This window comes from Euleptes europaea, chromosome 10 (genome assembly GCF_029931775.1).
Source record: "Euleptes europaea isolate rEulEur1 chromosome 10, rEulEur1.hap1, whole genome shotgun sequence".
Lineage (NCBI taxonomy): Eukaryota > Metazoa > Chordata > Lepidosauria > Squamata > Sphaerodactylidae > Euleptes > Euleptes europaea.
The window spans coordinates 40,049,511-40,193,689 of NC_079321.1; the positions used below are offsets into that span (position 1 = coordinate 40,049,511).

Below are 144,179 nucleotides of genomic sequence, written 5' to 3' on the forward strand. Positions count from 1 at the left end.
TGTAAGAACATGTGGCTGGTTTAAAGAAACAATGGTGGGAAAGCTCACAGCTGTACAGTGTGTTATATTCTCCAATACTGGTCAAGGCTTTGTCTATAAAGTAATTCTGGATTGTGTGTTATAAATTAATATTACTTTATTGTTATTTACTGCAATGTTTGTTGCGTGGTTTTTGTATGCATTATACTGGTTTGTGGTACAGTAATTAAGCTTTATCAAATAAGTGTGTGTATTATATTGCATGCTGTAAAAACTGTAAGTCTCTTATAGGCTTAATGAGAAAGATGGACTATAAAATGAAGTAAGTAAATTGCATTGGACTCTTCTGATAAACAAAATGCTTCATAATACTTGCTTTTGTCTCAGTTATGATTACTATATTGTCAGAATGGTAAGAAAAGCTTTGATAATGTAGTTCTTTAGTACATGAAGGCCCATACGTCTGTTGCCTAATGAGAAGTCAGAATTGTGGGTCCATGGAGAGACTTTCTAGTCCTTTCTATGATCAAGGAAAATGCTTTGTAGGTACAATGAGAACCATTGTGTGTGTGTGTATATATATAACACTACACTAAATAGTATATTGGGAGGGGCTATGGCTCAGTGGTAGAGCATCTGCTTGGCATGCAGAAGGTCCCAGGTTCAATCCCCGGCATCCCCAGTTAAAGGGATTAGGCAAGTAGGTGATGTGAAAGACCTCTACCTGAGACCCTGGAGAGCCACGGCTGGTCTGAGTAAACACTACTGACTTTGATGGACCAAGGGTCTGATAAGGCAGCTTCATGTGTTCATGTGTTCAATTTCATGCATATGGGCTTTAGATTTTACCCAGAGATGACCAAACACGCAAAGATAAAAGTAGCCAAATAAAACATCCTTTGATAAAACACAGCATGTTGTAAAACATAATAAAAACTACTTGCATTACCACAAAGTCTGTAAACATTTATTTAACCTTGAACATTTATTAAACCTTGAATGACAACAGGAAATCCATCACCAAAAGGCCAGTTATAAAGCTTTGGTTAAGTGCTGTAAGAGACTCCTAGCAATAATACTTAAAATGCCTTCAAATTGTAATGGAAATTGTACAACTGAATTGATTAGAATGCCAGAAGCACCTCTTGATTCTCATTTGGTAAAATAAACAGAGATACCTTGCTTAAAATGTACAAAGAAGCAGCATAACAAACTCTATGGTAACGTAGTAAACATAAGCATATCCTGTAAACCATTTTTGACAACTGCAGTCCTATGCAGTTTAGAAAAATGATAGCACCCAGTTCTCTAGTTAGGATGAATATATTTCAAATGGTTAAGTTCTGCTGTGCAAAAAAATGATTTTTAAAAAAAAAATCTTTGCAATACTATACTTAGAAACCAATTTTCCAAAATTGTTTACATTAAGGTGCCTACAAAGGTTTCTTAGATGGAAACTAATAATTAGATCTTTGAATAAATAGTATAAAAAAGTAACAGTAATTGCATGAAGATGAAAAGATGGTAAAATAGACTTTTAAAACTGTTGGGGCATGCATTTTCTAACAGAAAACCATGAAATATGATATACAATGGATGAAATTCACACACCAATGAAACAACAGCCAGAGCCAGACATGTTTCTATTAAAAATAAGATGCTGCATATGAACGCTAAATAAGAAACACTTCACAGTGATTTTACTCCCGATCACCAAGCACTTGAGGGTCCAATCCAGATTCGGTTAAGCCAATAAATTCTTGCCAGTGGATTTAAAAAGGAAGCAATAATGTAACTGGGCAAACATTACAGAACAAAATTCACTCTCACAGGATACTAAAGCTACAACACAGCTAAAGTTAGTCATAACTGAAAGCACTGGGGCTAAACTTAGTCATGACTACTTTGTTCCATTTGTCTCAATAAAACTGACGTCCAACTTTATACTGGATTGATGCCTGGAGATTCACAGTGCAATCCTAAAAAGAGTTTCACCCATCTAAGTTAACTAAAGGATATAACCCTATTTAGGATCGCTCTGTTATTAAACCCAAAGGAGCCACATTTTTAGAGTCTTAAAACTGAATATTTACCACATTCCAAACTAGAGGTACCTTGTTCCTGGGGCAGGGGATTATTGCTACTAATCTTCCTGAGACAAGAGTGAGCATAAAAGGCAAGCACCAGGCCTAGTTCGCCAACTAATATTTCCCAGATTAATAGTTTGGCCCTTTTCTAAATGGATCTCTTCCTACAACTACACTAAAGCATAAAGATGGATCACAAATTCCAGGGGGTCCAGTTTGTCCAGGAATTCCAGGACTTCCACGATCTCCATCTTTACCAGGTCCTCCGGGTTCTCCAGGACGGCCTTCTTTGCTTATCCCAGGAGGGCCTTCAGGACCTTGACAATATATGAAATAGCTATATGAGAAATGTAAAATATCCATACAACACAACATTACATGTATATTTGTAGCCTAATCCATGGCCTCATAGCATTAAAATATTAGCTCTAATGCAGTTTAGGTTTAAAAGCCCAAAAGTCCATGAGCAGACGTCCACCTATGGAGTGGGATCTTTCCTGCCTCCCACCTCCTTGTTGAAGCCTGCTATGCTCCCAAAAGCATCCTGGGGGTCAGAGAACCATTGAGAACAGCATAGGTGCCACACAGGTGCTTGCATTGGAAGGGAGGAATCAGCAAAAATCACGCCTGCTTTTGAAAAACTGTAACTGCTCTTTCGTTTGCGAAGTATTACTTTTGACCCAGCCTACTGACTTAAATCTAAGTGTCCTAGCATACCAACACAATAAAAAAACTACTATAAAAAGGTGAATTAGTTACAACAACTTCCTTAAAAAAATTCTGAAAAGTCCAATTGTCAGTTCCAAACAGGCTGGCATCATCTGGAATGCTCTGGTTTCAGACGGTCAGTCAGTCAATTGTATTAATGTTTTAGTCACAGACCTTAACAATGTTCAGATTAAAACCATACAAAACATATAACCCACAACACCCAGAATTACATGAATAATTATTTTATAATGTTACAGACAGTCATGTATATATACATATTATTACTGATTTAAACGTTATAGTTCCCCTAAAATATTCTTTCTATGGCAACTTTAGAGCCTAATTTTCAACAAACTTCTTCCTTAACATAGATGCTAACATGATAAAAAAGCCACACTAAGCGTGATCTTAGAGTTAACATCTCCCATTAAAAATCTAACTCAGCCCTCAACTGTATCTAATACATCTGGGGCTATGCTGGGTTAATTTAAAACGCATGGAGTTGTAAAATGGGCAACTAAACAAAATATGTGGGAGGTCCTCTATTGACAAAATCCTGGTTTCAGACTGGAAGTTCCAAAGCCATTCAGAGCACAAGCTGAGAACAGTCTGGGAGGTGTTGTCATCACCCTCAAACTCCTTGAAGCAGACTATCATCCGTGAGGCTCTGAGGAGACCAAGACCTCTTCACTGCACCAAATGCACAGAACAAGACTGACAGAATACATCTCAGATGGTGTAAGTCACCATTGCTCAGCTGTAGACAATCATCAGGCCAAGAACTAGAAGAACTGGGAGCAGGGAAGGAAGCAGGGATATAGTGGAGGAAAGGATATACCCCAAAGCATGCTAAAAGCCAAGACTTCACTCTCTCTGAAAAGCATCCAAAAAGAAAAGCTTGGGAGAGAGCCTTTGGAAAGCCTGGAAATCCGCCCACTAAGCTACTTGTCTCCCTGGCTTGTCGTTATTCAGGAAACACTCACAAAAGGTACACACTGCTATGAATATACCATGCACAAAGTGAGAGACACTGGCCAGATGCAGAAAGGCGGACATGCACAGGGAATGGAAAACCTGGAAATTAATCACATCTGCTTTCCAGCTTCTGTGTTATTCATGGAGCCATTAAATGGTACGAATGAAGCATTCCGCTGCATGCTCAGACAGGCAAGCCAAATGATGCAGAACAAGACACTGCCCACCAAAAAGTACCAGTACACTCATTGGCCTAGAACAGCAGCCATCCTCTGCATGCTTTCTATTTAAAAATGGAATGCATACAGTTGGCCGACTTCTAGTGGATCGATTGACTAGTTTTTAATTGACTAAATGAATTGGCCTATCGGCAAAATCTTTTTCGAGGGAATTTTATAGAGGAGACAAACAATTTATCCTGGTTAAAACAGCTTGCCACTTACTAAACAAACACCACCCTCACTGCTAGAAGAAGAGAGTTACTGTTAGTATTCCTTCAATCATCTAGCACTTCTGACAGTAAAAGTAGGGTTGCTGTGAACATCACAGGCACTGAGGGTGGGAAAAGGAGAAGACTTGGGGTGGGGGGACAGTCACAGAACCTCCCAATAATTTAGAAGTGTGTCCTGGATGGTGGGGCAATCAAGAAGACTCTTCCAATCCGATGAGTTCTAGAACCAACAGAGGAACTTGTCCCAGTTGCTGCAGCAACCGGTCCCGAGGCTCCTTGCCGCCTTGCTCTAGAGCACCCCTCCCAGCTTGCTCAATACAGCTTCTAGGTGAGCAGCCTTGCCTGCTTCATCCTCCAGCTCTGTGTGTACTTAGGGGTAGAGGAGGTGGAATTTACTAGCTGACATAGTCACTACAGGTCTACAGAATAGAATATCTCCTGTTATAGTAGGATACCAAAGCCAAACAGAGAAAACCTTTATACATGAACTGAAATCTTCCACATTTAAGAAGATCTACATTTTAAAGGATCGATGAAAAGGGATTTCAGCCGAGTGTTGTCTGCTTCAGTTGTCTATGGCTCTTGTTGACAGAAAAACAGCCTTCTGCTTTTGGGTACAAACCAGAAGAAAAAGCCATCTTTACAAACTCTGTGTTCTTCAAACGCATCCTCAATCTGGAGTTATGTGTTAGTTACCAATTAAAAACTACTCTGTATTATTATAAGTGGTTTCAATGAAGAGGGATGTGTCTTTAAAAACCTGTCTTTTTTCCTTTGACAGTAGCATCATAAGCTTGGCTTTAACTACCAGCATCAAGCAAAGGTTGACAGATTCGTTCAGCTCTTCTCTTCTCGCCTTGCCCCAATTTGAATTGCAGCTATGCACATACACACCTTACTCTTTACAAATGGACAGAGATCCACAAACCTCATCATGTGTGATTTGGTCCCAAGTGAATGCTTGGAAGCATCTCAAAAGCTGTTACATTTCAAAAATGTTGGGATAGGCCACTAAAACACTTACCCGGAGGTCCTGGAGGGCCTTCTATCCCAGGAAGCCCTATTCCTGGGCTTCCTTTAGCTCCATTTTTCCCAGGTAATCCTGCAAATTACCAAATATATATATGTAAATATCACAATTCCACAGCTGTGCACCAGGACATAACCAGCAGTCTCTGAGAAACTGCTAGCATGCTACAAAGAATAAATTAAATAATTAAAGGATTACTAAGTTCAAAGTATCTGTACACTGGAAAAAGGCTGCCTTTGTCTAGTTTAATGTTCTGGCCTTGCTTACTTTTAATCAACTTCCAAGATGGCTTAGGTAATTTTAACCAAAAAGAACTGTACTATCCAAACCATGGTTGCTGTGACCGTTCTGCCTCTATTTTGCTTGCCTCTAGTCCTTGGCCTGAGATCAGCCCAACTCTGGCCAGCTCTCATGTAAAAGTTGTTTGCCAAGAAACTCATGTGGAGAAGGCTGTTCTCACATCTCTGTAAGAGTTACTGCTTTGGGCTTGCTTATTTTGAGTTGTGGGGGGGGGGGGCACCACCCAGATGTAACGAGTCATGGACAAAGGCAGTGGATGGGCTTCTCCAAATGCAAGTCATAATTCTGCACTCGCTCAGATGAAGGGAGCATTGGCTCTTGAAAGCTCTCGAAGGGAGCATTGACTCTTGAAAGTCTGAGGTGCTCCTGGACTCAAATCTAGCAGCACAATTTTGAAGCTACAAGAAATCAACTGTGCCTCCAATTTTAAATCAAAAAAGGGTCCCTAGCTTTCAGACATTTCAAGCACATTTGTGTGTAAGTACCATTACTTTTTTTTTTACCATTACACACACACATTTAAGATGGCAGATCAAACAAAACCTATGAAATCTAAGAACAAACAAAACCCCATTTGTATCCAACTGATACTGAAATTACCTGGTTTATATTTTCAGATCACATATTCAATTACAGATGTTCTTAAAATAACCTGGGGGTTTATGGGTAGGTTCAAATCCCCCCTAAAAAGGGGGGGGATCATGAAAAAGCACAAAAGAAGTCAACATGACTAATTTAAAAAAATCCTCAGCTGGTGGTATAACTGGAAATTTGGAGGAAATGATGTTTAAATATTGTTAAAATTATCAGCATTTTATATTGTCGAAGGCTTTCACAGTCAGAGTTCATTGGTTCTTGTAGGTTATCCAGGCTGTGTGACCGTGGTCTTGGTATTTTCTTTCCTGACATTTCGCCAGCAGCTGTGGCAGGCATCTTCGGAGGAGTAACACTGAAGGACAGTGTCAGTAACATCTTCAGAGGAGAACACTGAAGGACAGTAACACTGAAGGACAGTATCAGCATTTTGTCATTTAAAACTTGGGGGGGGGGTGAAGCCTACTGAATAACACATCTCTGACAGCTCATGAATGAGCAACAGTCTCTGCCAATAGACATTAATTGTAACAGTCTACAGGCTAGCCAGATCTTGTCAGATCTCAGAAGCTAAGCAGGGTCAGCCCTGGTTAGTGTTTGGATGAGAGACCACCAAGGAACATGAGGGTTGCTATGCAGAGGCAGGCAATGACAAACCACCTCTGAACATCTCTTGCATTGAAAACCCTATGGGATCGCCATAAGTCAGCTGCAACTCGACACATACACACAAAAGCAAATATTTTAAAAGGGCGGGGATCCTAAATTCTCATTCTTCAAAATGTCCACAAGGCAGAATTAAGATCCACAATATCACCCTCAGGCATCTGAGTGCCGCATCTGCTGAGGCAGAGAGTGTCACCTTCATAGGTTTTATAGCTGTACATTCTGATACTCAGCCAACCTTCTGCATTTCTTCTGCAGGATACCAACCCCTAAAAGGCTACCTCTCTGAAGACTGAATGAGCAGAGGCAACTTCAGGTAGGATTTCCTCACATCTTTATTTGCTATGCTGGTACATTATTTATGACACCCAGCAACAATAACCTTAGGCCTGGTCTTCACATGCAGCAGAATGAGGTGGTAAAGTGCTGATGTGTTAGGATCCTGACCCCCTCCCCCTTTAGAAAAACTACACATAGCTCACATGTAGCAGAAAAACAGGCAGGTTTCCAGTCAGGCAACAGGACTTTTAGGCAGTTGATTCCTGGCATGTCTTTCTTTAGTAATAAACACTGGAAGAAGTACAAAGCCAAAGATAATAAAATTTCCTGTTTGCCTAGACTGTGCTGCCTTGGCAGGATTGTAGTTATTTGTAGTTAGCAAGTTATATTGTGTTAGTGCAAGGGCAAGAAAAACAGTACTCACCCTTTAAGACATTGCATGCTGGGGCTCAAACAGATGAGATTCTGAGCACTCCATGTATGTTTTCACCACAGGTCAAATAACTCTACCTGGAGGATTTACCCCCACCCCTCTGAAGGTAGTTAATTCATGAATACTCCTGCATTTACCTCAGAGCCAAATTACATATTATAGCAGTCATGAATGGGTGTTCCTGACTGTTCTCCTCTGGGCTGGCTGCTGACCCTTGTGTCAACGAATTAGGTGCCATTCGAGTTTTAGAGTTAGTTTGGAATTGTGGTTTTAACTGTTACACTTTATTTGTTGGAAATTGATATACCGTATTTTTCGCTCCATAAAACGCACCTGACCATAAGACGCACCTAGTTTTTAGAGGAGGAAAACAAGAAAAAATATATTCTGAATCAAATGGTGTAGTGCTCCTGCATTTCTGCCCTGGGAAGCAGCTTGGGACCCTGGGGTCTGAAAGGGGTTGGCCGGATTCCCTGCCCCCCAAGAGGGGCACCGACGGAGACGCGCCCTGGGGACTTGTGTGGCGGCTGGTGCCTGAATGCCCCGTCTGCACGGGGGGGACATTACCCCTGGGGAAGCGCCCTGAATACCCGAGCATGCAAATGGCACTCTGTGCCCCGCTGCTGCTGCACTGGGCGGCTGGGAGGGGCCTCCTACCACCTGCTGGCTGGCGGCTTCCTAGCCGTGGGTTCCGCGCCGGGCTCCCGCGGCAGTGGTGGGTAGGGGCCTCCCGCCCCCCAGCTGGCTGGCGGCTTTAAAGCCAGCTCCCGGGGCTCGTGGGCTCCGCGCCTGGCTCCCACTGTGCTGGGTGGCTGCTGGGAGGGGCCTCCCGCCCCCCAGCTGGCTGGTGGCGTCCCAGCCTGCTCCGCGCGCAGCTGCGCTGGGCGGCTGGGAGGGGCCTCCCGCCCCCCAGCTGGCTGACAGCTTTAAAGCCAGCTCCCGGGGTGGCCCGGCTCCGAACCCCGCTGCCGCTGCGCTGGGCAGCTGGGAGGGGCCTCCTGACCCCCAGCTGGCTGGCGGCTTTAAAGCCGGCTCCCGGGGTGCGTGGGCTCCGCGCCCAGCTCCCGCTGCGCTGGGTGGCTGCTGGGAGGGGCCTCCTGCCCCCCAGCTGGCTGGCGGTGTCCCAGCCAGCTCCCGGGGTGGCCCGGCTCCACGCCCCGCTGCCGCTGGGCGGCTGGAAGGGGTGTCCTGCCCCCCAGCTGGCTGGTGGTGTCCCAGCTGGCTCCCGGGGAGGCCTGGCTCCGCGCCCCGCTGCCGCTGCGCTGGGCGGCTGGGAGGGACCTCCCGTCCCCCAGTAGGCTGGCGGCTTTAAAGCCGGCTCCCGGGGCGCGTGGGCTCCATGCCGTGCTCCCGCTGCGCTGGGCAGCTGCTGGGAGGGGCCTCCCGCTCCCCAGCTGGCTGGCGGCTTCCTAGCCGGCTCCCGGGGTGCGCCGGCTCTGCGCTGGGCTGCCGCAGCCGGGGGTTGGCCGTGGCTCCCAGGGCCTCTCGGCAGCTTTGCCCTTCTCCCCGGGGGCCGGATTCACACACATTCGCTCCATAGGACGCACAGACATTTCCCCTCACTTTTGAGGAGGAAAAAAGTGCGTCTTATGGAGCGAAAAATACGGTAACTGGAATGGGATTGTTATGTGATGTTTACGATGTGTGCCGCTCTGAGCCCAGCTTTGGCGGGGATGGAGCAGGATATAAATTGGGAAGGAAAAAAAAGAATAAAGGTCCAACCCGTGACTACTGGTGCCATTTTAGAGGAAAACGTAGCCATTTAAAATTGGCATGAAGGTCTAATCCTAATCAGGCCTGCTGCATGGTGGCAACAAGTGATCGTTTCCCCGCTCTGCACCTTTTAAAGTGCTTGAAACAGCCTCCCGTGGGGGAGGGGGGGAGATTGCCTGGTGTCAGAGTTGGGCCATCTGGCAGGCAGGCAGGCAGGCAGGCAGGCAGTGTCTCACTCGCCTCTTCCCCCTGTGACTTTAGTGCTGTTTGGCAGTGAGAATGCCCAAGGTATGACTGCAGCATTCTGGGAAATGAAATCCACAGTGTGCCTCACACATTATACACTGTGAACAACAAGACTCAGATGCATAACAGATGCTACCAAAGCAGCATCCAAAACCTGGGGATCAGGGGACAGAAGAGAAGCATGAGAAGACTGGGAGGTGTGAGGCTGGGGTGGGGGAGACTGGAAGAAGGGAGAGTTTTTTGCTTCTTTGCTCCAGATATACAATCCAAGGGGAGGACAAAAGAAAAGAATTCAAGGCTGCAACGCTCATCTTGACATTGAAGACATTATGATCTACTGACTCTTGTCTTCTGAGCTCAGGAAGTCCACCTTTTGGTGGCATCTCTGATTGAGAAGGAGCATGCTAAGCCCAAGAACCAGATTTCAATTTTCAGTGCCCAAGCTTAAAGAAACATAAGGAACATCTTCTACCATTTTGTATATAACCAGGAATGAGGAGAAACGTTAAAGGCTAGGAGCAAGCTGAATAGTCTTCAGCCCATTGCTCTTTCTTCTCTCTTTCTTGAAAATGCTCACCTTTGCACTTCACACTCAACCAAGACTCAATTGCAGGAGGTAGGAAACAACAAGCCGTTCCCCCCTAACACCACTGTCACTCGGCACACACACACAAAAAAATCAGCAGGTATGTTGAGAAGTTGACTATTTATTATTTAACTAAGCAGCAGCAGACTTGCCAGTTCAAACATATGGGTGCAAGTGAGCATGTGCAATGCCCCTCGCCTTTTGTGAGGCAAGCCTCACAACGGGGAACTGATGCAATCTGGGGGTCTTCAGCGGTCCCCGGAAGCAATCAATAGTCACCCCCAGAGACCAAGCAATGGGCAACTTTCTCACATCCTTTAGTTTAAGCTTGTCTTGTCAAGCAAAGGAGTGGAACAAAATATGCTTTGTGAGCCAGGCATACAATTACCTCTTGGTCCACGACTTCCAGGACGTCCAGGGGCCCCTGTAAGACCTGGAATGCCATCATTTCCTTGTAAACCAGGAAAGCCTCGAGGACCTTGTGGGCCAATTGGTCCTGGCGGGCCAGGAGGTCCTGAGGAAGGGTTGTGAGACTGGCAATGATCACACTGTTGCAGTCTTCCATTCCGAAGTATACTAGGCAACTGAGCTAAGGAGAATTCAGACAAAAATGCTTAAGACCAAAGGGAGTAGATCACTGCATGAAAAAAAAATAATAATAATCAACAGTCTGTAAACCCCACACCACATCAGTTTGACTGTAACACATACTTTCAAAGTTAGATCCAGCGTGGTTAAGTCTTGCTTTTGCGAAAGATATTTAAGCATGTGATTAGTTCTCTCTTTGAAACCAATAGGACAGGCCTGCTTAATTTTCACTGGATCATGTCTACAATATATTAACTATCATAAGTGGACATCTACACATTGCAGATGATTTCAGAGTTTGTCATAGGGAGCACGCACACACAGTTTGTGAAAGATACTGGCCAGCCTGCTGGGTTCATCCTAGAACATATCCATCACTAAATGAAGTCTGCACATTGTAAGGGAAGATTACAGTGGTGTCTTTCAAGGAAGTGTGTTCACCAGTACTAGCCTTCTCATTAAGGGAACTCTAATAATCTTCAAAGGAACTATAATCCTCAAAGCACAGTCTGGACACCATTGAATTCCATTCTTATCTTCTCTTTTCCTGAACCTTGGTATATGGGGGGTGGGAGAAAGAGAACTGCAGGAGAACTATACCCTTTGTGAGTTTGTCTGATGTAGTCCTGTTACATGTTAATCGGATTAATTAGAGACATCCTCAGTTGTTTAAAACTGAAAAAAACCTATTTGGACATGTGAGGAAGAAGAATGAATTATTTCTGTTCTTAATTTTGTGAACAAAACCTACATTATTTGATTAGAAAGCTGGTATGTGACTGAAATTTTGTCTTAGTGATCAAAATAAGCTCTCCTAGCAATAGCGTCAGTGAAGAAAACAAAAAACCTTTGAGGTAGCACTGAACTAACTTTTGAAATTTGGTATTATAATAGATTTGCCCATCCCTTTTTTAAAAAAAGGAAAGAAATAGGCTGTGCTCTGGTTTTTCCTCAACTTCTGGTATTTTGAGGCCACTGAACATGGAGATTCCGTTTTGCTTTCATGGCTGATGGTCATAGATTTGATCTAGCATTCATGGATTTGTCTGTTTCTATTATGCCTTGTTTAGAGGTTTTCTTGAGGTATATGGTTGACCACCACTGGAAATTAAGGGCTGAACTAGACAGATGTTGGTCTGATGCCACCAGGCAATTCTTATATTTTATGTGATTGGTAGAAAAATTATTGCCGTGCTACTACTGCAGATAAAACATTTTATCTATCACAATTACCTGAGCAGTCATAAGTAAGACCCGAGGACTAACCGCAAATAAAATATCTCTCAGTGCACCTCTCCAATGCTTAGGAGATGATGTCTCAGACATTTCAGCTAGGCTTGTATTAGCCTGGTCCTGATCTTGATCAACTAATTGTACTGGTCTGTATCCGATGAACACTGCATAGAATACAACATAGTGTAGCTCTGTGGACATATGAGGAAGCACAATTCCACTTCCTGAAGCTCATGTCCAGTTTTTTTAACAGCATGTAAAAACTGCTATGTTGTTGTCATGTTAACAGTTCTTTGGAATGACCACAACAGGCCCTAGCACTATACCTAGTGAAAAGAGAAAACCATATGTGTTTACAATACAGTTTCATTCATGCAATCATCTTCCAGAGGTTTAAAAATATGAATAGCATTTTATAGTCTTAATTAAAAGAAGTTGGCATGTATTTTTAGCAACTTGTAAAGGTCAACTGAAAACCACACTGTAATGAGACACAAACAAATATAGCTCAATCTTAACTTTGAGAATACTAAAAGCTAGAGAGGACCAAGATGCCATCTTGTTTGATTTTGCTACCAAATGTCAATAACACCCACTCATTAGCTCCCCAAAGATTCATCCACATAATCAAACTGCAATGCCTCAAGGGAACAAGGGCATCACAGCAGTGTGCATACACAGGGCAATGGTTTCAAGATTACGTAAGTGGAAATGAATTGATAAAGGTTAACGAAGTATAAGAAGTATACATGCTGAGACTGCAATGGTCAGGCCACACCTGGAATACTGTTGCAGTTCTGAAGGCCTCACTTCAAAAAAAAGAAGAAGAAGTATGTAGACAGAATGGATCAGGTGCAGAGAAGAGCAATGAGTACGATCAGGGGCCTGGTGACCAAGCCCTACAAGGAAAGTCCGAGGGACTTGGGAATGTTCAGTCTGAAGAAGAGGAGGTTGAGGGGGGACATGATTGCTTTCTTTAAGTATTTGAAAGGCGGTCACTTAGAGGAGGGCAGGGAGCTGTTCCTGTTGGCAGCAGAGGATAGGACTTGTAATAATGGGTATAAACTATGGGCAGAAAGGTACTGTCTGGATATTAGGAAAAATATTTTACAGAGAGTAGTTCAACAGTGGAATTGGCTGCCTAGGGAGGTGGTGAGCTCCCCCTCACTGGTAGTCTTCAAGCAGTGGCTGGACACACTTGTCAGGGATGCTCTAGGCTGATCCTGCATTGAGCAGGGGGTTGGACTAGATGGCCAGTATGGCCTCTTCCAACTCTATGATTGTAAGTACATGAACTTGATGAAAATAACTTGATAACTGGGACTCACTTCTCAGCACATCTGCACAAACTTGCCGAATAAATTCTTCTGAAAATCCTCTTCCCTAAGCAGAACAGAGAAGGATTAGAAAGTTTACATCGTTATTTAAAAATAAAAAGTGGCATTTAAAACGGCACACGTCAGGGGGCATACATACCGGTTTTCCATCTAATCCAGAAGCCCCAGGAGAGCCCCTCTCACCATGCATTCCTCTTGGTCCTGGTAAACCAATCAGACCATTCACTCCAGGTTCTCCCTTTTGTCCATTGAAGCCACTAATGCCAGGGTCTCCTTTCTTGCCTTTCTGAAATCAAAAGGCAATAACTGCAATAGCCAGCACTAAAAACTAATGCCTGCTAAAAGTGTGCTAATACAAAGACATAAAACCACTTCAAGAACAAAAGCAAGTTCAAAGGTTTTTATTAGTATACTATCCAATAATTTCTGTGCCTTCAAAAATATGTTGTGTCAAGCTACATTAAACATCAAAGAGTGATGCAAGAAGACCAATTAAATTGTTTGTTTCTCCCTCTCTCATGTTTTTTCATATGTTCATTAATAAGGTACAGGTTGTCCATCATGGAAGCTGGAAAGATTAGTGCCATCAGTACAGATAACATGAATGAAAATGCAAGATGGCCAGTAAATTTACAGTTAATCACCTTGAGCATTAGAAATAATTAAACCAGCTGTATCCAATCATTCCAGACCCAGGGCCCGCCTTTAACCCCCACACCGCAAAACATCTGGAAGAATGTGACAGGACATCACAAGACACCAGAGTAACTTGACAGGAAAAAGAAGAGCCAGAGCTATGATCTTACAAGGGTCAAGGCCAAAACTGTAGGCAGCAGACCAAGAGAGCTGGGGACAGTAACCATAGCAGAATGATAGTATGCTCTAGTGAGGAGCGCCAAAGGAATCCTCTCCATCATTGATTGACCTCATTGTCCTTCTCCTCTCAACATGTAAAGAGAGGTAGAATGCTGTGATGGACAGCTGCCTTCCAAGAAGTTGTCCTGGTCATAGGACCCCTTGATTGACAGGGAGTTCAAATAGAATTCTGAGAATTGCAGTTGGAGAATTCTAACAGTTGAGAACTGACAGTTGACTGAGGAAGAAGCTAACAGACAGAGCTTGGAGACAGCAGTGTAAGTTGCAAGTTGTCTGGTGGAAGATTCTCCTCTGGAGTAAAAAAGAACACATTTGGGTTTTGGCTCAGGAAGGATTCATAACCAGTTATCTAGGAAAATAGCTTGGAGGTTGAAGGAGTGATCCCTAATAGTTTAACGGGAAGAAGAGGAGTTGGTTTTTATACCCTGCTTTTCTCTATCAAAGCAGCTTACAATCACCTTCCCCACCAACAGGCACCTTGTGAGGAAGGTGAGGCTGAGAGAGTTCTGACAAAACTGTGACTAGCTCAAGGTCACCCAGCAGACTGCATGTGGAGGAGTGAGGAATCTAATCTGGTTCTCCACATTAGAGTCCACCGCTCTTAACCACTATACCACGCTGGCTCTCGAAACAGCTCTAGTGAAAGGAGTGATCCCAGGCCAGTTTAAAGGAGTAGTTGGGGGAGTGTGTTAATGTTCCTAACTCCTCCAACTAAAGAACCATTGTGTAAAGGAAGCTTATGTTTCAGAAACAACCCATTGAATACCAAGAGAAATCATGCTCAGTAGAAAATGGAAGTTCAAACAGTTGCATGTGAACCACCTTGATATCACCTGAATGCAACCATCTCAAGTTCCTCAATTCTGTTATTCTGTTACAAACTACATTCCTGTTACGAAGCTTTGCTAACCTGACTTTTAAACCCCCCCCAAAAGAGACAAGTAAACCCATTTTTAAGTTGTACTTCTAAAAGCGTCTTGAGTGCCACATATTTCTGACCTTTTATAGAAAATAAGGGATATAATTAGTGGCAACAATGTCATCACAAGTTATAAGTCTCAACAGAGCTAATGAGGGTTGTGTGAGAACAATTAAAAAAAAATTAAAACAAGAGGAGGCATAAATGCATAATGTCAACGCTTCCTATACACACATACTAGCAAAAAGGGCTTCCACAAATGGGCAAAAAAAAAAAAAAAAGAATTCTCTATGGGGTCCATACTAATGGGTTGAAGACCACTGGATTAAAGAGTCTTATCACCCCACTCCCGCCTTTCTATTGCTTATAACTTTGTACCTGATCCCGCCTTTCTATTGCTTATAACTTTGTACCTGGGTTTCTCAAAAACAGGTCATGCCAAACTAATCTCTTATCTTTTTTTGAAAGAGTGACAAGTATGGTAGATGAAGGGAATGCTGTAGATGTAGTGTACCTTGATTTCAGTAAAGCCTTTGATAAAGTCCCCCATGATCTTCTTGAAACAAAGTTAGTAAAATGTGGGCTGGACACTGCTACTGTTAGGTGGATTGGGAATTGGTAGACCAACTGAACCCAAAGGGTGCTCATTAATGGCACAACTTCATCCTGGAGAGGAGTGACCAGTGGAGTACCACAGGGGTCTGTCCTGGGACCGGTACTATTTAATATTTTTATAAATGACTTGGATGATGGAATAGAGAGCATGCTGATCAAATTTGCAGATGACACCAAGTTAGGAGGGGTAGTTAATACCCCAGAGGGTAGGGTCAGAGTTCAGAATGACCTCAATAGACTGGAGAGCTGGGCCATAAGCAATAAAATGGATTTCAATAGGGAGAAGTGTAAAGTACTTCACCTAGGCAGAAACAACATAAGGCACAGGTACAGGATGGGAGAGAGTTGGCTTGACAACAGTACACATGAAAGAGATCTGGGAGTCTTAGTGGACAAACTGAACATGAGTCAACAGTGTGATATGGCGGCTAAGAAGGCCAATGCAATTCTGGGCTGCATCAATAGGAGTATTGTGTCTAGATCAAGGGAAGTAATACTACCACTGTATTCTGCATTGGTCAGACCTCCTTTGGAATACTGTGTCCAGTTTTGGGCTCCACAATTTAAGAAGGATGTTGACAAGTTGGAGTGTGTCCAGAGGAGGGTGACAAGAATGGTCAAAGGTCTGGAATCCATGCCCTATGAGGAGAGACTTAGAGAGATGGGTTTGTTTAGTTTGGCGAATAGAAGGTTGAGGGGAGACATGATAGCCATGTTTAAATATCTGAAGGGATGTCATGTTGATGAGGGAACTAGCTTGTTCTCTGTTGCTCCAGAGACTAGGACATGGAGTAATGGATTTAAACTAATAGAAAAGTGATTCCACCTAAACATTAGGGAGAACTTTCTGACGGTGAGGGCTGTTCGACGGTGGAATGTGCTGCCTCGGAGGGTGGTGGAGTCCCCGTCTTTGGAGGTCTTTAAGCAGAGGCTAGATGGCCATCTGTTGGAAGTGCTTTGATTGTGGGATCCTGCATGGTGGGGGGAGGGTTGGGGTCACTGGGGATGTGGGGGGAGGTAGTTGTTAATTTCCTGCATTGTCAGGGGGTTGGACTAGATGATCCTGGTGGTCCCTTCCAACTCTATGATTCTATGATTCTAAAAATTATGTGGAAATAAATTTGTTACTCTTTAAGGTCTTCACACAAAAATTATGAACCAACACATATTTTATAGTCAGATTTGGAGAATATGTTCTTGCTTACCATAATTTCATCAATTTGTAATTTTTAAACTGCTACCTATATTTTATAAAATTTGCCATTCTACCACCTGAACTATGTTGAGATAATATTTGTGAAAGTTTTCTGTTTCCTATCTAGAGACTGAATAGCTGTTGGCAACTGTATACTATAAAAGTAATGTTTTTAGGCATTTTCTACAAATCAATTAATTCAATTAAACAGGGTAAAATTCTTATTAAAGCCAAAGTACAGGTGAAATGGCCTTCCAGGGATATGTTACATGCTTTTGCATGTCATAATTTGTAACACGTATGCAATTAAATATATATGTTATCATAACTTTTTCCCATAGCACATTATTGGAAATTAGGGACTTTGATCTGGCAACACATACCTGCCCTTCGTGTCCGTTTAACCCCGTGGATCCCTTGGGGAATCAAATTTTAAAATATATTAATGAACATGTTGAGCTATTATCACAATTACCAACTTTAACAACATAAAACATCATATTCCGGGGGAGGGGGGAAGATTATGTCCATGGTTAACAACCATCTAGATATTTGATACCAGTACCTACAGATCTGAAACATTTATTCAGCCCTAGAAAAGTCTGGTACCTGAAAATCTGAAGGCGGCCTTAAAAATGGTGCTTACATCTAGAAACCTGAAATATTTTTTCAGCCCTGGAAAACTCAATAAACAATTTTAAAACAAAGAGGAAGACTCTTTTTCAGACAAGACAGAGAGTACCAGTACAGACCTAGGCACCCAGTTCCTGAACTTGTCAAAGTACAAGGCTGGGGAGTAATTAAGAAACAGGAACTCTTATTTAAGGCCTTCAGTCTCAGTGTTCCATTGCCTGACTGGAACCAACTATTGAACCAGAGTATGCTGCTGTATTCAATTGATAAAACAAGGAATTCGACAGCATACTATTAAGTACTTGAAGAGACCATGTTGAGATTTTCCTTTCTAGACATTTAAAGCTGCACAGCATGCGCACATTTATACAATTATTTTAAATGTAGGTTTTATTGCACTGAAAGAAGGCCAGGGGAAGGGGGGAGCAATCTGCGTCTCCTGTGCGATGACGTCACTACTGGTTTGATGCAGAAATGCAGGCATCACACTGGGGGGGGAGCTCTAGCACTCCCCCAAAAAAACTCAATGGAAACCACAGACTTGGGCAAATGCTAGAGCGTCCCCCAATGCATTGCAGACACTTCCACATTAAGCCAGAACTGATGTCATTGTGCAGGGGACGCAGATCGCTGCCCCTGAATCTGCCTTCCCAAAGCTCCTACCGGTTTCCAGGAAGGACCTGACAACCCTAAACATATAGTTGCCTAGACAGTCCATTTACATATTTATTAATGATGTTGTAGTAAGAAATAATGGTCTAAAGTTGAATGTCCTTACCTAAATCCAATTTGTTCTGGAACCAGCAAGTCATTTTCAAATACCCACTCCTCTAGCTTTGATAGGAAGTATCTTGTCGTGGTTTCAACTATATCAACCCCCTGCTTAGAATAATCAAATAACTGGAAGAAATGCTCTTCTCGGTTGTCCTCAGATATATAAGAAACTAATTCATATCGTACTCTTCCATTTGAATTTGCAAGGAGGTGCCAGAACATTACCATATCCGTCTGGACCAATGCCAAGGCAAGTTCCTGCCGTGACTCTTTTTTATGAAGCAAGCTTTTTTTGATGTTGAAAAAAATGTAAGCTTGGTGGAAAAATAATAATTTATTTTGAATCTTACCTTCTGGCCTGAAATCCCTGGTCTGCCCCCTTCCCCCTTCTGACCCTTTAAAAAAAGGAAACAGAAATCATTACACACCGTAAATATTTTACTACATGAAAAATGTATTAAATATAGCAACACAGCACCAAAGTCTCAGCTTCATAATCAATGTAGCATAAGGCACAAACCTATGTGTCTAAGGCCTACAAAATAAATCTTTTCCTTCAAAATCAAGATCCATACTATGCAACAGACAAATCCAGTCAGTGTTTGAATGGTACAAAAAGTAAAGGTTGTGTGGATCCTGACTAATGGTTCTGCAGGAACAAAGGTTTCCACCCATGGAGTATGATTTTGCCACCTCATTCCTTATGTGAGATCTGAAACCCCCTCCCTCCCAAATCAGGGGTAGGCAGGGAAAATCTCACTCCATGAAGTCCTTGAGCCTGCAGATATAGCAGTCAGGATCAAAGCCACTACTGTCACTTTTCCTATAGTTAGCAAGTTATTTTTACAATACTGCCATTTAATAGGGTTTTAATGTCTTCATTTTCAGATTGATGCAACCAGCCTATTTTTAAAATCCTGTATTTTCGTTTCTTTCCCTGAATTTAACAGCTATTCATCCACCATTTCACACTAAAAAAAAAAAATGTTCTTGACACTTGAAAGTTGCCATATCTCTCACACAATTCTCCAATCCACTTGATAGCAGATAATGCAATATCAGGTTCTCAGAAAGTGTTCGCTGTTTTATCCAGGGAGTGATATATTTATTTCATGCTGTATTGTTTTGGGAGCATGCTAAAACAATGTGAACTAGGGAGGCTACTTGATCCAGACAAAATGGGCATTTGTGTTCTTCTGCATTTGTTTTGTTGTATCTCCCTTGCAGCTCGGCTGAGTCGAAAGTGTTACACCTTGCCAATAAAAAAGCTTGTCTAATCTTGTGTATTTCTGGCCAGCAGAAATAGTCTGGCAAGGAAAAAATACTGGTAAAGGCTATCTGGAAGAAAAAAGGAGAACATTTATGATTTGAAATATCGTCGAAGGCTTTCACGGTCAGAGTTCATCGGTTCTTGTAGGTTATCTGGGTTGTGTGACCGTGGTCTTGGTATTTTCTTTCCTGACATTTTGCCCACAGCTGTGGCAGGCATCTTCAGAGGAGTAACAGAACCGATTTATGATCTGCATCCTTAAAAACTAGGGACCAACCCTCATTTAAGATCTAATTTTGAAACTGTTTACAGCTTACTTTCTGAATACTGTTTCTTGCAGCTTTCAATCGCTCTTTATCCCATATTTTATACCAGACACAACATGACTGCAATGTCACTGTTATGCTAAAGGGAGAAACGTCCTGATGGTCCTGAGATGCTTAAAACAAATGACTGCAACATCACTCAAATTATTATGATTTTAATGGTGTGTAGAGTAAGAGATTTACATTATACATACATCTGTTCTCGGTTAAATTAATGAAAAGCAATATACCTGGATGCCTTTCTCTCCAAAGTTTCCTTTCTCTCCCTGAAAATGACATAGAGAAAAAGCTCATTTTTCCCTAAAGCATCATGAGCAACTATAAAAACTTAGTTTTCATCAGTACATCACAGTGAAATTACTAAAAATGCATACTATGGAAACCAAAGTGGAACTGTAGAAACAGTATGGCATATCTGCCTTGAAAAAAGCAAATTGTGACGCAAGAATGAAACATGATGCCAAAAATAACACTGATGTTGCAAAGAGACTACTACCAGTGCAATCTAAGCAGAATGTCAGTCTTCACAATCCCCTCACCTTGAGTAGCAAATGCTTATTCTCACATCCAGAAAAGTTTCACCCAGTTTTCATTATGGCCACTAGAAGCTTCACTAATCCAAAACATCTAAACATCTACTATTTCACAGTCCATTGTAGTCTTATTTGTCCTATGCAATCCCATAAGGGCCAATAGTGACTGTTTTTATCATGGTCCTCCAATTATCCAATGGGTCAAATGGCTTTTAAAATGAGAAAAAAAAACCCAGCATGTGCCTAATAGGATGTTATTTCCCCAAATGATCAAACACTGATATTTTTCAGAAGGGCTTTATGTTTCCATGTGTGCATTTTCCAGACTGGAAAAAGAAAACCTAGAAATATAGAATGTATTCCAACTGGCCATTCCAATTCTAATTTCAGTGCTATTTCGTCCATGCCCCATTGTCTTGTAACAAAATAGAAAAATTACCACTGGATTGGATCCTGCAAGGTTTTTTTTTTGGGAGGGGGGGTTAGTCAGCCTTGCCCAGTTCTCCTTACTACAGCTACCATACTACATATCTTCCGTACTTGCACATTACATAATCCCAAATATGGTGTTGTTGTCTTTTTGTGGTCAAAGATGACAAAGGTAGTTGGATGCAATCTACTGACTGCATGCTGGAAAACAAATTCCCCATTAAAAAAGGAAATCCCTTAAAACAGGGGGATGGGATGTTAAGCACATGATTCCAATAGAATATTTTAATCTACTATGGAAAGCCAGTGCAGTTACTGTATACACCATAATAATCCATAGTTCTTAACCACACTAGGCCTTATCTTGTTCCACATGCATTCACACCATTGTGTTGAAGCATTTCTCATGGTGGAATCCACCAGGAGCAGAGAAGCCTCTGATTTTTTTAAGCACAGGAACCACTTGAAATATACTGGCAAACAGTCTGTAGAAGCATGGAAATTAACAAATGTGCACATGAATATTTATCAAAACATCATTTTTTCTCTGTGTGTGGGGGTATGTGTATATGTTTTTGTGGGCAAAGAACCATGAATCCTTCAGCTTCATATGTTAACAGAAAACCCACAAACTTAAAAATACTTTAAAATACTTGGTTAGAAAAGAGAAGTATTTATCTTTTCCATTGGTTAATTTACTTTGCACATCCTGTCATAGTTTTCCACCATTTAGCTTTCCTTTTGCTGTAATCTTTCCCCATTCAATTTCATTTTTCGTCTTTTTCATTCCCATTTAATGTTCTTGTATTTATTTTAAAAATGTATATGCCTCCTCTCTACATAAATTACATACATTTTACATTCCTACCCAAAGACAGGTTTACATAATCTTTTTGCCTCAAGTCAGTGACTGGATAAGAGCCAGTATGGTATAAAGATCAGTCTTCCAGACAACAGTGTTGCACTTTACTGTAACTGTTGTTTATCGAGTGGTCACCTGTGTAGTCACACATGGGTACTACACACATGCAGGCCGGCTGCGGAGAGTTTTTTGAAGTTCAAAAATGCTTATTGGCACTCCATCACCCTCCCCCATGCTGCTTTCCTGCCTTTTATAGCATGATACACGGGGGCAGAGCACCCTTCCATCAGGTACTCTCTGCTGCCACCACAGTGAGGGGGATTGTTGGATTTAAGTAAGAGCTCACAGCAGGGCAGGAGGGAGGACTGTGTGACTGCACAGGTGACCACCCAATGAACAACAGCCACAGGTAAGTGCAACCCTGTTTTCATCATTGTGGTACCTATGTAGTCCCACATGGAAGAGTAGGGAGCTGACTTATCAGCCTGAGGAAGGCAGGTGTGAGCTCTCAGTTGAAAAGGGACTGCAGGACCACTCTTCCTACTTCTGCGCCTCTAGTGGCATCTTCTTCATCAAGTAATTAAGGGTGTGCATTTGGTTAAAGCCGAACCCAACCCCAACCCCCTGCCTGAAAAATACCTTCTCTGTATTTTTTTTTGGGGGGGGGGGGTTGGTAAAAAAATGGTGGCAATTAAAGGGAGTAAAAAAAGCAGATCTTGAATAAAGCCAATTTTTTCAGCACTATTCTGGGCCACTTTGGCCCTGCCCCCATTTTTCCCCCTTCCCCCCTCCTCCCTCCCCCTTACTTACCTGAGTCAGATCTATACTGTCTGCTCCGAACTCCACGTGGAGAACCGGCAAGCAGCATGGATCTAAGCCTGCCAGCATCCAGATCCACGCTGCCTGCCAGCTCCAACCTCCATGCGGAGGTCGGACGCAGCAAGCAGCGTGGACCTGAACATCTCAGCAGTGCAGAACTGAATGTGGAGCCCAGCAGTCAGCTCTGCACCAGGGTTTGGGTTTAATAAACCCAAAAATTGTTGAATTTTTTTGAAAAAGCCTAATCCATTATATTCGGCTTTTTTGAAAATTTCTGGGTTTATTAAACCTGAAACCAAAAAATACCCCCAAAAAGCTGCACAGCCCTACAAGTAATGTCTTGCGAAGGTGCATGATGAAGACTGTCTTGCAGATGGATTTGATGGCGGAAAGTAGCTGAAGTGGACTGAGCTTGAGTGGAGTGAACATGCAGCTGTAGTGGGCAGTCAGCTGGTGCTAGTTTATAGCACCGTTTTATGCAAGTCACTGTCCATCTTGAACTGGATTGTGCCGACAATTTTTTTACCTCTGTTTGGACCCACAAATGATATAAAGAGATTGTCATCCTTTCTGAAGGATTTAGTTCTATTTAGGTAGAACAGCGGCACTCCGCATATGTCCAAATTGTGCAGGGTTACTTCCAATCATCCTGTGGCTCTGCGTAAAGTAAAATAAAATGGTATTGCCATGGGGCAGTCCCTGGGGAATGGGTCCTCCTCAGAGGAGGAACTCTACCAGAATTCAGCCCCACTTGGAGCTGTCTCTGACCTCGCAGCCTGAAGTGGGGCCTGACTCAGCACAGCCTTGAGAGGAGGCTGACAGCACTGAAGCTGGTGGCTCTCCAGAGCATGCACAGGACTTGCAGTCGGACGTTGTGGTAGAACCATCCCTACCCTGCTCAGAGCCGGGACCCAGTGGCCCAGCTGTGAGCCCTCAAGCTGAGGCAGCGTCAAGGGCAGATAGGTGGAGGCAACAGCAGAGAATGCTCTGGTGGCTAAAATACATAGTGCCCTGCTGGAAGCCTACCAGCGTTTGCTGGAACAGCAGCAGAACAGCGAGTCCTTGCAGGATGAGAATTGACGTGGAATTAGTATGCCAGAAAAGCAGCAGCTGAACAGCCCAGAGACGAGGAAGCAACACAGTGCATACCTGAGTAACCTGCTGACTCTCACGCCTGAACAACTCTCCATGACTTTAGACCTTGCACTGGCTATTTGGACCTCCAACTCTCTGTGACCCTCGACCTTGGACCGGCTATCTGGACCATGAACTGTAACTCTGATTTGGCAAGTACTGGACTCTGATTTCTGGCTTTGATGAATGGACTTGTTCTTTGGACACTTCTTTACACTCTCCCTGCTGTTGCCAGCTGCTTGTAGCAGTATCTCAGAGATGCTGTAAGCTTATACCCGAGCATTGGCAGCTAGCCAGCAAAGGCATCCTGGTTTGTGTGAAATTTGGATGTCACTTTCAGGAGAAATTGCAGTGGCATATGAAGAACTACCCTGGTTTCAAAAATCTTTAAGAATGGAGGGGCATGCCTTAGCACCAGTAGCTCACTGACTCTTGTAGCTGATGTGATAGCAACTAGGAATACCATCTTCTTGTTTAGCATACGAAGGGAACGTGTGACCATGGGCTCAAATGGCTTGTCCATTAACATAGATAGCTTGCTGACTCAAGAGTAGCAGTTCTCTTACAAAGGGGTTTCAAAGGGCGATTAGAAAGAGAGAATGCTGAATTACAACTAACAATGAAGCTCAAGACAATGCATTCTCTGGGATTGAATAGGGACCTGGGATTCCCGTCTCATTACCATTGCTGATTTCTCCACACCTACTACCCCTCTGCATATCACACCTGATTCAATCTCGCCTGCTAATGTCATTTACTTGATATTGACATTTACATGCTATTCTCATTGGGTTTGTGAATTCACTCTTCTCTACTTAAGGACAGATGGACTCACATTCTAGCTGTATCTGAAAAAGTGAGCCGTGACTCACGAAAGCTCATACCCTGCCAGGAATGTTATTAGTCTTTAAGGTGCTACTGGACTCTTGCTCTTTTCTGCTCCATGAGGTGAGAAGTTAGTGTCCCTTCCTCATTGTTACTGTATAGTAATTCTTAACTGTAATGCCCATGTAACACAAATTGACGTCCTTCCCAAAAATGGACTAGCAAGGTGATATGAATTACTGCTAGTTGTATCCTAAATAATGCACTTCGCATGTTACATTGGCTTGCACAAGTAGAAATGTGCATGGTGGTTTGTAAGACCAAAAAGATATTGTGGGAACTGGACAAGTATTACAACTGGACATTGAAACGTTCTAAGTCTATTTCAACAGGGTTTATGCAGGAATTTTATGAGGAACCGAGCATAACATAAGGCAATCCAGCAAGCCAAAACACCACCCAGAAAAATCCAGTGATCTCTAGGGAAGGCAACCTTAATTTATACCCCTGCAAATAATCATAAATGACTTTTTTAACAGTCATATTATCAGACACTTACTGAAGGAATGATTCACAATTTACTCTTTACTAGAACTTTATTATTTATATTACGAAAAGAGCATAGCCCTATCTTGTATCTTCATCGCAGCAGTTCTAAAGCAATTACAAAATTGATTGATTAGATAGATAGATTGAATGATAATATATTGATTGATAATATATACAGTGTTTTAAATGTAGCAGACATACCTTCAAACCCTGAGTGCCAGGTATACCGGGGTATCCTGGTTCACCTGCCGTACCTGGTCTTCCTTGTTCTCCCTGAATAATACAACAGCTCCATAAATCTGAGATTATATAATATATGATTAAAGTGTGCATTGCTTTTGATATATAACATCTAACAACCTTGATGCTAAATTATCACAGTTTTGCTTTGTCTAATGTCACTAATGTCAATAGGGTGCCTTCCAGGATTGCAAATGGGTAGCTTTGTTAGTCTGTTATGGCAAAATAAAATAATAGGCCAGTGGCATCTTAAAGGCTAACAATATTTACATCAACATACATTTTCAAGGTCATATCAACCTAAATGTTGTTAATAGGGATGTGCACCAATTGTTTGGGTATTTTTGAAAATCTGGAAAAGTAGAACATAAATGATTCGGCTTTTCCAAACAATCGAAAATTTTCGTATTTAATGAACTCATACCTGAAAAATACATGGGGTCCCTGGCCATCTCCGAAATTGGGGGAAGCAGAGGACACCAATCTAAGTGCTGGATTCCAGTCCATTGCTTAGATCCACAACCCCTGTGGCCTCTGAAATCAGAGGCCGCAGGGGACATTGATCTAAGCAGATCCCCATTGCCTACAGTCTCTGAAGTCCATGGACTTCAGAGACTGCAGGTAGCAGGGATCTGCACCCTCGTCCCCTATGAAGTCCAATCTGCCTCAGATTGGCGCCCTCGCCCCCTATGAAGTCCATGACTTCACAGGGGGCAGGGGGGTGATCCACGCTGGCTGTAGTCTCTGCAGGCAGTGGGGAACTTACTCAGATAGCCACCTCCACCCCTTACAAAGTCCACAATATTCGTATAGGCACTGCTTGCCGGCTCCTGCCTCCTCGAGGAGCCAGGAGCCAGCAGGCAGTGCAGGTCTGATCCCCCGGGGTTCAGGTGGTGCTACTTGCTGGCTCCCATTTCCTTGAGGAACTGGAAGCTGGCAGGCAGTATGGGCCTGATCCCCCCGGGTTCAGATAGGCACTGCTTGCCAACTCCTGCCTTTTCAAGGAGCTGGCAGGCAGTGCGGATCTGATCCCCCCAGGGTTCAAATAGGGTTTTTTCAAGTTTTTCAAGTTTACCGAAGGTACACCCCCAATTGTTAGTCTTCAAGGTGCCACTGGACTTTTGCTTTATTTTATTGAAAAGAGGGGCCAGTAATGCAAAACGGTATTCATTAATCACAATTACTCTTAATGCAGACAAAATGAGAAATCGTGCTTAAGGGCAGCATAGAGAATGTGTGTGCAAAAGAAGGAATTGTGGGGTTCCATGGTTTGTTCTCACTCTCTTAGCATTTAAACAGGGCTGGATGAGCCCTTTAAGAGACATAGCAATGAGTCAGAACCTCAGATGTTCATGTGATTTCTGTCATAACTGGAGTTCCATACTAAGCAAGGAGCTTTCCCTTTCCATAGCAGACAATAGAAGAATACAGCATACATCACTGGATCAGAACAATAATCCAGTGATGTATGTTGTATTCTTCTATTGTCTGCTATGAAAAGGGAAAGCTCCTTGCTTAGTATGGAACTCCAGTTATTGCTTAGTATGGAACTCCATAGATCACTTTAACTACTGTAAATGGCACTGATTAACTAAGCCAAGAATCGTAACTTGTATCAAACCACACCCAATCAGGAATGGCATGGTGACAGTGCCCTGTGATGACATTCAGTCTCCAGACCTAGAAATAAGGGACTTAAATTTTACACCCTACATATCTCTTATTTTAATATATTTTTATAATTGAGGCTTTTGGGTCAGCTTACTTTTCTACCACTTAATAAGGGTAATGCCTGGACTTAGGATGCCACCCACCATTCACTTGGCCTATTATGAGGGAATGATGTGCTTGAAGGAACCACACAGAAGCTGGAGGTAAACAACTAAGAAATAGGTTTATTTCAGTGGTATGTGTGGCTTGGTTGTTTCTTTGTTTTCTTTTTCTCCAGCCCTCTCAATATTAAGGTAAAGGTAAAGGTCCCCTGTGCAAGCATCGGGTCATTCCTGACCCATGGGATGACATCACATCCCAACGTTTACTAGGCAGACTTTGTTTTTACGGGGTGGTTTGTTATTGTCTTCCCCAGTCATCTTCCCTTTACCCCCAGCAAGCTGCGTACTCATTTTACCGACCTCGGAAAGATGGAAGGCTGAGTCAACCTTGAGCTGGCTACCTGAGTTCGGGATCGAACTCAGGTTGTGAGCAGAGCTTGGACTGCAGTACTGCAGCTTACCACTCTGCACCACGGGGCTCTTATCCTCTCAATATTACAGAAACAAAATTACTGGAGAGCTAAAGCCTGACAAAGTGTTACAGCTACCAAGTAGGTTTCTTGTTTGACTCATCCAGACATGGAACAGGAAGGCTTTTAACCGTTTTTGGCAAGAACAGCACACAAACCCTACCTATCTTCAAAAGTCCCCAACGGAATGTCTGCCTAACCAGCAGACTTCCTAACCATTCTCCCACCAAAATTCAACAGCCCCCATCTCTGTCAGTTGGTCAGACTCCTAATGTTTTTTTTGTTTCAACATTCAAATCCACCATTTGAAAGTGATCGGCTCAGGCTCCTGGAGGGCAGAACTTGGAACCATCCATCACCCCACACATATACACACCTGGCAGGAGCCATCCCGTTTCCCTCAAGCCATAGAACTATCCTACACAGCAGACAGACAAGCAGGCCAGGTACCTTGGAGCAGTCATATAGAGCTGGCTTCTGACAACTTGAAGCAGGATGAGGGCCAAGAAGGCACCTGAGGATGAAGGGCTAGCTCTCAGAAGCCCAGGAGCAGCCAGAGAGGGCAAGTGGAGCATGTACACTTGCATGCCCAAAGATGCAGGGGGGTGATGGCTAAGGGGGAGGAGTTTGCCTGGGCATTCTGGATACAAAGTGCTGAATAACAAAGCTTTTATGGTAATATAAGTTCTGTAAGAGATAAATGTACATTGATATGCTATTTGGATACAAAGCAACTACAGTTATTATATTATTATGTTGACTGATCAACAGAATGCATTGCTTGATGAGATCATTACAATACGAAACTTAAGTCATGTTTACCTTGCTGCCTGGTGTCCCTGGTTTCCCTTGTAGTCCTGGCACACCCTTGCTGCCCTGTGAACAAAACATTTGGACTAAGCACGGATGAAGACACAAGATGTGAGGTCGCTTGAGAAATGAATTCTCAAAACAATTTGTCGATGGTGAATTCTAGACAATCCAAGGTATTTAGTCACTGAGCAATTTTCATTATGTATGATGTTCACCAGCTGGATAATTCCTTTTATTATGCTGAAGGATCTAGTCCTTATCCCCAAATTTTATTTATTTATTTAATTAACACTCCATTCTTCTCCCTTATGGGAACCTAAAGCAGCCTGCATAGTTCTCCTCTCTTCCATTTTATCCATTTTGTGTTTTAAACGCACAAGGATCCCTTGTTAAATAAAGCAAGGTTTCCCAGTATGTTGATCCCAGGCAGTAGAGTGCTTTAAACGTCAATACCATTGCATATATATGTGACGGCTCAACTTGAAACTTCACAAAAATTCTAACTATGTATTATGTTCATTGGTTCTTGTAGATTATCCGGGCTGTGTGACCGTGGTCTTGGTATTTTCTTTCCTGACGTTTCGCCAACAGCTGTGGCAGGCATCTGCCACAGCTGCTGGCGAAACATCAGGAAAGAAAATACCAAGACCACGGTCACACAGCCCGGATAACCTACAAGAACCAATGAACTCTGACCGTGAAAGCCTTCAACAATATTATGTATTGTGTTATTTGACATAATGAAAATGTTTGAAACAAACAGACAGAAAGGCCTTGTTCTGAATGAAGGCAACCAAGGAGGCCAGCTGGGGGGTGGGGTCAAGCAGGATAGCCTAAGGTTTATAATATTATTTTCTCCCTGGAGGAGAAAATCTATAATGGCAGCAGGCTGTAAAAAAGACCCAGTTTGGGAATATTTTAATGAAGTTCCTCCACCTATGGGTAAGGCAGTCATGTATGCAAAATGCAAACACTGCAACAAAGAAATGCAAGGCCTGGTGAACCAAAAGAAACAACATCATGAGAAGTTCTATTTATGTAGAAAACCATGATTTAAATATAGTCATACTGACTAGTGATTTAAATCATGGTTTAAATCGTGATTTAAATCGATTTTAATTTAAATCAAATCTACCCTGGTTAGTACAGATGTTAAACAACAGGGGAGTGTGGAAGAATAAATCTTTTGTAGAGTTTACAATGAACATTAAAATGACAAAGCTCTTTCATACAACATACCTTAGGCCCAGGTGCTCCAGGTAAACCCGATGATCCTTCAATTCCAGCCACACCCTGACAATCAGAAACCAAAATCACAAATACGCAGACAAAAATGGCATCTTTCCAGTCAAAGATTAATAATATATAGAAGAAGAAGAGTTGTTTTTTATATGCCAACTTTCTCTACCACTTAAGGAAGAATAAAACTGGCTTACAATCACCTTCCCTTCCCCTCCCCACAACAGACACCCTGTGAGGTAGGTGAGGCTGAGAGAGCTCTTAGAGATCTGTGACTGGCCCAAGGTCACCCAGCTGGCTCCATGTGGAGGAGTAGGGGAACCAACCCGGTTCTACAGATCAGAGTCCGCCACTCATGTGGAGGAGTGGAGAATCAAACCTGGTTCTCCAGATTAGAGTCCACCGCTCCTAACCACTGCTCTTAACCACTACACCACTGCTCTTAACCACTTCACCATATAGCTGTGAAAGTAACAGACCAAAACAGTAAGACCAAGACCTCACCCAAAGAATGAAATATGTGGCAGCACAAACTTATAAACTTATCAAAGATTAAAAGTATTCTTTAAAAAATCTGTGGTGGAACGGTCCCTCTGAACCATGAGTTCTGTTCTGAAATGCATCCCTCTGAAATGTCTAGGTAACCAGCAACCATTCCAAGTCGCCACTTGGCAAACCGCTCTTCTCTCAGCTCACCTGACCCTCAGAGGGGTTTCTCTCTCTTCAGTATGCTGGCACCAATTAGTCGTTTAAGACTCGCCCACCAAGAGGACCAGTACTCCCTGCTTCCCTTCCCACATCGCCTGTCTAAGGCTCTGCCTAGTGTTGGCATCTCCAGCTACCCAAGATCTGGTTACCACAGGAATAACCTTGCAGCACTCCTTTGGGAAATGCAATTTAGCAATTTATCGCCTCCCTTTCCCCGGCACCTGTTTTAAATAGTGTTTTCCAACAGTGGAGGACTAAGTGTTATGGAGAACAAATACCAATATTAAGATATAAAAGAGAAATTGATTAAAAGAAGTCCACACACATAGTCTCTGTACAGCATCAGACTCAAAAAGGAACACAAAGAAAAGATATAAACATGTGATTCTTTGTTCTTCATCCCTAGCTAAGGAATCCTCAATGTGATGCCCATAAATGCCATGGTGTCTAATTACACCTTTCTTGGCACCCGTTTTTAGAAAGTGGGTGGGGCCTAGTGGGGCTTTTTGAGTTCTTGATGCATAATGATGACTGTGGGTTTATGTAAAGTATTTTACCTGCACAAATAGCAGATCCGAGTGATATTCTAAAAACAGTGGGAATTCCTTCGGACCAAGCATGATAGGTCAGCATAGCTAAAATGCCTGACAGACCTAACTGAAATTTCTACTGAAGTTATCAGATCTTTCCAATTTTGAATATATTTTTATAATTCAGGTGGAAGCTGATAATAACATCATTACATCAAATGTTGGTAACTTTTCAAAAATCATTTATGTTTCCATCAAAACCTTGCCAGAATTTCTCTCTTAACGGTACACATTACGCGAAATGAGCTCTCACCAGCTCTTCAGCACCAAGTGTCACTGTTACAAAAAATAGTGCAGGCTGAAAATGTCTGCAGTCATGACAGAAGAGCTCCGCTAAAGAGGAGAAGGAGCCAGGAGAAACATTTTTTCCATATTATTTTGCATAAGTAAGCTAGATGCCTGTGAAGTGAAGACAGATACTGAGAAATGAGGGTTTCTTAGCTAGCTCATTATATGTACTTGTTTTGTATGCAAACAAGACAATATCTTTAAACAATATGTTAATCTCAAATGCTAAAGAGCTACTTTCAGAGTTAGGCATACTCTCACTTCCGGGGAATTTGTGGTTGGCTCCGCCTCCTGCGGCAGACATTTGCAAAAGTAGTACAATTTCCAGAGAACATCAGATAAAAACATCACAATAAAACATGGGAGCCATACACACGTTTAAAGTATCTCCCATCTCTCCTGGATGTAGTTCCCAGATGGCTTAAAGTTATTTGTTGGCCAGCTCAAAGAAATCATCTGGCAGCTGCACTTCCACAGAAAATCCTATATATACAGACCGATCTTTTGTGCACACAGTGTTTTATGTATAGGTTAGGATTTTACTTTTATACCAGAACAATCCAGTTACAACTCCCTCTCTCCCTCCTACCCCAAAAACAGAAAAAGAGTATGAGGACCAGTTATCAGATTATATCAAACACATTAACAGCATCCCACTTTCTTTACAGAATGCACTTGGGGATTGCTGAGTTCCTAAGGCCCTTTAAAAAGATAAGGGTCCCCTGTGCAAGCACCGGGTCATTCCTGACCCATGGGGTGACATCACATCCCGACGTTTCCAAGGCAGCCTTTGTTTGTGGGGTGGTTTGCCAGTGCCTTCCCCCGTCATCTTCCCTTTACCCCCAGCAAGCTGGGTACTCATTTTACTGACCTTGGAAGGATGGAAAGCTGAGTCAACCTTGAGCCGGCTACCTGAACTTCCATCGGGATCAAACTCAGGTTGTGAGCAGAGCTTTGACTGCAGTACTGCAGCTTACCACTCTGCACCACGGGGCTCTCTACGGCCATTTATTCACTGTTAATTGTATATAGGCCCTTCTCTTTTCTGCCTAAACAGATACTATATGTATCCAGGCCTCTTTTGCTAGGAAGGATAACTTTTGGGCAAAGTTCAAGGATAAAATGGAGAGAGTGAAAGTCGACAGATAGTTCAGTATGCTCAAATCATGTAGGAAAGAAAGGTGCCTTTCTTTGGAAACATCTCTGGCACATCTCTGAACAAGCTAACAATACATGCTTGTTTGCCTGCAGTCTATTAAGCGCTCAGAGGCAGGGGGTTGTTTAGATTTCTTGCAGCCTCATGTCTCACATGAAAGCAAAGCAAAAGTACTGCCAACTCTTTGAGTGCTACAGAGTCCACAGCCAACAAAAGCCCGCTGTGTGAACAGCCTCGTATCTTTATTCAAACTTGTTATACATGTATCAAGACTTTAAAGCAGCACCACAAATGCTTCCATGCCAAAGACAACAATTATTGTGTGCCAGAGCTTGCCAGAATCCATTGCCAGTACATGGGCTGGGGTTAGTCCAATCTTCCATTAAAATTAATGAAAAAAGCAGGGACCTCCCTCCCCCCTGCTCACTGCAATTCACAAGCTTTTTATGCCCTAGGTTATTATGCACTTTTATTGGTTGGTTTGATTTGATATTGCTGTGATGGTTTTATTGTGTTCTTTTGTTTTATTTTGTGGGCCACCTCGAGCATGACTCTAAAAAAGTGGAATATAAATGAAATGAATAAATAACAATCAGGAATATTTCCACACCTGCATCCATCTATGTTGGATTTCCTACTGTAGAGATGCCTAAAGACATATATCACCTGCATCCATTACTGATCAACAACCAGGTTCACTGTCAGGATGTTAAGGGAAATATCTGGTAGAAGGGGCAAAAAAGGCGTCTTTCAAGGAAAGTCCTCTTGAGATGATGCTCCCTAAGCTCTAAGATGGTGCTTCACAAATGTTTTGAGTATGAGGACCCCATTTTTAATTTAAAAAATTTCACACACACCCCACATAATAGTAGCTGTACTATTAATATTTATTGATTGGGAAAATACATAATGACCAAAAGCTACTATGAATTCAGTAATGCTTTTTAATGAATTTGTATTGTATTCATGTTGTACTAATCACAACAGCATCTGTATACATTTGAAAAACAGTAACTCACAGAGCATGTACAGAGTGCAATATCTAATTATATCCCTCATGAATGATAGGTGTTGCTGAAGTAGTGATCATGTGGTTTCTGCAATATCATGTAGTTGTGGGGAAATTAAGACAAGTAGACCTCTGAAATTAAAACTCTCTGAACATAAGAGTAACATGACACACCCATGTAGCTCGTCTTTTATTAACTGCAGCAATCTCAAGTGATGAATAACATCAAGACCCCCATGTATAGCCAACCACTCCAAAGCACCCAAATGCTGTGGAAGTTATTTCATTCAAGAGGGGAGCCCAGAGAAGTAAAGCAAGAGAGAAGGTGAATCTACCTTGTCACAGGGTAGGAGTATGTTTTCAGGATCCTAGTAGTTTCTGAAAAAGATATTGAGGCAGGATACGGTGTGTTCTGTGACAGTCATGGTCTGATGACAAACCTGTCTTTGCAAGCAATTCCAGATTCTCTGAATTAGATAAGTCTGAGGTGAGATACATTTTTAAAAGAAATGCTGATGTCAAGAGTCTCTTTTGAGAAGAGAAGAGCATTAATCAAGGCCTCTCAAAAATCAATCAAAGATCTGATGGCTAATTACTGGGCAACTCTACACTGCTATCTAAGACAGCTATTCCAGTTAAGATAGTGCTGTTCTGCTACCCTGACCTGGATGGCCTAGGTTAGCCCAGTCTCATCACATCTTGGAAGCTAAGCAGGGTCAGCCCTGGATAGTATGTGGATGGGAGACCACCAAGGAAGACCAGGGTTGCCATGCAGAGGAGGGCAATGGCAAACCATCTCTGAACATCTCTTGCCTCAAAAACCCTCCAGCGTTGCCATACATTGGCTACGACTTGATGGCACGTTCCACCACCATCCTTCTGCTGGTTCAGCTTTTGTTGTGAGGTAATGGCTAGAAATTGATGCCAAGCTACAGAAAAGACAAGCTGGTATCAACCACAGCACAGATTATGGTGAGGATATAAATCAAAATAGAAGCAGCTTGCCAACACAAGTGTGTTCTCAAGAGTATTAACTATGATTAGTGACAGTGTTCATGCAATACTGAGCCATAAGTAAGGCAAGCAAGGTAAAGGGAGGGAGAGGAATATGGATAGGAAGTTTGTGGCAGAAAGGATAGGTGAGGAGAGAGGAACATTCTTAAGACTGGTTCCTAATTTGCAAACTAATTTGGAACTAGTAGGCAGCAAACATTACTTCAGGAAAGGACCAAAGTCTTATTGAAGGAAATATTTCTGTTCAGGTAACTTGAGCTTAAAATTGATGATCCACAATGGCTGCCTGAGAAATCAGCAAAACTAAAGGGCCTGAATGATCTTTCTGAGTCACCTTTAAAATATCTTCCATCCAGGAAAATATTTTTCTCCTTTGCATTTATATGCCACATTTCTGAAAACAGAATTTCCAATGTGGGCTACGGCAATAATAAAATAAAGTTTAAAATGCACAAAATGGGTCAATAAAACATAAAGGGAAACCCCCAAGGTATAATTTCTCATATCATTAATATTTTTGCAAACAGCCATTTCTTCTGAGTAATGTATATGCCATACAAAATCTAGAAATAATGGAAAAATAATTGACTAAGGAGGGTAATTGGACCCAAGTAAAAACAAATGAATTTAGCAATAGAAGCCATCATCTCTTTTACAACTCTGGCCACAGTTGTGGTAGATAATCAATTGATTTATTAAACTTGGCAATTATAGTGGAGATAATTGTTACTTAACAAGACTTTGTTACTTAATTCCCCTGATGCATTAAATCAAAACTTTCTGCAGGATTTCCATCTGTTCTTTTCCCCCAAACAAAAAGTGTGACTAATAGCAGGAAAATCCCACTCTACACTTTGGTTGATTTCCCCTTTTGTCAATTAAAACATTAATATATTCCATGCATTGACAGTACGTTTATGTTATCAGTCAAGTTGAAAAGAGACAATTGTATTGAATCTTTGCAGGCAATGTAGGACCCACATACCATGTCAGGACTCTGAAGATACTCTGAAATACAAAAGCATTTCCCTTGTCCCTAGACCACACATTGGTTACAAGTGCCACATGATGAAAGCACTTGGAAGTGTAACAAATTTACAAATTTATTATAGAACTTTTACTTGAGGGCTAAACACAGATAATAGAAATCTGCCTCACATTTCACTGGAACTAACTGTCACACACTTCTTCTGATCTGAAGTTCTATGATTGCTACAAAGAACATATGGAGGTCGTACATCAGGAGGCTTCCCTACTAGCCTAGTGCAGACATAACACTAGAGATCTAGCCATGACTCAGAGATTAGGAACATGCTGCAAGATCACATCCTTCCTCTCCCTCCTGCAAATTCCCTTATCCTTTTTGGGTTACTATTAGACATGGGACAGAGTTACACCAGGCAAACCATGGCTAGCTTTTAACCCACGGGTAGAAATTCAACTTGCACCAATAATTAAAGTTAACCGCATCCCAGTACAAATAAAATGCTGTGTCACAGTTCAAACCAAGCTAGGAAAGGGAGGGAAGGATTCCTATGGGTGAGGGACAGGTACAAAGCCACAGTAGCCCAGTTCCACGTGTTACAGTGAACACACATGCATTCTGCATGTACACATGTAACTCTGTTCGTAAGAAAAAGCCAAAGCATATTCACTTTGCAACTTAAAGCAGGGACTAGTACCTGGATAAATGTGGAGTTGGTATCACATGTTCAGGTATACATGCATTGAATATAACAAGGGAATAAGTCAACGCACATATTTTTAAAACCAGGTGTATGCTGCACATGGATTGTATGTGCATCCACTATAACTTGTGAACAGTAGAGTATAAACTAGTATAAACCTGATCTTTTAACTATGACTAGAAGAGTTATTGTGCTTTGTTTGTACAAACCATATCACCAATTAGAATCTTCCTGGTCAACCTATTAGACCCACCGCACTATAGTAGACCCACACAGCAAAACCTTTAATCTCACTTAGTTGAGTCTCATAAAATACAATTCAAACAGAAGGCATAACTCAGGAACTATAAAGCAAATTAAAGTTTCAGCTCAAAAAGAAAGCTTCCGCCAAATCATGCCCCCCTCCATGCCATAAATTACAAACACCAGTGGTGACGCCTATCCTGATGAAAATCAATACCATCCATTCTGGAAAAAGAATCATTTGTGGAAGTTATTAACACGATCAGAACAGAGGCGCCTCACAGTCATAAAAAAGAGTTTAATATGATGGAAAAAATAACAGTTTTCAAGCTCCCTAATAAGTGGGTGACATATGTCCTATTACAGCTCACACGCAATCCTTTGTTAAAAAAAGGAAATCTATTTGTTAATCTTTTTCAGATGTTTCATTAAAAGGCACATAAACAATGTAGTGGTCATAATATTTAGAATGATATGGCTATATTATTGCCCCACAATATTAAATGTCTGTTTATATATACATATATATATAAACAACTTATGTATCTGATAGACTTTATTGAAAACTTAAAAGTACTCTTACTTATTTGGGTTCTTTCATTAATGACAGCATCAATAACTAGTTGGTTGGTTACAAGAAACATAATATATCCTCCACACGTAACTTAATTTATTGCCATCCCAGGACCAACCCGGAGAGCCCTTCAGTCAAATATTACTAACACATCGAATATTAACCTTTCAAACTTTTATTAACATTTAATAAAACATTGATAACTCTAACTTTTGGAATGAGAACTTATTAACTTTATTTGGAAAATTAAGTGACCACAGCTTAATGGCAGTAGCTACGATAGCCTTGGCGCAGCATGGGGGCAGAATCAGGTACATCAGCCGACCCCAATATGGCAGGATGTACTATCCCACCCACAGCGATCCCGCTGTGGGTAACCAAGGGGAAGGGATGGTGCTATTCAGGTAGAACCAGGACGTTCGCCACTAGGTCTTACCCACACCACTTAGAGAAGAGGCTACCTGACCATCGATCTGGTCCTATCCCCATTAGCCTCTTACCCCAAAACCCCTTATTGGGGTTCCCTGTCCCGAAGAAAGGGGCATGCAAGCCGCTTTCCCCAACAAAATGATTCCAGCTCCCATGCCCAACCGCCTAAGCTGTGACAATAAGAACCACAATAACTTCAAGCCTAGGGTGGGATGGGTGGGACAAAGCAGGAGACGGACTGAGCTCCCTGCAGCCACATCCCCGATTATAAAGGGGAAGGGAGGACCAGAGTGAAAACCTCTGCCTCCTGATCTTCGCCCCAAGCCCCGCCCACACTCACCCAAGCTGCCTCCCCACTGGTCCTTTCAAATTCCAGGGAGGCAGCCCATTGGTTGAAAGAGTTTCCTGGCTCACATGGCCCCAGCATGAGGCAGCCTCGTGGTTTAACAGCACTGAGCCTAAGTGAGCCAACGCCCATTTTTAACTTTCGTTTCTCCCGGGCCCGGGGGGCAAATGAGGCTCCCGGCTAACCAGGAACCGTCTCATCTTACTAGTTTAATGTATCCCAGCCATCCACCATACCTGTAAGGAACAGTTTAGTAAACAAGCAAAAAAAACAGCATAAACGTACTGGTGTTCCTGGAGATCCCTTTGTTCCTTGTTGTCCTGGAGGTCCAACTTCACCCTAAAATCAAACACACATTGCACAGATTTTATGGTTGTTCACAAGTTATGATCTTGGAAGAGCAAATGTATGCAAGGGGTGCAGGATTGTGCCTGCTCTTGTTTTAAAATTATACCAAACATGCACGAGGGCAGGGGTCAGCACGCACGATTCCCCCAACCCTATATGTATCATTTTCCTGGGATGGTAACTTGTGAACAGTTTGTCAGAATTAGGGAGAAAATTAATTTGAAAGATTACTTTTAGTTGTAGTAATTTCAGAGGGCTAACAATCATCTAATTAAATAACAGCAACAAAGTTCTTCTCTTGTTTATCTTGGTGTATGAGGGTTCAAGTTTGTTCCTTGGCTCCTCATAAGATGTTACCTCCTAAACTTCTAAATTGTTTTTTAAAAAAGCTAAAAGTAGAATTAATCCCCAATCATTTTCTCTGAACCTTTCACAAAATTCTTATTTGCTCTATGGGGTAAAGTATATAGGTACCCATACAGTGACAACATGCTTCTCCAGCAGGCCAAACAGAACCTTCAGACAGAGGAAGAGTACTGAGATTGGAGAAAAAAAATATGAGCAAGGGGAAGAGTTAAACTCTCCCTTCTTCACTACCATGGCCACAATCTAAGTAAATTCCTCATTCTCCTGTAACTATTCCTATTCTTGTAAAAGAATGTGGGAGTGCCTAATCATGGGTCTCCCAGGTCACATCTAAGTTTGGCCCTTAGTAATTTATTATTATGTTTGTTTTACTGGGGGGAGGGAATTAAGTGGTCTGAATTTATGTTCTCAAAAATACCTTTTCTCCTTTTACACCTTGAGCTCCAGGGATCCCAGGAATTCCCTACAAAATAAGTCAGAACATATTTAATGAATAACACACCTTTAGAGTTATCAGTTTGAGCCTAACTAGACATTAACAATTGTACAAGTTCTCCACTGAGACTTGTGATCAGACTTGTTTTCAGTGGCTGAAAAACCCTAGGGCCAGTGGAGGGGGAGCATTACTTGCCCTGTGGGAAGCCAACATGTACAAGCACCCCAACGAAGCAAGTAGAGCTTCCCCCCCCAAGCCCCCCAAATATCTACGCCACCAAAGACCGCAGAGGGGAGAAGGCAGGAATTCCTCCTCCTCCTGTGAAGCAGGTCTAATCAAAGTCAGGCCCTGCTGTGTTTTTATTCACAAGTTGTCACCAGGAACTACCACTACAAAACAGATTCAAGTCTCAGTGGAGAACTTGTACAGTTTTTAATGTCTAGCTAGGTTAAAGTTAGATCACAGAGAGTGTCTGGAGTCCTGTACATATGAGTATTGAAGGGAACATGTATATGAGGCAACAAGAGATACTGACAGTATACATAGGCAAGTATGCCCAGTTTGCTCCCTCCCTTATTTTTAGAATGAATGAAAAGTTATAGGATGGTTCAAAAGATTAAACAACGCATACAGTGAAGCACTTAACATCTTTATTTCAAGATCTTCTCCTACATAAGTGTTCATGATTTTTGGCGACACTTCCAATTTAAAAACCTAGTTTTATCCTATGCCTGATCCATCAAATTATGTTCCAAATTTGTTAACTTGTCTGATCTTGTGGTTAAGACATTACTATTAGGAAAAGTTAGTGTTTCTACCTAATGCTTTTAGAGTTCCATAATTTATTTTGTCTGCGTGTAAAAAAAGTTGCTCCATCAATGCAAGATTCAGGTTTTTTCCTTTCTACGAGTGAGATAAAATTGTGCATGAAATTTTATTGGGCTTTGTAAGTTAGAACAAAATTTAGGCCCCTTGCAAAATGTTTTACGGTGGATCTAAAAAGCAGATGGCTTATCAGAAGTTGTGAATATGCCTAGGCTAATCATGTTGTACTTTTGCATTAGGAAATTTCCTGGCAAACAAAACTATTTCTTCCATGCTCCAGTGAGGATTTTCAGTTTTATTCACATCTTCCACCCCCACTGTGGTACGGTTGGAGTTTTGACCCTTCCCTCCTACACAACTGAATGTTGGCAGGAAAATACTGAGAAAAAGTACTCAGTGTCCCTGTTACAGAACCCTACCACCCAAACACAATCACAGTTATTTTACAGTACTGTATTGCTATCTATATGAATATTTCTTAGCCTCACTCTCCATCCAATTTGCCTATAAGTGGCTGAAAACAAAATAGAAACTTACAAATATTAATAAATGAGTAAAAGAAAAAACAATACAATCAGTTTTTAAAAGCCCAATAAAACAGCAGAATAAAACCCCAAAAATATATAATAAATAAACAATGGGGCTCATATTGACCATTTCACTTTGGACCACAATTGAAGTGTGATCATATTACTTGTTTGGCCTCAAGGAGAAGCAGCTAGTTATAGCTACTAGAGTGGATTAAAACATCTTCCAAGCAGCCTCCCTCCAACTTGTGGTTCTTCTGTTGTGCCTAAAAACAGATGAGTTAAGCAGTGCAGATCTTTCAGAACAGGGTTGATGCAATCCCTGTAACCAACCCCTGGCCACAGCATTTTGAACCCATTGAAGATTCTGAACCATTTGTCGTCTGGGTTGAGCTTTAGTTTCTTGACCCTTATCCATCCCATTACCTTCTCCAGGTACCTATTCAGTACTTCCACGGACACACCAGGCTTAGTGTTAAGGAGAAATATAGCTGGAAGTCATCTGCACATTGGTGGAACCTCTAATGCCTTATCAGATAGTATGTATTGGAAAAACCTATTCATGATTTATACTGTACTTTTGTTTGCAGTCTCTGTTGTGATCCCTAGACAACAATCCTGGGAGATACATAAACTCCATCCCTCTGCCAGCAGCACTACAATCAGTGTTTTCTTCAGCATATCATATCAAATGCATGGTCACTGGGGGCCCATGATGCTCCATGTATGAAGAAAAGATGGTCATATGGTACTCCAGCTTCTTCCCACAGCACATTACACCATAACCCATTATCAGTGATCCACAATGTTACAAGACAAAGGAATTGAGCCATATGTGCTCAATTGTCTTGACCCCAGAATATGTATTTTCTAGCTTTTTCATGGCCTTAGATGTTTTACTGAAGCTTTTTCCTGAAATCACTTAATTACTTGGCAACAAAAATTCCAGACTTATTCTATTTTAGCTGGGAAAGTGGCCTGATAGGATAAACTCAAGCATTTTTTTTTAAACCCATTTATTAAAATAAATGCTTTCAAACATTTTTGTTATTTTTGAAACATGGCTCAGGGCAGCTGTTCAGTCAACCAGCATATTCAAAAAAGTAATTCTTCCCCCCCCCCCCCCAGAAATCAGAGCAGAAAACTGGTGTCTATTTTGCAATTCTTGCCATGACTCCAAGTTCTGATGTTGCTGGCTATATATGTACAAAGAAGAACTTATGAGGAGAAAACCATTCACCAAATGTTATTAACAGGCCAGACACAGTGGTTTTGCCTTAAAAATTGAATTTCTTCTTTACGAAGCCTATCTTTCATGTTAAGGAGAACAACCAGATATCTGAGAGGATCCCTGATTTAACTTTCATCTATTACCCAACTGTGGATAAGCCACAAAGGAGGTTTCCATCTACAAGAGGGGCACAGCTTTTCAAGTCAGGAGATAACCCCAAGAAAGACAACATTTCTACTAGTTAAGAAGCGCATGGGTGGGAGGTGCACAAGCAAGAAGGCCTCTTCCCTGGTGTATGGAGGTGACTGCCCTCCCATCATTCCAATGATGGATGGAAATAGCATTCTGGAAGAGTGGGTACATCAATCTTTCTTTGTCCTCCCCCCTTCTTAGACCAGGTCTTGACCAATAAAATCATAAAACGTAAATAAGACCCACCTCTAAAAACACCTCCCTTCGAATCTTCTCTGCAGCCTCCAAAAAACGAGCGAGAAAATAAGTACACCGAGGGTCAGAGTCCTCTAAGAGGAATTGAACCTTCTGCTCCAAAGTTGCTCGAGAAAATGCAGACCATTTGTTAAAATGTGGGGTAATCCATTTTAGCCTAAGTTGGTACACCTAAGGAGGTACAGCAATCTAATAATATTGTTTTTGACTATGCAGCCATTGGAGGACAACAGGGATGTCTTTCATTCTTCTTAAAATGTTAATTTTTTTGCTTCCTAAATCCACAGATCTTTGCACACATTACTGCCTGAGAGTACTCACCATGTGTTCACCTGTAGGACAAGGCAGCTGGTGCTGAGCAGTAGAACATGTCTTATACTGGTTTTTACTGCACTGCTTTCTAAACTTGCAATCAAATCTTACTGCACTGTTTATTTTGTGTCTTATATTGTTCCTGTTGCGTTGTTTTTTCAGTTTTGTAAATCCACTCAGTCTCAGTGAGAAAGATGGACTACAAAGTAAATAAATAACCAATAAAGACAACCTACATAGGGTTCTCCGTTACGAGACACGTCGTTGTTCTGTTCTACAGTGGGGGTTTTTAACAGAAGAGCAGTGAAGAGGAAAACTTAGGATTAAGATACCTCCTTTAATGTTGGGTTTCTGCTTTAGCTTCCACATACATGCTGTAAAACAGAAAAATACCTGAGCATCCCACCTAGTTCAGCCTGAAATGGGGGATCTCAAACACAAAAGAGTCTGAGAAACACTGCATCAGAGGCCATTTTCACAGGGATTATTTGCCCTGGGCTCAGAGCTGTTGGGAAGTAGGGTTTTTCCTGCTCTCCCACAGCATCATGGTGTATTCATGCACCTCCCAGTTTCAATGGGTTTTCTCAGATCTTTCTCAAGTCTATTTTACTCTGAATTTTTGGGAAAGATCACAGTAAAGCCTGTCTGGGTCGGTGTGTGTGGGTCGGTGGGTAAGATACTATTTTCTCACTCACATAGCAGCCAGTTTCCCAGATCTTGTCCCCATGGTGGCTATTTCCTTTCACCACCACCATTTTAAAAATTATTTTAATAAATGGCACAAAAATATCATTATACTGTTGTCCCAATAAGTTTAACTGGTTCTTGGAATTCCCAGTGTTTTCTCTTCAGGACAAGTAAGAGGAAAAACATATCTCCCTAACAGAAAGTGCTAGATTCTTATTTTTTTTTAAAAAAAAATGAAAGCACTGAGTACAGGGAACCTGCTACGCCTGTTGTTATAACAATATTTTTGATATAGGTATATATTACTGATATAACAATATTCCATTGGCAATTTAAAAAAATTCAAATGTCCCAGCGGCCCAAAGAAGGGGGGTGGGCCACTGCTGGGGTCCTGGACAGCCAAACTGTGGGGGAAACCTACCATGTGGCAACCCAGCTGCCACTGTGCTTTGTCAGCTGCCACAGCAGCAGCAATAGTGGGGAGACCACACAAGCCCATCTTCATGAGGACACCACCAAAGAGTCTCACAAGAACAGCTTCCAGCCCAGATCATGATGAGCAAATCTTGCCAGGAGGTGGGGGGGGGGGGTCTGTGTTGACAACAAACAGCAGATAATGAGTTGGCTAGTTGTGCTTATTCGCATCCAGAGACGAGTGTCTTGCTTGCTCTGTTTTGCTGCACTATTGCAGATGAAGTTAGGCTGCACAGTAGGTAGATATGATTAGAAGCACCGAAGAGGCCCAGTAGGGCCAAAACTGCAACCAGTGGCAATGGGTAGTAATTAGTCTTGGTCCTGGAGTTAGTGTTGGCAGGGCAGCAGGAAACAAGCTCAAGCCGCTCAACATCACTTCAACTTTCCTCAAACATCCATCACTTTCCTACCAGTTGCACCAAGAACGTTATAAAACTTCTCTTGAGGATAGGACATCTGAATGATTCCCTAAACACACACAGTAAAGTTCATGATTAATGCATGGAACACTGCGAAACATATGGCAGGATTTAGTGGCTGCTGGAAAAGATGGCCACCTCCGATTATCAGTATTTTCCTATTGAATAACACTTGCTTGGAGCTGCAAAGGCAAATTATTGTCAGTTCAAACTCTGAAGAGCCTAGACAATTTTGCTCTTCTGATGTATTTCTCTCCATTTCATAACTTACTTTCATTTCAGTTAAACCATCACAAGTTCTGGAAATGTTTTAGAAAGCCACTAAACAGATTCTTTACATGAAATGTAGATATTTGAAACCTAAGTGAATTAACAGCCTATGAGTCGGAGGTGGCAGATTAGAAAGGCAGAGGTTTCCCACAGTGGCAGAGTAGTATTTCTGAGTCAATCAATTTAAAGCTTACAATTTAAGAGGCATTAGATTTAGCCTCAATCTGTAGCATTAAAATAATTTTTGAAAGACCTGCTTTAACTGCAATGATAAGGAATGCCTGTCTCTAATCAAATGCTAATATAAAACAGATTACTCATGCAATTGTTAAAACCACCAAGGGAAACAGAATCTTTGGAAACACTGCAAATGGGAAGGGTTCCACTCTCTGGGAGTGTTAGAATAAATTGTATGGAATAACTCATGATTCACTGGTTTAAGCAGAAAAAATAGCCTTTGGGGAAGCCCTTTGCAGAATTAACTCCATCCAGCATCATTTGCCACTGGCAAAAGAGAGAAGGGTTTTAATCTGCTATTCAATTTATTTTTCTTCTTTCTGCTGTAGGAGACTAGTAGGGCTTAAACACCACTTTGCCAAAACATACCATTGTATCTTTCTGTTCAAAAATTTAAAATGAAAATATAAACACAGATTTTTTTGCATCCTTACTTGGCCAACACTGATCACCGTGTCTTCCTTTGCTCTTAGGTCTACCATCAATGCTGAAGTTACATCTAATGTGCCTTCTGCTTTTCTTTCTTATTTCACATTCTTCTGCACTGGAACAAGGCTCCATTTTAAGAACTTGGCATGATCCAAACACAGTCGGTTAAAAAAACAAAACCTGATAGATATTGTGTTTCCATTGGTGCTCCAAGCACAGTGAGGAAAGAAAACTCCATTTAGCTGACATCAATACCTCTCTGTGCAGGGAAACAGCTACAAATTCAGAAACAAAAATGAGAGTGTGTGTGACAATATTCTCTGATTTATATTCTGAACCAATCCTTCAGTTTTCATAAACATAAATAGTTTTCTCCCATAAATTTCAGTTTAGTATATATTTGCCATAATTTCCCATTAACCACTAGTTCACTTTGAGGGCAATTCAAAGCAGGTCTACTTAGAAGACAGTCATGTTTTATTCAATGGGGCTTGTGTGTGTGTGTGTTAAGTGCCGTCAAGTCGTTTCCGACTCATGCCGACCCTATGAATGAAAGTCCTCCAAAATGTCCTATCTTTGACAGCCTTGCTCAGTAATGGGGCTTACTCTGAGGAAAATCCTATGGAGACCAAGTCCTATGAGGAAAGGTTGAAGGAGCTGGGTGTGTTTAGCCTGAAGAGGAGAAGACTGAGAGGTGATATGATAACCATCTTCAAGTACTTGAAAGGCTGTCACAGAGAGGATGGTGCCGAGTTGTTTTCTGTTGCCACAGGAGGTCGGACCAGAACCAACGGGTTGAAATTAAATCAAAACAGTTTCCGTCTTGACATTAGGAAGAATTTTCTAACAGTTAGAGCAGTTCCTCAGTGGAACAGGCTTCCTCGGGAGGTGGTAAGGTCTCCTTCCCTGGAGGTTTTTAAGAAGAGGTTTGATGGCCATCTGTCAGCAATGCTGATTCTGTGACCTTAGGCAGATGATGAGAGGGAAGGCATCTTGGCCATCTTCTGGTCACTGGGGGTGTGGTGGGGGGGAGGTAGTTGTGAATGTCCTGCATTGTGCAGGGGGTTGGACTAGATAACCCTGGTAGTCCCTTCCAACTCTATAATTCTATGATTCTAAGTATTCTTAGGATTTGAGCCATTGCCTTCTAGAATCATCAAGCTACAATATCACTTTCTGATATAGTCAGCCACATTATAACCACAATAACACATATCTATACTATGTATGGGTGTGAAAGTTGGACAATGAAGAAAGCTGACAGGAAGAAAGTTGATTCATTTGAAGTGGTGTCTGAGGAGAGTTTTACAGATACTGTGGACTGCTAAGAAGACAAATAAGAGGGTCATAGATCAAATCAAGTCTGAACTAATTCATAGGGTCACCAAAAGTAAGAAGCGACTTGACAGCACAACACACACAACACATAACTGTTTGCTTGCAGTGGTAAAATCTCCAATACCACTTGATTGAGCTGGTGGTGTCAGAAGGGACAGCTGCTCAGGGAACCTGTTAGCGTCCTAGCTTTCATGAGGCTAATGCGGGCCCTAGAGCCCAAGAAACAATGGCTGACAGGATGAAAGTCTACGCCCCACTGTGGTCCAGTTGTGGCTTCCATTGCCACTGAATTATTGTGACTGGTGGCAATTAGCACTAAGAAGCAGTGCAAGGCAGTCAGGCTGGGCTTCAGTTTCACCTATTGATTTTCAGTCACAAGCCAATCCTTTGGCTGCAGGCTTCTCTTTCCTATATATTGCTACTCTTTGCCTTCTCAATCTAGAAAGGTAAACACAGTGTCAAGTTATTGCAATGCCAGACTACAAAAATGCTCAGGGTAAAAACTATATTTTCCAAAAGGAAGCAGAAGTATATTAAAAATGAAGCTAACTAGGTGGAAATTAGATTTGGAAAAAAGTCTCACAGAGCACATACACATTGTGGGTTAAGGTAGAAGAACTACATAGTTAGCCGCCCTACACAGCCTGTCTCATCAGCTTTTTCAGAATTAGATACTATAGCTAGAGCATTACAACTATCCTCAACATGCAGGCAGTCTCAGAGTTCCTGGTATGTTTCAAAGTATCGTCCTTGCCAAGTGAATACTAAATTCATTCATAATGCAATATAACAACTGGCCACAATAAACAGACTTAAGTGCTCATAACTCTGTGGTGCATAATTCACATATGATTGCAGCTAAGATTACTGAATTATTCACTGCACTAAACTTTGATAGCTAAAAAAAACCAGAAGAGTTGACAAGCTGTGTGAGGCTAGAGTCTGGTTCCGACTGCACCTTGGGGACTCAACACCCTTTACAGAACTGGATTTGGACAGGAGAAACAATGCACTTTAAAACACAGAGAGAATATGCAAAACAGATGACCAGCTTTCTGCCCTGCAGATCTTCCTAGGACAGGGGTCGGCAAACTCATTAGTCAAAAGAGCCAAATATCAACAGTACAACAATTGAGATTTCTTTTGAGAGCCAAATTTCTTAAACTTAAACTATATAGGTAGGTACACTGTTTATTAACTTAATAAACTTTAATTAAAGTTTTAAGTCTTAATTAAACTATAGGTACACTGAATAAAACTTGATATCATACTTAATAGTGATCTTATTTATTGATAAAAATTAAATTGTAAGTCCCTGCCATTTCCCCCTCCTCGTCTGGTGTCCTCGTCTGGAGGCCTGGTCTACCGCCATAAAAGCCAATTGGTAGACCTGGAGGCCTGGTCTACCGCCATAAAAGCCAATTGGTAGACCTGGAGGCCTGGTCTACCGCCATAAAAGCCTATTGGTAGACCTGGCCTCCGGCTGAGTCCCATTGGGAGGCCAGGTCTACCCATTGGCTTTCTTGGCAGTAGACCTGGCCTCCGGAGGCCCATAGAAGCCAATTGGTAGACCTGGCCTCTGAAGGGGGACTTTTCCCCCTCCTCGGAGTCCAGGTCTACTGCCAAGAAAGCCAGTGGGTAGACATGGTCTCCCAATGGGACTCAGCCGGAGGCCAGGTCTACCAAAGGAAGCCCGCCCCGCCCAACAGCTGATGGGCAGGGGGGGCAGGAACAGCCGAGCCGCCCAGCAATCACGCGGCGGGAGGGGAGGCTTAGCCTCCCAACCATTGAGGGCAAGGGAAAGGGAGACCTGGCCATTCTCCATGGCGGGGGGGGGGGAGACAGTGCGCCCGCTCGCCTGCTTTCTCGCACTCGCTCGCTCTCTCAGGCGCGCCGGCTCTGCAGCCCGGCTGCCAGCGCGAGCGGGCACGAGAGCAGGGGCTCCGAACCAAGTTCGGAGAGCCGCACTCAACGGGCCAAAGAGCCACATGTGGCTCAGGAGCCGCAGTTTGCAGACCCCTGTCCTAGGACATCTATCCCAGACACTATAATGTGAGCCAGTCTTCTGAGTATCATCAGTAATTCCAGAAGGTGGAGCCTCCCTCACTGCTTTATGAGAGCAGTGTGGTATATTGATTGGAGAGCTGGACTTCAACTCCCTGGGTTCAAATACGCAGTGTTGATGAAGCTCTCTAGGTCGCTTTCACATATCTTGAATAATCCACTTTCAATGCACTTTAACAATTGTTTGTAAGTGGATTTTGCTGTTTCACACAATAAAATCCATCTGCAAAGTGCATTGAAAATGGATTGAAAGTGCATTATTCAGCATGTGTGAAAGCATAGGTAACTTTGGTCAGTTCATTTTCTCTCTCAACCTAACGTAACTTACAGGGGATGTAAGAATAAGACAGAGGACAGGAGAATCATGTATATCACCATGAGCTCCTTGGAAAAAAAGGTAGAATGAAAGAGCACTAAATAAATGCTTGAAGTATCTAGAAAGCAGAGCACTGAACACTTCCTTGCACATGGAAGACAGCTTGGAACTAGTCATAACTCATACACAGACTCATAATGCACATATATTTGAAACCCACCATTATTCCTCCTCAATAGTGCTTCTCTGGCTTGGATTTTTAATCTGAGGCAGAGAGAACTCCTCTCTCCTGTTCTCACTCACTTACCTGGTTGTTGCAGCAACATTAAAGAGGGGAAAGAGGGGTCTCTGGAACATGTTGTTTCAATCACAACTGTTATCCCTACTATGTACATCAGATGCCTTAGGAAAACTTGATTTCTGGACACCCAGGATGCTGCCATAGCAGTATTCAAGATGCCAGCAAGGGAGGGGAGGCCTTTCACTCCTGTTATCGCAGTAGCTGAGCCAAGAAGTTTAAGAGCTCACAGGGGAAGAGCTTGCAGGCTGAGATTAGCATATGGAAATCTTGGCACAATTGTGATGGTGTCATTGGGAGCACAAGAGGGTTTTTACTCCAAATGCTGGAATCTGACTCCATAAAAATGTGGTAAAGTACCCGAAAGGATTTTACCATTAATAAAGAGTTAACATTTAAATCAGGAATCTGTCTCCTGGTGGAGTCTACGAAGAAAAAATAAGAGGAATTACTGATTGAGTTGCTACATCTTGGGCCTCTGGGCTCCAGTTATATAATATGTAAAATTAAACAGATCCGTTCATTGGGGGTCAAAGATCAATTCTTCGGGAACAAAGAGACTCTCTCCAAACTTCATCATAACAAGTGGTGCCAAGGAAGAAATAACCCTGGGTTGTCTTCACACATTGCAGGCAACACAGTTTGGGTTTGGGATCCCCATTCTAAGCCCTGTGTAACATGTGACTTGCATGTTCTTTTTCGTTCCTGTGCATATAATACCTGATTTGAACAGTGACTGCAACGTGCATGAAAAAGAGCCTTCACTCTTCACCCTCCATAATTTTCACAATCTGAAACAATCCAGGGTGGGGTGCTATTTGGCCAGTTGGTGAAGCTCACAACTGTATGCATGTGCTTCCCAGCTGGCTAAGTAGCATGCTCCCAGAACCACTGCATGTTGGGGAAACTGGGGGGGGGGGAGAGAGACTGACACCTCTTCTTCATGCAGACCTTAGTTACAATCCCAATCAGGCACCATGTGCATGGTAATTGAGGAGAATCTGCAAGTCATGTGTGACATAGGACTCATTTCCCCAGTGCCTTTTTAGAGAATGGGCAACCCTCTGAGTGTATATCTAAGCAAGATGTTATGGTTTGTAAGAACTGTAAAAACTTATAGTAATTTCAGTCTTGGCTGTGAAGAAGTATCCTATACCAAAGCATCAAGATTTTTATTTTTATGAACGGAATCATGAGAGATGGAGACCCTTTTATGAATTTATGAAAAACACAAGACAAAAGACTCAATCAAATCGAATAATAGACATATAGGATATAAGATGCTGTAAATAGTGAATGCTGGATATCAGTAGAATGATATAAATATAACTTTATTTGTTATTTTTTACACTTCTCTCCACCCTACAAGGTGGTAACTTTAATTATACTAAAACTGCACGACATTGTGTGTACCCATTTACCTTTATTTTGCCCTACCCCTTTTTCCCTTCTGTACTCATCTATATAAGTTAAAACTAATAAAAATATTTATTAAAAAAAAAAGATTTTTATTTTCTGAGTTGCCTGGAGGTCAGTTTTCCAAGATAAGCCTTACACTGGCATATCAACCTAGACTTCCTCTAGCAAATATTTAACTGTCAACAACCAGAGAGGATGGTTTCAATAGACTAGTTTACCATATGGTATAGCCAATGCCTCAGCCATTTTATTGTGTATCACAGATCAGTTTCTAGTGTGGCTACTTGGTGTTATATACTAACTTGGCCGATACCTTAATAATGGGCAAAAAGGTATCAACATATTACAAAAATTTGGAAGCAGTTCTCCAAAGACTCCATTCCATAAGTAAACAGAAAAAAAAGTGTTTATTTCTTCAAGACCAGATTAAATTTTTTCAAGACCAGATTAACAGACAAGGAATCTTCACTCAGAAGGAAAAAAGTTCAGGTGATTGTAGATGACATAAACTTTGCAGATATTTCAGAACTGCATTCATTTTTAGCTAAGCATGGTTCATTGCCAGTCTCTCTAACATGATGAAGCCACTGTCTAAGTTGTATGTTCAAGAACAAGCCTGAATCTGGTCTCTGGCTTGTTAGCAGATATTTCAGGTAGGCAAAGAGGTTCTTAGAAGCGCCCCTACTTCTGTACACTTCCATCCCTTGTTACCATTGGGACAGGAATGTGATGCTTCACCTATGCAAGTGGGGGTAGTTATTTCTCGTGTTATTTTAGATTGGTCAGATCAGACAATATCTGATGCATCATGAACATTCTCTAAGGCAGAATCTACACAATATTGAAAAGGAGACTGTAGCTTTGACTTTGGGGATGACAAACTTCATGTGTATCTATATGGTCATCAGCTCACATTCATTACCAATCATAACCATTGGTTTGTATTCTGGGACCAGAATCACTTGCAGCATTGGCCTCTGATTCAGAATCCCTATTACGTAACTTTGTTTTCAAACTCCCTGCACACCTTGCAAATGCAGGTGCATACTCGTTTGCCTGTATAGGAAAAGGCATCTCATCTCAATGAGATTTCTGTACAATTTTTGTACAATATTTTGTACAATTTTCTGTCACCCAAGGATGTTACTGACACTATTAATGCAGACCCCCATCTTGAATAAACTATGTAAGTGGGTTAAAGAGGGCTGACTGGCTGATATGACTGAATTCACATCTTTATGGGACAGGAAGTGGGTACTACTGTGGAAAAGGAGACTCTTTGGAGGAGTTAGAACACCAGCTCCTGAAGTTCGGAGGGTTGTGGTCCTTGTGCAACTGCACATGATAGATACTGGGACATTTCTAAAATGAAGGACAGATCTTATAGCATAGTTAAGTAGCCCACGTTACACAAAGATGTGATCTCATTGGTTCAGCGCTGTGGTCCCTAACAACTGAATCTATTTTACTATAGTCCAGCCCCAATCCAATCCTGGGGTTACATTCAAAGATGTTAGTATGTCATAAATTTGCAATGATATGTAATGCATACTCTCAGAAGATTGATAATACACTCCTGCTGAATATTGATGAAAATTCTGTTTTTCATATAATGCTGCAAAATTTAATGGCATCCTATGGGCTGCCAGAGGAGATTGTGTCAGATAATGCACCTCCATTTCTATCTGAAAAGCTAAGTGTGTTTTCCAAACACTTTTCCATAACCTATTATATAGCTTCCATTGGGGTTAACAGAAAAAATGGGTCAGTTTATTAAAATGTGCCTGGTTATAAACGTAATCCAAAACTAGGTGGGGCGTTTCTGAGGGTATTCCTTTTCAAGCACTGACCACACTCCACAGCACCACAGACTGCATGCACACCTGTGCTGCTTCCTCAACTATCACCCCTAGAGAACAGATTCCCATTCAGCCATATCACAAAAAAGTCCAGCAGTTTCAAGAAAGCCATAAGACCAGAGGGTTCAATTAACGGGGCAAATGGATCCCATCCTGAATGGTCCAGAAGTAGGGATCAGTTACATATATGGTGGACAAAAAAGATGGATGTGGTACCTGTAAGAGTCAGATGTTACTCTGTTAATCCGTACAATATTTTAGCACAGTTGTTATATGGCAATCAACATTTTCTCCTTGAATGGAAGTATGAGCTTCAAGAAAAAAAGCCAACCCTATATTAGTCCATGAGGGGCACAAAGACAGCCCAATGATTGATCTGTTCTTGATGAGTGGGTAATTTCTTGGCTATACAAGAGTACACAAAAGGATTACATAGTTAACATTTGCTAGAGGAATCAACTGTATCCTGGTGGAGTCTGGAAGTAAGAACCTGTATAAGGGTTTATATAATGGCTACTGTAGTTTTTGTAGTTAAGGCCTCTGGGCTCAAGCTGTATAATATGTAAAATGAACACATTGATTTCCTTCATAAGAGAAAGGCATCAGTTCTTCAGAGAACCTGGAGAATTTCTGTAAACACCATTACAAACAAAAAGACAAACTGCTTTACAATGGGAGAGGTAAACAGAACGGTTTAAACACAAAGAATTTCAGTAGTCACTAGTAAGGACAGTACCATTTCATAATATTAGCTACCTTCCTCAAATTCAGTTTGAGGACCTTTTGAACACAAAGCTTTCTGTGAGATGGTCTGGGATGGGAGTAAATTAAGCAAAACCAATTCTTGTGACTGATGTTAAAATAACTGAGTGTTCACACTGCCCCACTAACACTGGGCCAGGCTAGAGAAAGTCACTTTGTCTTTCTTCCATATGAACCTACCTGTTCATTCTGGTCATCTTTGGAGGCCCTGCTTCGGTTGCCCCCATCATCTGTGCTAGTTTGGTGGCAACTCGAGAAAGGACTTTCTCAGTAATGGCACCAAAACTTTGGAACTCCCTCCCTATGGAGATTTATCTGTCTCCCGCTATCAGTGTCTTTCACCAGTTGGTGAAGACTTTTTGTTTTGTTTGGCATACTCCCAATAATGATTATTGGCATTCCTTCCTGGTTCTGGTGTTGTTCCATGCTAAGAATGAACACCTTTTAGGGAATCCTAGCTAAAGGCTTGAAGTGAGCACTGATCAAAACCCCATTCAAGCTTTATGTAGGAATTGGTTCTTGTAGATTGTCCGGGCTGTGTAACCGTGGTCTTGGTATTTTCTTTCCTGACGTTTCGCCCGCAGCTGTGGCAGGCATCTTCAGAGGAGTAACACTGAAGGACAGCGTCTCTCAGTTTATGTAGGAACTTATGACTTAGTAAAGGATTCTGCAGCAAACATATACATTAAAGGAGAAGGCAACTTGATATTCTTCTCCCTTCAGCTCCAACACTCACTTTAGGTGGCCTTAGGGGCATTCTACCAACTTTTTCCTTGAGCCCCTTAGATTCCTGAAGGAGTGAGGGATAATGGTCACACAGAAGAGAATGATAAGAAGAAAAAATTGAGAAAAAAGTATGCAGAGCTGAAACTCTTCCCAAACCCTGCTTCCAACCCCAAAGACAGGCTGATCTCAGACAGTAGGGAACTTCTCCTCCCCCGTGTGAAGTCCAAGACGAACCCCTGTCTTAAACTCAGTAGGAAATACTATCCCATATGTAGACTGTATAACTGAGAGAGAATGATGTTGATTAATTTACAACAATAAAAATACTACAATATTAGATAAATATGTAAGCCATTGCTACTGAGTTGGTGCAGCAACACAGAGCATCAGGGAAAAGTCAGACGTTTGGAAGCAGCCAGCCACACATCTTAACATAAGGTTCATTTACTGCACTGTGATACAAAAAAAAAAAAAAAAGCCACTACCAACAAGATACAGCCACTGCAGAATCAGAACAAGTATTGTGGTTATTCTGGCTTAAACTGAATTAGGCTCAACTAACAAACTATAATCAATCATGTATTAATTAGGACAGTAATGACTGGTGAAAAACCAAACAGCTGAAATAGATTACTGAACATTTTAGTAGCAATTACAAGCAAAAGAATTCCGAGAAAAGCGTTGTTCGTGCCATGGGCTTTTTCCGCTCAACCCACCCCTTTCTACAGAAAGGATCTTTGAACCCGCCTAAAAGCCATTCCCTGAATGGCACAGGATCTTTTGGGACAATGAGCACTGAGGCATAGGCTTGGTGAAGATCACAGAGCCCTTGCGTTATGCTTGCAGCAACGGCTTGTGCTTCACATGCTTTGGAAACAATTTACCAAATTTTAAAATATTTATACCTTTCAGTAGACATGCCCAGAACTTTTCCCTAGAGGTCAAGCCATTAACAGACAAAAAACATAATAAGAATTCCAAAAGGACCTCAAAAGATCATAGCATGCTTGTGGATGAATTCCAAGGTGAATTCATATGAAAACAAATATACACTGTGTGACTCCTTTAGGTTAAAGATATAGGCTAGAGTTTTTCATTACTTTCATAGGCACTCCCATCTATTAAGTACACACATGTACCTCTCTTTCCTTGAAACAACTAGCTTATTTTAGTTTTCTGTTTATGCATATCTGCGTTACAATAAGTGTTGTTAAACAAATTACTTTTAACATAATATTTCAACATAAACCAAGGTGCAACTGACTACATTTTTGGCAGCTCTTTTGCCAGCTACAACAATTAACAAGAAATACTTAAGATGCACCTTTCAAGATTTATATCCAGTCTTTCAAAAGACTCAGAGTGGCTAAGAGATAATAAAACACAGCCCATGTTGTTTTAAATAGACATTAAAAGGTCTCAATTTCCAAAATTTACTGGCAGATGTAAAACTTTGATTGTTTATAGGGAATACAAACACTGATTTTCCTGGCAACAAATATGGCTGAAGTCAGCGCAACGAAGAAAAATGTAGACAGCAGTCCAGGCATGTTCCTCAAGCATCTTCTACATGCAGAGGTTTTTGAATGGGAAAAGGCATCATATGTTTCCACTGACCCAATTTCTTTCTTTTTTTCTCAGTCTACTCTAGTTTCAAACTAACTACATGGTAAATTCTCTGACGTTCGTTCTTATAAGTAATGAAATCTAAACACTATGCCAGAGATAAAATCTGAACTAAAATTTAAATATGTTTTTGCTTCATAAAGAAATGGGCAAGGCAATCCATTTATCCTTAACTTTTTTTAACATCTCATTTCATGATTTAGGACACAGTATTACTTCAAATTCAGCAAAACACAGGTCCCAAGTATCTTGCACCTCAGTCATTCGGTAGTCAACAATATTGGGCAGATTCTTAAACTGAAATGCAGGCTCAGAGAAAGCTTGAAAGCACGGGTACATTGTAATTACTTGTATGTGAATGGATGCATTCAGGACAACGACTGTATCGCACCACAAAGCAACACTCTTCGTTCTCACAGGAGAGCTATGTAAAACAAAGGTTGCAGGAATCCCAGCTTGATCTGTTCTATTGCTGCAATTTGCAGCAATTATTGTTTACCAGTTTATGAAAGCTTGCTAACAGTAAAGTCCAGTTATGTCCACAACCCCATGGGAGCCATCACCCCACAATGCAAAGTACAGTAATATTCATCCAGTAACTGAAGAATTTTCTAGAGCAAATGTGGACTTCCCAAGTTTTGTGTAATTTTTTTTTCATGAAAAACTTTGAACCTTTACAATACTGCCACTTTAGAAGAAGAGCTGGTTTTTATATCCCAATTTCCTTTCCCTTTATAAGGAGACAAACTGGCTTCCCTTCCTCTCCCCACAACAGACGCCTTGTGAGGTAGGTGGGGCTGAGAGTTTGGAGAGAACTGTGACTAGCCCAAGGTCACCCAGCAGGCTTCATGTGTAAGAGTGGAGAAACAAACCCAGTTCACCAGATTAGAGTCCACCACTCAAGTGGAGGAGTGGGGAATGAAACCCTGTTCTCCAGATTAGAGTCCACTGCTCCTAACCACTATACTATGCTGTACAAATTCAAAAAATTATGGTAAAAACATTAAAAGGTAAAGTTTTTTTAAACTTACAGGATCTCCCCGTCTTCCTTCTGGCCCAGCAGAACCTGGCTGTCCAACTTCTCCCTTAGGATTGATGACAATTAAAAATCAGGTCAAAATATTAACCTCTTCATGCTGTGTTTAACAGTTTTCATAAACAGACATAAGACTTATTTGCTAATAAATGGCCAATATACAGAATCTGTCAGGAAAAGGGTTAGTTATTAGAGGTAAAAATATAAATTATTGTAGTATTATGTCAAGATTGACCACTATGAGGCCTTTCCCCCCAGACTTACCATAAGGGCTATTTAATGTATTATCAGCTAAAACAATCACATGGTAGTGGCTATAGTAACAGGCACCATTATTTTTTTAATCAGTTTAAAAGTGGGTATCAGCCACTCTGTGACTTCAAAATGTGCTGGCATTTGATTGCCAGTGGTGCTCAACAAGAAGTGCCTCTTCCACAAACTCTCGGTCACCACCTCTCACTAACCCTCACTGTCACTCAGGAGCCAGACCCACTACCGGTAATCATTCTTCTCTTCTGACTCCCCAGGTGATGTCTGGAAAACTGGTCAAGAAAGAGCATCAGCTGCTCCATGGGTAGGAATATAAGAGTAGGGAGGTTGACGGGAAAAGCAGAATGGCAGCACGGGTAAGGCTGCCGCCACCCTCCCACCCTCCCCAAATTCTACCACTTCATTTCACCTGTCAAAAGCTGATCACCCCTTATTCTGGTTAGAATTTTCATGGTAATTTGGTAATTATATTCTGTCTCAAATATTAAAAATGTGCCCCATCTAGGACACAAATTCCAAAATCTTTATTGCTCATTGACAAAGTCTTAAGCATTACGTACATTTTGAAAATGCTGGCCACAATCCTGAGGACATGTATTTATATACATAATGCATTGTGCATGTGCAGTGCAGTCATGTTGCTTTTCAGGGCAACAGCCTCACGGACACACAGAGGGTTGCCAACCTCCAGGTAATAACTGGAGAAAAGAGGCACTTGGTACTAATGGAATTGGGGAAAAATAAGTACCAACACAACGTATATGCAACCTAAGTTTAGTACAGTGAAAAAGTGCACAGTGAACAAACAACAAACATTACAAGCAGTGAAAACGTTAAAGTTAATCCGGACTGCGTTTCACACAATCCGTTTTTTCCACCGTCCTTCTTATGGACTTTGTTAGTTGAAGCCTTTTGGACTTGAGTAAGAACTTCAGTGAAGATTGTTTAAGATTCCGTGAGACTCTTTGAGAGCCATGTATTTTTTCTGCTTGTAATGTTTGTTGTTTGTTCACTGTGCACTTTTTCACTGTACTAAACTTAGGTTGCATATACGTTGTGTTGGTACTTATTTTTTCCCAACCTCCAGGTAATAGCTGGATATCTCCTGCTATTACAACTGGGCACTTTGGCCATTGGACTCTATGGCATTGAAGTCCCTTCCCTCCCCAAACCCCGCCTTCCTCATGCTCCACTCCAAAAACCTCCTGCTGGTGGTGAAAAAAGACCTGGCAACCCTACACACTCACACACCCTATCACAAGCCTTTTTACAAGAACTCTCCTGAATACATCTGCAGACCTTGCTTGGAATCCAAATGATTGCATATAGACTTTCCATCATACATTGAGGCTTTTTAGTTTCTCCTCTCCTAGCCACTCCAGAAGGTTGAAAAATCCTCAGTAGTACCAGTGTCTGAGGTTAGAATTACCAGATTGTTTTAGGTTTACTCAGAGCCCTTTAGAGCATTTCTGAGCACTGAATTCATTAACTACAATTTTAGAAATTATTAAAAGATTGGCAAAGTGATTGCCCAATTCAGCAACATCCTTGAATACAAGAGGGTCAAGAAGTGAAAAATCCAAGAACGGAGATGCAGATTCTTAAACTAGGGAACTTTTATTTTCACAAGTAAATTGACTTTTAATTTTCAATAAGGTAATGATTCCAGGAATCAGAAAGCTTCCACGAAACCCCAGGATGGCTAAGCAATGTTGAGGGAATAAAATCCAAGGGAAAAAAACATGCAATGAAGTAGTAAATAGCCAATTAATAATTTAAACACACTAGCCCAATTTTTGTAGCATGAGAGTAGAACAAAGGCAGGAATCTGGTCCTCCAAATATAAATATGGGTCAAAACCAGAATCAGTTAAAACCCTCCATTATTTAGGGACCAGACCACATGAACTCATCTAAGGTGGAAATTATCACAGGAAATTGCTGGCCATTGGCCATAACAAATAAACAAACAATTACAGGAAAGGGCTTGAACATGAGCCACGGGTGAGTTTATAGAAGGCCTAAACTAGTTCTGTACCTATATCAAGACCAGGCTCTAATAGTGAAGAAACCAAGACATCTACCAGAAAATCACTCTTAAGAAGAAAAGAGTAGCCACGTTAGATTCGACCAATGGTTCATCTAGTCTAGCATTCTGTTCTGCATGGTGACTGACATGATCTCATGTTTATCTTATGTGCCATCTTCATAGAACAAGCATATTCAGACTAATGGTATTGCATTGGGGGGGGGAGGCAATGAATCTTAAATCTGTCTATATGTGAAGGAAACTTTGCAACCAGGGAAGCATAATAGTAGTCTGCAAACCAAGCCAAAATTGGCTGAAGCTGAAGCAATGAGGGTGAGTTTTGCTGACTGTCATTTCTGCAGCATTTTGAGAGATTAATGGCAAGAGACCAGGAGGGGAAAATGGAACTCACCAGATCACATACAAAGGATTATGTGGCCCATTCCACAGAGGAACAGCCTTATGGGTATGACCATAACACAGGCCAAATTGTACAGAGCATGGCTTTCGTGTGTAGTGAACTGTTTCTCATCTTTTCCAAGAATAAACGGGTTTCTGAAATTTTCTAGGAAAATGAAGAAGACTCCAGCAGAAATCTCCAAAGAATTCTCCTGCTTGTTAAAAGCCTGATTTTGATTACAATAAGTCCAAAGTAAAGTGATGTTTTATAGAGAGCAGATGTTAAAAGGCAAGCCGACAACATTTTGTACTGTAGCAGAAATAAAAGACTACTACTTTCAAAGTTTTGAGCAAATTGGAAAAAAATGCTATAAATGCTTCCCGTTCTCCAACAAATCAACCATCTGAATGACTAGACAAAGTAACATCTTCCAAACAAAAAGGATAAATTAAAAAAAGTTATACAAGAAGATATTGTGCTTGGAGCAATAATGGGAAAGACAATACAAGACACAATCCAGGGCAATCTCATATGTGCTTATATCTCATTGATTTCAAATATCTCATTGGTTTCAAAAGTGCACAAGCACTAGGCTTAATTGAAGTTGAACATACTTAAAAAAAAGAAATTCCTACTAATACTGTAGGATCGACTATGTATCTGCTAAGCTGCTAGTGAATTAAAAGGAGACAAATTATATACTGTTGTATTACTGAAACGGCCTTGTTCCAGTATTATTATTCTAGCAGATAAATATAGTCAGATCACAGAGAAGGCAGCAAAATTTTGCACAGCAGTGAAATCCATTTATGCTTCAATGGGTAGGATAGTTTTATTTTATTGTTCTAAATTGTGTAAATTTTATTTGGAATTTTAGTATCTGTAAACTATGGGATAAGAAATTATTGTATCTTAGAATTATGTTTAATTCTTTGTGTTTTCTAATTATGCTGTTCGTTGACTCCTCATTTTTAATCTGGAATAAATTACTACATTTCTTTGAGCACCCAGCCCATTTCCTTCAACAGGATCAGGAATGCTACTTCGAAGAATGAAGTAGAGAGTTAATTTTTCTTCAGAATTCTCTTTCTCTTATATAACTTCTCAGACTGCAGGAGGTCACTGATCGCCATTGTCAAAGCTGAAGGTAATCAGGTAAGCAGCAGCAGCACCTGTCCGAACCCCCCACCCCCACTTGGAGCTTAATCCAGCCCCTTCCACTACCCTGAGAACATGCCCCAGGTATGCAGGCTCCCTCCTCTCACTTCACATTATCAATTCCTTCTTCCATTTCCTAGTTTGCTCCTATGTCTAAACTGGGCAGTTACGTCAGATGCCACAGTATACTATGGCCAGAGCAATCTAGAAATAGACAAGAGAAGAAAAAACAAAGACAATATTTACCGTATATACTCGCGTATAAGCCGAGTTTTTCAGCCCCAAAAATGGGCTGAAAAAGCCGGCCTCGGCTAATACGCGGGTCAATACGGAGGGAGGGAGGGAGGAGGGAGGAGGGAGGGGGGAAACTTACTGCCGCCGCCGCCGGGCCCATGCCGCTTCCTGCCGCCGGGAACGGCCTTGGGCAGCCTCCTGCAACCGCAGGATGGCTGCCCAAGGCCCCCCCGCCCCCGCCGCCATTTTTTTCGGGCGGGAGGGGCCTTGGGCAGCCATCCTGCAGCCGCAGGAAGGCTGCCCAAGGCCCCCCCGCCCCCGCCGCCATTTTTCCCAGGCGGGAGGGGCCTTGGGCAGCCTCCTGCAGCCGCAGGAAGGCTGCCCCAGCCCTTCCCGCCCCCGCCGCCATTTTTCCCGGGCAGGAGGGGCCTTGGGCAGCCTCCTGCAGCCGCAGGAAGGCTGCTCCGGGTCTCCCTGGGCCTCGCCGCCGCTTCCTCCCGCCGGGAGCGGCCTGGGGCAGCCTCCTGCAGCCGCAGGAAGGCTGCCCAGGCCCCCCCGGGCCGCGCTGCCGCCGGACCCTCGCCGCTGGAGAGCCCTGTCAGGTAAGCCTGCGGGGGGGGAGGGGTTATAAGCCGACCCTCGGCTTATACGCGGGTGCCTAATTTTTCCCCATTTTTGGGGAGAAATTAGGCACCTTGGCTTATACGCGGGTCGGCTTATACATGGGTATATACGGTAAGAACTTATCAGAAACAGAACAACAGGAATTTATATCATATACAGGTTGGGAGAAGGCTAATAAGGTCAAATATTTGGGAATCTGGATCTCTGCAAAGAATAAAGAATTGATAACGAATAACTATCTTAAATTATGGGACAAAATAAAAACTGACATGATCATTTGGTCAAATAAAAAACTGTCACTTTTGGGACGTATATCAACAGTCCAAATGAATATTTTACCAAGGATGCTTTTCTTATTCCAAAATTTGCCTATAATATCACATGTTAAATACTTTGATACTTGGAGGAAAGACGTATTAAATTTCATCTGGCAAGGGAAAAAGCCGAGGATTGCTTATAAACACTTGGTGGACTCTAAAGTTAGAGGAGGCTTAGCATTACCTAACTTTCAACTCTATGCTGAAGCGGCCGCTTTAGTATGGCTAAAGGACTGGATGAACTTATCTAATTCGCGTTTGTTAGATCTTGAAGGTTTTAACAATATAAGTGGATGGCATGGCTATTTGTGGTATGGTAAAATTAAGATACAAGCATCATTTCGTAACCATATAATCAGGTCCTCCTTATTTAAACATATTCTTGAACCAGTAACACCGATGTGGATATCACCTCAAGAAATGTTGACATTACGCCCACTTAGATTGGACAAATTTATCACCTACCAAGAGTTAATTAACTGGGAAGGGAAGAAAAGCTCACTAAAAGACTTTCAGTTACTTAAAGACGATTTACAATGGCTTCAATATCATCAAATTAAATCAGTATTTACACAAGACATGAAGAATGGATTCTCTAAAGAAAAATCGCCTTTTCACAGGATGCTATTAGATAATAACACTCAACTGATTTCTAAAATGTATAATTTTCTTTTAACAATTTATTGTGAGCAGGAAATAATCAAACCAACAATGATTAATTGGGTTCAAACTGTGGGACATGATATTGCCCTAAACAAATGGGAAAGACTATGGGTGAAAGACCTGAAAGGAATAAATGCGCAGTCAATTCGAGAAAATATCTACAAAATGATGTACAGATGGCATTTAACACCTAAGAAGATTGCAAGGATTTACAAAGTGACATCCCCTAAATGTTGGAAATGTAATAAAGAAGTTGCTTCTTTTTATCATATGTGGTGGACTTGTGATAAAGCAAAGGATTTTTGGGATATGATTTATAATGAAATAAGACTAATAGTACAAAAAAATATACCCAAAACACCAGAAATGATGCTATTAAGTATGATACCTGATGATTTGTTAATACAAAGGACTTTTTTGATTTATGCGACAACAGCTGCAAGACTGCTTTATGCAGCAAAATGGAAAGGGGCAGACACTCCTGGGAAAAAAGACTGGATTATGAAAATGTTTGAACTGGTGGAAATGGCAAAACTTACAGCTACTTTAAATCAAAAAGACAATGTTCAATTTATGGGGGAATGGGAGGCTTGGATGAAATACTGTGAATATGAATTAGGACTGGGGAAAATGGAAGAGTACCTTTTAATCTGATCTAGATGACATTGCTAACATAAAGAAGTGTAATCAATTATTTTAATAGTATATTGTGATTGAAACTTAATTGAGATATAAGAATAATTAAGATCAGACCATATCACGATGGGATAGAATACTTTATTAAGAGGCGGACGGAGGTGATGGGGAAGTCAATAAATTTTCCTTTATTTTTTATTTTTATTTAGCATTTAAATAATTATAACAACATTACTTATGATTTAGTTTTTTATATTACTTTTATTGTTGTTTGTTAACATGGAAAATTTATATTATAAAAACCAATAAAAAATTTCAAAAAAAAAATAGAAATAGACAAAAGAAATCAGAACAGGGGAATAAAGAGGGATGCGAAACCAGCAGCAGTTGAAGGGGTGTGCCGCAGGAAATAGCCTAACACCCATCACTGAATGCCACTGAAAGGGAAGGCAGTGCCCTTGCTGGTGGGCATTAGGAGAGAGCAACAGAGCTGCCAGAATAACGGCGGTAGTACCATTCAGGAGTGCAAGTAATGAATAGCTAGTGGAAGAGAGCACAGGCACAGAGAGATGATGTGACTTGTTGGCATCAGGTTTCAATAGCAGTGCACCTGCCTGGAAGCTCTGTTGCCACCCACTCAGCCTACAGCTGTGTTAAGTGGTAGATATCCCCTGTGATCCATCCCGTAAGAACATACTCAAAAACTGAGTGATTTCTTGATCTTTTGAACTACAGTATGTAGGATGGTCAGTATAATCCAGATCACAAGCATATTGTGACATCTGGAGAGGAAAGGACTGTTATTTTGTTTGAATGAGATTTATGACAGCAATAGAAAGCTAACTAATTCCTAATTTGCTTTGTGTTTTTAATTGTACCCTACCTCCATTAATTTAAATTTAGCTCCCATATCTATAAAACAGATGTAAGAACTATTTAGAAATATGCGAAACTGCCACTAATACATTACATGTATACTTTCTCACAGTTTCAGAAAACTGCCATAATTGCTAAGCATTCAAATATAGCTCCAACAAATATATTCTACATTTAGATCAGATGGAACATTTCTGTATATTTCAATAAGCTTACATCGACAGTAGATAAGATGTCTGCAAGCTGTTAAAATGGTCTGCCTTTCTGTATGAGTGAATGCTTGAAGTCAGTGGCAGATTTGCAAACTCACTGATCATGTGTACATGTTCACACACTCTCATACATGTGTCTGTTTCTGGGCACTAAACATATGTTCAAACACACTTTTACCCCATTTAAATGTCTCATCTGTCATTATCCCCCCCGCCACTGCAAACATGTGTGCTCATATACATACATATTGAGAATGTTCATATACTTTCTTTATTCACATTATTATTATTCACATTATTATTAATTCAGTATTCAAATACCTTAAAACCTGGGTTCCCAGGTACACCATCCTTTCCGCTTCTCCCAGATTCCCCCTGTGATAACAGGCAAGATACTGTTATTCATGATATATAACAGAAATGTTAAATGAAAAGGCAAAAAAAAATTCCACAAAAACTTACAGCCCGCCCAGGCATTCCTGGAAATCCTGCTTCACCCTTTTCTCCTTTTGCACCCTGTCAAAAGAATTAGAAACTAATAAACATGACAACTGTATTGTTTGAACACTAGCCAATGTTTCAATAGTGTCTAGGCAAATACCAGAATAATTGATTCATGACAACATTCAGATACATGCTGCGAAAGCGAGTCAGTTCATCAGTCTACACAGTATGGCCACTGCAGGATATACCGGCCTAACGCTCAAGAAACTGGGACACCTGTACTGTATAACCAAATGGCATGCCCAGACAGGAAGGGGGCAGCCCGTGGCAGCATTAGAAGAAGAAGTTGGGTTTTATATGCCAACTTTCTCTACCACTTAAGGAAGAATCACACCGGCTTACAATCACCTTCCCTTCCCCTCCCCACAACAGATACCCTGTGAGGTAGGTGGGGCTGAGAGACTGTGACTAGTCCAAGGTCACCCAGCTAGCTTCATGTGTAGGAGTGGGGAAACCAACCCAGTTCACCAGATTAGCCTTCGCCGCTCATGTGGAGTGGGGAATCAAACCCATTTCTTCAGATCAGTGTCCACCGCTCCAAACTACAGCTCTTAACCACTACACCACGCTGGCTCTAGTCTATATAACAAGCTCACCAGTCATCAGACCAGTCTCCTCCAATCTCTAGAGCAATCACAGTTGTTACTTGGTAGCCTGATCCTGAGCAACAGCTCACTTAGGAAAATGGGAGACTTCAACATGCCACAAGAAGTCCAGTCTTAGAAAAAACAAGGGAGCATCTTTTAAAAAGATATATAAGCAAAAGATGCAGCTGCAACCGTCTAGGACTAATATCATGAGAGATCTTCACAACACGGATGGAACAAGTGGTACTTCTGCCCCCATCAGACATGTGGACATCCCTTTCAACACTGGAGGTCATCACGGTATTTTCACGTGCATTTTTTTAAAAGAATGTTGCACATACTATGCCAGATACAACATTTATGGCTATTTCCAGCCTTCAGAAAACCACGAGTACTAAGTTTGCAGTCCTCAATGTTGAAGGAACCAAACTAATCCTAATTCCACAGGCAGGGCAACTAGTGCCCTCGCTCCATTGGACATACGGGCATCAACACAAGCCCCATCACCACACTATTCACTCAAGTGATATTTTTCTGACACACAAACTCACATCCAACTGCAACATCAAAAGCATTCTAATACAATGTAAACAATATACATCACACTGGTAATACAAGTCTCTAATTTAAACTCACCTTTTTCCCATAAATTCCTGGTAGGCCTTGATCTCCTTTAGGTCCTCTGTCACCCTTGATCAAAATATATATACTCAGAATCAATCACTTTTATTTCAAAATTTAAGAAAACAAAGATAAAAATGGGAAAAAAATAACTTGCAGTCTCACAGAATTAGTGTATTATGAGTTAAACATTTCACCACATTTTGAATCAAGGCAGATATATGGAATTAGTTGGGACACACTTTTATGGTCCTGTGAAAAAATACTCCAGAATAATGTGGGTTCAAGTCTTCAAACCACCTCTAACAACCTTGAAAGCATGTGTTAGCAGTCACCTTTTACAGCCTAGTTTCCTATAAAGCATAAGATACCACCTAACAATCCTATCTAAATGAATGAAAATCCGTTCGTCCACTGCATGAGATCAGTTCAAAATAGTTAAGGGAGACCACAGGAAATTCAATATAAAAAAAGACAGAAAATGTGAAACAGGTTCTCAGATATGTGTTAAAGATTCAGCCAATTTAAAAAAAAATTATTCTAAATGAACTGTATTTGGTTATATATGTTTTATGACTTGTTTTTATTCTATGAGTGTACTTTTCCTGATTACAACAGATCCCCTGATGAAGCCACAGGTAAAACGCATCAGGATCAGGAAGTAACAATAAAGAATTATTCATCACCTTGATTCTTTTCTTCTACTTGCAGACCCGGTGCTTGCACAGGGGACCTTTACCTTTACCTTTACTTGCAGACAGAAGGTAGCCATCCGGTACATGCAGCCTTAGTGGATGTACTTGCCTACTAGTACTGCCATATAACTTTTCAATTCAAAACTACTAAAGACCAATTTAGAGTTGTGTTTATTTTGAATTAAATACAGAATACTATTTTTGTTTTTGAAAATCCCTTGATACTTTTTTTAACATCCTACCCATTGTTACAAGAAGCATTTGGTTTGAACCTTAGATGCCGGCATCCCATGCAGTCCCGGGAAACCTGGAAGTCCACGTTCACCCTAGAAAAATAAAACAAGAACCATGAGAAAATGAGAGCAAAAAGAATAAGAGCCAGCCGGAAGCATCACTTATTGAGTGCAACAGCTTCAGTGGTCTCTATGGACATAACCTGGAATCTTATTATCTTACCTATACAATCCCCTCAAGTCTCTCATTTACACCAAAATATAGTTTTATATATCCTGGCCATGACTCCCAGCCTTTCGGTCTTAGAAAATGATGCACAGAATTAGATGAAGAGTCCAGGGCTCTGGCTAGAACAGGGGTAGGGAACGGCAGGCCCGGGGGCCGTTTAAGGCCCACGAAATCATTTTGTCTGGCCCTTCATGGGTCCTGGCAGATCTCTAGCTCAGAAAGATCTAAGACTGGTGATCCGCCCCCTCCCGCGGACAGGAATAGCCTCTATTCAAGTTTGTTTTGCCGAGAAAAGGAACCTTTTTCCCCCCTTGCAGAAGAGTCGTTAGCGATGGAGCTGCTAGGACTGCCCAAGAAACTGTGTTAACCCTTTCCCACCCGGGCCATGGAGAAACATATTCCCTCTGTACTACAAGAGGGCTGGGGGTAGAAGTGGCGACAATTGAGGGGTTAAAGGAGGCAGGGCCAGAATGCGTGTGTGTGTGGGGGGGGGGAAGTTCTTAGCCAGTGTGTCCTCATTTCATCCCTGCAGGCAGAGGTAGCAGGAGCCGGCTGTAGAATCTGGCCCCGACCATGCAGAGCAGGAGCAACTCCAGCGTGCAGCTAGACAGCTATGCCTGGCTGGTGCAATAGACCATCCTGTGCCACCAGGTGGGCGAGTGCACCCTGTTTGAATGCCTGCCTGCGTGCCTGCGCAGGGGGGGGGTGTCATCTAGGGCAGCTGCCTGCTTGGGGCTTGGTCGGCTAATTTTTAAGTTGATAATTTTGTATGGCCCGCGAATGATGCTATAAATATCCAAATGGCCCTTGGTGGGAAAAAGGTTCCCCACCCCTGGTTGGCCACTGTGTGCTGGACTTGATGGGCCTTGGTCTGATCCAGCATGGCTTTTCTTATGTTCTTGTGAATACCTCTTTTCAGGAAACTCAACTACAGGAGTTCTTTCTTGCTTTCCCTCGATCTCCCAAGCTCAACTCCCCTATTCAAAATCATGGGTTGCAAACCTGTTTATGAACTCTGCTTCAGAGTTGTGAGCAGTAGCCCCACCTGCAGGAACACTAATCAAAAAGATAGGAACTAGAAGGCCAAGTTCTTTTGAGAGCTTTGCATATGTAAAAGAATTATATAAAGAATGACTAGCATAAAAATTCTTCGCAGAAGTGTGCCTACTGAGTAAACTGTGTGTTCTAGGTGTGAATTTTCCACAACTGCAAGATGATGTCTTGAAACATGACCAAATTTATTCTTAAAAATATTAACAATCAATGGGACATGATCTGGAGACCTTTACAGCTTCATGCCTCACACATCAATACTGTAAGTTCCGAAGACCCTGTTTGACAATTAAATACATACACAACACTCTCACAGATGTGACCTAACTATTTCAGTGTGCTAAAAGGTTCCCCACCCCTGGATGGCCACTGTGTAAAGGACTGGAGTTTAAGGGTTTTTAATTGTGTTTTATTGTTTAATTTTAGAATTATTACTTTTATTGTTAATGTTTGATATGTTGATGATGTTCCCCGCCCTGAACCTGGTCTTGGCCGGAAAGGGCGGGTTATAAATTGAACAAACAAACAAATAAAAAAAAATAAAACTTGCCTGTGTGACTAGAAAAAAAAAGTTCACCTGTGAAGTTTGCAATATGGGACAAAACCATCAAATGAAGGAGTACAAGTATAGGGGGAGTAGAAGGTTTTAAAGGTATTCAGAAGCATTTTATAAATTAAAAGGTAAGCCCACAAGTGGAAATTCTTCAGGTAGCAAAGTACTAGACAGAAGCATATTATGTACAAACATTTTAAATGTTCCTAAAATGAATGTCTACTTATCCAAGTTATACGCCTTTGTAAGAACGTCACAGCACTGACCTTTTCCCCATCTGCCCCAGGTTCACCCTTCAAGCCTGGAAGACCGCGTGGCCCCTGCAGAAGAGTAAATACCTATTACTGATTCTTTTATAGATTTACCTTTATTTATCATTGGGATTACAGCTTTATTTTTATTTGTTTATTAGATTTCTATGCCGCTCTCCACGACAAGGGCTTCACTTTAGACATCCAGAAAAAGTGCAGAGAACTTACCTGAATCCCTGGGGATCCTGGAATACCTGGAGTTCCTGGTACTCCTTGATAACCCTGAAAAGATAAACACAAACATTATCCTAAGGCGCACTTTAACAGTTTGCTTTTAATTATTTTAAAACAACTGTGATCTTTGTAACCTGGAAGAAAACTAAACAATAAAAGGTGCAAGTCAACGGATAATAGAAGATGGAGCTGAATGAATTTGTTTTGAGCACTGTTACTGAAACATTTCTAGTCTTCATAAGACACTGGGAGGGGGGGAATCTTCAGTTCCTCCCTTAATATAATAGATGGAAAGATTGCAGGGTAAGTGATGATTGTTAACATATTTAGTTCAATCAAAATATTTACAGATCTTGAATAGATTTGAAAGGCATTTCAATGCATGGATCAGTACATAAATGTAAATTATATAAATGCAAGTATATAATTTTGGTTCATACTTGATTTTCTCACTGGTAACTTTAGAAAAATATCATCAATTTTTGGTCAAATTGACAGTTTGATCATATCTGTGTTTTCTAGTAGGGAAAGAATTGATCTTGACCATAATGGCAGAGGATTAATTTCTATTTCTGTTTTTCATTTAATTTTTAGGAGATCATTATGATTTTTAGATACACAGCTTTCAGAGGACATAAAGACTAGAGACCCAGATCTGAGTCTAGTGCTGTATCCCAGTAATCTATATGAATTCTCAGAATTAGTTTCAAAAATGGTTCATTAGTTTTCTTTTCCAGCAATGGTAATAAAGAAGACTGCAACAGTGTACAGATGAGAATAAAAAACCCACACCACCAATTATACAGTTAAAAGTTCAATCTAGGACTTAAACAAAAGCATAAAACATTTCAGTAATTACAGAAAGTTATACTTTGAAAGAGTGGCAGGTCAGCTAGTCCAGTCTCCAAGTCTAAAGGCAGAATCATTCATCCACCATGCACTCCTCTGGCCAAAATCAAACAGTGAAAGCCATATCACAGCGTACCAGAAGCAGAGAACAGCCACACATCAAGAACCCATTCTTAGAATAATGCCTGCTATTCTGATGAAAATTTTGGCAAACTAGAACTAACGCTATATAATTGCACCAAAAATTAACATTCTCTAAATGCAATGCTTGATGATAAGATTTTAAAGCACCCATTAAAACTAAGCTTTAGATCAAATTCCATGGCTACATGAGGTACCGTTATCCTGTGTTAAATTATCTGGATTCACCACCATTCCCAGTTACATGCATACAGTCTTCACTCCATTTAAAAGCATGAGTTGAAAGAGTTGTAGTGGGATAATTTACACTTTGACCATGCTTTAACTTCCACAATAGCAATATTTCCAAGTGGCTAAAGACTGCTAGCCCTGATCTGGATGGTCCAGGCTAGTCCAATCTCATCAGATCTCAGAAGCTAAGCAGGGTCGGCCCTGATTAGTACTTGGATGGGAGACGACCAAAGAAGTCCAAGGTTGCTATGCAGAGGTAGGCAATGGCAAACCACCTCTGTTCATCTCTTGCTTTGAAAATCCTATGAGGTTGCCATTAGTCAGCTACAACTTGACAGGACTCTTGGGTTGTGGAAAGTGAAATAAGCTATTAAGTTATATTAAGCAATTTTGAGTATAGTCCTTGAAATGACTATGACAAATCCTCTTTATCTGACTCCCGGTTCATAATACTTTTAGAGAGAGAGAAACGGTTAAAGAATTATAGCATTGGGAAAAGAAAGGCACTGAATGCCACACACTAGTGAAGTACAAGCACATCTTTAAATCTCAAAGGCTTTTCTAGGACAGCATCTGAAGCATTAATGCAATCAATGGCCAATAGAGGGGCCAGAAGATGGGTTATATGTACAACAGAAAATAAACATATTTGCTGTTGACAAAACAAAAATAAACCGCTTCTTAAAAAAAAAAAGAAACACTTTCAGCCTTTGTCTATAAAATGCAGTTAATGTATCTGGCTTTTATACAAAGAACACCATGTAAAGAGTCAACTTCAGGCCATGAACAATCAGAGAGCACACACACACAAAAAAACCACAACACAGAAAATCAGGAACAATATCTTGCAGTTCTTTGTTAAAAGAAACTGCTGGCACCACCAGGAAAAAGTACTTTATTAGGTGAGACATTTGGTATTTTCTAAGAAAGTTAGGGACAAAAATTCCACGTGTAGAGTCTCCATCTGGAGATCTCAGCAAAACCAGCTGTGCCAGGCCCTTTTTAAAGCTGCAATCACTTAACTGGACACCAGCAACCAAGAACAAACATTTATAACATTCCATGAAGGATGCAAGATGGGAAACTGGTTCACATCTCTTCAGGACGTCAAATTCTTCACATATGAAAAGAAATCGGAGTTTGTACATATTAGTTTCAATTCACTAGCGAAGGATTTTTTTCATATTCTTCCTGAGCTCTTATTAAGAAACTACACTGCTGTTCCCTGCCCCCACCCCCACCCACCCCAAAAAAATTCCATGGCTTTCTGACATTCTTACACAGACTGTGAACTATCACTGCAATTTTCTAGCCAAATAACCTGATCAGGATAATAATGGAGTTCATGAAGTAACTGAAAGTCAGCACCTGCTTGGCCTGGGGACAGACTGTTTCCACCAAGGGCAAAGCTGTTATCTTGTGTCTGCTCTAAACGTACAACATGGTGCCAGAAGATATATCCCATCATCTGAGCTATGGCTATCCTTGCTGGGATTTATAAAGTGCTTTAGAAAGCCAAGATTGGCTATTGTTAGCATCCTAAAATATGAGAGGGGGGTGAGAAGCTGCAAGGTGGAAACTTGTAATTGTACCCTCTATGTGTTGTACGGCACTTTAAAAAGATATACCATGGCTGTTGCCGGTGTAAACTTGCACCAACACCAGGGCCATGTCCGCACTTACCATCTGCGGCACCGGCTTCCGCGGGCTTTCCTTGCATGTTCCCACTGCAACTCACCCGAAGGATTCCGAGGACGTCTCCAGAGAGCAATTTCGCCGCGTTAAGCGCATCCGCTTATACGGCGAATTAAAAAAATAAACCGTCCTCCACACCCGGTGCCTTACAGTGGGAACATGCAAACTGTGTTTGATCCATTTCCTGCTGCCAGCCCACTTCTTGCTGCCAGCCAACCCCCGCACTCCCCCCGCCTCCCTTACTCACGCTGGACCATTCGCCGTCCTTGCTTGGAGAAGCCGACCGGGCATGCGTGGGAGCATGCCGGTCTGGGCTTATCAAAAGCAGCGGACAAAGGCGGCTCGGTGGGAACAGAAATTTAAACTCGTTTTGGATGCTTTCGTACTGGACGCGTGTAAATAGCGAGATACGTTGCTGGTGCGTTCATGGGCCAAGACGCAGGCTGAGGAAGATTAGGAAGGTGACTCCGCCCGCTATACCCCCATCTGTCTCTATGGCACACCTTCCACTTATGCCAGTCAGTGGAGGGCTTTGTTGTCACCCTAAGGCAGCAATCATAAGCAGGTCTATTCAATGGTGCTTACTCTCCGAATAGGGTTCTTAGTATTGTACTGTAAAGTGTTCAGAGGCAGGACTTAGGATGGGTCAGTTCGTATTCTATACTGCATTTCAGTCACTTCAAAACATCTGCTTTAGGAACTTCATGTTAGAACACAGCAGCCTTGATCTAAAATTAATCCAGACTAAAATGCTGAATAATGCACTTTCAATTCACCTTCAATACACCTCAGTTGTTTGCAAGTGGATTTTGCTGTTTCACACAGTAAAATCCAGTTGTAAAGTACACTGAACATGAATTGAAAGTGCCTTATTAAGTGTGTGTGAAAGCACCCCCGACTCATCAGAAACAATACAAAAGCCACTGCTAATCTGTTCTATTGCTTTCAAGAGGCCTTAGTAAAGAGTAACTTGAACTGGGTCAAGGACAGTATATTTCAGGTTTTTACTGTCTCCACTTTTGATATTGGATGCCCCTCTTCTTTTCTAGAATGTATTTCCCAGGGGAAAAAATCTTTTCCATACTCAAAAAGATGTTCAACTTGGTAACTTGTGACTCATCTGAGGAAAATATATGCAAGTGCCAAATTACAAAGCTACAGAGAAATGGTTTATTTTTCTTCCATGGTTCATTATGCTATGATTTATGTTACTACTAGAAAGTAGAATCAAAAACTACAGCCAATATGTGGATAATAATACCACCAGAAATGTACTCTGCCATTTACCTTTTTTAACAAATCAGTGGTATTGTCACTAATCCAAAATTTAAACACTAGAGGGTATTTGCCACTCTAAATCAGAAACGGGAGGGGGGGAGAGAAATTGAATGGAAGTGGGCAACTCACTATGTATGTGCCAGGCTGCAATTAATCATATCAAGCTTCTGAAATCTTTCTATAATTCTCAAAACTGTCACATTCTTGATCTCTGATCCAACACAGAGAACTTATCTCACCGATTTCAGGAAGCCTAACCTTGTGCTGGAAAAATAAATGTCCTTCCTGGCAAGGAAAGTAACTGGTATAACAGCCAGACAAATTAGATTGTAGAAAGAAGCCTACATAAAGTAGACAGCAAGTCTCTTTGACTGAGGGCAACGCAGTTTTGTTTACCACATGGCACAGTACAGATCTGGAGCAGGCCTCGGACTCACATCAGCCATTTCCTTCTCTCTTCTCCCACAAAATTTCCTTCCTTTCTTCACCGGTTTTAACCAAAGTTTAGCACCATATTTGTACTAGCACTAAGTAAGGCTCTTACTCAGATTTGCAAACCTGGCCCAAAGAGTGATTTCAAACTGCAGTTAGGATGAACAACCCAATTACCATGAGGTTGGTGTAATTCTACACCACAGATAAGACCAAGAAAGGAAGGAACAAGGAATTTGAACAAAACAAAGAAGAAGCAAGTGAACATACAAGCCCACACCTGACTATTTAACCATGATGAGAAATATGGAAGCCTAACACCTGCACTAGGCATATGACATTTAGGCTGTACAAATCAATGAATGGCCTACAGTTCAATTCTGCAATAGGCAGGTTAAAGAAAGGGGTACTGTTTCATTTTGGAAATAATAAACATCCTAGTGACAATAATAAGGTAGTGTTCAGTCTCCTTGCTTTGCTATTAAAACCATGCCATCTTTTTCAAATAAGAATCCATCCATGTAAGGTTCTCGATAGGGTTATTCCAGAATCAATCCAAAAACTGATTTTTACAAGGCTGAAGAGGAAGATGTATTTATCTTGCAAGGAGAAATCCACAAAAATATGTCCTTTTAAGTTCTGCGGGAGTCTGGCTCTTGAAAATAAACAAACACAGGGCTGAACTTTTTAATGTAAAAGGATCTCAACATGTACCAACCTTACATCTCTATTTTGACTCTGTCCAAAAGGATTCCTGTAGGTCTGTTAGAGGTGAGCAAATTTAACACAATAGGAACTTATTACTTAAATGGGGGCAATGTGTTGGGAGGTAGGGTGGTCACTTGGCACTTTTTTAAAAAGATGAGACACAGTTTATGCATATATGCATTCAGACTTTATTTTATGTTTTTAAAAAATGAGTTACAAAACTGTCAGACCATGGGCCAAGAGCCAAAAAATTGACATTGGCATCAGGTAAGGTGGCAAAACTTCTTCATGCTTTTCTGAAAGAAGCATTTTTATGTATTATGTTTTGATGTGATTTCTAATTTAAGCTATAACTCAAGAACAACATAAGAAATTTCAAATGTTAAATTATGGTTCACTTTCATCTAAATCTAATCCAGCTTTCCTTATAATATGTTCTGCATCTAGATTGAAGAGATAGACAAGGATGTCTTTTGTCTCCCTAACACCTTTGCCAATTGGAATCCATTCTGTTTCTCCATATTCTGTTCTAACAGTAGCCTCTTATCCACGTCACAGGTTGTGCATCAAAACGATCAGATGCTGTGGCAAACCCATTTTCTTTAAAACCAAACATAGCTTTTCATGATCCACACAGTCAAAAGCTTTGCAGTAATCTATGAAACACAAGCTGATTTTCTTCTGAAATCTCTTATGTGTTCCAGTAACCAACGTAAATTTGCAATATGATCTCTAGTGCCTCTTCCTTTTCTGAATCCAGCTTCAACATCAGACATTTCTCATTCCATATATGCTAACGGTCTTTGTTCTGTATAATTATTCAGTGTATTGCTCCCACTTTTTCTTTATTTTGTCCTGTTAAGTTAATGTACTTCCATGTTTATCTTTCCAAAGAGTCATAGCATGAAGAAATTTATTTTGATATGCCAATGTCATTTTTATCCAATGTAACTGTATAACAGGCAATTTTGTGTTACTGCAAAGAAACATCTTTTAATGTTGTGAGTTCAGCAACTGTTCAATATGCATATGTTTTTACTTACAAGATCACCCAGCAAGCTTCCATGGTAGAGTGGGGAATCAAGCTTGGGTCTCCCAGATTTTAGTCTGACACTCTAAATGGCACACCATGCTCTAACTACTGAGAACTGGAAAAACAAAGGATGGGAGAAGCAAGGATGATATGGCCAGTGTTTACATTTCTAGAGGAAAACGATAGTGAGGTTCAAGTATGTCTGTAAAAATTACACCCTCTGGATCAAGAGACATGTTTCTCGAGCCCTAATATCCAGGGACTCTGTTATTATAACCCAGTGATAAAAGCAATGCACTCGGTACTTGTTCAGAGGCTTTTTCCATAGATTAAATTCTTTGTCATGAGGGAAACTAACAGGTAGACTTCAAGGAATTTCCTTTTCAAGTCAGCTCTGCAATTGTAACTCAGGGAAGCTAGACACCATTTGGCACTTTTTCATTGACTGCAAGAGATATAATGTGGCCCATGAGAAATGGATCTATAGATATATTCAAAAATGGAGCCCTGTTACTAAGAAAGAGTTTGTAGTTAAGCTACTAACAGATATTGATCCAAATGTGTCCTTGGCAGTCTCAAAATTATTGTCTATGGCATTTAACGGTATTACCATTTAAAATTTTAATCTGTATCTTTATTTATTTTAAATGATGTTACCCACCCTGAGCCTGGCCTTGGCCAGGGAGGGAGGGCTATAAATTGAAAAATAAATAAATAAAATGAGAAAACTGAAATGAAAGTTATATATGATCTTAGATATTTTGTTTGCTTTAAATGTATTTTATTTTCCTTTTGCTCTTGGTCTTTCAGCAGTAAATAAATGGAACGAAATAGAATGGAAAGGCTTTTTCCATCTATCTTTACTTTATAGGTTCTAGTGCATTGGAAAGTAGTATTGAGGCTGATCCCTAGCACAAATTAAGCCCTAGGATGTGCCATGGGGAAAACCCTAAACTGACCTCACGCCAGCAAAATGCAAACAGCACCTGTTCCTCTAGTTCTACGAAAGCCGCTAGATGAAGTGCAGACAGGGCCATGACTAATGTGGCGCACAGTGTGACTCATGAGGCCAGATGAACATCAGAACTAATCCAGTGTGAATCTGACACCCCACCCACTACCTAACAAGACAGCCAATACAGCCATATCTTCAGAAACAGCTGCTTCATCACTAGCCATTATAGAAGTCTCCAAAGGATACAGATTGATATTGTATCTACACACAATTTCCATCCCTCCTCCTACCCTCTGTCACCTTTTCTCCTTCCAGTTATTTTCCTGTGAACAGTAAGAAATAATTTACCAACAGATATTCTTTTTTTGTCTATTGTCTAGTATTTGGGTGAAATGATGGATAAAACCCTGAAACCATTGTTTTTAAAATTTGTAGCCAGTTCCATTAGCTATTAGTCCTCTTTAAAGCCTACTCCAAAATTTCTTTTTTTGAATTCTTGGACTTTACCCCAATGTAATCTTCAAAACGTGGAATAAGTGTATTTTTGGTATGACTTCTCTTCTTACTAGTATTGTGTCAGCATCCAAGGGGAACCACCACAATAATTTCAACCATCTGTTATCCATATGAACATGGCCAAAATGCAGCTTAGCAACCAAAATAGGAAATTTGGTCATTTTACAAAATGCAACATGGAATTCTCTATATAACTGGCAATATTGCGAAGAAGTATACCACGTCGAGCAAGCATTTCTCTAAGACTTTCCATAAAGTTCAGATACAGAAACCCAATGAGCATTTGCCTCCAAAACTGTAAGACTCTTACTAGAAACAGAATTTGAAGTGTATTAATTGAGGCATTAAGAAAAAAAATTAGCTGTTTACACTGTGATGGTTGTCTTGGATAGTATCAGCAACAATACAGACCATGTTGCTTAACAAGCACTTAAATTTACTGGGATTTGTAGAATCATTCTAAGAACTGCAGAACTAAAACCAAAGTCTGCCAAAATTAAGAAGAGATGAATAAAAGGCTCTGCAATTCCATTATCAGCATTTTAATTTGCCTTTAATTAAATGATTAAGCACTGGGTAATTACTGACCCATGGGGTGATATCACATCATAATGTTTACTAGGCAGACTATGTTCAAGGGGTGGTTTGCCATTGCCTTCCCCAGTAGTCTACACTTTACCCCCAGCAAGCTGATAACTCGTTTTACCGACCTCAGAAGGATGGAAGACTGAGTCAACCTTGAGCCGGCTACTTAAAACCAGCTTCCATCAGGTTGTGAGCAGAGCTTCTGACTGCTGTACTGCAACTTACCTCTCTGCGCCACAGGGCTCCTTTTCATAATTAACACAAGTTATTTGATTTGACCATCTAAAGTCTCCTTTTATAACACCTTTCCTCACTAAGAATGGTTCCAAAATTGATGGTAATCCACCATTTTGCCAGAACAAAGGGGAATGAGGCATGACTTTTAGTATTTTCTTGGGATAGTGGAGGAGCCATGGCTCAGTGGAAGAGCATCTGCTGAGCATGCAGAAGGTCCCAGGTTCAATCCCCAGCATCTCTGCTTAAAAAGGAAAAAATAACCAGATAGTAGGTGATGTGAAAGACCTCTAATTGAGATCTTGGAGAGCCACCACCAGTCTGAGCAGACAATACTGACTTTGATGGACCAGTGGTCTGATTCAGTATAAGGTAGCTTCATGGGTTAATACACTCACATGTTGCAGTCTCAAGCATTAAGCCAGATGATGAGCCTGCTAGCATTTATCTGTTCTCCTTCCTCCAGATTGCTTGCTTGTCACTGTGTGCCCAGAGACATTGGGAGATCATGGTCATTCAAGTCTTTTCCTAGTATACCAGAAACACTGGCACTGAGAGCAGCAGGGTAAGGACACTGTGAGTGTGCAGGCAAAAAGCAGTGGCAGAACGGTGGCAGAGGAGAAGCTGGGGACCTGTAAAGGAGATGGGATTTCCTTTCCCTCATGAGTCTCATGGGTCTCTTGGTTGTGATTCTGTATTATATTATATCATATTCTGTTACTTTAATTTGTTACCTTTTAAAGCTTATACACTTAGTAACAGAATAAGCTTTTAAAAAAATAAACAAACAGCCATTCGTGTCCAAATTTTCTTAGGTTCTTCTCTTTTCTTTAAAGTTTTTCTTTAAATGTTAAACACCATGTTAATCCTGAAGGGATTTTATGAAAGCTTACCAGAAACAAATGTGTTTCTGTGGCTAATAATACCAATGCTAATAATACGACCAATAATAATTATAATTTATTGGACTTTTAGACAGCTCTATCCTGGCAAGCCAGGCTCAGAGCGGCTTACAACATTTTGTAATTTGTGATTTTCTTGTCTACTCTGTATCCTTTCAATAAATCTGTGCTGTGTGATGCTCAAGCTGAAAATTGCTACACAAAAATGTACACAGGAAAGTATAAATGTAAATAAATGAGTGGCATGGACACATTGTCTTTGTGAAACATACTTCAAGACAAGGTTTTTTTTTTCTCATTCCTGCTTCGATAGTACGTCACCTAGAGTATCAATTTCTGTGGATGGAAGAATTTCCATCCATGGAACAGCAACTTCTCTGCCTCCCCCCCTCCCACTGCAGACTGAGACACCCCCTGAAATGCTGCTTTTGGAGGAGGAGTGAACTCCAGGAATATCTTGGGGGGATCTGCCGGGGGTGGGTGGGATGAGGGAATGGGCAAAAATCACACTTCCTTTGTGTGAACAGAAATTTTAGACATTACGAACCCCACATACTTCATTTCCTAGTAAAGAAACTAGGAATCAGCTTCACACAAATTTCACCAAATTTGTATATTAGTCACCGTGGCTTTGGTGGTCGGCCACCCGCTTCTCACAAACACAGAAGACCATGTATCATCAAAACTGGCCCAACAGAATTCAACCAGTCAACATCCATTAATGATTGCTTACATTTATGCAGAATGTTTATCACTTTTAATAAGCTTCTGACAAGGATTCAACGTCAAGGGTACATCAAGCGTACTGTATATAACTAAGTTTTTAGTACTCACAGGCTTACCATCTGGACCAGGTTCTCCAGGAAAGCCATGATTCCCAGGTTGCCCAGGGCCTCCCTAGAAAGAGGACCATACATGTTAAAGACAGATATTAAGAACTGCTGGAATAGGTAATGTCTGGTGTACAAAGAAGAAGAGAAGACTCTGAAGAGGGCAGCAAGAAGACAATTATCGAGGATAGTGACATCAGCACCTTCTCTCCTGTTAAGTGTCATTCCTGTCTCCAGATTGCTATTCTTAGGGCAATACCCTGCTTCTTCTTGGAATTCTCTCTTTCTCTCTCTCAGCTGGTGATATAGTCAGGACACTGTCTCTCCTCCTCACTATCAAGTATGTTCATTCCTGAATAAAGCTTTATCTACACTTTAATCAGGTTGTGCACATTTGCTGTGTTAATTACTCTGCCAACAAGAACAGGATGCACTATTATTACACTTGCGTTAATTCATAAAAACTTAGGAGTAAGCCAAAAGATGCTGTATGAAAGATCTGTTCCTGACAATACAAACTCCCCATGAGACACATTTGCACTTTTATAACGTTTTTTGCAAAATATGGCCTTGAGCCTGATATTTAAGAAGTCTTTTATAGTACAGATAATTAAAAACATTTTGAGATGATGTTGCAATGAATGCTGGAGGGAGTGGTTTTCAGATGGTTCACTGAAGTAGGATCAGTGTCCTCCAGAAAACACAGTAGTATACACTCCAGGTTAATGTGTAGTGCCAAACAAAGGCTGCCTTCTCTTAAGCAACAGCTGGGTAGCCCAAAACCTTCCCTGAGCTTCTCAGCCTCAGTCTTTCAGATGCATTTTTTCTCACTAAAGCTAACATGGTATAATGGCTAGAGTACTAGACTAGGGCTTGGGAGAACTCGTTCAAATCCACATCAGTCAGGCCAGACAATGTCTCTCAGTGTAACCCACTTTACAGATTGAGAACAGAACAACTATGTACCCTGCCCTTAACTTGAATGAAGAAAAGGAAGGGCAGGATAGATCAGACATAACTCGGCCATGTAAAATATAAATCATTTGTTAAAATCACTATCTTCAACTGAACAATATTACAACTCGATTTCAATTAGAAGCTATCTTTACAATTAGCGGGTGCGCAAGAGCAAATAGCGTATTAATGCATGACATGTCTAGCCATGCACAATCAAGTAGCCATTCCACAATTCATGTGCACCAATTTGGTTTAGAATCAGTTTCATAACTCATGAAGGAAGCTTCCGGTTTTGATGGTGATGAAGAAGGGAATGGCTAGGGTGTAGACTCAGGCTGTAAATCTACCTTTCAAACCAGAACAGCACACTGCTATTCAAAATTTCCCCTTCACTTCTCAGATGTCCCAAGGCTGGGTTCCTTGGCCTTAAGATCCTGCACACCAGATCAGTAAATGAAAAAACAACAGCCATTCAGGATTTAATCCTGGAGGGGCAAACTGACCTGGCGTGCATTACTGAGACCTGGTTGGATGACGCTGGTGGTGGAAATCTGACACAGCTCTGCCCTACAGTTTTCTCTGTAAATCAGCAAACTAGGCCAGGTAGACAGAGAGGTGGGATCTTGATGGTTTATTAGAATTCCATCTGATCAAGGTGCCTCATCCAAAGGTCTACTGAGTGTGTGCTCCTGAAGGTGTGTGCTCCTGAAGGTGGGTAACCAGGACAAGATAGGGATTCTGCTATTGTACCTTCCTTTGGCTGCACTGGGAACTTACGAAAGGAGAAACACTTTCAAAAGATGATAGCTGCACCCTTATCTGAAGTCTTGATACACAGAATGGTTCATGGCAGGAGATGATCTCTAACCCTTACTGGGAAAATAAAGAAGCTTAGTGTAACTCTGCTCTGTTAAGGGATTCAGATGACATGGAGACAGATAGTTCAAGAATCTATGAAAAGCTTTAAGAAATGCTTCTTCTTTGTACCTCATATTCCAAACATACATATCTCCCTCCAATTTCCAGGGTATTCATGAAACACTGATTGTTGATAATCAGTAGACTTATGTTTTAAAACTAGAGAAGTAGTTTGTGTTTAATTCTGTGGCTGCACTACCAAAGCACCTAGTCATAAATTAAATAGAACTTCTACTCACCTTTGGACCTGGGGGTCCTTGTTTTCCTGGAGGGCATATACACGGAATTGGTGTAGATCCTACATCACTAGGACCATTCAAGCACTACCAAAAATTAAAAAATTCAGATATACAAGCATAAACAATTTATATTTTCTGGCCCAGTAGCAATTTCATGATTCTAACATTAGTACTTAGATGCAAGATAGCTAGTTGGGGGACAGTTACTGGGATCATGTGACCCCAAACCTACAGCAATTACACTGGCTTCCAGTCCACTCCCAAACCTAATCCAAGGTGTTGGTTTTGACCTTTAAAGCCCAATGCAGCTTGGGACAGTGGTATCAGAAGGACTGCCTTCTCCTATATGTTCCTGCCTGGTAACTAAGATAACAAGGAGAGACCCTCTTGACTGTTTCATTGACCAAAGGAACTTGTCTGGTCTGTACACAAGAGATGGCCTTTTCAGTGGTAGCCCCACTATTATAGAACAACCTCTCAAGCCCTGCTCTCAATTTTTAAGAGGCAGCTCAAGACAGATTTATTCAAGATGGCATTTGATTAGTTCTTCTGCCTACCAGCAGTATTACATTACTGATTGTAATTAGTGGTTCTTATGTATTTTATGGTATTTTATTATTATTTACATTGTAAGCCATTTTGAGTTCCTATAAGGCACAAAGGCTGCTAATAAATGTTTTAAATAAATAAACTAAATAAATAATAAGATGACTTCATTACCATGGTAAACATGTGTATCTTAAGCCAGTAATTCTTTATATGTGTAGCATGACTTATGAAGAATATTAAACAATTTAAAAGTATCTTGGCAGGCCAAGGATCCACCTGAAAAGGAGACTGCTCACAACATCTCTGCATAATTCATTGCTGTGGCTTTATCTCCTTCCAAGCAGTCTCTGCTACGAACAGACAAGGATAAGGGATAGCTGATCACAGCATAATTGCTCATCTTTAGACCTGAAAAGCCCAGAACAGTGATTCATGCAGAAACAATCTGTATTTCTTATTTTTAATCAATATATCTGGTTCTGAGCAATGGTCCCAGAGAGCGAATCAAGCAATCCACACTGTAAAGCCATATTGGGGGGGGGGGATTTTGCCTACAGATTTCTTTCAAAGTATTAAGTCTCTAACTTCTAAAACAAAACCATGCGTGAATGAAAAAGCTCCCTCACTCTTATGGAAGCCACACTGTAATGCTTTGAACAACATCCCATAGAATTGTGCCTTGCATTTTTCCACCAGAAGTTTTGGACTTAGGCTTGGAACCACAGAGGTTTTCTATAGATGGCAGAAAACTCCTCTCCCTGCTTCCCTCTATTACAGCCCCAAATGCTCCTCCAAGTCTTGTTCCTGTGGGAATGAGGATCCCCATGAACATTTGGGGAGGAGAAGGAGGTCTGCAAGAAATAGGAAGAGGCAGCTCCTCCCTTCAATCTGCAGAAATCCTCTGTGGAATCCAACCCATTTTCTCCTCCAATTTCCACTATAATCATAAGAATCTACTGGAATGTGCTCAGCAATTGGTAACATAAATCTTATTCATATGTATGTACTTTTGCATAAAAACAAAAATAAAACATCCGTTTCCCTGAAATATTTATATCCTTCCTGTCCTGCCATCAACAATTTAGTTGCAAGAACACATGAACTAAATACCACTACCCATGAAAATATTTTTATTCTCTGTAAGGGAGAACAGCTTGCGTGCCAAATTAAATGCAAAATAATACAATTGAACAGGGGTTTCATAAGACTATTTGGTTTTTTAAACGGGATTCTATGCCCAACAACACAGATGGTTTGAAAATACCTCACTTCCCCAGACAAAACAGCATGTTCTTACTTGATGGAATGATGCTGAATTTACAAAAGAAAGAGAGAAAATATAAATACTACCTTGAAATCAATATGGATAGAAGTGCTTTTGCCTACCTCTCCATTCTGGAATGAAAAACAAACAATATTCAAAAATTTAGAAAGGTTATGAGAAGTCTGTTTGAATCCAATTATATATGCAGGCAACAGAGAGCCTGCACTGTTCAATCAGTAAAAGTCAAGTGTTGTTTCAGATGTTTCAGGGCACTATTTAACATCTTCAGAAAAAAGAAGTTTAACAGAAAAAAGAAGCCCCGTGGCACAGAGTGTTAAGCTGCAGTACTGAAGTCAAAAGCTCTGCTCACGACCTGAGTTCGATCCCAACTGAAGTCGGTTTCAGGTAGCCGGCTCATCCTTCCGAGGTCGGTGAAATGAGTAGGGCTGTCAATTCGGTTCGGCCCGAACTGAAAATCAGCCGAATTTCCCTTGATTCGGCGGTTTTTAGTTCGGACGGATCCGAACTCAAAACTGGCGGGCAACCGGGGGGGCCGAATTCAGCGAGTTCGGGAGTTCGGCGAATAAATTCGGCCAATTCGGCCGTCAGTAAGCAGCATAACCGTCAGTAAGCAGCATTCTCCTCCCCCGGCCAATCGGTGGCCAAGCTGGGTCTTCTTCTGGCCAATCAGTCAGGATTGAGTGCTGGAGGAATCAGCTGATGTGCGGCCGGCCGGGGAAAGAGAGAGAGAGAGGGAAATCCTCATGTGTGTGTGAGGGGGTGCTTGTGCACATTCGCTCCTTTCCGTGGCTGCAGGGGGCGCATTTTTTGGGGTACCGACCCCAAACTTTCAGGGGATATTCAGACACGTTTTTTTAAGAGACCACCCAAGTTTTGTAAACATTGGGTCAGGGGGGTCCCGAGATATGGGCTCCCCCCTTTTTTCTTTCCATGGCTGCAGAGGGCGCATTTTTGGGTGTGCCGACCCCAAACGTTCAGCGGAGCATCAGACTAGGCTTCTTAAGATACCCCCCAAGTTTTGTAAACATTGGGTCAGGGGCCCCCGAGATATGGGCTCCACCCCTTTTTCCTCTCCCCCCTTTTCCATTTTCGTGGCTGCAGGGGGCGCTTTTTTGGGGGTTCAGCCCCCAAACTTTTGTCATAGCTTCAGAGAATCCCTCTTAAGAGACCACCCAAGTTTTGTAAAGCTGGGTTCAGTGGGGGCTGAAATATTGGCTCCCCCCCTTTTCTCTTTCCATGGCTGCAGGGGGCGCATTTTTGGGTGTGCCGATCCCAGACTTTCGGCAGAGCTTCAGTCAAGGCTTTTTAAGAGACCACCCAAGTTTTGTAAACATTGGGTCAGGGCCCCCCGAGATATGGGCTTTCCCCTTTCCCCTATTGGGATGAATGGATCACCCTCGAGAGATGCATACATATGGATCTTATATTGGATACAAATGGAATCATATTGGATTACCCAGCCTCCCAGCCCCTCCTGCTGGAACAGAAGACAGCCACAGTAAGACCCCTTTGGGGGCTTTAATCTATATTTTTTCTTTTCTGTGTGTGTGTGGGGGGGAAAGCAGAGTCTGTGTGTGTGTGTGGGGAGGGAGCAGTTTCTGTGGGTGGGTGGGGGGGAAGCCAAAGGGGGCTTTTGCCGGTTCTGCCTGGGGTGTGTGTTCCCCCTCCAGTCTCTCTCTCCCTGGTTTGAGGGGGGGCTTCATTTTTATTCTTCAGGTTTTTCCTCATTCATAAGATCAGTTAGGTTATTGATGCTTGCTCAAAACTGGTTTTCAAATGGTGACTTAAAGAATGCATCTGCCTGGTCCCAAGTCCAATGCAAAAGGAGACATTCCACCCCCTCCTGCTTATTATGCATAGCTAGCTGCCTCTGTCCCTTTCCATGGTATGCAAACTCCCAGGTGTCAGGTGTTGCTATGCACTGTTGCAAAGGTTTTGCATTGCGTGCTTGTGTTGCTTTGCAGTTGTATTGTTTTGCAAAATTCTTCACACCTGCCCCGCCCTTTGCATATTTGCAAAGGGGTTGCTCTGCAGTTGTGTTGCTTTGCAAAGTTCTTAGCACCTGCCCCGCCCTTGCTCTCATCAGCTGTTTGTCGGGCCGGGAGCTTTGTGCGTGGGCGGCAAGCTCTGCGGAGAGATCCACATTAAGGGTGGGGGGGACCCCTTTCAGGGCCCATATCTCAGCCCCCCCTGACCCAATCTTTACAAAACTTGGGGAGTCTTTCAATATACGTCCTTTGAAGCTCTGCTGAAAGTTTGGGACCTCTAAGCCCAAAAATGCCCCCCCCCAGAGCCGCGGAAAGGCGCGGTTGTGTTTTTAATGGCTTTATTCGGCCGAATTTTTTTCCCGAACTTTGAATTCCCGCCGAATTGAACGGATCCGAAGTGGGGGAGTTCGGACTTCGGCACGTACCGAACCCACAAGGGCCAAATTCGGCCGAATCCGAACTGTACCGAATTTTTTTTTTTTTGACAGCCCTAGAAATGAGTACCCAGCTTGCTGGGGGTAAAGGGAAGATGACTGGGGAAGGCACTGGCAAACCACCCCGCAAACAAAGTTTGCCTTGGAAATGTCGGGATGTGATGTCACCCCATGGGTCAGGAATGACCTGGTGCTTGCACAGGGGACTTTTATCTTTACCTTTAACATCTTCTTACAGTAAAAAAGCAAGAGAAAGATCCATCCCAACAATATTTCTGTGCACTATGTCCAAGTAAAAGCAGCTTATAGTTTTAGAATCCCTAGGCAGATTGTTTATACTATGCACAACTAGAGCTCATGTTCTTCTTTAAATAATGAACACGTTATTTCAGGAAGCCCATCCTCCCCTATTTAAGTTCAATTAAGGAACACAGAACCCTTAGAACACTCTTGCCTCATACTCACAATGCCAGGTATCTCACAGGCTGTTTCTCGATTGTTTTGCTCTGGGTCACAGTAGATCCTCAGCTTTTGAACATCAAACTATTAAAAAAGATTATGAAGTCATTGGATAACACCTTCTGATGATATTAATTAAAATGGCTTGATAGGAGGAGGAAGAACAGATTGCCATCTAGAGTTCCACATATCCAACAAGCTTTTTGTAAGTACAGGAGTCACTGTCTAGATTCCAGAATGGTTCAGCAATGATTTTTGGTAAGGAGGGGCTTCTGAGCTGCCACCCCTAGCAGTAGCTTCAGCTTTCAGAGTTAAATGACAAGCAAGACACAGAACCTTTAGATTTGAGACTAGTAGCATCTTGGAGATAGGGTTTTAAGGTCCCTCTTCGCCACTGTCAGGAGGTATTCGGGGTGGAACCTAAGGAGGGAGGGGTGTGGGGATGGGAGGGACTTCAATGCCATAGAGTCCAATTGGCAAAGTGGCCATTTTCTCTAGAGGAACTGATGTCTTTCGGCTGGAGATCAGTTGTAATAGCAGGAGATCTCCAGCTAGTACCTGGAGGTTGGCAACTCTACTTAGAGACCAATAAGATTTTCAAGATATAAGCTTTTGAGAGTCAAAGCTCCCTTTGTCTGATGAAGGGAGCTTTGACTTTCCTACCCTCTGAAATGATCTTCACAGAACTGGGAAAATTTAGGAGCAGCCTCTGATGCACTAAGAAGAAATGCAGTCAGAGAAAGAAAACAAAAAGGAAAGGCCTCACATGGAAGCGCTTCAACAGATGCATGGGGTGTCTCAACAAACAGGTCAATGTGAAAACAGTTCCCTGAAGCTAGAATGTTTAAAAGCCAATGGCCAATGCTATCTTTGGAGTCTAGCCATTGAGTTTATTTATAGTTTTAGGGGATGGCTTGCAATAAAGGTCACTGTAAATGTTTGTTGTATGAAGGGGGAAGGGGAAATAGCAGAAGATATTCCTTCATCACATCTAAGAGGTCACAGATAAGGCTGGCCCACAGAACATAATCTAGCTGTAATGACAAAAATGCCGTTTTGACAGAATGGCACATAATTACACTTAATTTTCAAAGTAAAAAACCACAGCGGAGTAATTGAATGTGGCTAAGGAATGCAAAACAAAGGTCACCATCAGCTATGACAAATTTAATGCATTTATTAAAATACTTTTATTCCACTATCCAAGAAAAAGTATTCAAAGCAGCTCATGACCAAACAAAACAAGTAACAAAAAATGTTTAAAAAAATTAGAAAAATATGAAGAGCAAATAGCAAGACTCAAATTATCTGTAAAAATTAACTGACAACTACAGCCACAAAAACTCATTAAACATTAACTACCAAGACAGCATTTTCCTGGCAGCTAAAGATCAATAAAGATGGAGCAAATGGAACTTCCTTGAGGGGGAAAAACCCATAAATTTGCTGCCATTGGCACCACTGTGCCAGGGATGGAGGGGGGAAATATGCAACGAAATCTCTGAAGAAGATTTTAAAATGGGTAGGCTCGCATAAAAGAAGATGACCTTTAACGTATCCAGATCACTGAGGGCTTTAGAAGTCAATTTCACACTCCGAATTGCCCCGAGAAAACAACTGGAAACCAGTGAAAGAGTTGCAAGACTGGTTGTTATACAATCCTGTCCAGTCCACACTGTGGCAACAACATTTTGAAGCAAATGTAGCTTTGGAATACTTTTCAGAGGCAACCCCTTTGAAAAGAACTTTATTGTAATCTATTCTAGATATCAATAGGCATGAAGTACCATGATCAGACAGCACAGAAAGGGCACGGGTAATGAACCAGCTTAAGACAATGAAACAACCTCTTGGCTGTACCACCAACTGATACTTGGAAACCACAAGAGATCCAAGAGCACCCTTCATCTATCAACCTGAATCTCAAGGGAGAATGCAACCCCATCCAACACAAACTATTCTCAACCCCAGCATCACAGAGATTGCTAAAATTTCTCATTTATTTGCTATCATCCTAGTTCATCGGAGGGCTCAAGCACCATTGCAGAATGTTAACTGCCTCGTGGGATTTGATGGAAAAGTGAAGAGAGACACAGGAAATCAGAGGACAAGTTTAAAGCCCACCCCTATTCCATTTGCTGTACAGGCAGGTGAGAATTAACATGATAGGGACCATTTTCAGAGATGGCAACAGACTATACTGGCTTTCCAATTGCCCTGATGGCAAAATAACTAATCTCTATCCTCCATGCAACTGCTGCTATTCGCACTCCAGCTTACTGCATATGCCCACCGTCAGCTGATGAAGGAACTGCCTTCTATAAGAAGCTGCCTTATACAAGCCACATATTTACAGTGCAATCCTAAGGGGGGTGAATAGGCTTAGGAGCTGGCGTGATCCCTGCGCTGGTGTTAGTACCGCTTGCACCGTGCAAATGGGCACTAGCACCAGTGCCAGGCCACTTACAAATTCCCAGGGGCTCACACTAGTCAGCTCCCTAAGCATTTCCATGGGGTTGGAGGAATTTCCCAACTGGCTTGCTCGCCACAGCGCAGCAAACTTATTAGGAGGGGGCACAGCCACGCTGTCCCCAGACACACCAGAACTACCCACTTTAGGATTGTGCTGCCCATCTAGCTAACCTACTACCATCTACCCTGACTGACAATGGTTCTCCATAGCCTCATGCATAGGGAGGGCCCACTGCTCAGTGGAAGAGCATATGCTTGGCATGCAGAAGGCTCCAGGTTCAATTCCCAGCCACTCCAGTGTAAAAGGACTGAGTAGGAGGTGATGTGAAAGACCTCTGCCTGAGACCCTGGGGAGCCACTTCCAGTCTGAGTTGACAATACTTACCCAGATGGAGCAATGGTCTGATACAGTGTAAAGCAGCTTCATGTGTTCATGTCCCAATATTAAGAGGCGTGTCTTGGACCTGAGGACGGCAAGACTCCCCAGTCCTGAGGGTATCACTCTCTGCATCCTCACCATGGCAGAAACACACATGGTACCTTTAAGGAAATGCCTGCTGATCAGCTGTTTAGCAGTGACCGGCCCTTTAACAGCTCACTGCTTCTCAATCAGCTAGGAAGCAGCCATGAGCCAGGGGTGGGGAAGCAAGGGAATGCGGTGGCTTCCCACAAGAATTATTCAGATCCCATGGGAGTTCCAGAGGATTTGAGCTACCTAAGGAGCTGGCCTCAGGACGAGCTACCCCTTTGTAAGGCAAAGGGACATAGGCCAAGGGGGACATGCTGGTTCTTCAAGTTGAAAGGAGCAAGGAAGAGAACAAGGGTGATGGAAACCCTCCCAGTCTGAGGTCTGTGGGAGGGTACACAGCGCCCCTTGCTAACTATGATCTGCCAGTCTCAGGAAGGGCCTCTATAAGGAGCAAAGGACTGAACCTGGAACTCTCTGCATGCTAAGCTTCTCTGCTACTGAGCTTTGGCGCCTTTCTTCCATGAATATCTTAAAAATATAAGAATGCTTGCCTTGGAAACCTATGTCTCCATCCTGCCTTAGCAATATTGTACAGTAAGAACCTAAACCATCAAGGAAAGCCACATGTATGAAAGCTCCCAGGGAACTGTGTGCTTTAGGTTGCCTAAAGTGAATGAATCATGCAACAACCTTATTAATGGCACCCCATTGTCATGTTTAACACAAACAAAAGTAACAACCAGCTGGTGGGCCACTACGTGACCATAATGCTGGATCTGATGGGCATTTGGTCTGATCCCGCATAACTCTTCTTAGGTTCTTATTAACCAGAAATACCCTTTGCAATCAGTTGGAACAAACTGCTAATTAATATTGCTTGTAAAACTGCAAATTATGCTTAACTTTGTGCAGCAGAATACAAAAAGGCAGACAGAAAGTGCTGCATGTCCCTCAACAGTGGTTCAGATACATCTTATCGTTGCAGATGGTAAAATTTATCTTGGCAGCCTAGAACAAAACCATCAAAAATTTCATGCACTACACGGAAAAGTAAGCCAGAAGAACATCAGAATAAAAAGAACATTGACATTTACACACTCTGTTGTTTGTAATGTTGCCAAGGCCAATGAAGAGAATGTAGAATAGTTGATTACAGTTCTTCCTCTTCCTTTTAACAGTATGTTCTTAAAAAAAAATATCCCAGATTTTTAGGGAAACATTGATGTTTCTACAATTTAGCCATGCATGTGCATTTTTACTTTGAACAAGAACTTTTAAAATTTTGTCTAGTGCGGCATACAGATATCATATGCATCCACAGTTAAGGAAAACTGTGCACAAAGCTAGGTGTTTTTCATGCACGATACTGTGGAGAAGCAGAGGAAAAACTACCTCCCAACAGCATTGAAGCCGGGGCAAGTAACCTATGTGGAAAAGTTATTAGTCTGTTACCTACTCACAAAGGGGAGTCCTTCCCCCCTCCCCCCCACCCGCACAGAGAATTGCAGTTAAACAGTAACTCTGGTGATCTGTCTTGTACAAATGCAGATATGTACAGGAGCTAGTTGAAGTCTCAAAATCCTGGTTAGGATAAGTTACATCGTCAGAAGTGGAAAAATGAAGAAGAAAAAAGGAAATCTCTCTCATGTACAGATTTCACATTGCCACCTTGCATATTATCTATAATAACAAAAGTGAATTATTGTTTACTTATATCAGCTAGATCTTTTCAAATTCAAGTACACCATACATCAGACAGAACACATCACACACAGTGATAAAAAAGTATCTCCCAATTCTACCATAAGGTTAACTTAAAACTGCAAATCTAAGTAAATCCTTCCAAATGTAGACAACCAAGTTCCAAGTAATTGCACTGAGGATCAGACTGCAAATCCAATGTAGAGCTATCTGTCTAAAAAGTAATACATTGTGCACAAAGTAACACCATGAACACACTTACTTGAACGGTCTCCTCTTTCCCAGAATATTTTCCTATTTGAGTTAGTCCACTGATATAAATTCCTAAAACAGGATGCAATGCCTTCATTTCAGTTTCTTGATCGTCTATATACAGTGTTACATCTGCTTCCGTTAATAAGAGGCGTATTTGATGCCAACCTCCATCAAACAAAGTCTAGAAAAATGAGGGAATGCAATAATAGATCAATGCACACACACATTTGTTCTACATTTAAAGGAAACTAGCTAGGCTTCTTGACAAAATTTACTTGGCCATCAATTTATGATGGTTTTGGTCCTAGCTCAAAGATAGGTTTCAGACTGTGGTGCTGGAGGACTGCTATTCAGGCCCTGGGCCTCTAGACTACCCGGCCCGCAGAGTTCTATCTTGTCCCCATGCTTTTTAACATCTGCATGATGCTGCTAGGAGAGGTCATCCAGGGATTTGGGCCAAGCTGCCACCAATAAGCAGATGATGCTCAGATCTATCTCAGGATTCAAGCAAATCCCAAGGAGGCTGTGGAAACCATCAACAGATGTCTGGAGGCAGTTTTGGGTTATATGAAGGCTAACAAACTGAAACATAATCCCAACAAATCTGAGGTTCTCCTGGTGGCAAGGAAGGGACTGTCACCTGTTCTGGACTGGGTGACAGTCCCTTCCTTGCCAGCATGTCACCTGTTCTGAATATCCCGTTCTAAATGGGGTCCCCCTAAACGAACAAGTCTGTAGCTTGGGGGTGCTCCTGGACCCAGGCCTCATGTAGGATAAACAGGAAACAGTGGTGGCCAGGGGTGCCTTCCACCAGCTTTGGCTGATGAACCAGCTGCGGCTTTTTCGGGGGGGGGGGAGATGTGATGCATGCTCTGGTAACATCTAAATTACTGGAATGTGCTCTGTGTAGAGCTCTCTTTGAAGACTGTTCAGAAGCTACAGCCAGCACAGAATGTGTGTGTGTTAAGTGCAGTCAAGTCGCTTCTGACTCATGGCTACCCTATGAATGAAAGTCCTCCAAAATGTCCTATCTTTGACAGCCTTGCTCACATCTTGCAAACTGAAGGCTGTGGCTTCCTTTATTGAGTCAATCCATCTCTTGTTGGGTCTTCCTCTTTTCCTGCTGCCCGCAACTTTTCCTAGCATGACTGTCTTTTCCAGTGACTCTTGTCGTCTCATGACGTGACCAAAATACGATAGCCTCAGTTTAGTCATTTTAGCTTCTAGGGTCAGTTCAGGCTTGATTTGATGTATAACCCACTAATTTGTTTTTTTGGCAGTCCACGGAATCCGTAACACTCTCCTCCAACACCACATTTCAAAGGAATCTATTTTCTTCCTATCAGCTTTCTTCACTGTCCAGCTTTCACACCCATACATAGTAATAGGGAATACGATGGCATGAATTAATCTAGTCTTGGTGGCCAGTGACACATCCTTACACTTCAAAATCTTTTCTAGCTCCTTCATGGCTGCCCTTCCCAGTCTCAATCTCCTTCTGATTTCTTGGCTGCAGTCTCCCTTTTGGTTGATGGTGGAGCCAAGGAATAGAAAGTCTTGAACAATTTCAATTTCCTCATTGTCAACCTTAAAGTTGTGTAATTCTCCTGTAGTCATTACTTTTGTTTTCTTGATGTTCAGCTGTAGTCCTGCTTTGGCACTTTCTCTTTTAACTTTCAGCAGTAGTCGTTTCAAATCTTCACTATTTTCTGCCAATAATGTAGTGTCATCAGCATATCTCAAATTATTAATGTTCCTCCCTCCGATTGTCACTCCACCTTCATCTAAATCTAATCCAGCTTTCCTAATTATACGTTCTGCATACAGATTGAAGAGATAGGGAGATAAAATACATCCTTGTCTGACACCTTTGCTAACTGGAAACCATTCCGTTTCTCCATATTCTGTTCTAACTGTGGCCTCTTGTCCAGAGTACAGGTTGCGCATCAAAACGATCAGATGTAGTGGCACACCCATTTCCTTTAAAACCAGCCATAGCTTTTCATGATCCACAGTCAAAAGCTTTGCTGTAATCTATGAAACACAAGCTGATTTTCTTCTGAAATTCTCTCGTATGCTCCAGTAACCAGCGTATATTTGCAATATGATCTCTAGTGCCTCTTCCTTTTCTGAAACTAGCTTGAAAAGGAAGAACAAGAGATCTGTTTCACAAGATCCAGAAATCAAAGGGAAATTTAAAGCACGGTTAGGAATGCTGAAAGATCAGCATGGAAACACATTAACCGAACAGGACAAAATAAAGAAAAGGTGGGAACAATACACTGAAGAACTATACAGAAGAGATGAAAGGATAAAAGATTCTTCCCAAGAAGAATCTTTTGAAGAAGAACCTACAGTTTTAGAAAGTGAAGTGAAAGCTATTAACTACAGTGGATTGTAGATCCTTTGTAGGAGAGCAGTAATTTTTAGATCAGCCACATAATGCCCTGGAAGATTAAGATGTTCACCCACTGGTTTCTGAATATTGTTATTTGTAATCTGATTTGTGTCAATTCATTCTTTTGTATAGGGCTGACATACTGGTCCAATATTATTATTTTTATTTACAGAATTTGAATCACACCTTTCTGCCCTTACCACAAGGGCCATGAAGATGGGTAACAATTTAAAATATATATGATAAAATTACATTTTAAACCATTAAAATGGTAAAACCCTCTCAAAAACATAACAATTAAAAACAGTTAACATGAGGCATCCTGGGTTGCCAGGCCTGTAAACTTTGGGCAGCAAATCATTAGTGCCTGGCTCAGGTTCCATGGGTGTGTCTATGAAGATTTGTTCCTGAATAAGTGTGAGCAATTGCTTCATAATGCTGTTTAGCTTTCTGGCATCACTTCATGGAGTCTGAGGATAATGTTTTGTAAAATATGGTATTGGAGAACTGTCTCTGAGCCTCCTGTATACAGTCCAACATAAGCAGCAACTTGGTACCCAATATCAGGACTAGTTCTTGGTCTACACGTGCCAAATTTTATGCATGCCTGCCTTTCAGAACTGGCAAAAGGCTCACATATTTGGTTCTCTCAATCCAGGTTTTTAAAAAGTCCTGAAAATACCCAGAAATGAATTCTTATTTCTCTAGCCACTTAAAAAAGACAGAATAGTCACAAATATATCAATCTACAAATGAAGTACTCTACCTTCACACGGGGTGCAGTGAAAGTAACAACTTGAGAACCATTTACTTTGCTTGTTGTAGTAAAGGACAGTGTTCTGTCTTCTCCATTCACAGTGACAGCTATCTGTGGCCTTCCATCCAAGCTTAATATCCTCCACAAGTCCCATGTTTTTCTGACTTTAAACCTCTGAGTAGAGACAAACACATACGACGGAGGAAGGCCTTCTGGAAACACATCCCTAGAAATCAATTTAAAAGAAAAGCACAAAATTCATTTTGATGATGGAGAATTCCAAACCAGTATACAATAAGAACAAGTCACATTTTATTCTCAACTGTTCAGTCATCCAAAAAGGAATACCTTGTTAATTCTGACAAGTCAACACTTGCAGTTACTTCATATGCTTTTGCATTAGTAGATGGGATCTGAATTCTCTTTTTCACCTTTCTCTTCACACCTAAGCCTAGGAGAATATCAAATCCTTTTTCGTCCCGAGATGCAACAGGAATTCTTGTTGGACAAACCGATTCTATAAAGAAACAGACATACAGTTTAGTAACTGAGGCACTACTGTTGAAAAGGGTCTATCCACGGGGGCCATCACTTCACCTTAGACGGTAGGGACACGTAATGCAGGGCCACACCTGCTCATCTTTATCACAAAAAAGGTGTATATAGAAGTAAGTAGCTCTGTGTGGTATTAAACTTTTACCAGCAGTGGAATTCCTCTTTCCCTAATGGTCCTCTGTGAAGCCCTCTGTGACAATCCTCTCGATTGGCAAGGCTTATAGAGGGAACATAAAGGATCCATTGAGGCCCCATTTTCACAACCCTAGAAGAATCTGGATCCAGAGATACAGCCAAGCAAAATACAATGGAGGTATGGGGTGCCCTTGCAATAATCCAGTTGTGTTTTGACTTCTCTTATCCATTGAGCCTGCAATGGACTTGTAGCCACATTCATTCTAAAAGAGTATGATGTACTTCTGAAAAAAAATCAAAGTTTGCCAAATACTATTTTTTTTTAGAAAAATGCAGCACAATACTGGGCACTTACCCTAGACTGTTAAAAAAGAGCTTAAGAAATTCAAGTGCCAAAATTTCTTTTCACTGACATAACGTACAGTGAAACCTCTATTACTCAGACTTCTCAGGGGACGGAGATGTGAAATATGTCCCGAAAAGGAGAAGCACAGTGATAAGAAGAGAACAGAAAGACCACAGTCTAAGAAACAAGATTTGTTTCTGATCCCAGCAAGGCTTTTCATGCTGCCATCAACAACCCTAATAGCCCCCCAACATGGCACAAACTGCTTTTCAAAAGCACAATGAATTTACAGCACATTAAAGGACTGGATTGTTACCATATGTTGAAATGGAAGCAAAAAATTCAAACATGCTGCTCAGAGAGTCAGTGGGGTGTGGCGGTCTGTATCTGGGACTAGGATCTGGGAAACTGTGGTTCAGACCCCTGATTCAATGGATCAGTTACACACTCAGACTAATTTACCTCAAAGAGTTATTCTAAAGATAAAATGGGGAAGGGAGAACTGTCCATGCCATTCGGAGTTCCTTGGAACAAGCAGAGGCTGTTTATGCATGGAAAGTTTGGCCTTGGATTTGCTGCTCTCTAGGTGCACATTTTTCCCATCTTAATTCTCAAAACTCTGCATGGGGGCTTATTTTTGAGTTTTGAGAATTCAGATGGGAAAATGTGCATCTATTGAGCGGCAAATCCAAGGCAAAACCTCCCCTTCATAAATGGCTCTCGTGAGGTAAAAGTGAGGCAAAAGTGAGGCAAGCCACTCACTGGAGCTCTCTGGATCGTAACCCAAGAACATGAAATGATACTGAAATAATAAAATTAATACCTGACCTTGTACTAATCTACCAGGGCTGTACACACACACACCAATGGAACACAATTTTGAACATTCCCCACATTTTTCAAAAGCATCTTGACAGTCCCTGTTGGGGGCTGCTGCTAGTCTTGGTGATGCTCCATGAAAAGTCTTGATGGGCTCATGAAGTTAATCCTAGTTTATGAGCGCTGAGATAGTTGGAAATACCAAAGACCAGCCAGCCAGATTCTTAACTGTTAGTCTAGACTTGGAAATTGGCAATAAAGCGTGGTAACATCTAAGTCTGCCTTGCTGATGGCTTTCATTCCTGCACTTTGCATGCAAATACATTCCCTGCCCCCAATTCCAAACCTGAATTTTGTTCTGCTGCAAAACAACATTTCCTTGGTCAATTACATAATTAAATTGTTCTGGTCTCATCTACTGCCTTTTAACCTATGAAAAATCAAGCTACTATCAAATAATTATACAACACAGTGCATGATGCAGGTAATATATACACATAGTCACAGATCCATACACTACAAGAGTACATCACATCTTCAGAAAGGTCAATTATGCTCTAGAGAGTATTAATATTTACCTTCACAGAGTTTTTGCTTTATTACTTCTCTTATTCTGGATATTGCAATATAATCTTCAACGTAGAACACATATGTTGAAGAGGGCTTGTTGGCAATTGCTCTCAATTCATCCTCTTCAGTTTCTGAACCAACTCCAATGGCAAACAAGGTGATTTTGTTTTTTCTTGCTTCAGCTGCTATATCTTTGACTTCATCCTGTGACTTACCATCAGTGAGAACAACTGCTATTTTTGTAAGGAATCTGGGAGATTTAGCGAATAGGTGGTCAATGGCAAATTGAATTGCCCTCCCCGTTCTTGTATTTCCACCCAAGTACTGTATGGATTCCATTTCTCTGACTAAGTTTTCATTGGAGTCATGTGTTCCAAGAGGAATCTCAAGGACAGGGTAATCACTGTACTGAACTACTCCAACCTGAGTAAACTTTGGCCCTATATCAAAATTGCATGTAATATTAACCAGCCATCTTTTAACAATTTCAAAGTTTTCCGGTCCAACACTGTAGGAACCATCCAAGATGAAAACCAAATCCGATGGGGCAGTTCGACAACCTTTGAATGAGACAGAGAGAGAGAGTCAAAATTGTTTATTTTAAAAACAATCACATTTAGAAATTTCCACTAGAACAAAATTTCTTCAGACTGCCAGCCTTCAATACAAAGTCCCCAGATTTCAAAAGCATGATACAAACAAATAAAAATATTGTCGAAGGCTTTCACGGTCAGAGTTCATTGGTTCTTGTAGGTTATCCAGGCTGTGTAACCGTGGTCTTGGTATTTTCTTTCCTGACGTTTCGCCTGCCACAGCTGCTGTTGAAACGTCAGGAAAGAAAATACCAAGACCACGGTTACACAGCCCAGATAACCTACAAGAACCAAACAAAATAAAATCTGTTAGAATTCAGTGAAACTAGCCTGGAGATCTCCCGCTATTACTATTGATCTCCAGACAATAGAGATCAATTCCCCTGGACAAAATGGCTGCTTTGGAGAGTGGACTGCATGGTATTGTGCCCTGCTTAGGTGACTCCCCTCCACAACCTTCCTCCCCAGGCGTCACCCCCAAAATCTCCAGGTATTTCCCAACCCAAAGCTGGCAACCCCAAGTGAAACCTATCCAATCGAAGTCAAGCTTAGATTTCATTGACATTATTAAGACTTATAACAATCACAGATGACTCCTTTTCATTTCAACAAGACTTAAGCACAGCTATGCAGGCTGGAACCAGTATTGCTGAATGGTGGTCTTATCGTCCGACTATCATCTATCTTTCAGTAAATTTCTGTTTAGCCAACCTAGCCCTATATCCACTGAAACTTTATGATAAAGAACCAAGTGCATCATAAATAAAAGAGTATGGGGCCATCAACAAGCTTCTTAGGAAGAAGATGGAGTGAAGCTCATAAGTCATGTCACAAACCTTTACTAGATTTTGGTAACTTTTTGACTTCTTGCATAAAATCCGTTGTTTATTTTATGTTTTAACTTTCTCTGATGTAGGTTATCCTAATGGGGAAGACATCACTGTTTTCATTAGTGAGTCTTTATTACATAATAAGTATTATTCATCTTGGAGAAACAAAATCAACCAGTACATACACATCATTTTTCTGTATTATGTAGGGCAGGACCTTTCAAAACCCTGCAGAGTGGTTTGTGGTTTTACCAGCTCTCTAGAGAAAAACCACAAGTGTTCCTTGAATGAATGAACATCATCAGCAAATGGTCATTTCTAACCACATTTGGTTTTTTCCTAACCTTATGGTGTCTAACCACATACAAAAGTGTAACACATCCTTAGATAGCCTTCATGCACCTATATGGATTCTTCACAAATGGATCTCTATGAATGGGGTGGCATAGGGTGGCAATTTGGCTATTTGCCTGTGGGTGACAGGCACGGCCAGGAAGGCTCAACAGGTATAAAGAATGGTAATCCACCAGACTGGAGGGGAAAACTATCAGGCCAAAAATAATTCCCTGGCACTGATGAAGGGACAGGGAAGTGACGGCCAAGAGAGCGCTTTTAAAGCTAACCCTGGGAACAGCTGGAGGCTATCTGGGGGCGGGGAAGCTGTCAGAAAGAAGGAAGACACAGATCAGCAGGAGAAAAGGAAGGAGACTGACACAGCTGAAAAGAGCCAAGCCAGAGCTGTGCCCAAAAAGAGAGGGCCGTGGAAGGTAACTGGGAGCAAAAGAAAGAGGGCTGCCATGGAGAGGACTCAGAGGTTGTTCCAAGGATGGAGACCCCAAGGAAGCTGACTGGCCTGAATCCAGGAGGGTTGACTCCTTTCCCTGAAGGGAACAACAGAGAAGAGAAGAGAAGAGAAGAGAAGAGAAGAGAAGAGAAGAGAAGAGAAGAGAAGAGAAGAGAAGAGAAGAGAGAAGAGAAGAGAGAAGAGAAGAGAAGAGAAGAGAAGAGAAGAGAAGAGAAGAGAAGAGAAGAGAAGAGAAGAGAAGAGAAGAGAAGAGAAGAGAAGAGGCCAAGTGGCAGCAGAGCCAGACAACTGATAAAAGGCGCCTCTGACCTCTCATTAGAAAAGCACACAGAACCCCTGGAGGCTTGGCTGACAGGGGAAACAGATGGACTTGGGGAAGACTTTAGGGCATGGGTTAAAGGGACTGCACAGGGGCTTGGACTCTAGATAAGAGACTTGTAAGAAGCCTGGTTATGTAAATAAACTCCATATGAAACTCCATATGAAAAAGGGGAAGGCCAGGGATGGAATTGAGTGTAAAGGGGCACTGGTGTTGCAGTAGGGTGGTCTATGAGGGTCTGGGTAGGGCACTCTGCTGATGTGGCAAGGGTTTCCCTGCTCTGAGGCTACTGTAAACACCACACTGCTCTAAATAAATCAATGGACACTGTTGTGATCCAGAGCCCTATGCATATGTTGGCTTCCCATTTTTCTTCTTAGGGGCACACACCCCTCACAAGCATAAACATATACTAGATTACGCCAAGTCCAGCATCAAAACAAATGACCCTCACTGAAATTTAAATCAACAAGGAAAATCAACAGAGGTCTTTGTACCCATATGAATGTATGTCAACCCAGTTGGGGGTAAGGACATTTGGACATTAACAACTGATGAAGCAATCATACATTGCGCAACGTCTACCTATCCGGAAGTAACGTTTTGTACCTTGGAGTTTGGACTTTTCCGTTTGGAACCTTTGTACCCTGGACTTTTTCTTTTGGAACTTGGACTTTGAATTTTCCTTTCCATCAGGATTTATCTTTAATGGACTTGCTGAACCAAGATTTTTTGTTGCATTCTATGACCTTGGATTGCGTAGTGGTGAAGTAACCGTGCATTTTTGTTATTTACCCAGTGTGGTTTTGCAATAAATTTTTGTTGGGTGGTTAAACGGAATATATTAGAGTACTATTATGTGATTAATATTGAGACTATTAGGAGTTTATTTATTGCATAAAAGTAACTGAGCTGGTGCTGTGGGTTTACACAACTGTGTTAAGTCAGCATACGTACTATTTGTTTAACTGCCAGGTAGCGGCAGGAGATCTCCTGCTAATTCAACTGATCTCCAGCCGATAGAAATCAAATCACCTGGAGAAAAATGGCCGCTTTGGCAATTGTACTCTATGGCATTGAAGTCCCTCCCCTCCTCAAACCCCACCCTCTTCAGACTCCGCCCACAAAATCTCCCGCCAGTTGTGAAGAGGGACCTGGCAACCCTAGGAAGACTGAAGGATGAGTCCAAGAAGAGTGTGAAGGAGAAGTCCATCTATGAAAATTATTTTGAGGAAACAATCACTAAGGGGAGAATAACTGCCAGTGCCGTGGAGACACACAAAAGATGGGGTTTCTCACTTAGTCCCTGACAGCAGTGGCGGACTGGGCCTAAAAATATTGGTTGCCAGGAGACAAAGGGGGCCCACCCACAACTATACGGCTATCATTTAATTTTTATTTTTAACATATTGTCTAATGTTTAAGGGGGCCCACTTCCTCAGGGGCCCACAGCGCCCACTCGCCATTGGGCAAGCTAACACAATGGCCAGTCCGCCACTGACTGACAGTTACCATGATCAGCAGTAAACCTGAGTTCCACAGTTTCTATTGCTAGCTTTCATAATTTATAATGTACAACATACAGTACTGTAGAAAAGAGCAAGAGTCCAGTAGCACCTTAAAGACTAATAACATTCCTGGCAGGGTATGAGCTTTCGTGAGTCCCAGCTCACTTCTTCAGATACCCATATAGTACTGGTTAGTTTTAAAATGTTAAGTAACTAGGACAAAACATAGTTTTTCCCTTTATTGAGTTGAGTAGTGAGATAACATGGCAATCACTAATAAGAAACACACAGTACAAGTACTATTTGTTTGGCAGTACAATGGTACTCTTCTCTTTGTAATGGGAATGGCAGGAAGGGAAATAAATCTTCAATAAAACCACGAGTGATAATTAATCACAGAAGGCCAAAACATTTTACTCCTTTTTCAGTATTGTTCTTCTCTAGGCCAACCCAAGTTGGCTTGCTTATTGCATTTTTCTTGCTATCGGTCCCTTTTGCTACATACTGAGCCACATAGCCGCTAGGAGGCCATGCAGAGGTTTCTACAGCTTGGATTTGAAAAATCACAGCCAAGCCATGTTTTGGCAATTGTGAGTACCGCACAGAGTAATGTGTTCCCCCCTTATGTGCCAACTCGCTCCTTCTTTCCTGATTTTCTCTAATCATAGTTCATCACAATGTTCAAATTGGGCAAACTATGGTTACCAATATACAGGAATTACCACAAATGCTCGATTTGAAACCACAGTTCAAAGCAGTTTATGGTAAACCCTGGTCCATCCAGTTTGGCTATCAATGCCAAACTATAATTACAGAAAAATCCACAAAAGGATGAAAGGTTCACCATTCAAGAAGTGCTCATCTGTGGTGGCAGTTTGGCTGTGGCCCTTTTCATATTTATTTGCCAAACCTGTTAAGTTTTCCATGTCAGCAAAACACATGCCCAGTCTTTCTGTCTAGTTAAGAAAGGCTAGCCAAAATACATCTCCTGATGATTTGTTTTGAAGTTGTTAATGTTTTTAGATTACTACTCTTATAGACTGCCAAAAAACCAAATCAGTGGGTTATAGATCAAATCAAGCCTGAATTGATCCTAGAAGCTAAAATGACTACACTGAGGCTATAGTACTTTGGTCACATTATGAGAAGACAAGAGTCACTGGAAAAGGCAATCATGCTAGGAAAAGTTGAAGAAAGAAGGAAAATAGGAAGACCCAACAAGAGATGGACGGACTCTATAAAGGAAGCCACAGCCCTCAATTTGCAAGACCTGAGCAAGGCTGTTAAAGATAGGACATTTTGGAGGACATTGATTCATAGGGTCGCCATGAGTCAGAAGCAACTTGACAACGCTTATAGTAACTCTTATAGTAATGATATTGTACTATGGTTGCTACCTACTACTAAACGATTGTACTGATTAATTGCTCTGCTTGCTTTTATAGGTGCTGATATTTTTCACAATAGATTAGTAGGTGATATTTTAATGCAAATAGTTAATTGGTTTTATATTGCTTTAATCATGTTTTGTATACTGCCTCAAGAGCTTTATGGCCAAGTGAACACGGTACAAATAACAAAATAAGGCAGATATAATGGGAAGGAGAACACAGAAGTACACAGGGTATTCATAATCGCCAAACCATAATTTACCATGACAAAAACCCCTGCTGCCTGCTTAAAGAGATACTGTGAGATAATCCTTTTTTCTTTCTTTTTTTGTTCCAGATCCAAATCAAAAACAAACCCCAAAGAACAAAATCATTTGCCTCAAAACTGCAACTGATCTCTCAGGTTTCTCCAGAAATTATTGCTTTTCCTCCTCCTATATGTTTATTTTAATGGTGCTTGTGGATCATGGTCTTGTATTCTGATCATTGGAAGAATACAAAACCATGATCCACAAGCACCATTAAAATAAACATAAGATTTGGCCTCAGCTTAGAATTCCTATGGGAATCTAAGACATACAACTAGATGACAGTCTTGGATTTCTATGGCTAATATCTACTTGGACTGTGCTCAAGCCTGCCACAAAGCTACCACTCAACTTAAGTTTCTGTGAGGTGAGTTAGAGCTGATGGATGGATAATTTTCTCTTAGCTGCAATTATACAAGCCAAAAGGGTGCACCATAACTACATCAAGCCTTCAAACCTCCTCTCCCTTCTCTCTCACGCTCCGTGTTTCTCCCTGTCCTCCTTTTTCTATTTTTCTGGCCTGCAGATACCATTCCTCATGGCAGCCTCAAAGCCTCAATTGAACAAAAGTGAAATAATGGGCCAGGGTCATCAGAGCAATGGCCACTTGGCAGAGAGACCTGGATGGAATCAAGTCTAAGTACCCCTTACCTACTTTTCCCAAGATGGGGAACCCTCAGCCATTGCAGGAGTTTGCTTTGGAGCAACTAGTCTGAACACAAACCTTTCCCTCAGTCTCCTGAGGGACACATGTCAAATAAAGGAACTATGCTGCGTGTGCCCTCCTCATACTTAAGTTTTACACTCGACCACCCCTTCCTGCTTTCATTTTATGCTGTGCGTTCTTATCATTTTTTTCTCTTGTGGGTTACTTGGGCGGTTCTTGTCCAGCTCTCCTCTCACTCCAGGGAGCAGTTTTAAGTTCAAATACATTATTTCGTGATGGCAACTGAGTGATTTCCTTTCTCCAGTTATGTGGCCTATGGTCATGTTTGTTAGCTGCCTTGAGTTAGAAAGGAAATGTGGGGTTTAAATTTTTAAAATAAACCATAAGTACCCAGAAGCTGCGGGGGGGGGGGGGATGTAAAGACCAAAGCTTTACAAAGGAATCCAAAAAACTAAATACCTCTCCAGTAGGAGGAGTGGATCACGAAAACTTTATCACCATCTGCGGCTTTAACACCATCTGAACTTGTGATTTTTAAAAAAATGTCATCTAAATATTAGGATATCCTACAACAAAATCCCCAAAAGTGGAATTCCCAGCATCCATGCCGGGGAGAGCATTTTGTCCCAGATGGGTAAATTCAAAGGAGACACTGGCAGCCCATTCTTGGGGAGGGGTAGATCTGTGGCGACCGGGGGCAGGGCAGCCAAACCACCTCCTCAGAGACTTCCCAGCTGTCGCAGAGAATAAAAAAGCTTTTAAAAAAACAAAATACAGAAAAAAGGCGGAAATGCTCCATTGCACGCAGAGAAGCTGCACCACCGAAAAAGGAGGAGTGGCCACACCGCAGCTCAAGGGGGCATTCCCGGGGTGAAAGGGGTTACGAAACTGACTAACATCAGCTCCGCCCCTTGGAATCCCCTTCCCAGTGTAGGCCCTGCCGCTTCTGGGATTTAGGGGCGCCCAGCCACTGCTGTGTGTGCCACCCAGGGCAGCGTAAGTGCCCATTATCCCGGGTTAAATGGGCACTTACGCCAGCGTGGGGTCACGCCAGCTCCTATGGAGCTTCACTCCCCTCTCTGGAATGTGTTCAAAGCTTCATTGGCAGGGATCGGCTGATCATGAGAGGAAGGGATTACCAGGAAGCACCCTGAGACATCCGAGGTGGTGGAGGGAGTGTCCTGAATAGGGCATCACGGGCTGTGTGGCAGCATGCAGCTAGGAAGGAGTGGTGCTTAGTGCTGAGCAACATCTTTCCGAACCTGGTAGTGGCTGTGAAGTGCATCAGCTGAGGGGGATGGAGCTGAGTCGCTCTCCACACACTGTGTGCAGGATGATAAAAACAGCCAGCAGAAGATGCTGGCTGTGTCTGGAGTTCGGGTGGGTCTGCCAGAAAAGGCAGGCACAGACAGGCTGCCTTAGCTAAGCCCACCAATTTAAATATGTTAGCATATTTAAATATTACGCAGATACGTTTATTTAAATAAAACTAATTAACATAAGAAAAGCAATGCTGGGTCAGACCAAAGCCCATCAAGTCCAGCAGTCTGTTCACACAGTGGCCAACCAGATGCCTCCAGGAAGCCCACAAATGACTACAGCACCATCCTGCCTGTGTTTCACAGCACCTAATGTAATGGGAAGGCACCTCTGATACTGTAGAGAATAGGTATGCATCATGACCAGCATTCATTTTGATTAGTAGCCATGGATAGCCCTATCCTCCATGAACATGTCCACTCCCCTCTTAAAGCCTTTCAAGTTGGCAGCCATCACCACATCCTGGGGCAGGGAGTTCCACAATTTAACTAGTTCAACCCAAGCTGCTGTCTCATGTCTTCTTTGAAACAGTGCCTGTGGAAAATGCCTTTATAAGGAACACACATCCACATCAAAACATATCAAGACCTAACATATCAAACCACTACAATGTACATTTGTTTAGACATAATTTTAGAAGAGCAGAAAGGAAAAGGAGAAATTAGGATCTTCTTTAGGAAAAAAAATTAACTAGCCATGATTAGCAAATAAAGCAGATTCTTACTTGATCTTATATCACCATCATCAGCTGATATGTAATCGTGAAGCAGTAATATTAGAACTGTCTGAAGAAACTTTGTGTTCTTTGCCATGTATTCAGTATTTCCAGCACTTCAAACTCTAAAACTAGAAGAAAAGTTATTTTAATACAATTACATTAAATGTTACACATAACTATAATGCATCTAAACAGTTAAAGCTAGTTGTACAATCAATTTGAAATCAACACTCTGTCTAATCCACCTGCTTGTGTTCATGGTTTTGGTTATATCTAATTCCAGATCAAGGAGCCCCGTGGTGCAGAGAGGTAAGCTGCAGTACTGCAGTTCCAGCTCTGCTCACGACCTGAGCTTGATCCCAACAGAAGTAATTCTAAGTTGGCAGCCATCACCACATCCTGGGGCAGGGAGTTCCACAATTTTGAGTCAGATCCAATTCTGAACTGTGGTTCAACTTCAGCTGCATTCAGATATCACAGGAAACTGCAGTTAGGAAAAGTATCTATAGGTTTGTGTGACATCTCCCAGGGCTTAAAATATCAGTGTGTGAGGGGTGGGGGACTGGGGAAGAAGGCGTTGGCTAGCAAATTCATACATCACAGGTAGCCAGAATTAATATGTCACACAATTTCTGGTGTCAAAAGGAGGGGGAGGAGCAAGGCAAAAGTGTGAGCCTCACATCAAGCTAGGTTCAGGCATGCTTTTTTTCATTAATGAAAGCTACTCATGAGTAATGAAAACTACTCTGATCTATTCCCCACGCACAAGTTACCACATTTTGTTCGAAACAAAACATAGCCTTGGAAGAGCACCAGAAATGAAATAGCACAAAGAAAAATCATATCAAAGAAAAGCTTTTTTTTTTTTTTTAAGAAAAGGCTTAGAGCAGATTCTTTTACAGTTTTTCCCTAGCTTGCCTAGGGGGTGCATGGGCTACTCTGAAGCATCCAAAGGGGGAGGAAGGGAGTACAAATCACCTCAGAAACCGGTGCTGCCCTCTCCAGATCCACTAGGTAACTTCAGTGAGACACTCAGACATCTCCATAGTGCCCCTTCCCCACACTGTTACTACTTTTTCCTCGTTCTGGCAACCCCATCTTCACCTTTCCATGCTTCTTCTTCTCCTTCCCACCCACCAGCTTTTTATCTGCCCATCTTATAGCTATATTTATTATTTATTTACTTCATTTATTCACCACATTTCTCCACAATGAGAACCCAAAGCAACTTACATGATTCTCCTTTCCTCCATGTTATCCTCACAACAACTAAGAAAGAGAATGATGGGTCCGAAATCACCCACAGGTTCCCAAGTCAGAGTGGGGATTTACACCTGGGTCTCCCAGATCCTAGTCCAAACTTTAACCACTATACCACACTGGCTATAGTGGGATGGCTGCTGTGGAACAGTAGTACGGGAGAGCCATGCAAGTCAGGTGGTAGGCAGTTTCCTAATGGTTTTGCCAGGCCTAGCCATGATGCATCCTCCCTCAAAGGACAAAACAGTTTTCCCTTCTTTTACTGATAGAAACCAAGGCTGGCAGCAGCCACTGAGGACATTTGTTTCTTAAAGTTATAGGCACTGCTTCTATTATTTGGGTTAATTCTCCAATGTACTTTGTTTTTAGATTTCAAATTTTTCTGCAAACCTGGGGCTTTTTCAGGTTTGCCCCCTGTAGCTGCCTCCCAAAAGCTCCCACTGAATGCAAGGAGGGACCAATCAGCCCTACCTGAGAAGGGCAGGAAGCCAGTCATCCTTCTCATTCTCCAACATGGCATAAGGTGAGGTAACACATAGCGAGGTGTGGTGGCAGCAACATCTGGCAGCATCTGTCCTTCTCCTCACCTTCTTTGCTCCCCACCCCCACCCCCCAGGAAAGGCAGGATGATACATCCATTATACATCTAGGCTCATCCTGCCATACAAAACCAAAATACCCCAAACACAAAAAACTGAAAATTCTTACCAGTTTTGAAGTAAAAATTACCCCATCCAATAATACAAGTAATACAACAAGATCTGTTCTTATCTTCTACTCGTTCAAACTACTTTACGACTTGAGGCTTCTACATCCAACTGGTACACAAACCTTTTTTTTAAACGGTACTATAGTTTCTTAGTGTTCTTTTGCTAGCTGATATTCCCAGCTTTATAAAGCCAAAGCAGTGGAATTTCTATCTTTTCTCAGTTTTCCCTATTTATGATAAATGTCACTTAGATTAGCCTAAATCCCAAGAGGAGTTAAGCACTTCTCTCATGTTGTATTGTGACACAAAGAGCTTTCACAATCAAATCCAAAGGCTATTACAGTTGGCTTATACATAAAAAAACATGTTAAAATAACACTTAAATACACACAAGAACGAGATATTGTTTGAACTTCATACATGAATATTTACAGCATTAAAAAATAGAGACAAAGCACACTGGATTTCTCTCTGGACTTGGATTTCTAAATTACCAGGTCTTCGGTTGGATCTAGCACAGAACTTCTGCAAATCTATGGTAAGACCACACTTGGAATACTGTGTACAGTTCTGGTCACCACACCTAAAAAAGGATATTGCAGAGCTTGAGAAGGTGCAGAACAAATAACCAAAATGATCAGGGGACTAGAGCAACTGCCCTATGAGAAGTGGATAAAATGCTTAGGGCTGTTTAGATTGGAAAGAAGGCGGTTAAGGGGAGACATGATAGAAGTCTATACAATTATTCTTGGTATGGAGAGAGGGGACAGGGAGAAGCTTTTCTCCCTCTCTCATAATACTAGAATGCGGGGTCATCTGCTGAAGCTGGAGGGGGAGAGATTCAAAACAGGTAAAAGGAATTATTTCTTCACACAATGCACAGTTAAATTGTGGAACTCCCTGCCCCAGGATGTCATGATGGCTGCCAACTTGGAAGGCTTTAAGAGGGGAGTGGACATGTTCATGGAGGAGAGGAGTATTCATGGCTGCTAGTAAAATGGATACTAGTCCTTGAGCTTGTTTGGAGGTTCTAGCAGGGGAGCACAGCTATCGTTTACCCTTGACTGTAGAACGGGTACACTCCTTCTATCTGGGATGGTCGTCCTCTTCCACCAAGCGCGCAGCTTTGGGATGGACGCACATGGAGTGGTAAGGGAGGTAGGAGACACCCGCCTAGCCAGCCAGATCAGCCTAATCAATCCTGGTGATCAATGGGATGGCAGATGTCGCAGCCAGATCGCCCTCACATCCAGGATACTAGTCATGATGCATACCTATTCTCTCCAGGATCAGAGAAGCATACATATTATATTAGGTACTTCAGAACACAGGCAGGACAATGCTGCTGCAGTTGTCTCATTTGTGGGCTTCCTAGAGGCACCTGGATGGCCACTGTGTGAACAGACTGCTGCACTTGATGGACCTTGGTCTGATCCAACATGGCCTTTCTTATGTTCTGCTTTCTCTTGTGCAAGAAAAAAGACAGTGGTAGCCACTTGCAGTAAGTCAAACTTATTGTAACCCCACTTGCGTTTCTTCTTGAGCTCTATCTTGTACAACCAAGTTCTGAGTGCTATAATATATAGAGAGGAAAATGCTAAGTTTTGTACAAGCACAACTGCACTAAAGGAGCGTATGATTCTACTTGCAACTCACAGGTAATCAATGCTATTCAAGAAAAGCCTAGATATCTGATGCCCCTCAAGCCAGGGGCTTCTCCTGCATATCTGATGCCCCTCAAGCCAGTCATCAAGCATTCAGAGAAGATTGAATTGAACATGTCCTGCCTGACTCACACCCATCCTGAGAAACTCCTCAGACATTCCCTCACATTCTAATATCTATACCAAGCAATCTCCAGCAATTAATCAAGCAAGCATACAGACATACTCTTCTTTCCTGAGAGACATTAAACCTCTCCTTTCTTTTGTCCAAACTTCGGAGGAGCAATCAAGTTCTTTGTCCATGGTAAAGACTTCCTTTGCCAGTTATCTCATACGGCCTCAGGACTTATTTAGGGACATAAATATTAGCCCTCATGGTATTCATAGTGTGTGTCTTGGATCCAAACACTCACCCCTTACTTGCGTGTAAGGTCTCTCGCATTGCTTTCTGAAGATGCTTGTTTGTTTCCCCCTCTACAGTGCTGTTTTCATTTGGAAGTTGCTCTTCAAGATTGGTGATTATCACCTGAAGAACCCTTACTGTAGAATCCCACCCCTCCACCCTTTACTTTCCTTAGCTCTTGTGTGAACTGTGTGTGTTTACATTGTGTGCTTGAAACTATTTTATAATAAAACCCCATTTTATTTGGAACAAACTGCTTCTTTATTGGGAGTTTTCCATGTATACAAAGGCTGCAAAGATCCTGGTTACCCAAGCTCCCGCAAAGCTCTGTCTCCATGCTAATTCTCCCAACCAAAGTGGAGACCCTCTAATTTGGGTAATACACTCATCCCTGTAGCCAGCCTGCCAATGGCTAGAAGCCATTCGAGAGTCCTCCTGCGGTGAGATACATGTGTGCATTACTGTAGTGTGGCTGTTAAGAATGAGTTATGAACCAGAATGCCTCCAGTTCAAGTCTCGCTGAGGTGATGGATGGCCTTAGGAAGGCCATTGTCTATCAAGCTTAGACCTAGTTTGCCAAATGGGTTGTAAGCACAACTAAAAAGAAGTGTGCATACTACTTTGAACACTTAAAAACAACTATATATGTGCTCTGATGAAGATACACAACACAAGGCCTCGTTTTTTTTAATACTGGTGGATTTTGTTCTACTACAACAATAACAATGAGTAACACCAGAATATGCTCTAGACTTCCTTTCACTTATCATCACAGTGACATTTCAAGAGTGGAATGGGAATAGAAATGAAGAAATAAGTTATTTTTGATGAACAAGTAATTGATAGACTTATCATGCACCAACTAACATCTGTTGCTGTTGCAGCAGATAAGGATGGAAGTGGTGGAAAGCAAGGCTTTTACAGCAACAGCCCCCAAACTCTGGTAGGTTCTTATTAACAAGGATGTAAAATATCTCTCTCAATATTAATGCTATTTTTGTGCCAACTGATTTGTATTCAGATAGTTTAGTGACAGCTTTACTGCCCATTTAACTGATTAGAGCTTGTGGAAATGTTTTTAATACATGGGAAAAAAATAATTGGCCATGGGGGGTGGGGAATTGGTTAGGTGGGTTGGTAATAGGATTCCCCTGGAGAAAAGAACTGCTTTGCAAGCTAGACTCTATGGGCAAAAACGCACGGTCACTTACTGCGGTTTCTGCCCAGTTTCCTCCCTGTTTATTCCCAGTTTCACCCAGGATCAAATCCTCACAAACAAACGGCACTTGATTTGCTGCTGGCTGAGCAATGTGTCGACCCAAAACAAACCCGGATTTGCTATCGAGGAGCCAAACCGTTATCCCTGGCTCGTCTCACATAAACACGAGCCAAGTCTTCCCGCGTCACAACGGCCCGCCCGCCTCCAAACCCCTCCCCTCGCAACCCAACCACCTTGTTTGAGATTTTTTTCCCGATATACCACAACATAGAAATATTGAGAAATTGATTAAAAATTACCCCAACGTTGTGTTGACTGGGACAGTGCTTGCTTGCAAAGTGTGGAAAAAGGCGTGATTTCATTGATAATGGCTGGTATGTTGAGAAAGTTCAACTTTCCCGGAAGTGGGGCGTGGACACCACAGCTGTTACTCTCCTGCCCGCCAAATTTTCCCACTCTCATACCACTGCCCGTTATTCGGCATTCCGGCGTGCTCGTGACCAATCACCAGGGGGAGGGGGCGTTGCTGAAAGACCAGGAAGTATGTGGCTCCCGCGTTTTCTGTTTGCACGGACGGGGCAGCTCACGGTTTCGCCACAGATCAACAAGGGTCATGCGTACAGATTCTCCCCCGGCCCGGGTTCATTTAATCCTGGCTGGAATGGGGAAGAAACTGGGCAGAAACCGCAGTAAGTGACCATGCGTTTTTGCCCTATGCCATTACACCCTGCTGAAATCCCTCCCCAAACGCACTCTCCACCTCCAAAATCTCCAGTGATTTCCCAAGCTAGAGTTGGCAACCTTAGTTGGTAGTAATGTTTTACACTGAAAACTTAAGAAAGCATCAAGGATGGATCCAGCATTACTGAAAATTTCTTTAAAATGAACAAGCGTTGCAACAGATTGAGCTTTTATTTGCAATATGACTCAACCACTGAACCCACTGACTACTTGTCTACCACAGAGGAACTTTGTGTTGAACTCCAATGTTTGAAACAACACAGAGTCTCTCTGTTCAGAAAGTCAGCTTGTTCTGCCAAAAGACATCAGCTGTTGAATTTGACCCAGCTGACTTTGTGCCAGATGAATGAGATGCCAGGATGGCAAGAGAGGGAAGCCACAGCATAGGAGACCCTAGCTTGATATGCATGATTTATTGGAAAATGAATTGTGTACCATGCCAGAATACAGTCTGGGATGATGGCTGAAACACTGACTTAAGTCAATGTTTCTCTGAAAACCATGAAAAAAAAGCAAATTAGTGCTATTCCTCTCTTGATCAAGGGTCATAGAATTTTGCTTCATAAACTAATCCAAGAAAAACAGCTAATCGATACAGGAGGAAACTGTGTTCAAGATTCTTCCAAAAGAACTGATGATATGCCAGTTGCCCACTGCATGGTTTTAAGTAACAGACTAAATTGAAAGTTACTTAAAATATGTGTGTGTCAAAGACCGTAAATTAATTTTGTTTCGCCGTATCAAAGTGTAAGAACATAGCTTCTCATGCACTAAGTCTCAGGCCCACACTGATGATAACTGGCCTCCAATGCCAATCCTTTGAGTCCGGTCCATGGGGAATGATTCGAACCAGCCCAAAACACAGAACCTGTTAAGTTAGTTCTGCCTCCAAATGCCTCAACAGGATGGCACAGTACAGTGTATCAGAGGCTGCTGATAAATCCATTGGAGCAACAAATGCATGGCCTGTCTCTACATTCAGGTAAAGGTCTTCAACTAAAGCTACCAGCACCATCTCTGTCCCCTAGCCCAGCCTGAAGACAGATTGAAAAGGATCCAGAGCAGGTAAATTATCCAAGAAGACCTGGAGTTGATCTGCTACTGCTCTCTCAATTACTTTGCCTAGAAAGGGCATATTAGTGGTGATAATTAGCCACATTAAAAAAATCCCTACAGAATAATAAAGTATGGACAGATCTCTCTGAGTGGTCGAGAGAAGGTGCCCTGAGTTAGTGACTGATTTATGATAGACACCAGGGGCTTGTTGACATGGTCTTCTCATGACTTTAGCAGCCATGCTCCAAATACTAGAAAGACAGTTTTATGAGAATGCTGTCCATGCCTGAAATATGGCATCTGTAGAATGTGGCAAGGCATGTACTTTTTTGTGAGTATTCTGGAGTTTATTTAAACTCAACAATTGTGTTAGCTTGGAGATATCAGGGAGTGATACTGTGAGAAAAATAAGTCAAATTCCTTATTAATATTACAAGAGGTGTGTGTTGTGGGTGCACATATTTACACAGCAACATCTACTGAAAACCAACAAGCTGTAACAACTGAAAGACACTGCCCAAAAAAATGACACTAAGATCAAGAGGAATGAAGTCAGTCAGACAACAGCTAAAAATCAAGGACATGAGTTCATTCCAGTCCTCTGTTTCTTCCACAACATAATCTGTATAAAGAAGGCTAGCCTGTGGGAGAAAGGTCCCACTGGGAGTAAAGAAGAGATTGAAAAGGGCAAAACTGCAGTAACCACAGTAAAAAAATGTACTCAGGCAGACAGGAAAATCTCTCCAACTCCTATAGCAACAGAGACACAGGGATTGGATCTAGGCAAGCTTTTTCATTTCATCATTTTAGGCAGATGGTGAGAGGGAGGGCATCTTGGCCATCTTCTGGTCACTAGGGGTGTGGGGGGGAGGTAGTTGTGAATTTCCTGCATTGTGCAGGGGGTTGGACTTGATGACCCTGGTGGTCCCTTCCAATTCTATGGTCATCAAGTCTTTACTGCATTAGCAAAAAAAAAAAAAAAGCCATAGCAACAATACAGAATAAGGTGGAAATTCCACCAAAATAAAATTTCAAATAGTAAAATTATTTAAAGAATTAGACATTTTCCAGAGAGTATTAAAATACAAACATATCATTAAAATATATATCTAATAACCATCTTTTTATCCTCCATGATGGCAGCAGCAAATCTTGCTATTTGGAAAGTGCTGAATTTGTCTCTCTCTTTCAGTAATATAACTAATTTCTCCCAATCTGACCTTCCTGGGAAGCAGGATATTATGGCCCGCAAAAATCTATGACGTTCCACCTACTATCTTGGACACTGGAATGAGACATGGGATAGATCCTCAATAGACTTTTGATCACAGGAGCAGACTCTTTCCTATATGGGATTCCATTAAAATGGCCTTCCAAGACTGTGAGCAGTAAAATATCTAAGTGTGCCTTGGTGAAAGCCTTTTCTGTATTTGCAGATCCTTAAACTGGTAAAGTACGCTGAAAGAATCAGGGGAGAGGAAGATAGCTGTCTATAAAGTATAGATGTTCTCAAGTTACCTACAAGACCTACATCAGTTTGAGCACTCTGGTCTAAAAATCTTTGTTTTATGAGTAGTTTGGCTGCATAGAATCCAAAGGTCCTCAAGTGTTCTACTGAGAAGCCAAGACTAGCGGCCAATTTCAACACAGAACTACACCATGAGTTATCCTTCATCTCTCTACACACCAAGGTCAAAAGGCCTGGAGATATACAGAAGATGGTCTTCAGCTAGAAATTTATGGTTGTTTTAGAAACTAGGGTTGTTATTGAGGGTAGAGATCATTCTACTCTAACCATACTGAATGTGTTGATGGTGGAACAGCTAGCAACCGGAGTGCAAATTTGTTTTGATAAATTCCTGAAGATTGGAGATTTCCAAAGCCCCAAATCAGTGCTCCATACAGATGCTTGGGAAGTAATTTCATTTTATAAATTTCTACAGTTGGAGGAATCAGACAGCCTCCTGTCCTATGTAAGAAGACCAAGGACAGCTTTTTCAGGGTTATTCTTTGCATAGCCAATATGGTTTGTCCAAGAGCCTGATGAATGAAACTTCACCCCTAAATATTTAAAGCCAGATACCTGTTTTAATGGTTTCTCATCCATTGTCCCTTTATAACCATGCAGTCTTCTACCAAAAACCATAATTTTGGTTTTATCATAATTAACACGAAGTATATATATATATTTACAGTAGGAGCTGAACTGTCTCAACAGCCTTCTAAGATCAATTTGGGTATGGGAAATTAGCAGTGTGTCATCTGTCTAGAGCAAAATTGAAATGGTTTTTGTTTTTTCCACCTACTTTGACTGGAAAGAAATGATGACCCAACAGGAATTTTACCATATCATTTGCTTTTTCACTTACAGCCCATCCCTGAAGAGGGGGCTGAAGCTCCTTAGGAGCCGGTGTGACCCCGTGCCAGCGTAGGTGCCACCTTATCACACAATAAGGTGGCACTTATGCTGGTGCAAGGGCAAACACACCAACGTCCAGGAGCTGGCAGCCCTTGCTGCCAGCGCAGCCATGCCAGCAGGGATTTCCTGGAAGGGAAAGCCCATGCGGGCATTGGGGAGGGGCGTTTCCAGGGGTGGTACTGCCTTGGGCACTACTAGCCTATAACCGTACTATCATAAATTGCCCTACATGAGCCAAAGCTGTTGAGGTTGAACAGTTGAATGGCAAAGCCTTATGTCAGTCAATAACCATCAGAAGGTCACTAAAGCCCCTTTGGTGTATCTCATTAAGCTTCAGTCTTTGCCATGTGTTAGTATTTGCAGTTATGAAACCTCCACCTCGAAATGGGCAGCTAGAGAACTATACATAATAGGAACAAATGCAAATTAAATGTCTTCAAACTGAACAATGATATCAAATGGCCATTCTAGATTATGGACTGCATTATAATAGATATAAAGCTATAATAAATTTTTAGAGATGTGGAAGTCATATTTTAATTTTCACTCGGCATCTGTTTTAAATGCTGTTAAAACATTCCAATTATAAAAACAGAGGAATTACAACTTAAAACCCATCACCAAGCACATTCTATTAGATAATATATGCGGGTGCTTCATCAGATGGAAATTTATTCTTATGCATAACTTAACTCTGTGAGAATGTGTTGTTTTTTAATATTCATAAGTCAGTCTGGAATGTTTCTTGTGCTAGGCCAAAAATGTAATTCATTTCATGAAATCTTTGATGTTTTAGTGCTAAAGAACCCTACTTAGGTAATCCAAGTACAGCAAACCACATCTGGTCAGCTTCACATCATTCCATTTTAATTTTAACAGTACAATCCTGAATAGAAATAAACGCCACTAAATCCATTGAAGTCCATGAGGTTAGAAAGATATAACTCTGCTTAGTACTGTACTGCCAGTAAACCAACCTGCACTTTGATGGAAAATTATGATTTTTAAGAACGTTTGACTGCATTTTCCTGTCGCTATTGTATGTACAGTTCTCTATATTATGTAAAATCACTAAGTCTCTTGTTTCTACAGGACTTAATGTTGGTCTCATCACCAGAAAATGTTAGAAGTATGCCAAGTATGTAAAAGAAGCTCTTTTTAATGACTTTGTAAAACCCAGTCTTCAGAGCCCCGTGGCACAGAGTGGTGAGTTCGATCCCAACGGAAGTTGGTTTCAGGTAGCCGGCTCAAGGTTGACTCAGCCTTCCATCCTTCCGAGGTTGGTAAAATGAGTACCCAGCTTGCTGGGGGTAAAGGGAAGATGACTGGGGAAGGCACTGGCAAACCACCCTGTAAACAAAGTCTGCCTAGAAAACGTCAAGATGTGACGTCACCCTATGGGTCAGGAATGACCTGGTGCTTGCACAGGGGACCTTTACCTTTAAAACCCAGTCTTATAGTGCATGAAAAGGCCATCTAACACCCCCAGGGTGCCTGATCCTGCTGCACTGCCTTTCAAATGGCCCACATTCAGTTCTAAAATGGAGGCAGCATCCCCAGGGACACCATAATGTCTTGTGCCTTAAGACTCAAGAGCTGATCAGCGCTTGCAGGCACTCCCCATGTTTATATTAGCTGTGCCTCCAGGTTAGGGCTGCTATATAATTTTGCTGATGTCGTGGGTATGCCTGCCAACACCTTGGATGAGGAAGAGACAGAGGAAGCTGGCCACCACCCTTGGAGGCCACAGGAAGAACCACCAGACAAGGTAGAGGCTCCATTTCATGCAGAAGGGGAGTTTCAGGCTGAGATCAGTGCACCACCCTCTCAGTCTCACAGCCCAGGTTCCAGGCTGAAACAGACGCACTGCAGCCACCAGCCTCACCTCCAAGGTGGCCTCGGAGCCTTTGGAGTGCTGGAGAAGGCGGGCTCCGAGGGAGATGCCGTAACGCGCCATAGCGGGCGGTTGGCAGCCCAGCACCCGTCAACCTCTGCCTGTGAGCCTGAGTCACCACAGGATCAGGCCTGACAGCCATAGCTGCTGCTCAGCCAGTGTTGAGTGGCACCTGTCTGTGGATGACTCAGCCAGTGTTGAGGAGCTGCACCTGCTCCTGATCAGGGTTCCCTGGATAAAAGCAGTCAGAGAAGGGCAAACCAGCATGGAAGCAACTTGTCCACAACCCTTGTGTACCTGCTGTTGTGCTGCTCCTTAGAACTCTGTGTGCATAATCTTTGGACTTTGTCGGATTTGCCCCTGATCTTGGACTGTGTGATGAGGCTTGTGCTTTCTGGATTTGCCCTCCTGTTTTGGTGCTTGAACTGCTAACTACTTGTGTGCTGACTCTGGACTGTGCCTTGGACTGTGCTTACTGCCTGTTGCCCCACGTGCTTGCCTGAACCCAGACAGTTTGTTCCCACTACTGCATGCTCTTGCACCACTGCAGAATGGTGGAGTTGCTGCAGATCTGGTTGCGCAGAACCAGGCCTGTTCTCAACCTCGTCCTACGTTGCTGTTGAAAATAAAATCTGCTGTTGTAAATATTTACCTCACAAAGCCTCTTCTGTGCCACAATTTCTGGCGGTCTTGTTGTTTTTCATAAATCAATTAATCCATGACACCAGCCTGTGGACTGCTGCCAGACCCAGAGGCCCCACCGACCTCAAAGCCGGACAGCTCATGGTCCCCATAAGACTGCTCTTGTTCAGCGACCATTTGCTGCAAGCAGATGGCATGGTCAATTCTGGAGCTTCCAGCTGCTTTATGGACTCCACGTTCACCAGCCAACACCAGGTCCCATTGCAACTCAAAGACGTGCCTGTCCTTGTAGAGGCCATTGATGGCCACCTTCTGCTTTCCGGTCCGGTAACCCAGCAGATGCAGCTGCTCACCTTGGAGGTACAACATTACCAGGAGCAGCTCCGCTTCGACTTCGTCAACATGCCCCGATTCCCCATCATGCTGGGCATGTCATGGTTGCCCCTCCACGACCGAGTTATCCGGTGGACTCACTCAGAGCTTCATTTCCAGGAACCCTGTCCACAGCAGATGCCATCAGCCATACTGGGGGCTACCCCTCATCCTGAGTCATCTCTCCTCCCAGTGGGTTTTGCTAACTATTATCAGCAGTTCATCCCAGACTTTGCAGATCTTGCCATGCCATTGACCAGACTATTGAGACCGCATGACCCATTCTGATGGACCCGGGGAGCTGCTGGCCATTAAAGCATCATTTGAGGTTTGGAGACACCTCCTAGGAGGGGCTCAGCACCCATTGCAGGTGCATAAAGATCACCAGAACCTAGAACACCTTCAGACTGCACGTTGGTTAAACGAGAGGCAGATTAGACGGTCACTGGTTCTTCTCCTGGTTCAACTTTACCATCAGGTATATTCCCAGAACAAGCAGATAGGTGCTCTCTCTCAGAAGCCTGAGTACGCTGTTCCACCAGAGGAGGAGCATCCACTGGCCACACTCCTCCCACCCGAGACCTTTGCTGCCATGACAGCCCCTGCCACACTTAGGGAACACATCCAGGAACAGCAGCAGTGGGACCCCTTTGTGCAAAAACAACTCCAGGCGCTGGGGGACCCAACCAAGAAGATACCCCCTCAGCTTTGCAGTGCAACATGAACTTCTGACTCAGCAGTGCAGAGTATATGTACCCCCCAAGATCCCTGCAAGGGAGGTCTTGCAACTTGCCCATGATGTTCGGTCGGCTGGCCATTTTGGGTAGTAAAAACTCTTCACCGGTTAACCTGTGAGTTTTGGTGGCCCCGGGTCCAAGCAGACATCACCCAGTATGGTCAGTCATGTGACATGTGCATGTGAGCAAAGGATCTGTCGGGAAAACCACCAGGGCTGTTGCATCCTTTGCCCACTCCTGCGGTGCCATGGCAAGCAGTCTCCATGGATTTCATCACAGACTTGCCAAGTTCCCACGGTCACTTTTTTTTTTTTGGATCATTTAAAGTGTCCTGTTAATACTTATGCTTTGCTTCAGTTGTGTTTTAGACTTCTGACTGGTTCTACAACCCTAATCCTACTGCATTCTTTAGTGAATGTCCCATCCTGTCAATTGTATTGACTCACTCTGTGTAATCGGCCTTGTGTCCAAGTGAGAAGCATGGACTATAAATAGCACAAGTAAATAAATAATAAATTCAGTGTGCTAAAGACTATAGTTAAGGACTTCAAATCTCAGTGTAAGTATGTAACAGTTACCAAAATTGAGACAATGGGTATCAAAGCAAGACTTAATTTTACCAATCAAATGGGCACATTTGGAAAAATTAAGTGAAACATTAGCTGCTATTTTAAATTCAAGACTCCTTATCGCTATGCACCTACACTCAGAGATCCTTTTGTCCCTAGGTCACAGGGACAAAAAATTTAGCTTTATGAAAACTCCATCTGGGGAGTTTACCAGGCAGTCAAACTGAATTAAACATTTTGTTAGAGTAGAGGGAAGAAGCTTGCTCAATTCAGAGAATATCATTTGCATGGACAGTTTTCATGCCAAGGTTTCATTCAAACACCAACCTCCCACTCCTACTTTGTGTACATCGTGTTTAGACCCACAATTCTTCATTTTCTGTTTCAAGAGCAGTAACACCATCCTTCCTTTCAAGGCACTTAGAGATCATGGTTTTGCAAAACATGAGGGGTCATGACTCCATGGCAGAGTACCCGCTCTTCATGAAGAAGGTCACAGGTTCAATTTCTGTGTCTCTAGTTAAAATTATGGAAAAGTTCATGATGAAAAATACCTCTGTGTGAGACTCTGGAGCACCACTACCAGACCGAGTAGACGGTATTGACCTTGGTAGACCAGTGGTCTGATTAAACATAAGGTTGTTTTGTATGTGTTCCTTTTAAAAAAGAAGAGTATACAGAGAATCCTCAACTTCTTCAACCAAGTACAATTCCCAAGACTCTTTAGAGAAGAACATGACAACGCAGAGGGGATTGTGTTATCTACCTAGAACGAATGGGGTTAGTTTATCTCTTTAAGATAATGTAAAGAGTTTGGGGTCCCTTTGGAACTGGCCTTACTGTTAGGCTGTGTTCATGATCTTGCAAGAAAATTATCTTCAGGAGGAAACAATTAATCTTTTCTCGCTAATCCATGTAATTTTAACCTCAAGGCTAGTTTATGTAGAGCTGTGCCTGAAGGCAATTTAGAATTTGACTTCCTCCCTGGTTTGAGGGTTAATGTGTATTTAAATGTTTTATTGAATTACTGCACATGTCAATGTTAAAACATTTAAAATAAACTATATCTTGTAATGTTTGCCACACTGAGGACTCCATTTGGGTGGAAAGGCAGAATACAAATGCTTAAAATAAATAAATTAAAATTTCAATCAGCACAAAATGTGACTGCCCAATTTTTAACCTGTGCCACCCTTATACAAACACGCAGTACCTGTTCAAGAACACCTTCATTCACTGCCTATTCACTTCCAAGCGCGATTCAAAAGTCTAGTTCTTAACTCTAAAGCCCTGGAGGATTGTCTGTAAGAATCCGACTCAACAACTACATGCCTCTCATTGGCTCTTAGACTACGTGCACACATTACCAGATACTATTATACTGACCTTTTGAACTGGATTTTTCTATGTGAACTAAACAATCCAGTTGATGATTGCTAAGATGAAACAATAATGCAGATGTGCAGTGCAGATCTAACTCGCCACACCTTTTCAAAGTCGTCTCAGGAGCCAATGTTGATCGAAAGATGGAGTGTACTTACTGTAAAATGAACCACAGGGTAAATTACTACAAGGAAAATGTCCATATGTCATTAATTTAATATAGAAGAAGGCACTAAGTGTTAGTGAGCTGTTTTACATGAAATGTGGAAACCCTAATAAATCAGCATCACTGCAAGCTAATTTTCTTGTAACATCTGGAATCTAAGGTCCTAGGACACAAGTCAAAATCAGAAGAAACCTATTAAGTCATGTTGCCCTGACCTTGCCAATATAACTTTACTCCCAACACTGTATCTGTGTATCATGCCCTGTCCAATTTTCAGCGTTATGAAACTGCAGATATATTTGCCAGGATTCCATACAATTTCCTACTCATGAACTGAGTGGCCAAGGGAACTCCCAAGCCAAGGTTTTCCAGATGGTGCATTAATATTATACTGACCCAACAGAGTTATCCAGTGACCTTTTTCCATTCTACATCTTTGCACCTGGGGGGTTCAGTCTACTGGCTCCAATTCCTCCTCCTTAACAGTAGAATCATTCAGAAAGGGGGCTTAGATCTGCAACCACTAGCATTATTAACAGCCAAGCAGACTGGAGGTGCACCTATGCCATGGGAATACACATATGGAAAGCCAGTGTAGTATAGTGGTTAGCATCAGACTAGGATCTGGAAGAGCCAGGTTCAAATCTCCACTCTGCCAAGGAAGCTTCTTAGGTGACCTTGGGTTGGTCAATCACCCTCTCAGCCTGACCTTACTCCACAGGGCAGTTGTTGTGAAGATAATATGGAGGAGGATAGAAGGATATTGTAAGCTGCCTTGGGTTCCCATTGAGGAGAAAAGTAGGGTATAAAAATAAAATGTACAAAACATATATAGGCTGCATTTAAGTATTAAAACAAACTCTAACTTCATGCATGCCCCTCACTCATCCCTTTATGCGTGGACCTTGACACTATGGGCTAAATTAGGTGCCATCTGGAGTTTTAAGGTTTTAATTGGGTTTTATTGTTAATTTTAGAATTAATAATTTTTATTGTTGATGTTTTGATGTGTTTGAATGATGTTACCCACCCTGAGCCTGGTTTTGGCTGGGGAGGGCAGGTTATAAGTTGAAATAAATAAATAAATACATAAATACTTTTTTTATTGGATTTTTAGAATACAGAAAAGAAAAGGGTAAAAAGGATATCAAAGGAATAGTACATCATTTTTATGTGTCCCTTGCAACCCAACGTCAGCATGTACCCAACAATTATTTCAAATTACTCTATTCTATACTTTATCCTAATATCTTCCTAAATTATTATCCATTTTTACTTCATCAGAAGAATCTTCTATTCTATTTATACATTTCACCCAATAACGACTCATTATATTTCAATACATAAATACATAAATAAATAAAGCTAATCATCAAATGTGTGTGTGTGTGTGTGTTAAGTGCCGTCAAGTCGCTTCCGACTCATGGTGACCCTATGAATGAAAGTCCTCCAAAATGTCCTATCTTTGACAGCCTTGCTCAGATCTTGCAAATTGAAGGCTGTGGGTTCCTTTATTGAGTCAATCCATCTCTTGTTGGGTCTTCCTCTTTTCCTGCTGCCCTCAACTTTTCCTAGCATGACTGTCTTTTCCAGTGACTCTTGTCTCATGACGTGATCAAAATACGATACCCTCAGTTTAGTCATTTTAGCTTCTAGGATCAGTTCAGGCTTGATTTGATCTATAACCCACTGATTTGGTTTTTTTGTTTGTTTTTTTGGCAGTCCACGGTATCCGTAACACTCTCCTCCAACACCACATTTCAAAGGAATCTATTTTCTTCCTATCAGCTTTCTTCACTGTCCAGCTTTCACACCCATACATAGTAAAATCATCAAATAGGTCCAATTAATTGTGTCATCTAAACGCAGACATCATGGTGAAAGGGAGCTTGATAAAATGGAACAGTTGTGTGTCAAGCTTCGTGCCCAATGGGAAGAGTGAGGGATGTGGCATGAGCCAAACAAACTATATCGGGCTCCACAGCTTAGCGCATCTGTGACATCACAGAATGCAGCCACAGAAGTAGACAGGCCCTGCCCAGATGGGTTTAATCTAAACTAAAGAAGAAACTAGCCACTCAGTCAAGATGTTGTTACTGACTTCCCAATGAGAACAACTTGCCTTATATCATTGGGGAACAAAGATCTATGAAGCCTTTTCTGTCACACAAGCAAGCAAGTCACACATGAACCCACATGAAGCTGCCTTATACTGAACCAGACCCTTGGTCCATCAAAGTCAGTATTGTCTACAAAGACCGGCAGTGGCTGTCCAAGGTCTCAGGCAGAGGTCTTTCACATCACCTACACGCCTAGTCCCTTTAACTGGAGATGCCGGGGATTGAATCTGGGACCTTCTGTATGCCAAGCAGATGCTCTACAACTGAGCCTCGGCCCCTTCCCAATGCGTGTCTGTGGGAACCTCTTGAAATCCAAGATGCATGGAGTCTAATCCATGAAACAACACACAACACACATCTAATAATTTCTTGATGCTACCACAAATTAAAGCAGGGAAGTCAAAGATGTTGCACATGGCAAGTATCCACTTGGCATGCAGCCACACAGAAAGTACCTCAACACATGGAGCAGCTGCCAAGTGGGTTTGGATTTCCAGCGACAAACTGCCACCATGTGTTTGCTTGTTTGTGTCACTCCGCCCTCTAGTGCCAGTGAGCTGAGCCACACTTTCAAGCTAATGCAGTCAGACTGCATAGTAAAAATGCACTATGGCATTAAAAAAAATCATCAGCAACACACTGAGTTCCCAGGTAGTGGTTTGAAAATGACAATAACCATCACTAAGATTTCTGTATTCAAATTTCACACATACAGATAAGTCTCCATTTTACCCAGGTATCCTCTTTGCCAGGAGATAAGTAGGTAAACATCTCAAAACATTTACAGTGTACCTCAAAACTGGTTGCATCCTTTCCTAGAAATGTATACCTGCTCATCTCCTGCCTTGAAAACCTCATGGTCCTGGGGTCACCATGAGTTGGTTGCTACTTAATGGCACATTATGATGATGATGATTTCTATAGATATTTCCCTGCCTTTCATCAAAGAGTTCTTGAAGCGACTGCAGAATTATTCAATTTTTGACAAATACTTTCACGATGATTTCCCTTTTCAAGAAACAGCAGCTTTTTTCATAAACCAATTCAGAATCAATGAAGAAACTGACCCAGACAGTGAGGCTCGGGAGAGAGATACCGGAGGTTGCATTCTCATTCATACTTTACTCATAGAACAGCCTTATTTCTGAAGAAACTTGCCTAGGATCAGACTCCATGTGGATACCCTTAGCTTAAAACTTTGTTTTTATAAAATATTATAAATGTAGGAAAGCTTCTTTCGAACAACCAATGCTTTCAAGCTCTTGTTAGCATAATAAATGGCAAAGTGGAAACAAGCTCATTATTTCTAGATGCAGCCAAAATGCCCTTCCCGGGAGGCTGAACCATCCATCATCTTAAGGCAGCGCTTCCACGCACAACTGCTTACAGGTTAAGTCTCGCTGAACTTGGTGGGGCTCTCATTGGAGTAAACATGTGTAAGGTCAGGCAACACCTGATCCTTACTGAAATGCCAAGACACTAGCTAATGTACCACGCGGTGAAAAAATAATAGCCACAAATCACTACCCTTCCAAGAAGTCTCATCCAAGGGAGCATGCCTTAATAAGTTTCAAGTACTTGAACATGGTTATTATATCCCCTCTCAGTCTTCTCCTCTTCAGGCTAAACATACCCAGCTTCTTCAACCTTTCCTCATAGGACTTGGTCTCCAGACCCCTCACCATCCTTGTCGCCCTCCTCTGGACATGTTTCAGCTTGTCTACATCTTTCTTAAATTGTGATGCCCAAAACTGAGCACAGTACTCTGAGGTTTAACCAGAGCAGAGTAAAGTGATACCATCACTTCGCGTGATCTGGTATCGCTTTACTCCACTCTGATTAGACCTCAACTTCTGAGTAAACGTGCATAGGATTGCAAAACGTGCATAGGATGCAAAAGAGTAAACATGCATAGGATGCAAAAGAACAGTCCTGCAGCAGCTTACAGGCTAATATACTGTAACACAACGTTTACAGAGCCAGTAGTAGAAAAGAGCAAGAGTCTAGTAGCCCCTTAAAGACTAACAAAAATATTTTCTGGCAGGGTATGAGCTTTCGTGAGCCACAGCTCACTTCTTCAGATAACTGTAGCTCACGAAAGCTCATACCCTGCCAGAAAATATTTTTGTTAGTCTTTAAGGGGCTACCGGACTCTTGCTCTTTTCTACTACTGCAGACAGACTAACACGGCTACCCACTGGGAATTATTTTCAGAGCCAGGATTCGTATTATGACAAAGCTGTTAGTCTTTCAGGTACCAGTCTTTTTCTTTTGGCTTTTGCCTTTGCAACCCAACAGCGCATCGCCAGAGCAAACGATCCCAAGAAACAATCCCTGTCGACTCAACTTCACCTGCAAGAACTGGAGCGCGGACAACTAGAACTACCCCGATGAAACGGGAAACCACCCAGAGCGGAGCATCTCGCCGCCCAAACGGCATCCTACCTGCTTCAGGTGGCACCAAGTGGCTAACGCAGCTGCAGCCTGCGAGGGATTGCGGTTACATCCAAGGTGAGACCAGGGCTCTGGCACGTAGGCAGACAACCAGGCAGCGGACCGGACGGACAGCTCCAATCTCGCCTGCTCCAGCTTCCCTCCCCTTCTCTCCTTCGCGCATCACCAGCTACAGCTTGCTCAACGACACGGAGCCGCAGCTTTCCACGGACATGTTTCTTACTGGGCACTTGGCTGTGGGCGGAGCTGGGGAGATAAGAAATCCCACAGGGAGGGGGCAGGGAGGAGGATCCGGAGGATCCGGACTGCGCCTCCGCGTGGAGAAAGTCTTATGGAAGGAAAACTGCTGGGAAGGGACATGGGTTTATTGGACTCTGCTTCTGCGCGCGCCTTAATCACATTTATTCACGGAAGGTTTTGCCTTGGATTGGCCACTCTCTAGATGCCCATTTCCCCCATCCGAATTCTCCAAACTCTGCAGGGGGGGTTTATTGTTGAGTTTTGAGAATATGGATGGGGGGAATCTAGAGAGCGGAAATCCGAGGCAAAACCTCCCATGCATAAATGGCAACAGACTACATGTTAAAACGACCCCATAAGGGGTTCTCGTTGCGCAGCTGTAGCGACCGGACCCTGAGACGGTAGAGGGGCTGGACCGCTTCAGCAAGCAAACGCACTTGTGAACGATGTCCCTTTAAAAAAAATTTGCAAGTTGCAAAGGGACACATCGGAAGGAAGGGTTCTAGCCCAGATTTTTCCTTGTTGCCAGGTGTTTTGTTTTTTTTTTTGCTTGCGGAGAAGTTTTTATGGGAGGGAACAGACCTTCAGTGGGAACTGGAACAGCAGTTTCTAGGATGTCTTCCCAAACGAATCGTGAATAGTTCCATACCAGCATTATCGAAAATTGCAGTTGGGATTGTCAGTGCTCAGATCTGTGTAATCTGTTGCTCTGATCTATTTAATAAGCTATGGGTTTTCATTTACACTCAAATCATAAAGCCATTTATTTGGAAGTAAATCCTGTGGAGGGGTGGGCATTGTTTAATTCTATAGCATTAATTCTAATTAAACAATGGGCTTCTAACTCTGCATAGGATTACAGTCCTAATTGCAAAAAACAAAACAAAAAAACTTCCAAGTAAGGGGTTTCAGTTAAGATCACCTGCAAGGGGGTAAATCCCACAGAATTCAACAAGACTAGACATGCATAGGATCGAGATGCATAGCCTTTAAAAAAACTTACAAGGAATCTGTTTTCGTTGATATGTTTTAATTTCCTTCCATATCTGTGCCATAGCTATTCAAATCAACCGATTCCAGTATATACTGAACTGGCATACATTATTGGTGAGAATCAATGTTAGCAGACACTTTACCCTGCCCAGATGTCAACTCATGTTTAATTCTCTCGTTTCAATATGGAAATTTGGAATTTCTTCCACTAAAGTCTAAATTTTGTGGTTGAATGCAATATAGCAGATTATTCTAAAACTGCTCTGGGTTTATGTCAAAAGTTATTTGGATGGAGACCATCCATGGAAGGAGCTGTAACATAAAATTAAATCACTGTCAAACTAAAAAAACAAAACTGGATCACTCATTCCAGCATGCTAACAAAGGCTTAAATCAGGCTGCCTTGCAAGAAATAATGCATATAAGAAAACATCATCAATATATCTAATTGTCAACATGATCAAATCCGTGGCTACTCAAATCCAGAGATCAGAATCATGAACATACAAGACAGATCTTCCCACAAACCTCAAAAAGCCCCAGGTTTGTAGAAAATGGGAAATCTAAAGAGAAACATATGTTTGGGGGGTTAACCCCCCCCCCCCGCAAAAATAGAAGCTTTAACCTGTAGCTTTAAAAACAAATGCCCTCTTCAGTGGCCATTGTGAGAGTTGCATAACACAACAGTATTGCCATGGATTCTGTCAGTAAAAGGCAGAGGGAGGGGCAGGGCCCTTTCCAGATATGCTTTGGCCTTTAAAGGAGGACTTGTTGGGACCAGGGCCACCAGCAACCACGAGGCAACGTGACTTGCATGACTCACAGGCCATTTATTCATGGAAGGTTTTGCATTGGATTTGCCACTCTTTAGATGCACTTTTCCCCCATCCATATTCTCAAAACTCAAAAATAAGCCACCATGAAGAGTTTTGAGAATTCGGATGGGGGGGAAATGTGCAAAACCTTCCAAATCCAATGCAAAACCTTCCATGAATAAATGGCCACACTGAACTGGCTGATTACTGCTGCTCAACAGTAGCCACCCCACACAAGCCAGTGTGAGCAGTGGGATACAGGGGAAAGTGACGCGCCCCCTGCAAGTTCTTGTGGGTTCCCCTCACCACAATTGGGCCATAGTTTTCCCAGGTAGAGGCTGCTGGAGGAGGGAATGAGGGGAAGCTGAAGACAAGGGGACAGAAGCAAGAAGGATGGTTGATGGGTGGGAAGGAGAGAAGGAAATGGGGGAGAGGGAAGAAGAAGAGTTGGTTTTCATATATCGAATTCTGATTGTACTGTCACACGTTCCCAAGAAATATTTCTTTTATTATTTTTATTGTCTTCATTTATAGTGCACCTTTCTTGCTGAGACTCAAGGTGGATCACAACTAAAAAGAATGAAGTAAGAATGGTTATAATAGTTACAACCAACAAAGTTAAAGAACAACACACTAAAAGCACAGCATAACACAGCAGAATTACAAGCCTGGAGAATAATGCAGTGAAACATTACAAGCAATCAACAGAAGGATAAAGAGGGATTATAAATTTAGAGACAACGTAATAAGAACAGCAGAATATGTACAATGGGAACTACCTTAAATTCTGCAGATGTTAGGTGCAACCTTATTCATTTTGCCAAATGCCTTCTGGACAGTTTCACTTTAAAGATTCTTCAAAACACTATCAAGGCAGACCAGTCCACCACCTAAGAGCCACAACAGAGAGTGTTTAGTTCTTCCCATTTGCAAGCTGTCACCTTAAGAGTCGCCAGCAATTCATAGAGAGGCATGGTGTTGCCAACAGCACCACCCCATGTCCCTGACCCCCGACCTTCCACTTGTTGCTGTGCCTGGCAAACCTATTCAGAAGGTTTTGCTCTGATAAAAAGAGCTGCTGCAGCAGAGGCAGTCCTGCACATTTGCATGTCTCTGAGGCTCTCCCCTCTCCAGCTTTGTCAGTTTGCCCTCGTGGTCCCTCTGGTGGGTCTACCAAGGCCTCAGAACGGAAAAGAAGAGGGTTGCTTCACCTGACACCTTCTCTGTCCTAGGACAGGTTGGGAAATATTTTGAGATTTTGGGGGTGGGATGGTCACCTGACCGCGGAAGTGGTGCTGTCACTAGCATGGAGCGGGCTACAGCGATCCCCACAATATTGCCTACTTTTGGGTAAAAGACATTGCTGCCAGCGTTTGGTTTGGGGTACTCATCAATGTTAAAAGATTCTGATAAGTGATATGTATAGTGAAGTTTCACGGTAAATCTAACTGTATTCAGAACTTATAATTTTGTTGTACATGTTATGACAAGTTAAAAGTTTAAAACTAAGAGGATACTTGGAGAAGGAAACACTTGAAGAAAATATATTTAAAAGAACAAATTGTGGCAGTGTACTGAGATTATTTCCTTTTAAAAAATGTTACACAACCTCCAGGTTGTGGCTGGAGATCTCCCGCTATTAACTCTGATCTCCAAGCTACAGAGATCAGTTCATCTGGAGTAAATGGTCGCTTTGAAGGGTGGAGTCTGTAGCGTTATACTCTGCTGACATCCCTCCCCTCTCCAAATCCTGCCCTCCTCAGGCTCCACCCTCAAAATCTCCAGGTATTTCCCAACCTGAAGCTGGCAACACTACTTCCAGTCCCCACCCCAACCCCCAATATTTCCATGAATTGCAGTCTGCAGGGTGGCAACCCTAAACTGCACTGTTCTAGAGAAAGAGGTTTTTATACCTTGATTTTCTCTACCTTTAAGGAGTCTCAAACCAGCTTACAATTACATTCCCTTCTTCTCCCTACAGCAGACACCTTGTGAGGTAGTTGGGGCTGAGAGAGTTCTGAGAGAACTGTGACTAGCCCAAGGTCACCCAGCTGGCTTCATGTGTAGGAGTGGGGAAACAAACCTGGTTCTCCATATTAGAGTCCACCACTCATGTGGAGGAGTGGGAATCAAACCCGGTTCTCCCGATCAGAGTCTACTGCTCTTAACCACTACACCATGCTGGCTCTTCTGGCAGCTGGCTACTCTCCAGCCTTTTTCTTTCATCTTCTCAAGCCATTGTGGGCAGAGAAAGACTTGAACAGAAAGAAACAAAGAGTCTGAGCAAAAGTGAGTGGACAATTTTTTTCACTTTTGTCAGCCAGTTTCAAGTCAAACTTACTTTCAGAAACATGAGTGCATTCATTACATAATTTTGTATTTCACTTTTGCCAATCACTGTGACATTTCATGGTAACCAAGTTTAAAGAATCCTTACACAATATTATTAAAGTTTTGCTTTTCAATTTTGGTGCCAATTAGGCCAAGAGCCAGCATGGTGAAGTGGTTAAGGTGTCAGACTAAGATCTGGGAAACCCAGGTTCGAATCCCCATTCTGCCATGGAAACTTTCTGGGTGACCTTTGGCTAGTCACACACTCTCAGCCTCGACCCTGGAGAGTATTTGGATGGGAGACCTCCAAGGATGGGAGACACCAGGGGCGTGACATGGACGCAGGCAATGGCAAACCACCTCAGAAGTCTCTCGCCTTGAAAACCCTTCGGGGTCACCGCAAGTCAGCTGTGACTTGAAGGCAAAACGAAAATGTTAAGCCAGTAGCTGACTTCCTTGAACTGGCCACTCTCACTGCAGTGATCAAACCTGTGATAAATACTTAAAGGGACACAGGTTGTGCTCTTAACTGCGCATGTGCCTGTTATGTTACAGATTTAAATTTAGAACCCTTGCTGGTTTATATTAATTCTGTTTTCAGTTGCTGTTCTTGTATAAGGGAAACAAAATAGTAACAGAAGAGTTTCCTAAGTAAAGATGTGATTTTCCATCCCAATTATTACTTGTGGTTATCCTCGCTATACGTCATGTGATAGCTCTTAAATCCAGCAGGGTGTTCCAGATATTGCTAGCCAGATGGCCTGAATCAGAAAAACTAGCAACAGTTCCCAGACCTATCTCTTGTTTTATTTGTCTATTTAAAGGCTATTAAAAGGGCCACTTGGAATTGACCGTTTCCTTTGCCTTAAGAGCAGCATCGGAATATCCCCTTTCATTTGGGAAAAATAGCTTATTGCTAAAGAAACATGGACGAGCTTCATCACGTGGTCTTGAACCTGTGAGCTCCCCTGCTGACCAAGGCAGAAATGTGTAAGGATTCGTTCACAACCAGTGCTGTCATCACCAGCTCTCTCCTTTAATTGTGTTCGTACAACCATGTCGGTCTGTAGCATTGCACCAGTAAGTAGTCAGTGCTAGAGATGGCATAGCAGCAAGAAAGAAACCTTCAGACATGCATATGGAACCCACTTTGTTGGCCTGTTATCCCATGATTAAACTGTATGTATGTATGTATGTATGTATGTATGTATGTATGTATGAACTGCACTAGTGGGGCCAATTTGTGGGTCATTTTCAGCCAGTTGCCTGGAGACGAAGCCCTAAGGGGAAAATCTGAGGGACGGGAATGTTTAGTCTGGAGAAGAGGAGGTTGTGGGGGACATGATTGCTCTTTTTAAGTATTTGAAGGGCTGTCACTTAGAGGAGGGCAGAGAGCTGTTCCTGTTGGCAGCAGAGGATAAGACTTGCAATAATGGGTTTAAATTACAGGAAGAAAGGTACTGTCTGGATATTAGGGGGGGATTTTTACAGTGGGACTAGTTCAACATTTGATCAGCCCATATGTAGTCTCAGTATTCATACACATAATTACTGCAGTTGCATACTCCTACATGTGAAGGCTAAAATGGGTGGGAAAATGGAATTACATCATTTTAATGCCATCCTGAATTCTACCTAGTTTAAGTATTTTTTTTTTGTGGTCTCTTGTAATTAATTGGTTATAGAAAGTGTTTCCTTTCTTACTTCAGAGTTTGTTACAGCTATAATATTATATTGCATGAAACAGAGCTACAACCATTATTATTTCCTTTAGATGAGTTTTGCTTGTGTGTCTTCTTGTAGTGTGCTTTGTTGCAGTTTTACAGCAGTTTTGCAGTGTTATGATCCAGCAGGGTACACTCTGCTTTCTGGATAGGGTTGCCAGGTTCCTCTTCATCACTGGCGGGAAGTTTTTGGGGAGGGCGGGGTTTGAAGAGGGCGGGGTTTGGAGAGGGGAGGGACTTCAATGCCATAGTCCAATTGCCAAAGTGGCCATTTTCTCCAGGGGAGATGATCTCTGTAACCTCGAGATTAGTTATAATAGCGGGAGACCTCCAGCCACCACCTGAAGGCTGGCACCCCTATTTCTGGAGTAACACTGTTGTGTTTCATCTGGACATAGGAGGAGTCAGGCTCAAAAGAAAAGTATCAGTATCATAAGTGTTTTGTTGTTTGCACCAGTCCAATTTTTCATTTTGATTGTCCAAGTAGGATTTTGTTTTGCTTTGTTTTAAGTTGCTTGATAACTACAGATATGTTTCAGTCTGTTTCTGCTTTTCCCAAAACACAGTATTGCTCCTGGTCAGATTTTGAAGCAATGGTACTTTTAAAACATGGGGAAAAAATGATGTTGGTTTCTGATTTTGGGGGAGGAAAGGTTGCTTTTTCCTCTGTCATGAGGCCTGAACGCTTAATTTTGGAAGTTATCTATCGGCTGGAGATCAGTTTTAATAGCAGGAGATCGCCAGCTACTACCTGGAGGTTGGCAACCCTAGCAGAGTGCCTCTTCTGCCTTACACACATTTGATAAAATCATGTTGTTTGTAAAAATTACCATTTTGAAGAAGGAACTGCCTTGGTCACATTGATTACTTTCCCATAAAAAATTGGGAATGCTTTGGGGGAATAAATCAAATATATCTTGTCCATCTGCCCATGACCCTATAGCCATGTGGAACAACTGGTTCCACTTCGGAGGCAAATTTTTGAGGGAAACCTGGCAAGGACCTGGGAATCTAAATAAAGGACAGTTTCCTCTTTTGGATGGATTTTGTCTCCCTGTTTAAACTGGGCCAGGCCTGGCTCCATTCAGATGCTTCATTTTAAGAACACAGCAAATGAAGGAGCCAAGACATGTGTAAATGTTGAGACTTCTGCAGTAATTGCCCCTGGACCTCTTCCTGCGGCAGTCCCAATTTTCTAGAAAATAAGCATAGGGCTTCTTTATTTGTTAGATATGAAATGAAGCCGAGATCAGTACCATTTCCCTTCTGTTTGGGGAAAAAACTCTTGTAAAGATAAATTAAAAGCAGAATTTTCTGTTCTGGAACAGTAGCACAGTGGTTTGGAGGGTTGCTGGCCAGGAGTTCTAATCTTGCGGGTGGTGCTCTCCCACACACACACTTTTTATCCTTTCCATAGTTAACTTTCTTAATACCATTTTAAACCTAATACATGTGTTTCCAAAATTTGTCATTTTCTCCAGATGTTAATTATTTTTAATAGAAACGTTTGGAGTAAATGTCAAGGTTTGTAGGCAGCAGAGCTGTAACTTAAGTTTTGGCTTGGCTGAGTAACAAATAAGAATATAAGAAGAGCCCCACTGGATCAGACCAAGAGTCTAGCAGTGGCCTGTCAGATGTTTCCAGAAAGACCATTAAGTAGCCACAAAGGCAACAGTTTTGTTGTTTGATCCCCAGTGAATGGTGTTCAGAGGAATACTGACCACTGAGGATCTATTTAGACTTTAGGGCTAATAGCTATTGATGGACCCATCCTTCATAAATTTGCTACCCTTTTAAAATCATCTAGGGCCATGGACATTAATATATTTGGTGGCAGTAAATCCAATATGCTTATTATGCCTTGAATAAAAAAAAGTACTTGGTCATGAATCTGGTGCCTGTCAATTTAATTTAATTTAATGATCCCAGTGAGAGGGCGGAAAAATTCCTTCTCTTTATTTTCTCCATGCCATTCATTATTTTATAAACTGTTTGTATGTCTCTTTAGCAATCTAGCCTTTTTTCTGTGCTAACAAGTTCTCAAAGCACTAGCTAAGTGAATAGGGCAAAGATGACACGAGAAAGTACCACTAACCAAGCTACCTGTAGAGATGCTTAATTTCAGGCAGTGCTCAACCTTGGAATGTGAAACTAGTACCACTACTTAGTCCTTAAGCATGAAAAATGAAAACTAAGTTTGAGTATGTACAAGGTGAAGCTTAGTGGTTAACAGGATTATTCTAACCAGTGTGGTGTAGTGGTTAAGAGTGGTGGTTTGGAATGGTGGACTCTGATCTGGAGAACTGGGTTTGATTCCCCACTCCTCCACATGAGCAGCGGAGGCTAATCTGGTGAACCGGGTTGGTTTCCCCACTCCTACACATGAAGCCAGGTGGGTGACCTTGGGCTAGTCACAGCTCTCTTAGAGCTCTCTCAGCCACATCTACCCCACAGGGTGTCTGGGGTGGGGAGGGGAAGGGAAGGTGATTTTAAGCCGGTTTGATTCTTCCTTAGGTGGTAGAGAAAGTTGGCATATAAAAACCAACTCTTCTTCTAACAAGAGATAGCATGGTGTAGTGGTTAGACTGTTGGGCTACAGTCTGGGAAACTCAGCTTCAAATCTCCCCTTTGCCAGGAAAGCGCACTGGTAACCTTGGGCCAGTCAGCTTATAACCTATACCACAAGACTGTTATTGAGCGGGTAAAACAGAGGAGAGGAGAACTATGTTGTTAGCTTGTTCGGGTACTAATTGGAGAGAAAATCAGGGTATAAATAAGACAAGAAATTAAGTTCTAATTCATCTTCCTACAAAACACAGACTCAACCTCAAAGTTTAGATTCATAGAATGGCAAGAAAATTTGTGCTAAGTCTGAGAAGTGTGGAGAGGGTCAGACTTAGAGATGATTCTCCTGGACTGGAATTTCATTCCTCACTGAATTTCACTCCTCCCTAATTCTGGTTTAACTAGGAGAATTTCTAAAATTTAACTAGGAGAATTTCTAAAATTTAACTAGGAAAATTTCTAAAATTAATCCTTCAGTTGGAGCAGGGCAGTGTTAGTAATTCTGGGGCCCAGGCCATAAGTCCTTGATGGGGACCCAGAATCACTGCCACCCCCATGCCCTCTATGCTGGGGCCAAGCAAGGTGTCAGCCTTTGTCCTGTGCAAGGCAAGCACAAGCTGCCAGCGGATGTTCGCTGCCTGAGCCCTGGATGGGAGAGGCACACATGGCCACTGTCAAGCTGACTGCCCGATCCCTGGTCAGGGCAGGCGCTCCTCCTCTTTTCCCCCTTCTAGTGGGGGGGGGGGGGGCTGTGGGCAGTGTGAAGCCCAGGGCAGCTGCCCTTGTTGCCCATTGGCTAAGACTACCCCTGCGCTGGAGTGCATGCAGTTTGCCACAGCTTCCAGATACATACCTATACATTGATAAAACACTGCAAAAAAGCAATCTTTATACGATCCAACATATGGATATAAGGATATTTTGTGGTGTCTTACTGATGCACACATGCACTGTGGTGCATTGGTAAACTATAATTTTGATACAATGACATGTACTGTCACATCAAGACTGCTATTTGAAGTATTTTATCAGTGTTTACATGTATGCTATGGAAAAAAATCTTTGCAAAGCCTTTTTGTTTCATTCTATAAGTCTGAATCATTCAAGCAAGAAACCTGCTTTGGAAATGTAATGCCTCAGGACCAGGCTCTCCAGTAACTTTGTTACTATAATACTGAGAGGGCTGGAGAAAAGGAAAATAAAGAAACAGTCAAGCCACATTTACCACTGAAATAAACCTGTTTCTTAGTTGTTTTCATCAAGCCTGTTCATCAAGCCCGTCAAGACTATAATCCCCTTTATTATACGCCAAGTGAATGCCAGGTAGCATCCTGAGTTCAGGTATTGCCCTCATTGAGGAATAGAAGACTGAGCAGTCCCAAAGCCTCCATCGAAAAAATAAAGGTATTAAAAAAAGAAAAAGAAGTTTGGAGGGTGTGAAATTTAAGTCCCCAGCTTCTAAGTCTGGAGATGGGTCTGCCATCCCATCATTTCACAGTTTGATGCAGGCACCTCCAAAAGCAACCAGCTTAATCTGTATCTGAATATGGTGCAGTTGATCCTTCAGGGTTTCAACTGTTGAAGTCGGAATGGTGTTTGCTTCTGCTCCACTGTATGATTTAAAAGAAACCGATAGGCTTGCTATTGCAACTGTGCTGTACTGTGCATTATAATGATCACTGTCCCCAGAAAGCAGAACCTCCTGGAGATTTGTGGGTGGAGCCTGGGGAGTGCGAGGTTTGGGGAGGGAAATGACTTAAGCAGGATGTAATGCCATAGAGTCCGCCTTCCAAAGCAGCCATTTTTCTCTGGGGGAACTGATCTCTGCAGTCTTGAAATCAGTTGAAAATCTGGGAGATCTCCAGGCCACACCTGGAGGTTGGCAACCCTACGAAGGCAGTTGATTGGCCGTAGAACCCATAAATAGCACCCTCCTGTCTCTTCTAGTTCTGCATCATTTTCTTTCAGCCTGCGTGCTTTTGCAAAGTTATTTTTCCTGGAGCATTTATAACAAATTGTTCCAGAGGCTAGAAAGGTTCTGCATGCAGTTTCACATTCGTTGCAAATCTTATTTGTGCTTGCAGTGCTGGGAGTTTGCCTTCCCTGTGCAGAGAGCTAGGGTAGTTTTGCTTTTGTTAAATTGCATGCAGTGCTCCTTCTACAGACATGGCAAGAGCTTTCAGTCTGCAAATATCCACAGCCTGTTCAAGGGTGAGTGTGGGAGGCAACATGCCTGTATTCTCCCAGACTCTCACCACTGGTCGTCAGGTCTGAGCCAAGCCCTGGCAGTGGGGCCGGTCACCTAGGGTTGCCAGCTCCGGAGAAATACCTGGAGATTTTGGGGGTGGACCCTGAGGAGGGCGGGGTTTGGGGAGGGGAGGGACTCCAATGCCATAGAGTCCAATTGCCAAAGCGGCCATTTTAACCAGGGGAACTGATCTCTGTCGCCTGGAGATCAGTTGTAACAGTGGGAGATCTCCAGCTAGTACCTGGAGGGTGGCAACCCTATTGTCACCCCTCTCCACCCAGTCTACCTGACTGGGTTTGTGTGGGATTTCAAGAGGGAAGAACCGTGCATTTGTTCTGAAGGCTGTTGGAGAAATCATGGGATAAAATGTAAGAGAATAGTAAGAGATCTAGCTCACCTACCTTCCTTCTCTCCACTAGTGGTTTTCAGGTATAAGCAGGTTAAATTTCCTGCCTTGTTTTGCTTTCCTACTGAGTGGCAATGCGCTCCCCTCCTCCCCTCTCCAGAATCCTGATTCTTCAACCAAGAAAGCCATTTTACACACTACATTTTTAGGTGTACACCTAATATTTTAAAGTGTGTGTGTCTGAAAATAAAGAATGTTGTTTCCATTCACACATTTGTAAATGTCAGCGCTGGACAACAGGCTTTCCAGGAAGGTGTGATTGGCTTACAGACCCTGGATATACAATGCCAAATTTGGGTTTGTCTTTGCATAATATAAGAAGTGGAAATAGATACTTTATTCAGCCTGTTGTTGAATCTTCTATGAATTTACAAACATTGAAAATAAAATAAAATAAATGTAAGCTTGTTCATTGTTTACTGATACGAAATTCTGCCTTTTTGTTTTAAGAGGGGAAGTTATTTTGCAGCAAGGTTTGCAAGAAAGGGAAGATTGTTTTGCAAGAAGGCTGCAAAAGGTATGGTAAGTTCTAAAAAGTTTCAGAACAACTGCTGAGTCAAGAACCAGTGTAGCTTTTGAGTGCCTGGAGGGAGGTTGCAGGTATTTAACACGTATCATTTCCTAGAAAACCAGCTTGGCAGGGAAGCCAGAAGATTGAAGGAGAAGGACGAATTTCAGCTGGAGTTGTGAGTGAACCAACAGGAGATGTCACGCTGGACATTGTCCATACTGCATTTTCGAGGCCAATAATGTTGAATCACCACCAACGGTTGATGAATTGCCCAGCAGTGGGACTTACAGAGCAGGAGGATGAACGTTATGATCTGGCAGTGCATTAAAGAAGCTGGAACCCCACAGTGGGCGGTGATGTTTACTGCAGACTTCATCTACTGCCATCATCACATAAGGAAAGCACGCATGCCTGTTGGGCTGACCTGGCATTGGGCCCACTTATTTAAACCCATGAATGTTTCCAGGGCTTATCGTCGGCATCCTCCTAGAATGCAAAATGTATAACTGGCCGCACAAAATAATGCAGATGCTTGCCATTAAGCCCCCCTTTCACGAAGGAAGGGGAGATGAAAATATTACTGAAGCGTTAATAAGACCAACTTGGCATTGCTTTGGAAATCTCTTACTAAACTACACTCGTTGAAACTAAACTTGCTTAAACGACAAATGATCGTACAGGGATCCTGTTCAGGTGCCTCTGGGATACCAAACGGAAGAAGATGCTGGAGCAGCATTCTTAGAACAGTCTTGTGCTGCCCCACAGTGGGCAAAACTCCCACAGAGAACTGCACCCTCTGCCCATTTAAAACCTCAGGATGAATTCTGAGCAGAACTATCTTAATTTCCTCAGCATTTGACGAACAAATAAATTTATCTGATTTTACTATTTCTGTTGGTACTACTTGATCTGTTAACAGTTGGGATACGCTGTTTACTCAAGCTGTAAAGTCAAAATTCTCCTAAACTGGTTGTATAAAAAAAAACTTAGTATCTCCATTAATAAGACTAAGGACCAAGAGTTTGCATAGCTTGTTTTGTTTCGAGCAATTGCAAAACATTGTCCAGGAAACGTCACTCAGGAAATAACATCACAAAGACTAGGCAGGTAAGTTACCTGCACTTGAAGGCTATTGGGAATAAGGTGGATTTGGATTTTATATGTATCACTGGGTGGAAGGGCCATTTTCAGAAGACAAAGAGAATAGCCTATGTAGGTATTTTCCCTCTCTGACAAATTCTCTGTGTTGTCTTATACATTGTTCTAGCAGCATCAGTGCACATGGTACTTTACTACAGAGTAACATAAGGAAGTAAAATGACTCTCGCTTGTATATCTGCATTGTTTCCCAAGACTGTAATCCTATACCTACTTCATTGTTTCCTTGTTTAATTGAAACCCCCCCCCCCAGGCAATTTTATAATCCACCTTGACTCTGAGGGAGAAAAGTGACTATAAATGAAGTAAATAAAAACTTTGATTTATTTGAATTTTATAGAGGAAAGGAATGTGTTTATTTTATTTTCATCCCACACTTCTTTCAAAAGGTTCAGGGGGATGTACAAGGTTCCCCATGACCCTCATTATATCCTCACTACAACCCTGTAAGGTAATATGAGCTGACAGAGTAACTGGCCCAAAGTGACTAACAAGGCCAACATCAGCATACCTTGAGGTGGGGCATCTACCAGGGCCCAAGTAGGGTTGCCAACCTCCAGGTGGTGTCTGAAGATCTCTTGCTATTACAACTGATCTCTAGGCAACAGAAATCAGTTCCCCTGGAGAAAATGGCCACTTTGGCAATTGGACTCTATGGCATTGAAGTCCCTCCCCTCTCCAAACCTCAGGCTCCACCCCCAAAATCTCCAGGTATTTCCCAGCCCGAAGCTGGCAACCCCTAGGCCCAGGACTTCTGGCAGGGCCCACTGCCGCTGACCTTACATACACACTTCCTCTTCCACCTGTCTGTGTGCCTTTCCCTGCCTGCCTGCTTGCTTGTAAGCACTCCACCTCCTGTACTGGCTGGTTGGCAGCCCAGCACTCCCACAGAAGAGTGTGCAGTTGATGCCAGCAGTGCTTCTGATTAGGGTTGCCAACCTCCAGTTACTAGCTGGAGAACTCCTGCGATTACAAGTGATCTCTAGCTGATTGAGATCAGTTCCCCTGGAGAAAATAGCTGCTTTGGCAATTGGACACCATGGCATTGAAGTCCCTCCCCTCCCAAACCCCGCCCTCCTCAGGCTCCGCCCCAAAAACCTCCCATCAGTGGCGAAAAGGGACCTGGCAACCCTATCTGATAGTCACAGCAGTGGTACTCCCAGCCACACATACCACCCAGTGCCATTGAGGAAAGGGAATGCAGGTGACTTGGGAGTGTGGGTAGGGAGGGAGCTGTAAGCAGTAATCCTGGTGGTAGATGAAGGAGGGGAAGGAACCTGGACACTCTACCCAGAGCCCCTCAAAACCTGGACCTGGCGATGTTCACTAAATGAGCTTTACAAACTGTGGAGATTTAAACCCGCTTCTTTGCGGGCACAATCTGACTATCAACTATTGCATACTGACACTGAAGAAAGCAGAGGCAAAGATAACGGGGGATGAATAGGCACAAGTACATCGACATGTATTTAGGATGAAGGCTAATGTTTGGACTCAGGGGAACTATAGCATTGGGCTGCTAGGGGTTAAGTTAAAGGGTGTGCCTAGATGTATGAACAGAGTTAAGTATAAATTAGCAGATTAAATTAAAGGCTGTCAGAAATAGAACCAAACTGTGATAATTATTCTCAGGATGCATTTTAAAGAATTTAGAGATTACAAGCCTATTTCATACCTAAGTATACTATTTTTTGTTCCTATACCTTAGTCGGATTTGTTCACTATGTGCTTACAAGTAACAGTAGGGGTTCACTGTGGAATGAGCACTCTTAGTGAACGTATGTCATTATAGGAAGCTGTTTGTCATGCCTAAAGTCAGCAACGAGAGGATTACAGTCCTTTTGATCATTCACACAAGTCATTCACAAAGTAAAATGGCTCCAAAATTAAAGGGTGACATATGAGTGCACTACAAAGGTTTTCAAGTTAAAAGGAAATAAGCAATTTCTTCTTCTGTAAAAGTCCTCTTCATACATCAAAAGCTTCCATGAGTCCAGCTCTTTACAGGTTGTACACCAACTCCTGGCTAACCCTGTTGGAAAGAACTGTGTCACACTCTCTTTTGCATAAGCCTGGTGTTCCTCTAGATCCTGAATAGCCTCTCGAACCAGGCTGGCCACGGTATCCCCGTGGGCCAGGTTGACCTGGCAGTCCATCAAAAACAAATCCATCTCTGCCACGTTCACCTGCAAAAAAAAAAGATAGAAAAGAAAAATATATGGGTATAATTCAACCAAATTGAAGCAACAATATCAACGCGAGGGAACTGAGAATGTGCTCGATTTTCCAAACAAAACCAATAGTCTTAAAAGGTGTGCAACTTTGGCTCCTGAAGAAGTGAGCTGTGGCTCACGAAAGCTCATACCCTACCAGAAAATATTTTTGTTAGTCTTTAAGGTGCTACTGGACTCTTGCCCTTTTTGACTACTGCAAACAGACTAACACGGCTACCCACTGTGAATTAACTTTGGCTCCTGTTATATATTACTGTCAGTTATTTTATATGTAAATCAACTTCTCTATCCAGATAGGAAGTTTAAACAAATGACAATTTAAATGTGTCCTTGCAGTTAGAAACAAATCCTGATAAATTATGTGTTGTTGACCATAGCTTGTATCCCATGAAGCACTTCTATAGATGGAAGGGATTTCCCTCAATGGAGTGGGAGTTTTACACACACACACACACAGCAGCCGAAAACACACATACCCCACCACCACCTCTGCTAAAATTAGCAGAGAACACTCTGGACAGTTATTTATTTCTTTTTAGTTCAGAATGCCACCATGACTTACTTTAAGAATTCATGGTTTAGAATTTCTTATTCAACACTAAACCCAAGTCCCATCATTTTAAGAAGAAAGCTCTCAGACCAAAAGAGTTTTCCAGTCTTAATTTTGACAGGAGAATGACCTATAAGCATACTGTTGTTTTTCCACACATTCTCTGTGGTGGCTCCTACATCGTAGAATGGTGTACCTGAAGCTGTTAGGAAGACCCCCCACACACACACTTCTATCATTTCACAAAATGTACAATAGAGAATGGTTCAGGAGGGCATTCTTGTGGATGAAGCAAAGCTGCATCCAAGGATACAGTATTCAAGGCTCCTGTTACCAGGACGATTTTCCTGAAACAGTCTTGGGAGCTGCTGTTTGCCCTGACAGGGGAACTTACATGTTATCATCAATGTATATACCATTTCCCAGTATGGCAAATGTGTGTGTGTGTTAAGTGCCATCAAGTCATTTCCGACTCATGGCGACCCTATGAATGAAAGTCCTCCAAAATATCCTATCTTTGACAGCCTTGCTCAGATCTTGCAAATTGAGGGCTGTGGCTTCCTTTATTGAGTCAATCCATCTCTTGTTGGGTCTTCCTCTTTTCCTGCTGCCCTCAACTTTTCCTAGCATGACAGTCTTTTCCAGTGACTCTTGTCATCTCATGATGTGACCAAAATACAATCGCCTCAGTTTAGTCATTTTAGCTTCTAGAGACAGTTCAGGCTTGATTTGATCTATAACCCACTAATTTGGTTTGTTTTTTTTTTGTTTTTTTTGGCAGTCCACGGTATCCGTAACAATCTGACAAAATACCAAAAGTGATGAACCCTCTGGGAGGGGAGATGTTTTCCTTTCCCACTGGTCATGTTCTGTGCTGCTTAGGTGGTATTGCATCTTCTCCCTTCACCTATAATGCCCAGGTTCATCACTTTCGGTATTTTGTCAAATTGCTTCATGTATATGTAGACATATGTATACACGAGGAAATGAACTGCCCAAATTAGGTTGGTAAGACATTTCATTTATTTATTATAATTTTTCATTAGGATTATTGTGTTAGTATAATCCTAATACATCTGAACAACCCTAAGGGGGGGGGGTGTTCTGCTGTGGCTTGAGATGACACAACCACACCACCTTCTGAGCAGCTTGCTGCCAAGCGCAGCAGGCTGAAAATGTGATGTTAGAGAAAACCCTGTGAAACTCTCCACTGTGTTCCACAGGGCTACCTCTGCCTTTTACTTCACACCTGCAAAAAGGTACATTCCTAGGCCTGTCCCGGGAACATCCCCTTTGACACCAAAGCTCTGCAGTCCAAGCTCTGCTCATGACCTGAGTTCAATCCTGACGGAAGTCGGTTTCAGGTAGCCGGCTCAAGGTTGACTCAGCCTTCTATCCTTCTGAGGTCGGTAAAATGAGTACCCAGCTGCTGGGGGTAAAGGGAAGATGACTGGGGAAGGCACTGGAAAACCACCCCGTAAACAAAGTCTGCCTAGGAAATGTCGGGATGTGACATCACCCCATGGGTCAGGAATGACCCAGTGCTCGCACAGGGGACCTTTACTTTTTTTATATGGCAGTATAAGATACAGAAAGATGAGAGAAAAGAATTGTTCCTGTACAAAAAGTAATTACCTCTTGGGCCTGTATTTCCTTCCAAACCAATTATTCCATGACCTTTATCGCCTTTGTCTCCTTTCTCTCCGTGGTCTCCTGAATAATTTTTTAAAATTCTTAATTATTACCTTTCTAGTTTTATACATAAAACACCTCCAATATATTAAACATTATGTTGAAAAGTCATTATTTTGTATATCACTAAACATTTCACCTTTTCGTCCTTTGTTTCCTGGATCACCTGGCTCACCATTAAACCCTTTCGGTCCAGGATCCCCATCAATGCCATTAAGTCCAGGTGTACCCTATAAGAACACCAACGTCATACTATTACAGCTCATACACCAATAGGTCATTTAACCATTTTTATCATTAGAAAAACACGAACAGAGTTTCCAACTAGCCGGGAGAAAATGCTTTAATAGAGGCTTAATGTGTAGCAATGGGATTAATGAGTAGAAGCTTTTCATGGCATAGAGGTAAATGCCATACAACAAAATAATACAAATGACAAAGAACGGATAGGGGCATAAAAAGCAGCATTATGTTGCAGCATAAAAGTGGAATCTAGCAGCAATAAAACAATTCTGCAAGAAGCATAAAACCGTAGTCATGAAATAGCCTTCAGACTAGAGGCAGAACAACAACAACAACAACAACAGGTTTTGCTTGGATGTTGATGGCAAATGCCTGGGATTCTTTGAGGGCCGGTTCTTATTTGACTGGCAAAGTTGCCCTTCTGCATGTTCGTTTGTGTGTTCACACTGCTCCAGTAACATTTGAAATTTAGCCACCACACCAATAATATTATGACAGCATTCAGAGGGACAACACTGAGTCTTCTCCACGCTTCAGACATTACTGGAAAACCATAGAATGCTATCCCATAAATGCAGCCATGACACCGCTCGGCTAATGTTAAGAATGGAGCGCTAAGAAGGCTCCGGGTCCTTCAGCTGCTCCAACTTCTGCTGCTTTCTTTCACAGTAGATCAAAGGAAATTGTGCATGGGACAGACTAACCTTGCCATCCTAAGCGGAGTTACACCCTTTTAAGAGCACTGGTCAGTGGGCATAGAAGGGTGTGACTGCTTAGGACAACAATCTCAGTTGCCCAGATGGCATGCCATTGACCAGTTCCTGCTATAGATGCATGTGTATGATACCCTGACGTTTCATGTTTCTTGCACCTCCCAACCCTTTGTAACTTCAGCTTACTTGGCAGCTGCTGGTTCTGACAACTGGCTTTTGAGAAGAGAAGCCCCAAACGCATTTTGCTTTGTATTTTGTGTTTGAACTTACTTTTGTTCCTGGGGGGCCAGGCAAGCCAATAGGACCTGGAGGCCCCATAGGGACGTTTCCATTCAATGGACATGCACTGACACACTGCCTTCTCACACTATTTGCAAATGTTGATATTTGTTCCAGGATAATCCTTTTGCACACTTCTATTACATGAGCAGGTGGGAAATGGGGTCCCTGTATGAAAACAATGCATGAAAACTTAATGTGACTGGCTGTCAGGAAGCATTTAATAAGATTATACACAGTTAATGCTACTGATTTTTCTGCCTTTTTTAATCGTGCTGCACTTTCTAACTCTATCACTACCTTCTATTCGAAAACAAAGGGGTGAATTCTTTTAGATCATATTCTACAAATGAACAACTCTAAAAGTAATGCATTTGTTAGAAAGAAGGCTCCAAAGTCAAGCATGAGCACTGCGGTATATTTATTGTGTAGGTTACAATGGAACAGTCTCCCCTCTGATATTTGCGGTGGTTGAGTCTCATGGAGTGGAGTCCCTGTTCATCAGTTTTGTTTGTTAGTTAAAACTGCAGATTGCAGGAGCTCCTTTGTCCTGACACCTATTGCTTCCCTCCCTGGGTCTCCTTGCTAATAAATGGATGCTGTTTTGAGCACACCAGTGTGAACCTAAGAGGAGAAATCTAAGCAAGTACCCTATCCCTGACTTGCAAGCAGGGAACGTTATAATTACAAAAGGAAATCTTAGATTTGTTGATGTAAGGGTAGGGTTGCCAACCTCCAGGTAGGACCTGGAGATCTCCCGCTATTACAATTGATCTCCAGACAACCAATATCAGTTCCTATTTGGAAGGGTGTGACTTAATGTGGGTAATAGTTGTATTGAGAAGAAAAGACTCACAACAGGTCCAGGTGGTCCAGGTTTCCCTGGTAGACCATCATCTCCACGAACACCCTGTTCCCCAGGCTGACCCCGGGCTCCAATCTTGCCTGGTGATCCTGGATGACCCATGATTCCTTTTGGCCCTAGTGGTCCTTGATCTCCAACCTAACAAAAACCGATTGACTTTAATTGATCTGCTGACATTCTGTAAGAGAACAATTGCTATAACATTAATTGATTTTATAAATATTATGAATGTAAGTGCTGTCAAGTCACAAACGACTTATGACAACCCCAGCAA

At 42.0% G+C, this 144,179-nt stretch overlaps 1 protein-coding gene across 1 annotated transcript; it reads right to left on the minus strand.

Annotated features, from left to right (window-relative positions):
- Positions 1 to 2,077: 2,077 nt before the first annotated feature.
- Positions 2,078 to 104,631, minus strand: COL21A1 (collagen type XXI alpha 1 chain). The gene is made up of 29 exons (XM_056856367.1): positions 104,537 to 104,631; positions 96,080 to 96,631; positions 93,995 to 94,163; positions 93,656 to 93,872; positions 90,499 to 90,672; positions 85,601 to 85,678; positions 82,815 to 82,823; positions 80,880 to 80,963; positions 78,770 to 78,832; positions 68,371 to 68,424; positions 68,158 to 68,211; positions 66,096 to 66,149; positions 65,144 to 65,197; positions 63,879 to 63,932; positions 63,738 to 63,791; positions 55,994 to 56,047; positions 38,679 to 38,723; positions 37,832 to 37,885; positions 29,502 to 29,555; positions 28,272 to 28,325; positions 25,169 to 25,240; positions 20,047 to 20,082; positions 18,571 to 18,615; positions 17,197 to 17,229; positions 13,348 to 13,494; positions 13,200 to 13,254; positions 10,439 to 10,639; positions 5,228 to 5,305; positions 2,078 to 2,383 (listed from the first exon to the last, which is right to left on the minus strand). Exons 1-29 carry the CDS (start codon positions 104,622 to 104,624, stop codon positions 2,196 to 2,198), a joined length of 2,874 nt encoding a protein of 957 aa, XP_056712345.1. The 5' UTR covers positions 104,625 to 104,631; the 3' UTR covers positions 2,078 to 2,195.
- Between the last annotated feature and the right edge of the window lie 39,548 nt (positions 104,632 to 144,179).

Bases quoted from the DNA above. Each gene is read 5' to 3' on its own strand.
- COL21A1 (XM_056856367.1), bottom strand. From the start codon at position 104,624: ATGGCAAAGAACACAAAGTTTCTTCAGACAGTTCTAATATTACTGCTT. The intron at 66,150-68,157 runs GTCAGTGCTGTG...TTATTTTTCTAG, and splicing joins CTGGGGCAGATGGGGAAAAG to GGTGAACGTGGACTTCCAGG. The intron at 38,724-55,993 runs GTAAGTTTAAAA...CTTATTTTGTAG, and splicing joins AAGGAAGACGGGGAGATCCT to GGAATTCCTGGGATCCCTGG.